The 144,179-nt window shown below is 35.1% G+C and overlaps 4 protein-coding genes, 1 non-coding gene and 1 pseudogene across 10 annotated transcripts; 3 read left to right on the top strand and 3 right to left on the bottom strand.

The window, feature by feature from the left end:
• Window positions 1-22,641: 22,641 nt before the first annotated feature.
• Window positions 22,642-22,748, top strand: LOC131183679 (small nucleolar RNA R71). The gene has a single exon (XR_009151718.1). It is a non-coding gene; the product is annotated as a small nucleolar RNA R71 (small nucleolar RNA).
• A 20,918-nt stretch (window positions 22,749-43,666) lies between these two features.
• On the top strand, window positions 43,667-44,485 carry LOC110654760 (putative RING-H2 finger protein ATL21C). Its single transcript, XM_021810864.1, has one exon. The coding sequence runs from the start codon at window positions 43,667-43,669 to the stop codon at window positions 44,483-44,485; it is 819 nt and encodes a 272-aa protein (XP_021666556.1).
• Window positions 44,486-58,877: 14,392 nt separating this feature from the next.
• On the bottom strand, window positions 58,878-118,546 carry LOC110654785 (uncharacterized). 4 transcript variants are annotated; one of them, XR_009151363.1, is made up of 11 exons: window positions 118,379-118,546; window positions 118,132-118,241; window positions 117,907-118,037; window positions 117,705-117,771; window positions 117,038-117,090; window positions 112,695-112,749; window positions 112,525-112,599; window positions 112,284-112,401; window positions 111,557-111,603; window positions 111,264-111,444; window positions 58,878-58,890 (listed from the first exon to the last, which is right to left on the bottom strand). XR_009151363.1 is itself a non-coding variant. In XM_058153644.1 (11 exons), exons 2-10 carry the CDS (start codon window positions 118,228-118,230, stop codon window positions 111,334-111,336), a joined length of 756 nt encoding a protein of 251 aa, XP_058009627.1. In that variant the 5' UTR covers window positions 118,231-118,241; window positions 118,379-118,546; the 3' UTR covers window positions 111,095-111,198; window positions 111,302-111,333. The 4 variants fall into 4 exon arrangements, 3 of the variants coding, with proteins under 3 accessions (XP_058009627.1, XP_021666576.2, XP_058009628.1); XM_058153644.1 differs by lacking the exon at window positions 58,878-58,890 and adding an exon at window positions 111,095-111,198 and having other exon boundaries at window positions 111,302-111,444; XM_021810884.2 differs by lacking the exon at window positions 58,878-58,890 and having other exon boundaries at window positions 111,095-111,444.
• LOC110654761 (probable (S)-N-methylcoclaurine 3'-hydroxylase isozyme 2) lies at window positions 79,374-81,456 on the bottom strand (annotated as a pseudogene).
• Window positions 99,921-102,281, top strand: LOC110654784 (F-box protein PP2-A12). The gene is made up of 3 exons (XM_021810882.2): window positions 99,921-100,521; window positions 101,026-101,144; window positions 101,499-102,281. Exons 1-3 carry the CDS (start codon window positions 100,174-100,176, stop codon window positions 101,917-101,919), a joined length of 888 nt encoding a protein of 295 aa, XP_021666574.2. The 5' UTR covers window positions 99,921-100,173; the 3' UTR covers window positions 101,920-102,281.
• Window positions 102,970-110,192, bottom strand: LOC110654782 (probable transcriptional regulator SLK2). 3 transcript variants are annotated; one of them, XM_021810881.2, is made up of 11 exons: window positions 109,954-110,192; window positions 107,660-108,603; window positions 107,323-107,454; window positions 106,055-106,103; window positions 105,704-105,918; window positions 105,554-105,622; window positions 105,282-105,382; window positions 104,911-105,004; window positions 104,752-104,821; window positions 103,993-104,079; window positions 102,970-103,878 (listed from the first exon to the last, which is right to left on the bottom strand). In XM_021810881.2, the coding sequence occupies exons 2-11, from the start codon at window positions 108,590-108,592 to the stop codon at window positions 103,454-103,456; spliced, it is 2,175 nt and encodes a 724-aa protein (XP_021666573.2). In that variant the 5' UTR covers window positions 108,593-108,603; window positions 109,954-110,192; the 3' UTR covers window positions 102,970-103,453. The 3 variants fall into 3 exon arrangements, with proteins under 3 accessions (XP_021666573.2, XP_021666572.2, XP_058009626.1); XM_021810880.2 differs by having other exon boundaries at window positions 102,970-104,079; window positions 109,954-110,188; XM_058153643.1 differs by having other exon boundaries at window positions 102,970-104,079; window positions 107,660-108,438; window positions 109,954-110,183.
• Window positions 118,547-144,179: the final 25,633 nt, after the last annotated feature.

Below are 144,179 nucleotides of genomic sequence, written 5' to 3'. Positions count from 1 at the left end.
CCCATATTTTCTCAGCTTCTCTAGTGGGAACTGCTGTGCTAGTTGTGGCTGTGGCTGCGGCTGTGGCTATGGAATAACCTCGGTAAACTGGCAGAGCATCTGGGTCATCTACTCCAAGAATGCCTGTTGTGCTCTACCCACAGCACCATGTGACGACTCCTGTCTCCTGTCTCGCTCCTGACTAGGAGTAGGTATATGACTATCAACCTCCTCCTCCTCTGATCGGTAAGACCCTTGCTCTGAAGGATCAAACTTCATCAATCCTATAAAACAGACAAAGAACAGATCTGCATTAGTGTCACCTCAACTCATAAATAAGGGTTCATATATGTTATGCACACTATATCTTTCGATCTATCTATGCCTAGGAATGCCTAAGCCTTTGCTCTGATACCAATAAATGTAACAGCCCTTACCCGATCTACAATATAGTCAAGTGAGGCATGCTACATTCAGTGTGGGAGCACCCTATTTTATCCTGTCTTATACCGTATTAATTTAATTATATTATTTTAAGTGTAGAAATTTTTTTTATCTCATTTCATTTTTATGGAGACCCAAATAGAGTCTCCTCTATTTTTAATTAGTACATGGCGGGTTTACTGTTACCTGTTAAAACAATTTATATCAATTTCATCTATTCATTCATCACATCATGTCTCATTTGCTCATATAAATTTTTTAAGAAAATATAATAACTGATTTCATTCATATAGAGTTAAGTACAATATTTACAATTTATATACAATCCAAAATTATGTACATCATTTAATTACATACAATAACAAAATGCAAAATCTAACTATACATGAACCCTACCAAAATGACTGACAAGGTGACCATCTACACTGTAGCAGATCTGTTCAAGTCCTGTCTAGGCTCTACTGTTGCTGCTGTGGATCTCCTATACCTACGCAATGGAAAAACCAACACACTAAGCATAACGCTTAGTGGTGCATATATAAAGAAAAATAACTAAACAATTTAAAATAATTATTTTAAGTATAACCTTATAAGGTAACATACAATTATATAATTTACAGTCCTTTTTTTCATGCTTATCAAACTTTGGAAGCAATTTAATTAATCAGGATCTTTTTATTCATGTAATTTATATTCGGTCTTATCTAATTTATATTAATGATTCTCTCATATACTTGTTTGAATTTAAAATTTTATTTCTCATAACTGTGCCTAAGTAACCTATGACAGACTATAAAGACTGGATATACGGGAGTATACTAGTTAGACATCCGTATGTCTACCCAGTATACAACGGTCATGTCAGGCACTAGGCCAGCGGGCAGGCATAAGCCAGTAATAATGAAAATTAGCACTATGGCCATCGGGTAGGCATAAAGCTAGTAGAACAATCATATTAGACATATGTTACCTGTCAATGATTATTCCTGTGGGCAGTACTGCAATCTGTAGTCCCTAATTGGTATACCAATCGATCCAAGCTATATAAAAGAGTATAGGTGTACTCGGAGCAAAATAATGTTATTTAATAATCATAGTTTCATTGATTCATGTCATTTTCATGCTTAGCAAGTTATTGTAATTTATTTCATCTCATATGCCAAATCATATTAGGAACTTTTCGTAAGGTCCAGGTTTAGTATCTTAGATTCACCTAGCAAATTGGCCAAGAGGTGGCCCTTATTTGGCTACACTTCCGTCATAGAAGATGTCCTTCTATGTCTTGTCTTTGTTTTCACTTTTGAATCATGTCATTTGAAGTTTTAGAACTCAAGTTATGGTCAAATAACCATAACTGGTTCATTTCCTAATTCTTGTTCCTCAAACAGGCAGATTTTAGAGTTACACTTTACATAATTAATTAAATATGTTACAGCCAAAATTAGGCCCAGTGTTCTTCATATAAATTGTTACCCTATGTCTTGTGGTTACTTAGAATGTTTCATTGCAATTTTTCAAGGTTTGTAGAATTAATTGTGGCCAAATCACTGGACTGGACTCAGGTACCCTGTGTATTCAGGGTCTAGGTTCAGGTTAGTAACTTTAACCTTCATTTTAGGATTCTTATGCTCATAATTTGAGGATAATGTCTAAAACAAAGTTGGAGCCTTATTCCTTAGGTTTCCAGATCAGTATGGCTCATCCTAAATGGAGTTTCCTAATGGGAGATATGGCTAAATGAGTGTTCTGGGGTCAAATGATCCCTTAGAAAGTTTCCAGAATTCACACACTAAGTTAACCTAGTCAAATGACCTAGTTCCCTAGGTTTTTGGGTTTTGGTAAAAAAACCAATATTGTAGACCTATGTCTTATAAAACATTTTCCATTGGTTTCATTGCATTTGGATTTTTATAGTCCAAGTTATGGCCATTTTGTCAAAACTGGTAGGGTAAGCTTTAGTCCAAAAAATTTTGGGCAGAATGGTGCAAGTCAGTTTGATGTTCTAACTTGAATCAACAATTTCATTTGGTTAGAGGCATTTTGGGCTTGGTGTTCTAATCAAAGTTGTATTCCTATGTCTAAGCTTTCCAATGACATAAAAATCAGGTCATTTGGACCTATCTAGAGGGAGATATGGCCAAATGTTGTTCATTTGGTCATTTTTCTGGGTTCAGTGTTTGGATATCCGGATTGGGACAGTGAATTGTCAACTTATGGATAGAATTTGGGCAGTGTTTCTTCATATAAAAATGGGGTATTTTAAGTCTAGTTTCACCTCGAATTAGCCTCATACCAATTGGAGTCACACAATTTCAGTTATAGCTCAAAAAATACACTGGACTCATAGGTCTGAATTTCCTACAAAGAACATGCTCTCCCTATATTCATTCCTCCTTACTCCCAAACTACAATTTGTCATTCATAGCACTTCTAATGGGCAACAAACAGTCTCAACAAGATCAATCTCAAGCCATAACATAAAAGTACTAAAATTAATTCAAAACCCTAACTCAAAATTTTACAACTCATGAAATTTCTATCTAATTTGATGTCTATCATAAACAACCACCTCAATAACACTAACAAACCAATTTAATTCATCAAAACCATACTCAATTTAGGGCTGCCAAAAATTAGGGTTCTCACTTGTTAATGTTTTTCTTTTATTTTCATGCAATTTCAACTTGACTTAGCATATTTATCATACTTAAAAGAAAGAGGGAAGCATAACAGTGCACTAACCTCTTTGATCTCTTTCTTGGCTTGAATAAACCTTAGAATTTCTTCACTTTATGATAATCAAAAGCTTCCTCTAGGTGTGGGGGTTAATTTTTGTGAAGGGTGTTTAGGGTTTTGGAGTAAGAAACTTAGAGAAATCAAGCTCAAAGCTTGATATAAATGGAGGACTTATGCTCTAATGGTGGCCGACCAAATGAGGGAGAGAAAGTAAAGAAGGTGAGCTAAATTTTTAGTCAAATTTTTGTATTTTATAATCTCTCTTATCCCTTTAATTTGGTTGTCAAATGGTAATTGGGTGAAGCTTTTTAATGGCATCATGCTTACACATGCATGATGTCATAATTAAGTTTTTTTTATTCATTTTCTTTTCTTTCCCTTTTTACTCATTTTTAATTAATTTTTATATTAATATTTATTCATATTTTATGTCATATAATTCACTTACTTAAATGGAGAAGTAGGTTAAAAATCATCTCTGAAGGCGAAATGACCAAAATGCCCTCCATTTAGCTTAACAAGCTAGAATTGTTTGTACCGATTATTTTGATTTTTCTTGTGTTTTCTTAGCAATTTATTGTCATCAAACCCTCAATAACTCTTCACCAGAGTCCCAGGAATTATTTCACAGGATTCTCCACAGGTTTAAGGTTGCTAGCTGTCTTTACAGTAGCTTCTCATTAGGTCACCCATCGCTGTGACTCCGACTCATTTAACTCATTTTCAATTAATTTCTTTTTTTTTTCTTTAATTTTTCTTAGTCTTTATTCAGTCAATTTATGGCTCCTCACTCTAGTTTGAGTGTAGTTCCAGACATCCTAGCTGTCCAAACAGACATTAGTCATCAAAATAGTAGAATGTACGAACTACCTAAAGTGAGGGCCTTACATTATGCGGCAAGCTTTGCAAGTTTCGGCTATCTGGGAATTCCTTCTATGAAGCTACATGAGGACCTGCACAAGTTGTGCAGTCAGTTGTGCAAGTTTCGGCAAGTGCAGAGTCTCTTTTGCGAAGCTGCATAAGGAACCCGCATAAGCTGTGCAGCAAGTTGTGCACTTTTCCACAGATGTTCAATTCCTTCTAATTCCTATGCAAAAACTGCATAGGTTATACAGCAAGTCATGTGGATTTTGGCAACTTCATAATTTTTAATTTCCAAGCTTCATTTTAGCACTTTTGGATCTGAAAGTTACTCTTCACTTACACAATTACTTTTTAGTCCCTCAAAAATACCATTTTATCTACAAAGCAAAAGCAAAATTACATATTAGTCTAGAAATGGACAATTATGCAAAATTAACTAAATAACTAATAAAATTAATTAAAAATGACTAACAAATCAATAAAATGACCATGAAATCTAACTTAATTAACTATGTAAAATGTATGCATCACTCTTTATGATCATGTCATCCACATAAACCTCTACCGTCTTGCCAATTAGCTTTTTGAACATTTTACTTACTAATCTTTGATAAGTTGCACCGGTATTTTTAAGATTAAAAGGCATTACCTTATAACAAAAAATGCCCATATCTATGATGAACATTGTCTTTTCCTTGTCTTTGGGATTCATCTTTATCTTATGGATCCTGAGATGGCATCTGCTAGAGAAAATACAGAATGTCCTACTGTGGAGTCGACTAGCTTATCAATTATTAGTAGTGGGTAATGGTCTTTTGGGCATGCTCTATTGAGATCGATAAAGTCGACGCACATTTTCCATTTGCTATTTAACTTTTTGACTAAGACCACGTTCGCTAACCATGTTAGGTATTTGACCTCCCTTATGAGACCCACTTTTAATAGCTTTTAGACCTCCTCTGTAATAATTTACTGCCTATCCATCATAATTTTCTTTTTCTTTTGTTATATTAGCTTGGTGTTTGGATCAACATTGAGGTTGTGAACCATGATTGTCAAATCTACTCCTAGCACTTCTTTCGAACTCCAAGCAAATGTAGACGATCTCTCAACAAGCATTTTGATGAGGTCATCCTTATTCGGACCTTGTAATGTGGTACCGATCCTGATCTTTTTTCCCATGTGGAGATCAACCTCTTCTATGTAATCTGTCAGTTCTAGAGAGATACTACTTTTTGGTTTTTCCAGGAGATTGATTTATAGTATGACCTCGCTCGCTGCTTTTGTAGATTAATTATAGCATTCTTGTGTTGATTTCTAGCTCCCTCTTACAATGGCTATTCCACCTGATGTTAAAAGCTTCAAACACAAACAATACATGTTAATCAAGATGTTATTGCCGTTTAAAATTGGTCGTCCCAAGATGGCATTGTAGGATAGTGTTATGTCCACTACTACAAACTTCGCATATATTATACACTTATGGACTTTATCGCCTAAGATTACTGTTAAATTTGTAGTTTCAGCTGCTTGTCTCCTAGTCTGACCAAGGGGAACATTACTTTGGTGAGATCTGTTTTCTTCAATCCTAGCTTCTCATAAACTTCCAGCATGATTAGGTTGACCAAATTACCTATGTCGATAAAAACTCTTCATACCATGTACCTGTTCAACAAAATATTAATCACCAGATAGTGAAAATGAGTTCTTTTAATATTTTTGTAGTCTTTTGGCTTAAAAATGATCAAATCCTTGGAAATGGATTATGTGTCAATGAAAAATACATTTTCCAAGTTGAGAGCCTTGACTACCCTTTTACTATTACTTTTATGCCCTCCTGGTCCTGTTGCTATAACATTAATGACTCCAATGGGCTTTCCTTTGTTGTGCTTTTCCTAGCTCTTATCTTTTGATTTATCCTATCTTCCTTCTATTTTAGTAAACCTTTTGAGATTTCCTTGTCGAATGAGTCTTTCGATTTCATCCTTTAGCCATTGACATTCATCTGTGGTATGTCTATGATCATCGTGAAAATGGCAGTACTTCTTTTTGTCTCTTTGATTTTCAATTTTTGGTTCATCTTCTGTGGCTATTTAATTTCTTGGCCATTCTTCTGTATCCACATTAATATCCAAGCTTTAGATTTTATTAGCAACATGTATGAGCTGTACCAATCTCGTCGAGAGGTTTTAGAGTCTGAAACATAAGTTCACCAATCATTGCATCTTTTTTTATCTCTCCTTTTTTAACTTTGGCCTGCATGCCTTTCCTCTTCTAAGGTTGTTCTTTCATCATCTAACGTGATGTACTTCTTTGCTCATTCCATCAATTACTCGTAGTTAAAGCCGAATTTTTTATTAGAGAATCCATAAAACTATAATTTTTTTTATCCCCTTTTTTATCTCCTCACGGGCTATTTTGTGGTAAAGGTTTTCTATCTAGATACATACTCTCTAAGAGATTCTTCTTTTGCTTATTAAATCTTCCTAAGGTCAGATAACAGCTTTCTAGGTGCAATACAGCTTGCAAATTTCTGCTTAAATGAGCTTGCCGGCTACTCAATGTTCTCTATAAAACTGTCTGGGAGACTTTGATACCACTTTTGGACTAGTTCTACCAGCATTGTTAGAAAAACTTGCACAAAATAAAATTATTAACATTTTGTAAAATCATCATTGTACAAAAATTTGCCAAATGACTCCTGGAGTCAGAGGTCCGATCATATTTTTCTAGAGTTAGTAATTTAAATTTTGATGGAAAAACTTCTGATAATATTTCTTCACTCATTGGTGAACCATCTCCCACTCCTTAATCACCATCATGGCAATTCTTCTGGAATTTCTTGATTGCTCATGCAATTTTCTAGCTAAGAGCACTTTATTCAGAGTCTGATTCGTCATCATTGGAATAAACTCTCTTTTCCTTGCCCTTGTTGTTTCTAGATTTTACTTCTCTAACTGGCTTTCCAGATGGTATGGTAGTTACGGAAGGTGGAGGTGGCAGTATTATCATAAGTGTATCAGGGGTACTACCCCTAATATTTTGCTCGTATTCTCTCTTCAATAATTTTAGCATAACTTCCATTTCCTTGATTTTTTTGATTAAAGAATCGGGATCGGAGAGGAATACTGGCTGGGTTCCATGGGCTGCTACATTTGTTTGTGGGTTTATTGCCATTAGCAAAGCATCCATGTCACATTAGATTTCTGAAGGTGTCTTTCCGGAGTTTGAACTTGTGTCAGCCATGAAACTATTATGAATGAAATCAAAAATTTCCTAGAGAAAACCACAAAAAAAAAATTTTAATAAGAAAGTGTAGGAAAAAACAGCCAGTGGTTTTTTCCCATTGACGGCGCCGACTGATGTTGTCGTGAATTTTCTGGATACTAGATTTGACCAGATTGAGGCTCCTAAAAATAAAGAACAAGTGAGAGCCAATGGTAGTTGTTAACCACTTCAACACTCAAGTTAGTAATGGGATTATGAATCGAGCATTTAGTATGATAGAAGTGAGTGTTTTGTTTGCATACCTATTTCTGAAGCTTTACCCTGTTTATATAATGATCGGGATGAAATGTTAACCAGATCTTCACCAATTGCCCATTTAAGTTATTAAGGTAATCATCCTTAGAATATGCTGGGAATTAGGCGTGATCAGTGGCGTGGTCCTTGTTTGGTCCGAACTCAAATAGAGTACTGATCTCTCCGATTTGTCCGATCTTTTAAAATAGGTCAGAACATTATTAGAGATCTCCTCAGGGCTCAGTCCTTTTAGGTGTCGGGTTTTGAGATCGGATAGTCGAGCTCTGCCTGGTTCTAAGCTCGGATGGATGAATTTTGTTCGGTTCTAAACTCGGATGGGCGAGCTTAGCTGGGTCGGTTTATCAGCCTTTTATATCAACATGTGAATCAAAATATATGATATATAATATAAGAACATATGAATCATATAATTTATGTAAGTTCTTCACATTACAAATTTCGTGAAAATGAAAAAGTAAAATATGAGTTCTTTATAAACTTTCATAGAATTGTTTTTTCTTTTCATTTAAAAAAATAAAATAAAATTGTAGAACCATGTATATTTTTTCATTGAGTTTTTATTTTAATTTCTATTCAATTAAAATTTGAACTCATTAATGGGTTTTTCAAAAATTTAGTAAAAACTCAATAAAAAAATTTATATTTAAACCTGATTTATCATGAAAAGTAGAATGCATTAAATAAAATACACATTTTAATTAGAGTAAATTATATATAAAATACACATATAGAATTTGGGGTTAGTTTTATGTTTATTATTCTTTGATTCTTAATGTATCGATGAAATTCTTTGTTGTACTGTCATCACATTGTTCATTATATTTGTTGGAAAAGTTTAGAGTTTATGAACCATATATGACTTGAGAATCGAATCCTCATTTATGGAATGATTTATTTAATTTATGTTTATCAATTATTTTCTCTCACTAATATTTCTTGTGCTGTGTTTGATTTTATATCAGATTAAATCAGTATTGATTTGATCAATTCTTTCCTTTTAAGAACTCATTTTCCTTATATACAGGCCCACTTTCATCCGTCCGATTAGATGATTGCAAGTAATGTTTACCAAAATCTTATGCTCCGTTGTCTAAATAAATAAACAAATCAAGAATCATTAATTACTAAGATACGTGGGAAACTCCAAATCCCAGATGGGTTATGAAACTAACCGTGTATTCTCCACCGACAGGAAAAGAACACTTACTACACCTATGTATAAAATCCAAAACCAAGAAAATTCCTCATACAATACTCAGTGGTTTCAATCCGCTTTCAAGTGAGTGCTAGAAGAATTGAAGTCAACCCAAATTCTACTATAAGCAAGTTCCCCAATCCCACGCAGCCTCACATTTTGTTTCTCGAGCTTCGCTTCCACTTCAATTACCGAAAATTGCTCAGAAACCTTGCGGGAGAACTGATCGAGATGGAAGCCTATCCAACTGCTCCAACCTCCTCTTTTCCCTTCCAGATTCAACCTCTTCGCCTGCTTGATCTGCCGCTCTGCCGACGCCATCTTGATGACCTGTTTTCTTGCTTCGTTTTTTACTACCAATTACGCTAATTCTTGACTTATCGCATTGCAAACTTCCTCATCTTTTTAGCCAATAGGTACCCTTTCTTGGGGTTTCCTGTGGTGGCCGACGTAAATATTATCCATGAAGACTTGCTTGATGCAAATCCCATTGATTTGACGATGATAATGGACGAAGTGAGCCAAGAAGTGATTCCCAGAAGTGCATCGTTTTCCGTGCTGAACAAGTTGAGGAAGTGGAGGTTTTTCGCTGAGGAGGGCGGTGACAGTGCGATTTGTTTAGAGGAATTATCTGGAGCCAGATTCCCACTCACGAAGATGCCGTGCTCTCATATATTTCATGAACGATGCATCTCTCGCTGGTTGAAGGTTCGGAATTCGTGCCCCACTTGTCGACGGGAACTTGAGGATTGAATGCTGATGATTGTACTGTTTCAAGAGGCCGCTTTTTGTTTTCTGCCACAGTTTTTTCAATTCTAGTCTTGAAATTAGATTATATTCATCAAATCAGTTACCTAGCAATGTGCAGTTTGAAGGGGGCTATAGGATTCAATATTCTATTCTGTTAAAAGTCTGCATTTTTTTAACAATGAAGTTGCTTTTCTTTATCCTTAATTGTAATGAATGATGGTGTGAGTGTCTTAGCCAATTGTTTGATCATTTTGACCCAGAATTTATGAGATTGTTTAATGTTTATGCTAATTAATGAAGATTGAGCATGTGTAATATAGAATCAGGATGATTCTCTGACCATCCTCTACAGTCTACATTACAAGAATTTCTACTCTTTTGCCCTTAATCTGAGAAAAGGATCTAACTCGTGATTTTATTTTCAAGCTTACAAGAAATCTAGCCATCTTACAAGAAAAATAATTTTGCAAATGTAATTGTAAATTTTTATTTTTTTTTTAAATGTAATTGCTGCAAATTTAGGGCCCATTTGACATTAAAGTTTAGAGGTTAAAAACTATATTTTTTAAAAATGTAACTTTAAATGTTATTAAAAAATTTTAAAAATTATTTTATTATTTTAATTTTTTAATTAAAATATTAAATTTAAGTAGTTTTTAATAATTTTTAATTAATATATATTTACAAAATATTTCCGATCAATCATTTAAATAAATTTTCTACATATATATAAGCCCACTCTTGTCTATCCAATTAGATTTTAAGTAATATTTACCAAATCAAGAATGATTAATTACGTTGAAAACTCCAAATTCGATATGGATTGTGAAACCAACGATAATCTCCACCGGCAAGAAAGAAAAAGAGATACAATATGAATCCTTTGTGAAATTGAAACCTATACATAACTCAAAACCAAGAAAATTCCTCATTTGTATTCTCAATATACCCAGTGGTTTCAGTCATCTTTCAAGATGAGTGCCAGAAGAATTGATGTCATCTTAAATTCTTCTATAAGCAAGTTCCTCAATCCCATGCAATCACCCTTTTTTTTTTCTCAAGCTTCGCATCCACTTCAATTATAGAAAACTGCTCGGAAATCTTGAAGGAGACCTGATCGAGATGCAAGCCCACCCGTTTGCTCCAACCTCCTCTTTTCCCTCCAACCTCCATCATCCTCTTTACCTACTTGGTCAGCTACTCTACCGATGCTATCTTGATGACTTGTTTTCTTGCTTCAATTTTGACGACTCATTACGCGAATTCTTGTCTTGTCGCATTGCTAGCTTCCTTATTTTTTTGGTCAATAAACACCTTATCTTGGGATTTCATGTGGTGGTGGCCGACGTGCAGATTACCCATGAAGACTTGCTTGATGCAGTTACTATTGATCAGACCATGATAATGGATGAAGTGGGCCAATATGTGATTCCCGAAAGTGCAACGAGCTCTACGCTTAATAAGTTGAATAAGTTGAGGTTTTTCGAGGAGGAGGGCAGTGGCTGCACAATTTGTTTAGAGGGATTATCTGGTGCCTAGTTAACGCTGACGAAGATGTCATGCTCTCATATATTTCACGAACAGTGCATCTCTCATCGATTGAAGGTACAGAATTTGTGCCCCACTTGTCTATGATAACTTGAAGATTAAATGTTGATGATTTTGCTCCAGTTTTCAGTTCTAGTCATGAAATTACATTAAATTCGTCAAATTAGTTTTCTAGTAATGAATAGTTTAAAGTCAATGTTGTAACACCCCTACATTCATAGTCTTGTGCATTTCACTGTTCTGGTGACCGGTGTTGATCCGGACAATTCTGAAAGTAAGGCTTCAGCCTCTGCCCATTGACCTTAAATGCACCTGAAGTTTCGCTCCACACTTCTACTACTTCATGTGGAAAGACTTAGGTGACCTTGAAAGGTCCGGACCATCTTGATTTTAGCTTCCCTAGAAAGAGTTTCAATCTATAGTTGAATAAGAGGACAAGATCTCCTTCTTTTATTTCTTTACTTGCTATGCTCCTGTCATGCCATCTTTTGGTTTTATCCTTGAAAATTTTAGCATTTTCGTATGCAGCCTGTCGGATTTCTTCCAACTCATTCAGTTGTAGAAGTCTTTTCTCACCAGCAGCTTTGAGGTCAAAGTTTAGGATCTGAATTGCCCAGTAAGCTTTATACTCAAGTTCAACAGGGAGATGGCATGATTTTCCATAAATCAGTCAGAAGGGTGTTGTGCCAATTGGGGTTTTATATGCAGTGCGGTATGCCCATATTGCATCATTTAACTTCATGCACCAGTCCTTCTTGGATTTGTTTACAGTTTTCTCCAGAATCTGCTTCAGTTCCCTGTTTGAGATTTCTACTTGACCGCTGGTTTGAGGATGATAAGGTGTGGCCACCTTGTGAGTCACTCCATACTTTTTCAGTAGTGTTTCGAATTGTTGGTTATAGAAGTGACTTCCTCCATCGCTGATTATTGCTCATGGTGTGCCAAATCTTGTGAAGATGCTCTTTTTAAGGAACCTTGTGACCATTCTAGCATTGTTGGTCGGTGTTGCAATTGCTTCTACCCATTTTGACACATAATCAACTCCAACCAGAATATACTAGTTTTCATGGGAAGAGGGAAATGGGCCCATGAAGTCTATTCCCCATACATCAAACAATTCTATCTCAAGTATACCATGCAGTGGCATTTCATTCCTTCTTAAACTATTACATGTTCTTTGGCATTGATCACAAGCTAACACAAAGGATATTACATCCTTAAACAAATGTGGCCAGTAAAACCCTGCTTGCAAAATCTTAGCTGCAGTTTTTGAGGTGCCGAAGTGTCCTCCATATAGTGATGAATGTTACTTTTCATATCTTCCTCTGGTATGCATCTTTTTATCAGCCCATCATTACATCTCTTGTACAGTAGAGGTTCCTCCCATATGTAATATCTCACATCATATAGGAATTTCTTCCTTTGCTAATAAGTCATGCTTGGAGGTAATACCCTACATACAAGAAAATTAACAAAGTCAGCATATTATGGAGCCTTGGAGAATGCAAGTAATTGCTCATCAGGAAATGAATCAGTAATTGGCAATTCTTCGAAATCCCCTGTGTACTCCAATTTTAGTTTGAAAAGATGGTCAACTACTATATTTTCGGATCCTTTTTTATCCTTGATTTCAAGGTCAAATTCTTGCAGAGTAGAATCCATTGAATCAGCCTTGGTTTTGCTTCCTTCTTGTTCAAAAGGTACCGGATTGCAGCATGATCTGTGAATACAATGACTTTTGACCCAATGAGGTAAGATCTAAACTTGTCCATTGCAAACACCACTGCTAGGAATTCCTTCTCTGTGGTGGCATAATTGATTTGCGCATCATCGAGTGTCTTGCTAGCATAATAAATAGCATGGAGCTTTTTATCTTTTCTTTGCCTGAGCACTGCTCCTATAACACCCTCATTGTAGCAATTACGTACATTCTACTGTTCCGGTGACCGGTGTCGGTCCGGACAGCTAAAACATTCGGAAAAATATTTAAACTAAAGTGAGGAACCATAAATAACTCAAATATTAATAAGAAAAATTTAGTAAAAATTTTAGAAATAAAATACAACTAAGTTAAATGAGCCGGTGCCCTAGCGATGGGTAACCCAGTGGGAAGTTACGATTCTCGCAACTAGGAGCCCTAGACCCGGAGGAAAAATTATAAAATAATTTTTGGAACTCCAGAGAAGGGTCATTGAGGTTCCTATGGCATTAGAATGCCAAGAAAATATTTAGAAAAATTTTTCAATCGGTACAGACAATTTTGACCCGTTAAGCCAAACGGAGGGCATTTTGGTCATTTCGCCTTCAGAGGTGATTTTTGGCCAACTTGTCCAGTTAAATAAATAATTATTATGACATAAAATATGAATAAATATTACTAAAAATTAAATTAAAAATGAGTAGAGATGAAAAGAAAAGAAAATCAATAAAATGCCAAATATGACATCATTATGATGTCACTTAAAAGCTTCCACCAATTATAACTAAACAACCAATTAATTAACCAATAAAAGAGATAAATATGACCAAAGAAATAAAAAAAATACAGCAGCCATCTTCCAGCCAAAACCCATCTTCCTCTCCCTCCATTGAAGCTCTTGTTTCAAGCTTGATTCCCTTCACTCCCCACCATAAAATCCCTTCTTCTCTTCATTAAAACTTGTCCACTCATCTTGGGAAAGTGTTTGGCAGCCTAGAAAAGGAAAGAAAGTGAAGTTTGAGCTTGGAAAAATCTGCCCTACAAGAGGTTAGTGCACATATAAACCTTAAACTCTTTATTTCCATGTTAGAGACTTGAAATAGGTAAGAATTTGTGAATTAAATGAACCAAATATATGTGTATGTCCACCATGAATTTCGGCAGCCCTAAGGAAGGAGCAATGATGGAGTGTTTTTGATGGTTTTAATGGACTTAAAATGAATTAGAGATTATGTTTAAGGTGTATATACACATATAGAATGAATGAAAGTGCTTAACTAGGTGTATGGGTGAATTGAAAGGGAAAATTAGGGTTTTGAGAGTGAAAATTTGACTTGGCTTATGAAATGATTAAAGGACATTCTAATGGTCAATTAGTGACCATTTGAGGCAAGTTAATCATAATTTGAAGTGAGCTAATGCATGGCAAAGTGGAATGGTAGGCTGCCTAGGGACAGCAGCAAGGGTGGCTGTGATTCCAGCCCACTTAGACAGCCATAACTTTGGCTGTGTAGGTCCAATTGGTGTTTGGCCAATTGGACATGAAACTAGACTTATAATGGCACAATTTTGCTGGAGAAACCATGCCCAAAAGACGAAAGCAAGTGGACCAAAAGTTGGCCCCAATCCGGATACCCTGCAATTCAATTCTGCAGAATGACCAAATGAACAGTTGGCCATAACTCACTGTAGAAATGGTCAATTGACCTGAAATTTTTACAGCAACAATTTAAGACATAGAAAAACAACTTTCATGAAGAAACCTACCCCAAATTATGACCAGAACCTAACCCAAATGGCAGTGGCAATCACTGTTCATGGTACTATAGATTTGGTAAATTCTGCAGAATTGAAATCCGGCCAGCTGTGGTTTTTGGACCATATCTGAAGCTACAAAACTCCAAATGGAGTAATTCAAAAAAAGAAATTCAACTAGACAAAATAAGGAACAACTTTCATGTTTATCATTTCCTCAAATTCCCACTGCAATAGGACCCAATGGAACAGTAAAGTTGGGTCACAAAAACTGAAAATTCTGCTCTTTTGGTTTTAGGTTTGGAAATGGATTTGGTGGTTAATTCCAACAAGTTTTAAATGTAAAATGTGGTACATTGGGGGTGCTAAAACTAATGTACCTATTTTCTATCCAAAAGTCAACATTTTTGTTGACCAATGAGGTGAATAGTGACACCAAAACTTGAAATTCAAAATTTGAAATTAGAAATGCATCTAGGGGACTTTAAATTGCAATTGGCAATTAATACTAGCAAATGTAAAACTCAAAATGTGGGATCTTGGTGTAATTAGAATTAATATATCCACTAAGTATAAAAAAGTCAACATTTTGGTTGACTAGTAAGGTGAATAGTAATCAAAATGATTAGTAAATTAAGATGAAAACCTAGAACCAATTCTAAGTTTAAATGCTTAGAATTGTATGACAAATGTAGACTATGCATCCTAGTCAAAATTGTTAAAAAGGAATTAAGGCCATAAATTTGAAATCCATGAAATGTTTATGGATTACTTGAAACATGAAAAATAAGTCACCTAATTGATGTGAATAGATAGTTAGGGCTTATATGCCCATCACAAATGGAATTCATAAAATATTAATAATTCAACTTGAAATATAAAATTTGTAATTACATAAGTAGATTCTTGAATGTATAAATGAGAAAAGGGAAAATGTTTTGAATACAATGGTACATGTGAACCATTGTTTAGAATTGTGATTAATATGAATAACATAATGAATGAATAAATGAACCATATTAATGTATGAATGAGACATTAGTTCTCATTATTGTAGAGAGGAGAAGTATTTTAAGTACAATGGTATAAAAGGATAATTGATGTGAATTGTGATCATATAAATGATCAAATGAATGTATGAATTATAATTGAAATTTATCATGAAATAATGAAGTCATAAAACACAATATATTAATATTTAATGATATTATGTGCCCGTGTATTGCCTAGACATGTGTGTCAGATTGGATAGTTTGGCATGCCAATAGGGTATTGTTTTAGCAGTACTGCGAAAGGCTTTATGCCTATATTCATGGCTTTATGCCCGTATTCATGGCTTTATGCCAACATTTATGGCTTTTATGCCCGATTGTGTTATCATGGCCCTTTTAGCCATACTGACTGCATACGTGGTTGACGTTCTGCGTCCCATGGTATGACGGCCCGAGGCACCGCGGTGTCCAGTGCCAACGACCCGTTATCCAGTTTAGTCAGACTGTCATAGGTTACTTGGGCAGTGAAATTCATTGAAATAAGTTAAGAATATTAGCAATTAAAAATATTAGATATGAAATAAAAGAAATGAGTAAGATGACTTAAAATAAATTAGAATAGTTATTTATTAAAAAGAATCGAAATGAACTGGACCGATATCAAAATTTACTTATTATGAAATAATCTGAGACAACCTAGGAAGTATTGAGAAAAAGCTAAAAGATTAGCAAGAAAATTATAACACACATAAGACTTACATGATAATATAAGCATATATTTATTATTTTTAAATCATTTTTCTTTATACATTATTTCTGTACATTGGCGAAATAAACACTTTCAAAGAAGACTAAATTAGGATAAAACATATCAAATTTTAGAAACCGCATGTAAAGTATAAATAAATCTTAATTATTTAAATTATGTTTTATTTCTATCTTTATTTGTATATTATTTCCTTGTTATATTATTGCACCACTAAGCAGCAATGCTTAGCGCGATGGAAATGTTTCCTCGCGCAGGTACTGAAGTTAAAGCCCAGCAAATACTAAACAGAGATTTTGGAGATTCGATCTGCAGAGCGTTCAAGGTTGTCACCTCCTCAGCAATGCATGTAGATAGGGCTCACATTAAGCATATCATGTATTTTGTGTATGTTATTTATTTCTTATATTGTAATGTAAGTTAGCAAATTGTAATTAATTTGTATATCATGTAAATTAATGATCTATTTAATTATTGCATATGATGTAAATTAATGCAAATTTGAGAATTTTGCTGTAAGAATGGAGCATGAATGAATTTATACAAATGAGTATAGATTTGAATTACATAATGATTTTTCAAATGATGATATGAGTGTGGAAATGATTATGAAATTGAAATGTATGGATAAGATTTTATTTTAGAAATATTGTTGAATTTCAAACAGGTGAATATTGAAATACGCCAAACGATAATAAAATAGGGGAAACTCCGCTGGTTTCTCTGTTGAAAAATAATTAATATTAAAATATAACGAGATCAAAATATGAAAGGAATAAAGTAAGATAAGATAGGGTGCTCCGGCACCGAATGTAGCACACTTTGCTCGGCTACACTGTAGCCGGGTGAGGGGTGTTACATTTATTGGTATCAGAGCGCGGTTTAGGCGTTCCTAGGCATAGACAGATAGAATAAGATTGTGTGCATGACATGCATTGCATTCATATGAGTCGAGGTGACACTAATGCAGATCTATTTTCTTGGTTATTTTAGGTTAAGGTATGGACTCAGAATCGCAGAGGGCAGTAGAAGAAGAAGTAGTAAGCCGTATTCCGACTGGGAGTGATATTGAAAATCGGGGAGATCCTACTCCACCAGTGCAAGAGGTGCCTGTACAACCCCAACAGGCCTTGTTTGAGCAGATGACTGAATTCTTTCAACAGATGACTGGGGTTATTCCACCATTGCCTCAGCAGAAATCACCTCTAGGAAAAATTAGGAAGTATGGAGCTGTAGATTTCAATGGCAGAAAGGAAGATGATTCTTCAGCGGCTGAGTATTGGTTAGAAAGGACTGAAAGAGTCCTGCAGCAGCTCCATTGCACACCGAGCGAGTTTGGAGTGTGCAGTTTCATTGTTACAAGAAGCTGCATATCGATGGTGGGATGTTGTAATCAAGGTAGTGCCACCAGCTGACGTAACTTGGGAATTCTTTCTAATAGAGTTCAGAAAGAAATATATTAGCTGTGTTCATGAAGAGGAATAGAAGAGGAGTGGTGATCATCAAAAGAGGAAATTTGGACAATCTAGTAATAAGAGACCGAGAGAACAGTTATGTCAGACATCTGATCAAAGTAGGAGATCTAGACCCAAGCCTATACACAGAAGAGATCAACCAGAAACACTAGTAGTGAGTGCGCCAGGACAAGCAAGAAAATGTGGCCATTGTAACAAGTGGCATAAAGGTGAATGTAGGGGATTGACTGGAGCCTGTTATAGATGTGGAGCCATAGAACATCGTCTGAAAGATTGTCCTAAGAGAAATTTACCACGGACCCAAACAGAGGTCGTGGAAGGACCAAGTACAATAGTAACACCACTTCGAAATGTCACCCAAGCCAGAGAGGAGCAAGAAGCCCCAAATGTGAATTTGAGGTAAAGTATCCTTCCCTTCTGATATGCCTAAGTGTATAATGATAGATTCGGAAAGACTAAACAGTACCATATATATAAAAGAAGTAGACAGAGGGAGCAATAGGAAGGTAAAAGAATTATCCTAGATACCTAAACCCAGTAAATTTTGAGGACGAAATTTAAATTAAAGGGGAAGAATTGTAACACCCTCATTGTAGCAATTACGTACATTCTACTGTTCCGGTGACCGGTGTCGGTCCGGACAGCTAGAACATTCGGAAAAATATTTAAACTAAAGTGAGAAACCATAAATAACTCAAATATTAATAAGAAAAATTTAGTAAAAATTTTAGAAATAAAATACAACTAAGTTAAACGAGCCGGTGCCCTAGCGATGGGTAACCCAGTGGGAAGTTGCGATTCTCGCAACTAGGAGCCCTAGACCCGGAGGAAAAATTATAAAATAATTTTTGAGACTCCAGAGAAGGGTCATTGAGATTCTGAAGAAACGGAAGCGTGAAAAACACAAGATTATACCATTGAATTCAAAAATTTTCACCTAGGGTCACATGCACCATGCAAGATTTATTTTTATCTATTTGATTTCAATGATAAACAACATATTAAAACTCTTTTAATATGTTTTTGGATCTGTATTTGCCATTTAAGATTTTAAAATTAATCAGATTAATTTTAGAACCCTAGATTAAATCAAGAACGATTACACTAACCTCTTGATGCACTGCAGCGTGTCTGCGCCTTTGAGATTCATCTTCAAGACACCAGATGTTGTCCCTCTAGCTTGTCCACACCAAGAACACCTATGGCAGCCCTTGAACAGCCTCTAAAGCTTTTTCTATTAATTAGAAATTCAAGTTCTGCCTTTTAAGAGATTAGAGATGTAAACAGGACACTAGAAACAATTTCTAGTGTTCTTAATTCAAGAGATTGATGGCTAATCTCTTTGAATTGATGAGAGATGAAGAAGAATAGCTGGAGAGGCTCAAAGTGGCGTGACAAATGAGAGGAGAGGCTGCTGGTTATTTTTTCTTTTCATAACCACACTTAAATAGCTAGGTTAACACATTAAACCCTAGCCACATGTCACCTTTTGATTAGCTCTAGGTTTGAATTACATAATGATTTTTCAAATGATGATATGAGTGTGGAAATGATTATGAAATTGAAATGTATGGATAAGATTTTATTTTAGAAATATTGTTGAATTTCAAACAGGTGAATATTGAAATACGCCAAATGATAATAAAATAGGAGAAACTCCGCTGGTTTCTCCGTTGAAAAATAATTAATATTAAAATATAACGAGATCAAAATATGAAAGGAATAAAGTAAGATAAGATAGGGTGCTCCGGCACCGAATGTAGCACACTTTGCTCGGCTACACTGTAGCCGGGTGAGGGGTGTTACAGCTCCAACTGCAAATTCACTTGCATCGCACATCACCTTGAATGGTAGCTCCCAATTTGATGGCTGCATTATTGGTGCTAATATCAGGGCTTCTTTGATCCTGTTAAAGGAGTCAAGGCAATTTTCATCAAAATCAAAGGGAACATCTTGACTTAACAAGTTGATAAGCGGCTTAGCTATTTTGGAAAAGTCCTTGATGAATCTTCTGTAGAATCCTGCATGTCCCAAAAAGCTTCGCACTCCCTTGACTGATGTTGGGGGTGGCATGTTTTCAATGATCTCAATTTTTGCCTTATCAACTTTAATTCCTCTTTCTGATATCAAATGTCCCAGAGCTATGCCTTCCCTTATCATGAAGTGGCATTTTTCCCAATTTAGGACTAGGTTTGATTCTTCACATCTTTGCAACACTTTAGATAAATTAGCTAGGCAATCATCAAAAGTAGTTCCATAGACAGAAAAATCATCCATAAAAACTTCCATGATATCTTCAATATAATCAGAAAAGATAGTCATCATGCATCTTTGAAAGGTAGCAAGGGCATTACAAAGATCAAAAGGCATTCTCCTATATGCAAATGTTCCATAGGGACAAGTGAATGTTGTCCTTTCTTGGTCTTCTGGGTGAATAGGAATTTGAAAGAATCCTAAATACCTATCTAGATAACAGAAATAAGAGTGTTTCACTAACCTTTCTAATATTTGTTCGATGAAGGGGAGAGGAAAATAGTCTTTTCTGGTAACACTGTTCAATTTCCTATAATCTATGCACATTTGCCAACCAGTGACTACTTTAGTAGGGATTAGTTCATTGTTTGCATTTTGGATAACAGTTGTCCCACCTTTCTTAGAAACTACATATACTGGACTAACCCATTTACTATCAAAAATTGGGTATATGATACCTGCATCTAATAGTTTTAAAATTTCTTTCTTAACTACTTCTTTCATGTTTGGGTTAAGTTTTCTTAGTTTTTTGATAGTGGGTTTACTATTTTCTTCCATGGGTATCCTATGCATGCAAATCTAAGGGTTGATTCTTTTCAGGTCTTCTATTTTATATCCTATGGCTTTGTTATGGATCCTAAGTTCTCTTAACAATTTTTCCTCTTCTAACTTAGACAGGCTAGCATTGATTATAACAGGATATTTAGAATTTGAGTCCAAAAATGCATACCTTAGCAAAAAAGGGAGAGGTTTAAGCTCTACTTGTTTGGCATTTTCCTGGAGCTTACCTTTGGTTTGTTCCTCCTTCAACTTCTCCATCTCGGAAGCCTTAGTTAAGGGTAGGGGCGGATGAACTGCTAACTGTTGTGCACAGACTGCTATTTATTTATTTTCATCATACACTATATGGCTGTGCACAATACATGCTTCAAGAGGATCTTTAGGATGTGTCTTATGAAATTCCTTTTCAACTTATTCATCAATTATGTCAACCTTGAAGCATTCATCAGGTTCAAATTTGTGTTTCATTATGTCGAATAAGTTGAACTCCACTTCTTCTTCTCCTACCTTGAGGGTTAGTCGCCCATTTTTTACGTCTATGATGGCTCCGGCAGTTGCCAAGAATGGTCTTCCCAAGATGATAGGAATTTGAACATCTTATTTCATCTCAAGGACAACAAAGTCCACTGGAATGAAGAATTTGCCCACTTTGATAGGAATGTTCTCAAGTATACCAACAGGATATTTAACAGATCGATCAGCCAATTGCAATGAGATTGTCGTGGGCTTCAGTTCTCTGATCTCTAGCTTTTTGCATATTGATAGAGACATTAAACTGACGCTTGCCCCAAGATCGCAGAGGGCCTTATCTATTTTTTTTGTTACCAATGAGGCAGGGTATGAAGAACCTTTTGGATCTTTCAACTTTGGAAGCAGTTTATTTTGCAGTATGGCGCTGCATTCCTCTGTTAGAGCTATTGTTCCATAGTCTTCTAGCTTTCTTTTCTTTGACAGAATTTCCTTAAGAAATTTGGCATAGGATGGCATCTGAGAAAGTGCTTCAGTGAAGGGGATGTTGATGTTAAGTTTCTGTAAAACTTCCAAAAACTTTCCAAAATGCTTGTCCAATTTGGCTTTCTGAAATCTCTAAGGAAAAGGTAGGGGAGGCTGGTATGGCTCTGGTAATTTCTTTGTCTTCCTTGCTTCCTTTTCCTGATCTTTCTTAGCTTCTTCCTCCTTTTTCTCTGCTCGGCCTCTTAGATTTTTCTATGGTTTCCTCTGTCAGTTCTACCTCTGGTTGTACTGGAGTTCTCCCACTCCTCAGTGTAATTGCCTTACAATGCTCCTTTGGGTTCATTTCTGGTTGGCTAGGCAGTTTGCCAGTAGCCTTGCTTGAAGAACTTGCTTGCTGAGCGATTTGATTCTCTAGCATCCTATTATGAGTAGCAAGTTGGTCCACTCTGGAAGTCAGCTATTTAATCAATTCATTTTGTTGTTGTTGAGCTGCTAGGAATCCTTCCATCATGGTGTCCATGGTCATCTTCAGTTTAGGTTGTTGAGGTTGGAGAGGTAGTGATGGCTATGCAAAGTTTTGACCTCTGTTCTGAAATTCAGGGGATGCTAGTGGTTTGTACCCTTGTTGCTTGTTTATTAGCTGGTTCTGTTGATTGGACCATGAGAAATTTGGGTGGTTCCTCTATCCAGGGTTGTAAGTATTTGAATATGGATTGTAGGGCTGCCTCTGATTGAAGTTTCCTCCATTATTCACATAGTTCATCTGTTCTGTGGAGGGTTCATTGAAATTGTTGTATTCTAAACTCATGTATCCTCCTCCATAGTTGTTCTCATGTTGACTATTTGTACCAATTGCGTTGGCTTGCATTCTTTCAAGTCTCTTTGTGAGCTGATCAAATTGAGCATTTATCATGCTTAGGGTGTCTACTTCTAGGACCCCTGCATTTCTCCTTGCATTTTCTCTTTCATTTGACCACTCATAATTATGATATGTAACCCTTTCTAGAAGTTCAAGTGCTTGTGTCACTGTTTTCTTTATTAGATCACATTCTGCAGCTAAATCAACTGTGCTCCTTGTAGAGGGTAGTAATCCATTATAGAAATTTTGCACTAATAGCCAATCCTCTATGCCATGGTGTGGACATTCCCTCTACAGGTCTTTATATCTTTCCCATGCGTCATAAAGTGATTCTCCTTCCTTTTGTCTGAAGGTGTTAAGCTCAAGCCTCTGTTTTGCAGCCTTTGCAAGTGGAAAATATCTTGCTAGAAAAGCTTGAGAGAGGTTTTCCCAAGTGGTGAACATTCCGGCCGGTTGAGAAAGTAACCACTTCCTTGCTCTGTCCCGAAGGGAGAATGGGAATGCTCTGAGTGTTATTGCTTGATCAGACACTCCATTCATCTTGAATGTGTTACATAGGGCAAGAAAGCATTGGAGGTGATAGTGTGGGTCTTCTGTTGGTGAACCTGCAAACTGGGTTTATTGAATCATTTGGAGCCATACTGGTTTTAATTCAAAGTTGTTAGCTTCTACTGTGGGTCTAGTGACATTGGGTTAAAATCCTTGGACAGATGGAGTTCCATAATCTCTCAAGAGTCTTGGTCTGTCATTATTATCGGCCATGGTTGGAATTTTAGGATCTCTTTGACCGTGCTCTTGATGTTTCCTTTCCCTCCTGATGGCTCTCAGAGTCCTTTCTATCTCCGGATCACAGTCTAAAATTTCTTCTTCTGGCCTTGTTCTAGTCATATACCAGATCGGACACCTGAGAGAAAAGAAGAGAAATACAACCAGTAAAATAAAATTAAATAATAAATATAATTGCCTAAATCAGCTAAATTGCCTATCGCTTGATATTACTAAAGCCAAAAATCCCCGGCAATGGTGCCAAAAATTTATTTCGTTAGTTTTACAACCCCGCAAGTGCACAGATCACTAACAAGTAATAAAGTGATGAGTAGAGTATCGTTCCCATGAGAAATTTGATTAGCAAGTACCAATCTATACAGTAATTTTGACTGTCTAGGCTATCGAATACTTAGGGAATGAAGTTTGTTAACCTTAAACACTAGAATTGTAAACTTAAAACAAAATGATTTATTTGAAACAATTCTGGATTTAAGATTTCACACTTGAATCTTACTAGGGATGTTATCTCATTTATTTACTGAATTGAGAATCATTTTCCTTGATGGAAATCAGTCCTAAGTTATCCTAAATCCTCTCTCAAAGCACCTAGGGTGTATTCTAATTAACTCAAACCCAACTTTCGTGGTGATCAAATTAATTAAAATCCTTTAAGATCTTTGACCAATTTTGAAGTTCAACAAAGGTATTAGCCTATGTCTAAGTCAGAATTCCTAGGTTAAAGATCTTGATTTTCTAATATTAATCTTCACCTTTCAGTCCTTCAATTAACATCTACAATCATGGCTAAGTGGGTACCAGCACATAGCATGCATTAAGATCACAAGAAATTAAATCAAGGAACGAATCTCAAATCCAATAAATAAAACTTAGTGTTCATCCATAATAATAATTACAAGCATTACTCTCCCAAATCCAAAATAAGAAAACTACTCACTCATGGTGAGTTCAGCAAACATCATGATAAAAGGTAAAAATAGTAAAAGGAAAATCATGTAGAAGAAATAAAACAATAAAAATTTGTCTAGGGAGATGAAATGAAAGAACCGAAGAGAGTTTGCAGCTTTGATCTTGTGGAGCTTTAACTGGAAAAACTCCTTTTGGTACTGATGTTTCTCTCCTCCTAACGACTAGAGAGAGTGCAAAGTGTGGATTTCTCTCCTTCAAAAACTCCTCAAAAGTGATGTCAAAAGATAAAAAAGAGCCCCCCTTTTCTGATGTTTTCTCTTCTATTTATAATGGTCGCTCTAGGGTTAGGTCATTTTGAGTCCAAAAGGCTTTAGGAGTCTCATTTGAATCAAAAAACAAGAGCGGGAATTTGAGTTATAAAACTGGCTGCCGCATAGTACACGGTCCGTGTGTCACTACAAGGCCCGGGGCCGTGTAACTTGCTGGAGTGGAACTGCGGAGTCTTGTATTGGCACAGAGAGATACATGGGTCTGCGCCAACTACACGGACCTGGTTACACAGGCCGTGTACTATTGTTCCCATAAGGATCTACAGGCTTGTGCCCGGCAGAGACTTACACAGGTACCTACAGATTACACAGGTCTAATTACACGACCTATGTACTTTTGTTTCTCCATTGGCTATCTAGCTTTCTTCTGGCAGAAGGTTACACGGGTCTAGGTCTTGGCTTACACGGCCCATGTACTTTGTATCAGTAGCATTACTCAGTCTCTTGACCTCTCCAAGCTTCCTCTTGAAGGAACGGAAGCGTGAAAAACACAAGTTTATACCATTGAATTCAAAAATTTTCACCTAGGGTCACATGCATCATGCAAGATTTATTTTTAACTATTTGATTTCAAAGATAAACAACATAATAAAACTCTTTTAATATGTTTTTGGATCTGTATTTGCATTTAAGATTTTAAAATTAATCAGATTAATTTTAGAACCCTAGATTAAATCAAGAATAATTACACTAACCTCTTGATGCACTGTAGCATATTTGCGCCTTTGAGATTCATCTTCAGAACACCAAATGTTGTTCCTCTAGCTTGTCCACACCAAGAACACTTATGGCAGCCCTTGAACAGCTTCTAAAGCTTTTTCTATTAATTAGAAATTCAAGTTCTACCTTTTAAGAGATTAGAGATGTAAATAGGACACTAGAAATAATTTCTAGTATTTTTAATTCAAGAGATTGATGGCTAATCTCTTTGAATTGATGAGAGATGAAGAGGAAGAGAGGGAGAGCTTCAAAATGGCATGACAAAGGAGTGTGGCTGCTGGTTGTATTTTATTTTCTCATAACAACACTTATATAGCTAGGTTAACACATTAAACCCTTGTCACATGTCACCCTTTGATTAGCTCTAGGTTTAAGTGACCCAATCACATTGTGCCAAGTGTCAAACCTATATTTAATCTTAATTTTAATCATCTTACATGATTAAAAGACATTTGGCAAGCTTATGTGTAATGCCATATGTCACCATCTCATGGTGCCACGTATCACACTGCGAAATGACCAAAATGCCCCTGTATCTTAATTTTGAGTTCTTAATCCAAAATAATTATTTCTCTTCTTCTAATTAATTTATATCAAATATAAATTAATTAATTAATCTCTATTAATTAATTTTTCATTAATTAAATTCATATTTAAATACTTTAAATATAAATTTAACTTATACTATGCATCCAATAATCTAGATTTAGTTTCAAGTCATGCTAGGGACTTTGCAATCTAATTACAAACCAAACCTATTTAATTAATCAATTAAACTCTTTAATTAATTAATTAAATCATATTTAATTAGGTGACTACTTGTGTATGTGTGTGACTTACTAGGCTCATCACTAATTGGCAATGAGACATGATATCAACTCTTAATATCATCAGAACTCTTTCTTACCATAAATGATTTCTCTAAATCATTTTATGCACCTCATAGATCATGGTTAACACCTAGCATAGCATGCCATGGACACCCAATTAGTAATAAGGTTTACCTTAAATGAACCTATAATCATATGTTACCATGCACTAGAATCTCTCTATTACAAAATCCCAACTCAAGCTGGAGTCATGGTTTATGTCAAACTCCATTTGCTATGAATATTATGTTCTCTTTTAATTCCAGTTCTTAATTAAAAAGATTTTCTCATCAGAAACTCTTTTCTGATTAAATCTATCTGTCTGCCAGAACTTGAAACATCAAGAACAATTAAATGAACATAGGATTTTATCTCTATTTACTTAGAGGAACAGATTCCATCTTAATCAACACCTACCTCCATATATAACTAGTAGGAGCCAACACATGCCCATATACCCATACACAGTACAAGTATGAAAGCAGTATCAAACTCAAACTACCTATATACAAGATAACTGTGCTATCTCAGGTCCAAAGATTATATGCACTGATATGATTTATGACAAAACATTGACAAGAGTAAACTCCATGTGCTTGTCATAAGTGTCACTAGTTCGGCCTACTTATCATTTATAAGTACCTATCATGTTTGTCATATGGCATGAGACTCACCATTCTATCTTATTTATATCTCATATAAATAACTTGGGAACAAACATTAATACAATCTTTCTGGATGAGTCATGTCCTTATTATGAAGTATCCTCGATTGTGAACCTATTTATGATACTTTGTGCTAGAAATAATGACACTCATATTCTTAACAACTTAAGAATAATATTTCTAACAAAATATCAATGGGCCTTTTCTATTACACATAAATATATTATGTAAACGGAAAAGTGGAAAAGCCTTTTATTAATAAAAATATGTACAAGATACATACTAAATGATCTGCTCTAAGGCATACTACTAACAATCTCCCACCAGCACTAGAGCCATTCATTACAATATCTTAGACCTATCTTCTCAAGATGTCGGTCTAGCTAAGTATGTAACATAGGCTTAGTGAATGGATCAGCTGGATTTTTAGCTGATGCTATTTTCTGCATGGCTACAGCGCCTCGCCCAACTATTTCTCTGATAGTGTGGTAGTGCCTTTCTATGTGTTTGGATTTTTTGTGAGACCTTGGTTCCTTAGCCTGTATGACTGCTCCATTGTTGTCACAGTGTAGTGGAACTGCTGACTCAATGGAAGGAACTACTGCAAGTTCTTTCACGAACTTCTTTGTCCAAATAGCTTCCTTTGCAGCATTTGATGCAGCAATATACTCAGCCTCTGTAGTGGAATCTGCAGTCGTGCTCTGTTTAAAACTCTTCCAACTGACTGCACCTCCATTACAAATGAACACATATCCAGATGTAGACTTTCTATCAGCGATATCTGATTGGAAATCAAAATCAGTATAACCATCCAATTGCAAGTCTCCACCTCCATAGATCAAGAATAAATCCTTAGTTCTTCTCAAGTACTTAAGGATATTCTTGACAGCTATCCAGTGTTCCAAACCTGGATTGGATTGATACCTGCTAGTCAAACTAACAGCATATGCGATATCCGGCCTAGTAAACAACATTGCATACATTAAACTTCCAATAGCCAAAGCATATGGAATCCTGGCTATTTTATCTCTTTCTTCAGGTGTCTTTGGAGACATCTCTTTTAGAAAGATGGATACCATGTCTCTCTGGTAACAATCCTCTCTTGGAATCAAGCACGTTAAACCTCTTTAACACCTTTTCAAAGTATAGACTTTGGGATAAACCAATTATTCTTTTCGGTCTATCTCTATAGATGCGAATCCCAAGAATATAGGTTGCCTCCCCTAAGTTTTTCATGGAGAATGTATTTGACAATCATATCTTTACAGTTGTCAACATACCTGTGTCATTACCCATCAACAGTATGTCATCCACATATAAGATAAGGAAAGTGATAGCACTGTCGCTAACCTTCTTATATACACATGGCTCATCTTCATTTTTGATAAAACCAAAGGATTTAATGGCTTCATCAAAATGGATGTTCCAACTCTTCGAAGCTTGTTTCAACCCATAAATGGATCGTTTTAGCTTGCATACCTTAGAACCATCTTGGGATTCAAAACCCCTAGGTTGTTTCATGAAAATGTTTTCTTCAATGTATCCATTGAGAAAAGCTGTTTTGAGATCCATTTGCCAAATCTCATAATCATAGTATGCAGCTATTGCTAATAGGATCCTAATTGATTTAAGCATGGCAACAGGCGAGAAAGTCTCCTCATAGTCGATTCCTTGCCTTTGGCGAAACCCTTTCACTACTAGCCTTGCCTTATAGGTCTCTACCTTTCCATCATAATCAATTTTCTTCTTGAAAACCCATTTGTTCCCTATAGGTACAATACCTTCAGGTGGGTCAACAAGATCCCAAACTTGATTCTTATACATGGAATCAATTTCAGATTTCATAGCATCAATCCATTTTAAAGAGTCTATATCTGATATAGCTTCTTCATTGGTAAGTGGATCATCTCCATGATCTAATTCTTCATGAGTAGACAACTCTTGTTCTTCTTCATGAAGGAAACCATATCTCACTGGTGGGTTAGATACCCTGGTTGTTCTACGAGGAACAGCTGTAGATGTTTCATCAATGGGTGTAGGTTGACTAGATGGATCTATATCCATCTGATCTGTTGGTTGGTCAGAATTTTCCAATTCCAACTCTATTTGTCTTCCTTTGCCACCTTCTTGAACAAACTGTTGTTCAAGAAATGTGGCATCTCTACTTATCACAACCTTTTGTGAAGTAGGCAAATAAAAATAATATCCAAAACTATCTTTTGGATATCCAACAAATCGACCTTTTTCTGATCTGGTTTCCAATTTATCAGTGTTCAGCTTTTTGACATAAGCTGGACAACCCCAAATCTTAACATGCTTAAGACTTACTTTCTTCCATGCCATATCTCATAAGGTGTGGAAGAAACTAATTTTGATGGAATCCTATTCAGAATATAAAAAGCTGTTTCTAATGCAAATCCCCAAAAGGAGATTAGCATATCAGTATAGCTCATCATACTACGTACCATATCCAATAAGGTACGATTTCTCCTTTCAGATACACCATTTAGTTGTGGCGTTCCTAGAGGAGTCAGCTGAGAAACAATGCCGTGCTCTCTCAAGTATTTATCGAATTCAGTACTCAAATATTCACCTCTACGATCTGATCGAAAAGCTTTAATACTCTTTCTTGTTTGATTTTCTACTTCAGATTTAAATTCTTTGAACTTTTCAAAGGATTCATGTTTGTATTTCATCAAATACAAATACCCAAACTTTGATTTATCATCAGTAAAGGTAATAAAATAATGAAAGCCCTCTCTAGCCATTTCTTTAAATGGACCACATACATCACTATGTATTAGCTCCAAAATATTTTCAGCTCTTAGCCCTTGTCCAACAAAGGGTGATCTAGTCATTTTGCCCTGAATGCAAGATTCATAAGTTGGAGTAGGCTCAGAGCCCAATGAGGATAGAATCCCCATTTTCTCCAGTTTTGCAATCCTATCTTCTGCAACATGACATAACCTTAAGTGCCAAATATATTTTGAACTTGAGTTGATTTTCACTATGGCATTGCATTCATTTAGATCACTTGCTTTCATTTTGTGTTTGTCATTATTATCCAAATAATAAAGACCATCATTCATTTAACCCGAACCAACATATTTATTTCCAAAATAAATATTGCAAACATCATTTGTGAACTGAAATTCATAGCCATTTCTAGTCAAACTAGATATAGAAATGATGTTCTTAAAAGCATCAGGTACATATAAAATTTTATCCAAACACAAAACATGTCCAAACATGTAAAAAAATTTAGATCCTATGGCTAAAGCTTCAACAGTTGAGCCATTGCCAATCCGGACTCTAACATCTTGAGAACGCAAGCTACTGCGATTTGCTAGTTCCTGCATATCATTAGAAATGTGAGAACTGGCACCAGTATCTAAAATCCAAGCTGTAGATGAACTATGAGTATCATCAGAATCTAAATAACAAGATATGGATATACCTTCCAAAGGTTTATCCTTCTTGTCCTTCTAGAGAAGCAATATACTCTAGGCAGTTTCTTTTCTAGTGCCCATCCTTCTGGCAGTGGAAACACTTTCCTTTGCCTCCATCAGCTTTAGTCTTCCCTTTCTGTTTAGCTATTTTTTTATAAGGACCAGGAATCTAAGGTTTCTTTTTCTTATTGCCCTTCTTCTTGTTGGACTTTCTAGTAGAAGAAGATGCAATCAAAGCTACCTCTTTTCCTTTATTGCCCGGCATATTCTTTTGGGCAATAACCAGCTTGTTGAGTAAACCAGCTAAGGTGCATTCCTGTTGAGTCATATTGAAATTTGTCACAAAATTCCCAAAAGACTCAGGAAGGGACTGAAGGATCAAATTCGTCTGTAGTTGGAAATCCATGTTTAAGTCAAGATGTTCCAAGTGCTCAATCAGCCAAATCATCTTGTGGACATAATCCCCAACATTCTATCCCTCAGACATCCTCATGCGGAATAGCTGCCTGGATATCTCATACCTAGCATTCCTACTGTGCTCACCATACAACTCTTGTAGGTGAAGGAGGATCTCACTCGCACTCTGCATGTTTTCATGCTGCTTCTGTAACTCATTACTCATGGAAGCAAGCATGTAACACTTAGCTCTCATATCATGCTCCTTCCACTTGTCCAAAGTTTCATGTTCCTCTTGAGTGGCCTCTAGAGGTAAGGGACCAGGAACATTTGAATCTAGAACATATCCTATATGTTCAAGGTTCAGGACAAGTTTCAAATTTTTTAGCCAATCAGAGAGATTAGGTCCTGTCAATCTATTGCGATCAAGTATGCTTGCAAGGATATTGGATGGTGGTGGTTGTTCTATGCTCATTATTATCAGAAAATTAACTGCAAAAAATAACCAGATTAATTAGTAAATGTATCAAGTAATTAACCAAAATGATTATGGTCTTTTAATCAATTGGTCCTCCCACTAACTTAGCGAATCCACACTTCCAAAGTAGAAAATGAAAATCCTAGTTGGATAGATTTCTAGTGGGTGATTGAATTCTTATAATTCTATTGATCATCCTCAGGTACATCCATTATTGGAATTACAATAAACTATAAGTGAGCAACTCCTTGCCCATCACATCTCATGTGAGGTTCAATCCTTTACCTAGCCCCTAATGCTCAAAATCTCAGGTACATCCATTATTGACTTATCTTGCATTAGTTAAGTTAATCCCATTGAGCCAGTAATTATGCAAATAATTTTAATGTCCTCAGGTACATCCAATATTGGCCACCAAACCATTTACATATTTACAACATCTCATGCTTAACAATTATTCTTAAGAAAATCTCTTAAATTAATTGCATCTTATGCAACTATTTAAAATTTCTTAAAATAATTGTCCCAATGGAGGGCCTATGTTATAATTACTTTAATTATAGCATTTCCAACTTAATCATTTGTTTGGAAGATTTTATGGTCATCCTAATTACTATTTAGGTCTCACTTTGCACATTATCCATTTAGCATGCATATATCATATAATTGCATACATTCCCATACATCTCATGCATTCATGGATAAGCAGTAAATATGGTATGATCATGGACTTTCTAAGGAATTCAATTCTGAGCCACCAAGAATTGAATCAGGGCATTCCTATATGCATTTCATTCATTCATTTTACAAGAGTTGCTGAAGGAGTACATAATCAACACTTAATCTTAAATTCCTCCCACTGGTCCCACCAATGCTCTTGACCTCCTTGAACTTCTTGCAATCCAATTACATAGTAATCCTTAGCATACCAAGGCGAATTTACAAGAACTTAAATAAATGAAATTACAACAAAAAAATTATTACAAACTTAATAATACATGCCCAAAATAAATTAAAATAAATAAATAAATTTACAATCCCAAAGAAACATAAAAGAAATAAATCCAATCACATTGGTCTTTTATAGTCCATGATCATCCATCATGCATATCACTATTTAACAATTAAATAAAACATACACACTTAAAATAAATTGAATATCTCATATTCAACTTAAAAAATCCAGATTTGAATATGATTCAAATAAATTTAAAAATTCAGATTTGAATCTCATTCAAACAAATTTAAAAATTCAGATTTGAATCACATTCAAACAACCTTAAAAATTTAGATTTGAATCACATTCAAACAATTTTTAAAAAATCAAATTTGAATCACATTCAAAAAAATTTTAAAAATTCAGATCTGAATATTATTCAAACAACTTTAAAAAATCAGATTTAAATATGATTCAAATAACTTTAAAAATTCAGATTTGAATCACATTCAAAAAACTTTTAAATTTCAAATTTGAATCACATTCAAACAATTTTTAAAATTCTGATTTGAATCATAATTTAACTGTGTAATTAAAATTCTAATTAAAAAATTTAATTAGACATAGGATGAGCTTTTAAATTATACAATAATTGTAAATTAAAAAGCAAACCTTGCGCCACCTTGAAGAACCTTTGTTGCCGCCACCTATGGTGGCTTCACCATGTGTGTCACTACACATCCATTGCAACCAGCAATGGATCAATCATCTCATGGTCAAATCACACAATTAAATCATATAATCAACAATCTAAATGGCAAATATAGTGGCTCTGATACCAATTGAAGGAACGGAAGCGTGAAAAATACAAGTTTATACCACTGAATTCAAAAATTTTCACCTAGGGTCACATGCATCATGCAAGATTTATTTTTAACTATTTGATTTCAATGATAAACAACATATTAAAACTCTATTAATATGTTTTTGAATCTGTATTTACCATTTAAGATTTTAAAATTAATCAAATTAATTTTAGAACCCTAGATTAAATCGAGAATGATTACACTAACCTCTTGATGCACTGCAGCGTATTTGCGCCTTTAAGATTCGTCTTCAGGACACCAAATATTGTCTCTCTAGCTTGTCCACACCAAGAACACCTATGGCAGCCCTTGAACAGCTCCTAAAGCTTTTTCTATTTATTAGAAATTCAAGTTCTGCCTTTTAAGAGATTAGAGATGTAAACAGGACACTAGAAACAATTTCTAGTATTTTTAATTCAAGAGATTGATGGCTAATCTCTTTGAATTGATGAGAGATGAAGAGGAAGAGAGGGAGAGCTTCAAAATGGCGTGACAAAGGAGTGTGGCTGCGGGTTGTATTTTATTTTCTCATAACAACACTTATATAGCTAGGTTAACACATTAAACCCTTGCCACATGTCACCCTTTGATTAGCTCTAGGTTTAAGTGACCCAATCACATTGTGTCAAGTGTCAAACCTATATTTAATCTTAATTTTAATCATCTTACATGATTAAAAGACATTTGGCAAGCTTATGTGTAATGCCATGTGTCACCATCTCATGGTGCCACGTGTCACACTGCGAAATGACCAAAATGCCCCTGTGTCTTAATTTTGATTTCTTGTAACACCCTCCCTGTAGCAACTCCATACATTCTACTGTTTCGGTGACTAGTGTCGGTCCAGAAAGCTAGAATGTCCGGAAAAATATTTAAACTAACGTGAGGAACTATAATTAACTCAAATATTAATAAGAAAAATTTAGAAAAAATTTTAGAAATAAAATACAACCAAGTTAAATGAGCCGGTGCCCTAGCGATGGGTAACCTAGTGGGAAGTTGCAGTTCTAGCAACTAGGAGCCCTAGACCCGGGAAAAAATTTATAAAATAATTTTTGGAACTCCAGAGAAGGGTCATTGAGGTTCCTATGGCATTAGAATGCCAAGAAAATATTTAGAAAAATTTTTCAATCGGTACAGACAATTTTGGCCCGTTAAGCCAAACGGAGGGCATTTTGGTCATTTCGCCTTCAGAGGTGATTTTTGGCCGACTTGTCCAATTAAGTAAATAAATTATATAACATAAAATCTGAATAAATATTGCTAAAAATTAAATTAAAATGGGTAAAAAAGAAAGAAAAAGAAAAATGAAAGTAAATGCTTAAATATGCCATCATGCTTAAGTAAGCATGATCCACCAATTGAAATTTGACAAGCACACATTAAAACAATTAAAAATGGACAAAAATTCAGTTTTCTTCCTCATTTGTTTCAGCTTGCCGAATCCCTCCATTGAAGCACTTTCCCATTTTTCTTCATTTACCTCAATTCTCTCACTCTACTCACCATATTTCCTCTACATTCCAATATTAAAAATTACCCTAGACTCTAGCTAAAGTGTTTGGTAGCCAAGAAAACAAAAGAAAGTGAAGAAGTAACGAGAGAAAATTCTGCCCTACTAAGGTTAGTTCCATCTTTCTCTTTCTTTCTTTGGATATCCATGTTAAGACACTAAGTTAGGCTAGGAATTTGTGGGAATTGAAGAGAATTATGCATGCTAGGGTATATGGTAAATTTCGGCAGCCTATTGGGGGTGGTGATTTTGATTGTTTTGATGGGTTTAGAGTGGATTAGAGATGGTGTTTGAAGTGTATATATTGATAATGAATTAGTATGTTTAATTAATGTATGTTGTGTGAATTGGAATGGGGAACTAGGGTTTTGGAGAGAAATTTGGGCTTTGCTTATGTAATGGTGAATGAACATTCTAATGGTCAATTAGTGACCATTTGAGGTAAATTGACCATAACTTGGAGTGAATTGTAGCATTAAAAACTGATTTGGTATGCTGCCTAGTGAGACCTGCAGGTTTGAATGTGAGTCCAGCCTGTTTGGACAGCCATAACTTGGGCTGTGTAGATTCAATTGGTGTTTGGCCAATTGGACATGAAACTAGACACATAATGGCACAACTTTGGTGAAGAAACCATGCCCATAAGACCAAACCAAGTGGACCAAAAGCTTGCCCCAATCCGGGTGTCCTGCAATCTGTTTCTGCAGAATGACTAAATAAACAGTGATTGTTCATTTGGCCATAACTCAGTGTAGAATTGCCCAATTGACCTGAAATTTTACCAGCAACAAGCTAAGATATAGACCAAAAACTTTCATGAAGAAACCCACCCCAAATTATGACCAGAACCTATCCAACAAGGGAGTTTCATTCATTGTTCACTGCACTGTAGATATGGTCAGTCTAGAAAAATTCCAATCCGGCCAGTTGTGGTTTTTGGACCATAACTTGAGCTACAAAACTCCAAATAGAGTGATTCAAAAAAGGAAATTCAACTAGACAAAATAAGGAACAACTTTCATGTTATCCATTTTGCCAAATTCCCACTGCAAGATTGACCAATGGAATAGTAAAAGTAAGGCATAAAAACTTAAAATTCTGCCCACCTAACTTTAAGCTTAGAAATAGTATTGGCAACCAATACCAATAAATTTTGAATGCAAAATGTGGTATGTTGATGATATGAAAACCAATGTACCTATTTCCTATGCAAAAGTCAACATTTTTGTTGACCAATAAATGGAATAGTAACACTAAAACTTAAATTCCAAAAATTGTGAAACTTAAAAGTGTGAAATGCCCTAGTATGCCTAATAAGATTGGTTTGGATAGCTTGGCATGCCAATAGGGTTCAGTTAGCAGTACTGCACATGGCATTATGCCATTCTATGATTTCATGGCTTTTAGCCATTCTAACATTGTGTTGAGACTTGGCCTTGTGCCTAATGTTATTACAGCTTATTAGCTGCTCTGTTGCACACCGGGAGATACATATGTGACCGATGGTGTGACGGCCCGAGGTACTTGATACCCAGTGCCAGTTTACCCGTTTATCCAGTCCAGTCGTCTAGTATAGGTTATTTGGGCAACCAAAAATGAAAGTGGATAAATTTAATGAAATAATGAATATAATAAATACAAAATAAGTAAATCTACAAATACTCAACGAAAATTTATTTGCAATGAGATATCAATACATTCACTGCATATTTATTTTCTGTTATTTATTTTTATTTTATTATTGGCACCACTAAGCATTATTGCTTAGCGCGTTGCTTTTGCCACGCGTAGGTTCTGGAGATACTGACCGAGAGCCCAGTAGACCACAGACTGGGTGAGACCTCCTGCAGCTCTGCATAGTGTCCGTGTCACCTCAACATCTTCAGTGCATTGGTAGGATACTAGGTTTCATTTTGGTATTTTGTAACTAACTTTTATTTTCTCATGTATAATTGAAATTTGTGGCATGTATTTTGGTATTAATGTAAATAGTGGAACTTGTGTTTATGAATGAAAAAGTGAATATTTATTTATGTCTTTTACATGATTATCATATGAGATGAATGATTGAGGAATGGAAATGTTGTTGAAAAAAAAAATATTGAGATTGTGATGATTATTGGAGTTTGAGAATGATTGGAAATGATTATTGGAAGTGTTTTTCACAGGTTCCGAAGAACTGTTTTCTCCATTTTTAGCCGGTACTCTGCCGGATTTTCTATAAAATCTTCGGAACTTCAAATACATTATAATTTCAATAAATGACTTAAATGAATTATATTTCAAAAATTATATTCAAAACTATGATAAAAATAAATTAAGGAAGAATAAAAATGATTGAGATAAAATAGAGTATTCCGGTACACTGTGTGACATATCTTACTCGGATATACTGTAGACGGGTAAGGGGTGTCACAGTTCATAACCCAAAATAATTATTTCTCTTCTTCTAATTAATTTATATCAAATATAAATTAATTAATTAATCTCTATTAATTAATTTCTCATTAATTAAATTCATATTTAAACACTTTAATTATAAATTTAACTTGTACTATACATCTAATAATTTAGATTTGGTTTCAAGTCATGCTAGGGACTTTGCAATCTAATTGCAAACCAAACCTATTTAATTAATCAATTAAACTCTTTAATTAATTAATTAAATCATATTTAATTAGGTGACTACTTGTGTATGTGTGTAACTTACTAGGCTCATCACTAATTGGCAATGAGACATGATATCAACTCTTAATATCATCAGAACTCTTTCTTACCATAAATGATTTCTCTAAATTATTTTATGTACCTCATAGACCATGGTTAACACCTAGCATAGCATGCCATGGACACCCAGTTAGTAATAAGGTTTACCTTAAATGAACCTATAATCATATGTTACCATGCACTAAAATCTCTCTGTTACAAAATCCCAACTCAAACTGGAGTCATGGTTTATGTCAAACTCCATTTGCTATGAATATTATGTTCTCTTTTAATTCCAGTTCTTGATTAAAAAGATTTTCTCAACAGAAACTCTTTTCTGATTAAATCTATCTGTCCTGGCCAGGAACTTGAAACATCAAGAATAATTAAATGAACATAGGATTTTATCTCTATTTACTTAGAGAAACAGATTCCATCTTGATCAACACCTACCTCCATATATAACTAGTAGAAGCCAATACATGCCCATATACCCATACACAGTACAAGTATGAAAGCAGTATCAAACTCAAACTACTTATATACAAGATAACTGTACTATCTCAGGTCTAAAGATTATATGCACTGATATGATTTATGACAAAACATTGATAAGAGTAAACTCAATGTGCTTGTCATAAGTGTCATTGGTTCGGCCTACTTATCATTTATAAGTACCTATCATGTTTGTCATATGGCATGAGACTCACCATTCCATCTTATTTATATCTCATATAAATAACTTGGGAACAAACATGAATACAATCTTTCTAGATAAGTCATGTCCTTATTATGAAGTATCCTCGATTGTGAACCTATTTATGATACTTTGTGCTAGAAATAATGTCACTCATATTCTTAACAACTTAAGAATAATATTTCTAACAAAATATCAATGGACCTTTTCTATTACACATAAATATATTATGTAAACGGAAAAGTGGAAAAGCCTTTTATTAATAAAAATATGTACAAGATACATACTAAATGATATGCTCTAGGGCGTACTACTAACACCTCTTGCACTCCTATACTGTGGGGCTTCACCCAAACACTTGTAATGGGCTTGACAATAGAAATTACAAAAACTAATGAAATCAACTACTATGCATGAAAATACTTGCTAAAATGCTATGAGATAGTATACAAATATGCTTAAAAACATCTATACAATTCAAGTGTATCAAGCAGCTTTTGGGAATGGTCCGAGTACATCTATCCCCCACTGGTAGAATGGCCAAGGGCTTCCGATTACAGTAAACTTTTCTGCGAGGGTTCGGGGGATGAAACCATGCTCTTGGCATTTTTTGCATTGCTGAACTAGATTCTTAGTATCGTCCACTACTACTAGCCAAAAGTACCCTTGTCAGAATGTTTTTTTAGCAATTGTTCGAGCTTCTTCATGGCTTTCACATAGTCCCTCATGAATATCGAATAGGACTGGTGCTCTTTCTTCAGTTGAGATGCATTTTAGCCATGGTTGTGTGAAAGACTTCCTATAGAGTTGATCGTTGAGAACACTGTAACCTGATGACTTTTGTATTGTCTTCTTCGCCTCCAAAGGTTCATCGAGCAATGTCCCATAGTCGAGATAATTAAAGATTGGGGATATCCATGTTGAACTGATGTCGATTGGGAGGATCTCTTCCTGGTTAATTATTGGTTGACTTATTTGCTCAAGGTGGATTCGTTGAGATAAGTGCTACTCACCTGCTGCTGCCATTTTGGAAAGGGTATCGGCATCACAGTTCTCTCCTTTAGGGATTTGTACAATTGTGACATCTCCAAAGTTAGATCAGATCTGGGCTATTAACTATTGTATTCTAGCTTCGTACTTCCTCAGGTTCGGATTCACACTTAGAAGTTACCCTGACACTGATTCACTACCAACTGAGAGTCATAATATATAATAATATTAGGGGTTCTTACCTCCTTGATTATGCGTAGGGTGATCAACATAGCCTCACACTTGACTACGTTGTTTATAGCCTAAAAGTTTAGCCATGCGATGTATTTTAATTTTATACTTTAAGGGCCTTCGAAAATGATAGCAATTTCAAATCCACTAGTGCCTGCTGCTTCATCAACCCAAATGCTCCATGTTACCTTCTGCTCTATTTTTGCTTCCGATAATGGTGTGAGTTCAATAATGAAATCAGTAAGGACCTACGCCTTTAGGGCTGTTCAAGGAACATACCTGATGTCTTTGGCTCCCAATGTTACTGACCAAGTGGATAAGTGACCTGACATCTTTGGCTTCTGCAAGATCTTTCTTAAGGGGTAGTTTGTGCGTACTTAAATGGTGTGGGACTCAAAGTACAATCTTAACTTTATGGTTGCTGAGAGCACAAAAATGGCTAATTTTTCCAAGGTCAGATAGTTGTGTCCGGCTCCTTTTAGAACTTAGCTCATATAGTAAATTAGTCTTTGTTTTCCATCTTCTTCTTTCACCAAAACTGAGCTCATAGTCTCCTTGGTCACTGCAAGATAAAGATATAGGATCTCATCTTGTCTAAGCGAGTCCAATAGAGGAGGGTTTGCTAAAAAAATTTTGAATTCATCGAATTGAAGCTCTTTCTTACTTTGAGTCCTTTTAAAAAGGGTAGACATTTTGTTAACACACCACCCAGGAAGGGGGCCAGCAAAGCCCCTGGGTGCCCTCTCTTGCGTGCCTGCCTAGAGGCCAGGGCACGCGAGCAAATGATCTCTTGTTCCTTTGTGGAAATAAATCCCCGCCGCTTCGAGCTTAGGATTGAACCCTTATCACTCACGGTTTTGTAGCCTCTCACCAATTGAGCCGCTCAATTGGTGAGGGTGTGACATAAAGTGCCCAAGTGCGATTATTCTCCCTTTTAATCTTTGAATTTCTTTGATGCTTCTCGGTGGCTTCATCTCCATAATGGCCTTGATTTTTTTAGGGTTGGCCTCTATTCCTTTCTTTGAGATTAAAAATCCCAAAAAATTTATCGCTTTGACTCTGAGTGTGCATTTTTTTTAGTTCAGCTTCATTCTAACTTTATCAAATATGTTGAATGTCTCTGCGATATCTTTTGAATGATCTTCCAGATTTTTGCTCTTAATGATCATGTCACCTACTTATACCTCTACCGTCTTGCCAAATAGCTTTTTGAACTTTTTGCTGACCAATCTTTGGCAAATTGCACCTGCATTTTTAAGATTAAAAGACATTTGCTTATAACAAAAGACACCCATGTCCATGATGAATGCTGTCTTTTTCTTGTCTTCAGGATCCATCTTTATCTAATGGATCCTGAGATGGCATCTACTAGAGAGCATATAAAATGTCCTACTGTGGAGTCTACTAGCTTATCAATTATTAGTAAAGGGTAATAGTCTTTTGAACATATTCTGTTGAGATCGGTAAAGTCGACGCACATCCTCCATTTGTTGTTCGGCTTTTTGACTAAAGCCACGCTCACTAGCTATGTTAAGTATTTGACCTCCCTTATGAGACTCGCTTTTAATAGCTTTTGGACATCCTCTGCAATGATTTACTGCCTATCTGCCATAATTTTCTTTTTCTTTTATTGTACTGGTTTGGTGTTTGGATCTACATTAAGGCTGTAAACCATGATTGTTAGATCTACTCCTAGCACTTCTTTTAAACTCCAAGCAAAGGTGGATGATCTCTTGGCAAGCGTTTTAATGAGGTCATCCTTGTTCGGACCTTGTAACGCGGTATCGATCCTAATCTTTTTTCCCATTTGGAGATTGACCTCTTTTATGTAATCTCCTAAATCTAGAGAGATACTACTTTCTGGTTTTTTCAGGAGATCGATTGGTAGTATGACCTTGCTCGCTACTTTTGTAGATCAGTTGTAGCATTCTTAGGCTAATTTCTAGCTCCCTCTTACCATGGCTATTCCACCTGGTGTTGAAAGTTTCAATCACAAACAATCTATGTTAATCAAGATGTTATTACCATTTAAAATTGGTCGTCCAATGATGGCATTATAGAAAAGTGTGATGTCCACTACTACGAACTCCGCATATACTATACACCTGTGGACTTCATCACCCAAGATTACTGTTAAATTTGTGGTTTTAGCTATTGGCACGGTCTTGTCTCCTAGTCTGACCAAAGGGAACATTACTTTGGTGAGATTTGCTTTCCTCAATCCTAGCTTCTCGTAAACTTCCAACGTGATTAGTTTGATTGAATTACCTATGTCAATGAGAACTCTTCATACCATGTACCTGTTCAACAAAATATTAATCACCAAAGAATCAAAATAAAGTCTTTTAACATTTTCTTAGTCTTTTGGCTAAAAAATGATCAAGTCCTTGGAAATGGATTCTGTGTCGATGAAAAATACATTTTCCAAGTTGAGAGTCTCAGCTACCCTTTTACTATTACTTTTATGCCCTCCTGGTCCTCCTACTATGAGATTGATGACTTCAATGGGCTTTTCTATGTCGTGCTTTTCTTGGCGCTTGTCTTTTGATTTATCCTATCTTCCTTCTATTCTAGCAAACCTTTTGAGATTTCCTTATCGAATGAGTCTTTTGATTTCATCCTTTAGCTATCGACATTCATCTGTGGTATGTCTGTGATCATCGTGAAAATGGCAGTACTTCTTTTTGTCTCTTTGATTTGTAATTTTTGGTTTCATCTTCTATGGCCATTTGATTTCCTGGACACTCTTTTGTATCCACATTAATACCTAGGCTCTGGAGTTTGTCAACAGCATGTATAAGATATACCAATCTCATCGAGAGGTTCCAAAGTCTGAAACATAAGCTCGCCGATCACTGCGTCTTTTTTCATCTCTCCTTTCTGAACTTTACCCGCATGCCTTTCCTCTTTTAAGGCTATTCTTTCGTCATCTAACCTGATGTACTTCTTTGCTCATTCCATCAGTTACTCTCTTTGCCTTACCCTTGCTGTTTCTAGATTTTACTTCTCTAACTGGCTTACCAGATGGTATGGTGGTTTCGGAATGTGGAGGTGGTGGTATTATCATAGGTGTATCAGGGGTGTTGCCCTTAATATTTTGCTTGTATTCTCTATTTAATAATTCCAACATAGCTTCCATTTCCTTGATTTTTTTTTACCATAGAATCGGGATCGAAGAGGTCAACTGGCTGGGTTGCATCGGCTGCTACATTTGGTTGTGGGTTTATTACTATTGGCAAAGCATCCATGTCACCTAAGATTTCTAAAGGCGTCTTTCCAGAGTTTGAACTTGTGTCAGCTATGAAACTGTTATGAATGAAATCAAATATTTTCCAGAGAAAACCACAAACAAAGTTTTAATAAGAAAATCATTTATTTCATTCTTCAGAAAAAGGCTATGATATTCAAAGATAGATTTTAACTTATATAAGTTAATAATTTTGATTTGTGATCATTTGTAAAATACATAAGCTTGTGAAGTGGAGGAAAAAACAGCCGGTGGTTTTTTTTCCGATTTGTCCGATATTTTAAAACAGGTCAGGAACGCTCAAATTAGTAATAGGATTATGAATCGAGCATTCAGTATGATAGAAGCGAGTGTTTTGTTTGCATATCTGTTTCTAAAACTTTACCTTGTTTATATGGTAATTGGGATGAAATGTTGGCTAGATCTTCGCTAATTCTCTATTTAAGTTGTAATGATAATCATCCTTAGATTATGCTAGAAATTAAGCATGATTAGTGGCATGGTCTTTGTTTGGTTCAAACTCGAAGAGAGTACTGATCTCTCTGATTTGTCCGATATTTTAAAACAGGTCGGGAACGTTACCAGAGATCTCCTAGCTCGGTCCTTTTAGGTGTTGGGTTTTGAGATCGGAAGGCGAGCTCTGCCCGGTTTTGCACTCGAATGGACGAGATTTATTCGGTTCTAAATTCGGATGGGTGAGCTTAGCTAGGTCGGTTTATTAGCCTTTTATATCATCATGTGAATCAAAATACATGATATATAATTTAAGAACATATAAATTAAATAATTTAAATAAACTCTTCATATTACAAATTCTGTGAAAATAAAAAAGTAAAATACACAAGTTATTCACAAATTTTCATAAAATTGTTTTTTCTTTTATTTTTTTAAAAGAATAAAATTGTAGAACCATGTATATTTTTACATTGAGTTTTTTTTTTTATTTCTCTTCAATTAAAATCTGAACTCATTAATGGGTTTTTCAAAAATTTAGTAAAAACTTAATAAAAAAATTTATATTTAAGCCTGATTTATCATGAAAAGTAAAATGCATTAAATAAAATACACATATTAATTAGAATAAATTATATATAAAATGCACATATAAAATTTGGAGTCAGTTTTATATTTATTATTCTTTAATTCTTTATGTATCAATGAAATTATTTATTGTACTGTCATTACATTGTTCGTTATATTTGTTGGAAAAGTTTTATGAACCATATATGTACTTGAGAATCGAATCCTCATTTATGGAATGATTTATTTGATTTGTGTTTATCAATTATTTTCTCTCACTAATATTTCTTATGCTGTGTTTAATTTTATATCAGATTCAGTTGGTATGGAGTTGATAAATTCTTTCCTTTTAGGAACTCACTTTCCTTATATACAGACCAACTCTTATCCGTCCGATTAGATAATTAGAAATAATGTTTACCCAAATCTTATGTTCCATTGTCTAAATAAATAAACAAATCAAGAATCATTAATTACTAAGATACATGGGAAACTCCAAATCCCACATGGGTTATGAAACTAACGGTGTAATCTCCACCGACAGGGAAAGAACACTAACTACACCTATATATATAATCCAAAACCAAGAAAATTCCTCACACAATACTCAGTGGTTTCAGTCCGCTTTCAAGATGAGTGCTAGAAGAATTGAAGTCAACCTAAATTCTTCTATAAGCAAGTTCCTCAATCCCACGCAGCCTCCCATTTTGTTTCTCGAGCTTCGCTTCCACTTCAATTACCGAAAATTGCTCAGAAACCTTGCAGGAGAACTGATCGAGATGGAGGCCTATCCAACTACTCCAACCTCCTTTTTTCCCTTCCAGATTCAACCTCTTCGCCTACTTGATCTGCCACTCTGCCGAAGCCATCTTGATGACCTGTTTTCTTGCTTCGTTTTTGACTACCAATTACGCGAATTCTTGACTTATCGCATTGCAAACTTCCTCATCTTTTTGGCCAATAGGTACCCTTTCTTGGGGTTTCCTGTGGTGGCCGACGTAAATATTATCCATGAAGACTTGCTTGATGCAAATCCCATTGATTTGACGATGATAATGGACGAAGTGAGCCAAGAAGTGATTCCCAGAAGTGCATCGAGTTCCGTGTTGAACAAGTTGAGGAAGTGGAGGTTTTTCGCTGAGAAGGAGGGCGGTGACTGTGCGATTTGTTTAGAGGAATTATCTAGAGCCAGATTCCCACTCACGAAGATGCCGTGCTCTCATATATTTCATGAACGATGCATCTCTCGCTGGTTGAAGGCTCGGAATTCGTGCCCCACTTGTCGACGGGAACTTGAGGATTGAATGCTGATGATTGTACTGTTTTCGGAGGTCACTTTTTGTTTTCTGCCACAGTTTTCAATTCTAGTCTGGAAATTAGATTATATTCATCAAATCAGTTACCTAGCAATGGCCAGTTTGAAGGGGTTATAGGATTCAATATTCTATTCTGTTAAAAGTCTGCATTTTTTTAATAATGAAGTTGCTTTTCTTTATCCTTAATTGTATTGAATGATGGTGTGAGTGACATAGCCAATCTGTTTGATCATTTTGACCCAGAATTTATGAGATTGTTTAATGTTTATGCTAATTAATGAAGATTGAGCATGTATAATATAGAAACAGGATGATTCTCTGACCATCCTCAACAGTCCACATTACAAGAATTTCTACTTTTTTGCCCTTAATCTGAGAAAAAGATATAACTCGTGATTTTATTTTCAAGCCTACAAGAAATCTAGCCACCTTACAAGAAAAAAAAGTTTTGTAAATGTAATTGCAATTTTTTTTTTAAATGTAATTGCTGCAAATTTAGGGCCCATTTGACATTTTAGAGGTTAAAAACTATATTTTTTAAAAATATCACTTTACATGTTATTAAAAAAAATTTTAAAATATTTTATTATGTTAATATTTTAATTAAAATATTAAATTTAAATTAATTTTTAATATTTTTAATTAATATATATTTACAAAATATTTTCTTATCAATCATTTATTTATATATATATATATATAAGCCCAAACTTGTCTGTCTGATTAGATTACAAGTACTGAGGTCTCTGGGTCAAGCCCTCTCTTAATGTTTTCTCTCAACCTAGCTCTTGGCTATACCATTGATTTCCACTAAACAGTCCATCAACCACTACCCCAAACACGCTACGATCTTCACCCACCATTCCAATTGCCTTTACTATTATGTCTGATTTTGAGCCAGAAGTTGATGCTATAATTACTAAGGCAATTAATTTGAGTTGCCAAGAAAAAATTCTCCAACTAACAGAAACCTCGCAAAATGAATCCACGATGCAGAATCGTATTTTGGTGGGTAAGTTATTTTCACGAAGAATTTTTAACACAGCGGTATTAAGGGCTTCACTAACTAAGTCATGGAGTACAAGAAGAAGCTTCCAAGTAAATTCAAGGAAGGCGAACATTTTTCTGTTCACCTTTGACCATGAGGTTGATGCCTAATTTATTTTTGATAATAGGCCATGGTGTGTCTATAACCAGTTTCTTTCCATCCAATCTTGGCCTCCAGATAAGACATTTGAAGAAATTGATTTTAATTATTCACCATTTTGGATTCAAGCACACAGACTGCCACCTAACAAAATTAATGCTGAGAATGCACGGATGATCAAAAATTTAGTAGGGAAATTCATGGAGGTAGATCTTGCACAAGATGGGTTGGGTTATCCCATATTTTTACAAATTAGAACGGAAGTCCCCATTACTGCAGCATTACTGCCAGGTTTTCAAAACAAAAAGCAAAATGGAGAGACACAATGGGTTAGTCTAAAGTATGAGAAGCTGCCGGATCTTTGCTACACCGGTGGCAGATAGGGACACTTCAGTAGGGAATGCTTTTCTCAGCCTCAAACAGATGAAACTCAGACTACACAAACCAAGAAACTGTATGGCTTCCGGCTTAAAGCTCCAAACTTAACCAGAAAAGAGACCAATTACAATCCATCCAACTAGCTAAACCAAGGGACTATGTTACAATCTGAACCACCAAAACTGCAAACCCAACCACCAGGCTTACAGCACCCAGCCAAGCATCTGGAGGAACCAATCATGCTACCGACGGATAACACTAGTGGTTCTGGGTTCCATAGTGAGACAGACATTAGAGGGAAGCAGAGTTTTCCAGGGATTGCTCAAAAACAGCCATTAAAAACATAGGAAACCGCTATTACTCCTTATAGTATCTCTATAGGGAAAGGGAAGGGGAAGTTTTTACCGGAAGTGGAGATTAACTTATCTAATGCTTGATTCCAGAGCCTATCCTAAGATCTGCATGATAAGACCCAACCTAGCTGTTTCCCTCTCACCAAATCCCCACAATGTTCAAAGAATATCTTTCTACCATGGAAATAGAAGGGGCAGATACAGAGCATTTTTTCTAAACAATTCCCATATTTGGTGCCTTAATTTCAGACAGCTGCAGCACATCTGTTGTTTTCTCTTAGTGAAAGGGTTCTCAAGCCAAGAAGATGAATTGAGCCCTCTTAAGAAAACTGATATGCCCTGCCCCGAGGGAGACACAAAACCAGGCTTTCCTTATTGTTCTGGGCCGAAAGTAGGTCCACAGAGCCCACTCGTGCTATAGGCCAAACCACAAAAAAATCCTAGCCAGCCTGAAACAAACCCTTTAACCCAATAGAAGGAGGCTGATCTACTACCTAAGAAGAAAGGCTAGAATGTGAGGAAAAAAGTTTAGGCTCAATGGTGTGGTTGAGTACCTATTACAAAGACCAGAATTGAGCCCACAAGCTTTGTACTGTTTGATGAGCTAGTCCAAGTAACGAAAGAGCTTCTCTATCCCAATGCAAAGCCTACCAAAAAATTATAACAACCTTTATCAAACAAGGAGGAAGACGAGGATGAGCAATCACAAAGTGAACTAGAAAAGCAACAACCAAAGAAGAAGTGGAAAAGACTAGCAAGGGGTCAAAATAGTGGTGCGACAGGAATAGTCATTCATGAGATAACAAGAGATAGCAATGCTAGTGTGGGTTTGGAGGAGACTGGAAAAAGAGGAAGGGAAAAGAATGGTGATGCCCTAGGTAATAAGAAGACTTGCAACTCTGATCAAACTTCTGAATTGGTGGTGGTAGCCAGCCAAAAATGGTCCAAATAGAAAAATGAGACTCATTAGCCGGAACTGTCAGGGTGTGGGAACCCCTAACTTTCCACTATTTAAAAGGTATGTGTAAATCACATTCCTTAGATATAGTTTTCCTTATGGAGACTAAAAATAAGTCTACAGCTATTAGGGAAAAGATGAATGGGTGTGGGTTTTTTGATATGCAATGTATTGGGCCTAAGGGCCTGGTGGGGGGACTATGTGTACCCTAGAAAGAGCACTGTGATTTGATTGTGCTCTATGAGGAGGAGTTTTTCCTCCATCTTTGTACCATGATCATCGTATTAATGCTAAATGGGATGCACTTTTTGTTTACTTTAGCAGTGTTGATGACATTCGCTTTAGTCAATTTGATGCAATAATAATCTATAAGTGTAATCTGAAGCAGGAAGTGTTGATGATTGGGGACTTCAATTCTTTCCTAGGGGCTCATGAAAAAGAGGAAGGAAGGTGTAACTTTCGATCAAAAATTCATCCATTCCGCCAATTAATAAATGAATTGAACTTGTTGGATTTGGGTTTTAAGGGGCCTCAAATGACATGGTGTAATAGAAGGCATGACCAACAGTATATTAAGGAAAGACTGGACAGAGGTATGGTCTCTCCAAATTGTCTCTTTTTGTATCCAAATGGTGCTATATTCCACTTAGAGGATATGGGCTCAGATCATCGACCCCTTCTCCTAAATGTTGATCTGAATGTTGCAAGAGCTAAAAGAAGGTTTCTTTTTTATGGAAGATGGGTAGGAAATGAAGCGGTCAAAGAGTGATTACAGATGCTTAGCATACACCAGTAAGGGGGCATAAATTATTCTCAGTTTTTAGTAAGCTCAAAAGGTGTCGTCATGCTTTAGTTGAATGGAGTCACAATAATAACGATAATTCACAAGTTAAAATTAGGCAACTGGAGGCTCAATTAGAAAACTGTAAACATGTGGGGAGTTGGAATGGAGAGGAAATTCGAACGATAGAAAAACAGTTGACCTTGGAAGTTGGAAGGGAAGAAAAATTCTAGGAACAGAAGGCTAGATAGTGTTGGCTGAAGTTAGGTGATAGAAACACTGCGTATTTTCACGCTAAATGTGTAAACGATGCAGGAGAAACCAAATTTCAATCATTTAAGATAGTAATGGGAATTGGCACTATTCTTTTGATAACATCTCTAGAGTGGCAGTTGACTATTTTTTGAGAATCTATACATCTATTGGCCCTTGCAATTTTAAATACTTCACAAGGGGCTTTTCACTAAGAGTTACATAATAGATGAATAACTTCCTAACAGGGCCATGCACTGCATAAGAGATCAAGCAAGCAACTTTTTCCATTCATCCATCAAAAGCCCCGGGAGAGGATGGTTTGACAGGGCAATTCTTTTAACAATATTGGTCAATTATAGGGGAAGAGACCTGTGAAGCAGTGCTTGAATTTTTTTGAAATGGCAGGATGCTTAAGGGGATAAACCATACTATCCTCTGTTTAATTCTGAAAGTCAAACAAATAACCACAATGAAGGATCTTAGACCAATTGATCTATGCAATGTTATTTACAAGATAATCTCAAAGATCCTTATTAGAAGATTGCAACCTTTCATGGATAAATTGATAAGCTCATAACAAAATGCATTTATCAAGGGTCGCCTCATTTCAGATAATATTCTGGTTTGTTATGAAGTCATGCATTATCTGAAGAACAAAAAGGAGGGCAGGAATTATGGTATGGCTGTGAAGTTGGACATCAATAAAGCATATGATAGTGCGGAGTGGGGATACCTTAGACACATGATGCAATGTTTTGGCTTTGAGACTTCCTGGATAAATTGGATAATGGAGTGTGTATCGTCTATTACCTATTCAATCCAACTAAACGGTCAGACCATCTAAAGAACTACAACTAAGTGATCCTTTTTCTCCCTACCTTTATCTTTTATGTGCAAGAGGGCTTTCACATAGATTTCGCACATCCGAGAGGGTTATCTATTGCTAAAAGAGGACTAAGCATTACCCACCTTTTATTTGCAGATGATTCAATTGTCTTCACTAGAGCTATTGCTCACAATGCAGAGATGGTAAAGCTAATTCTCCAGGAGTATTCCTATTATAGTGGACAGAATGTTAATTATAGTAAATCTTCGCTGGTGTTCAGTGACAACACACCACGGACAATTCGCTCTTCCATCTCCGTGATGCTACGGATCAATAATACTAGGAGTCAAGACAAAATTCTCGGTTTACCTATGAAGTTCCCTAAATCCAAAAAAGATATCTTCATGCACATTGTTAGAAGAAAGAATACAAGTAATGAAGGAAATGATTGTGTATTTGTCTATGTCTTATTTACAGAGATATTACATCTATTTATACATGAGAATATGAGCTAATTTAGACAAGAACAATAATTGCTGTAATTATGCTACACAAATCTCCTATAATCATGCTAATTGCTATAATCATGCTAATTGCTGTAATTATGCTAACACCCCCCTCAAATTCAAGGTGGTAGCACAGGTGCCAACTTGAGTTTGCTTAAGAGATCCTGAAAGCGAGCGGTAGGATGCGTTTTGGTGAAGATATCAGCGGTTTGGCTGACAGAGGAGACAGGAATCAAACATATGGTGCCATGAGCAACATGATGACGTATAAAATGACAATCAATTTCGATGTGTTTGGTACGCTCATGAAATGCATCATTATGAGAAATCTGTATGGCACTTCTATTATCACAATGAAGCATTGTGGCAGAAGAATGAGTAACACCCAAATCAGTTAATAACCACCATAACCAAAGTAACTCAGATGTAGCATAAACAAGAGCACGATATTCAGATTATGTGCTAGAACGTGCAACAACAGTTTGCTTTTTGCTATGCCAAGAGATAAGAGAATTACCCAAGAAGAAACAATAACCAGTTGTAGAGCGACGATCCGCCGATCACCACCAATCAAAGATCAGAGTAGCCAGATAATACTAGGGAGGAGGTAGCGGAGAAGTGCAAACCATGAAAAAGAGTGCCTTTGATATAATGAAGGATTCGAAGTACTGGAGAGAAATGAGTTGAGCGAGGAACAGACATAAACTGGCTGACCAGATGAACAGCATATGAAATATTAGGTCGAGTAGCTGTGAGATAAACAAGACTCCTGACAAGCTGTCGATATAAAGTAGGATCATCAAGAGGAGTGCCATCAAGAGGCATAAGTTTGCAATTGAGCTCCAATGGGGTTGATATTGTTTTGCTATCAGTGATGCCTGCTCGAGAAAGTAAGTCGGATGCATACTTGGCTTGAGATAGATAATAGCCATTAGAATTTTGAGAAACTTCAAGACCCAAAAAATGGCTGAGAGAACCCAGGTCTTTCATTTTAAAATGTTGATTGAGATAATGTTGTAACTCTGAATACTAGATGAATCATCTCCTGTTATTATCATATCATCAACATAAAGCAACAGAAGAACAATACCACCGCTCGGTTCATGAGTGAATAATGCAGAATCATATGGACTAGAGAGAAAACCAAGTTGAGCAAGAGTGGAACTAAATTTGGCAAACCAAGCCCTGGGAGCTTATTTTAATCCATATAAGGCTCACCAAAGTTTGCAAACCTTATGAGGAGAATGATAACCAAGAGGAGGATGCATATAAACCTCTTTTGTTAAATCACCATGAAGAAAAACATTTTTAACATCCATCTGGAAAAGTTTCCATTTACGAACTGTATCAATAGCTAAGAGACTGCGAATAGATGTTAATCGGGCCACTGGAGCAAAAGTTTCTTCATAGTCGATACCATACTCTTGAGTGTACCCTTTGGCTACTAAGCGAGCGTTGTAGCGTTCAATAGTTCCATCAGAACGGGTCTTGATTTTGTAAATCCATTTGCAACTAATAGGGGTCTTGTTTGGTGGAAGATCAACTAAATCCCAAGTATGAGTTTTCTCTAAAGCCTGAAGTTCGTCAGTCATAGCTTGCTGTCAAAGAGGGTCAGTACTTGCCTCAATATAAGAACGAGGCTTATAAAGGGTTGCAATAGTAGAGTAACAGTGATGATCTGATGATTTTTACTATCCTAATCCTCAAGACGGTCAACAAATTTTGCATCAGTTTCATCGTTCTCTCTTGTCAGCGTAGTGATATCTCCGGTAACAATACACCAAAGCTTGCGACCTATCCAAAAACTTGTCATTCCTTGAACCCAAAGATTATAGTTGGAACTAGTCAGAACTGTTGCACTAGGTTTTGAAATATCAGATTTCTCCATTGATAACAAGATGACAAAAAAAAAATGGTATAATAACAGGAATGAAAGAATGAACCAGAACAGGTTGTAGAGAGAGAAGAGAGACCCCAGAAACTAGATATAAAAGCTTTACGGCTCTGATACCATATTAGAAGAAAGAATACAAGTAATAAAGGAAAAGACTGTGTGTTTGTCTGTGTCTTATTTACAGAGATATTACATCTATTTATACATGAGAATATGACCTAATTTAGACAAGAATAATAATTGTTGTAATTATGCTACACAAATCTCCTATAATCATGCTAATTGCTGTAATTATGCTATACAAATCTCCTATAATCATGCTAATTACTGTAATTATGCTAATTGTTGTAATTATGCTAACACACATAAAGGATAGAATCAGTCATAAGGTTTCTAGGTGGAAAGGGAACCTATTATCAACTGGGGGGGAAGGAAGTATTATTGAAGGCAGTTGCTACTACAATGCCTGTGTTTGCAATGGCATGTTTTCGACTCCCAAAGTCCACTTACCACACTGTTAATAGCATCATGGCCCAATTCTGGTGGGGACAAAAAGCTAATGAGTGTAAACTTCATTGGGTGTCATGGAGGAACCTATGTGAACCAAAAGTAAATGGTGGTTTGGGATTTAGAGATATTAAAGCCTTTAATATGGCCCTTTTAGCCAAACAAGATTGGTGTATTTTGACAAATTTAAATTCTCTATTGGCTCAGATCTTCAAAGGGAGGTATTTTCCTTTTTGCTCTTTCATGGATGCTAACCTTGGAAGCAACCCTTCTTAGGGATGGCATAGTATTAATTGGGGAAGACAAGTGTTAAAACAGGGAAAAAAAAATGGCAGATTAGTGTTATGCAAAGAGGAAGCCTAAATTCCTAAATCTTTTCCTAATAGGCCAAGGGTCAAGGAAAACCATTCTGTGGATGTTAATTGGGTGGCTCAACTATTCTCTCAGAATGGAGATTCATGGGACCTTCAAAAACTTCGTGAAAATTTCCATCATGAGGAAGTGTTGAATATTTATGCAATTCCAATTCCAATTCCTTTCATGTGCAGACCTGATAAAATAATATGGCATTTCATGCATCATAGGGAGTGTACAGTGAAATCAGGCTACTACATTGCTAAAAGGATGATAAGATTCAATGGGAATGATAACACTAATAGTTCAGAGGCCTCATCCACTAAAGGTGTAGCAAGGTTCTGGAAAAAGGTTTGGAAGTTGCAAATTTAGAGCACTATCAATTTTACTATGGAGAGTCCTTCAAGAATGCATTCCCACAAAAGAGAGACTGAATAAAAGAATCCGCTCAATCCCAAAAGAATGTCACTTTTGTGGAAATATTAAGACAACAAGGCACTTATTTTTTGAATGTCCAAAAATCATCAAGATCTAGGTGCATTCGTTTTTCTGAATGTGATCTTCTGAATGGCGGGGAATCAGTATAATGGATATTTGGGAGGAAATATCCTCCTTTCTTGCGTCTCATAGTGCTGATCAGACTCTCTTGAGCATGTTTGTAGTATTGTTATGGTTTGATGGGAAAAGCCAAAACAAGTTAGTTTTTAATAACCAGTACATCCAATTTCAAGAGGTTATTAACATGGCACTAAACTATTATGAAGATTTTATGGTGGTGCAACCTCATCTGAGACTTTTCTCTTCCTATGGAAGTGCAAAAGTCCAAGGTTTTCATCCCTCCCCGCCCCTGCCCTCACCCCCCCCCCCCCCACCCACCAATCAGGATTTATTAAAATCAATTTTGATGTTACAGTTAACAGTAGCAAAAAGTGTGGAGCAATAGCAGTTATTGCTAGAGATCATGAAGGGAACCCATGTGGTTCGACTTGCAAAAGAATTCTGGCAATAATAGACCCGCTGATTCTTGAGAGCCTTGCGTGCAAAGAAGATGTCCTATTAGCTCAGAAAAAAGGCTTCACAAAAGTTTTTATTAAAGGAGACTCCTAGATTCCAATTAATAGTCTATAAGGAAATCCCGCAACTTCCAATATACAATAGGTTACTCAAAACATCCTTTGTTTTGCTACAAATTTTGAAACAGTTTATTTTAATTATGTTCCAAGGTTGTGTAATGTTACAGCTAATAGTTTAGCAGCTTTAGTGTTATGGGATCCTAATTTCTTGTACAATCCTTTACTGAATTCAATTTTATATACTCAGATATGCCCACTTAAGGCTTACTGAAGGTTATCTTTGAAAAAAAAAAAAGAGATTACAAGTAATGTTTACCAAATCAAGAATCATTAATTACCAAGATACATCAGAAACTCCAAATTCGATATGGATTGTGAAACCAATGGTAATATCCACTTGTAATAAAAGAAAAGGAGATACGATTTGAATCCTTTGTGAAATCGAAACCTATATATAACCCAAAACCAAGAAAATGCATCATCTATATTCTCAATGCTCAATGGTTTCAGTCATCTTTCAAGATGAGTACCAGAAGAATTGATGTCAACTTAAATTCTTCCATAAGCAAGTTCCTCAATCCCATGCAGTCACCCATTTTGTTTCTCGAGCTTCACTTCCACTTAAATTACTAATGTGGCCCAATCGCAAATGCACGGGTCGCACAAGTAGTATAGATAAGATATCGTTCTCTTGAAGAGTTGTGTTAATGATTGAATTTTTGATATACAATTAACTAATTTTAGCTAAATTGAAACTAAAAAGTAATTAAAGGAAGAGATTGGGAATTAAGTGGTGTAATAGAAAATTCAACTCAGAAATAATCTAAATAGAAATTTTAACAAAAATTGTTGGAAATTGACTCAATAAATGAAATAAGGCTAGAATTAAAGTATTAATCAACTAAAATTAACTAGTAATCAACAATAATAATAAAGTGACTTCAAAGTTTAGGGGTTCATATTCAAGCTATTTTGGAATTTTAAATTGGTTATCCAAACACATGGAACTTATGAGTTTCAAGGAGATTAATTCTTAATTCCTTAGAATACCCTTTCGAGTGAGATAAAGAGTGTTCTAATTAACTTAATCCTACTTTCGTGAAGTTGAAATTAACTAAAACCCATTAGGTTCCTTAATCAATCTGTTAATCCCCTTAATCCTTAGTTTATTTCTAGATCTAAGTTAATTAAGTCCAATTTCTTGATTATCTATTTCAAGGTTTTCTCCTTTCGGTGCTTCAACCAAGGATTATGAATAATACTTAATGGGATCCTACACTAAGCATGTCATTAATTACACAAGAAATGGATGAAACCTCATAAAAATCCTAAAATGTGGATTACCCAATTAAAATCCACAAAATATCTTAAATATTACCTACCCAAACTCTAGAATCTTAGAAAAACTGCTCACTATCCACATTTAATACAAAGGATTCTAAGCAAAAAGGGAAATAAATTATGAAAATAAACTAAGAACTAAGAAACTCAGTAAAAGAAATGTAGAAAATGGTGAAGAAAAGAAGAAGTTTCCAAATCTGGCCAAGAAATAGAAGAATTTCAGCTGTTGCTTCCTTCTCCTTCCTTTTCTGTGTCTTCCTTCCTCCCTTTCTGCTCCTCCAAGTGAGGTAAAAAATGTCTATTTATATTCTCTAACAAAAGCCCTAAAATGGTGTGTGTCTGAGGTAACAATTCACATGGGAGAATCTCCTTTCCAGCTCATTTATAAAGATGTGCACAAGTTGTGCAAGATCTTGTGCAATTCTGACAGTTTCCAGAGGCTTCTTGTGAGGTTGCACAAGCTGTGCAAGTTGCCTGTGCAAGTTCCTGCATGCTTTGAAGTCTTCCGTGAAAGTGCACAACCAAGCTGCGCAGGTGTCGACACCATATTTTGGCCGATCACTGAAGTCAATGAATTTTGAAAATCGACCCCTAACTGATATTCTTCAGTTATAAGTAACTTGATTAGGAAATAAATCGATTCCGCATCTAGTCAAATGCTTTCCGATCTCTCAACAAAGGAGATCACGCCAATATCAGGTCCCCATGCCATCCAGTCTCATTTCCGATCTCTCCTTTATAAATATTATGGAAAATAGTTTAATAAAGTTAAGGTTTCAGTCTGACTTAATGGTATTTCCGATCTTAAGTGTTCAAATCAAGTTTTCAATTTTAATGATCTAAAGTTTTATCCGGTGTTTGGTCTCGGCTTAGGCTGATCTCATGGTTACAATGTTCTTTCGACCTCTTATACCTAGATTAATAATCGCTGTTAAGTTTGATGTCCTAATACGTTCAAACAATCAAGCACTCATACAATTTGGATACTTTCCGATCTCATCAAGGAATTGAACAAAAGGGATTTCATTTCATATCAAAATAAAGGTTACATGTCATTCGGCTGGACGGTCACCCCCAACCTGTTCTTCAGGTACATTGACATTTCGCTCAGTCTCTCTCTCTCTCTCTCGGTTTCCTCCTCACTCTCCTCTTCGTCTTGAGGAGCCAGATCCACCATCCACGAAAAGTCTTCCCCGGGGTAACGCCTCTTAAGCTCAACCAGAAGATCACTGTGGGCATTCACATAGGCACCAGCTTCCCTCGTCACAGCCTTTTCTTCTTTCGCTCTAATCTCTTCGGTAAGGCGAACAACGTCAGCAGTTCGGAGCGCCCGAGCTTCCCAAGTTCACGAGCCTGATCGGCCAACTTATCCTCATAGGATTTCATCCGACCTTCGATTTCAGCAATTTAGTCATGGGTGGATGAAAGTTGGGCTTGGGCAGAAGCTGCGTCCTGGACCACTTTTAGAATTTCTTGCCTCAGAAGACGAGCCTTTTCCCTGATTATATGCTAGTTCACTAGGCTCTCTACACTCAAACTCATCGTCTGGGCCAGGAGATCGTCAATGCTACTCGGGACCAACCTGTTCCAATCCTCCTGGAGGCAGATGGAAGCTCCCAGAACCTTGGCCAAGCCCGGATTCTCCTGAACTGATTGATTCTTCTCTAAGAAATGAATAAGGACCTGGGCACCTCGAGATAGGGTCCTCACAGTAGGTTGGGAAGGCCCACCTTCCACACTAGAAGGAACAGGTGGAGGTGGTGTCTCTTCTTGTCGAGGAGAATGAGCTACTTCTACTTCTGAGACTAGTTGCCTCGAAGGTCGGAAAGAGTCTCCCGGCACTTCTCCCAAATCCTGCCCTGGCGTCTGTGATGCCACGACGATCTTCATTTCTCGTACCTTCTGGGAGACTTCTCTTTTTCGCTTGCGGCTCTCCTTTGCGCCTTCGCCTCCAGCCATTTCTGCACAGAAAAACAGTTAGTGAGATTACCTAAACTGGGAGACTAAAGATTTAGGTTATACCGATCCCGGGTCCGAGGTCAGAGAGCTACAGTTCATAGTTTTCATTGGCGATCATCCGCATCAGCCACCATCTCAGTTTTGCCATAACAGCATATAGGCACAAATACTTTTGAGTGGCCACCTGATCCTTTAATTCCATTACCATGGCACCCTCGTCCCTACTCAGGGTGATCTTCTTGGGAATTAATGGGCCCAAATGCTGCCAGCTACGTGGAAAACCCTCAAAACCGTTCGAAATCTTGCTCCTCAACATAAAGAAGTGATTCTTCCAATTTTTCAGTGAAGAGGGGAGATCAGTAAAAAGCCCACAGTGCAGTTTGGCTTGGAAGAACCAATACTCGTCGTCCTTTCGACGAGTAAGTCTATGCAGCTCGGCAAAAACCTTTGCTATAGGCTCGAGCTTCTTGGCTTGGCATAAGCCTCTGAAAGCCACCAGAATTCGCCATGAGTTTGGATGTACTTGGGCTATACATACGTGGTGGAACTTCAAAACGTCCTTGAAGAAGTTGTCAAGAGGAAACCGGAGCCCGGCTTTTAATTGCTCTTCATATATCATGATCGCATCATCTTCTTCAAAGAAGTGATCGGCTCGGAGATAGCCATGGCATCTGATAAGCTCGTATGAGTCGGTCCGAAGGTTGTACTCTTGACTGATCGACTGCAGATCGGTTTCTTGGAGGATCGACGGCAACTCATCCACGGGAAAATTTTCTCTCCCAGAGGAATGTGTTCGTCTTGATTGTGCCGCTTGACCACGGGCTGAAACAGAGGTCGTAGGAGGCTCAGGGTGCCCACTCGACCTAATCACCTCGACTTCATCCGATGACCATGAGGTATGGACGAAAGGAGGGCTCGCCGCTCTCTGACCCTCGGTGCTGCTCATTTTCAAAGAAATGAAAGATGTTTGACTAAGGGAAAGATCAAAACCCTTACCGGAATGTGATCGGCGTCAGAAAAACTTGAAGAAACGAGAGAATTTTGGAATCACTCACAAAGTGCTGAAAATGACATAAGGGAGCAACTGACTGACCCTTCCCCTATTTATACCCGTCTGAGCATTCAATGCTCACAGTGTCCCAAGCAACGCATCATTTAGCGGAATCCACCCGCTTCCCTGACACATCGCAGGAAGATTCCAGAAAACACCATAAATAAAATAAAAGGAGATCGGCTGGCTAAGATCGTCGGATTAAGGTGGATGTTCAGAGTTACAGATCGGCTAAGGGTGATTTAGTTAGGAACCAGATCGGATATGCACATCAGAGATCAGAAAATAACCAATGCAACAATTAAATGACAACTGTCAAATAAAATTTCATTTCATTTCCAAAAGGTCATATTACATCATTTGGGCGATCTCAAGAGATCGGATTACATCATTAAGAACCTTTAAAAAATAGATTACATCATTTGGGCGATCTCTAAAGATCGGCATTACATCCTACCTAGTAGGGACCTATGTCAAAGCCTAGTCTTGTGGCTGAATCAAAAGATGTATTTGATCAGAAAGCCAGCCATAGGCATCGGATAGATGTGCAGCTCAAATGGAGTGACTATGACTCTCATGATGATGAGAGGAGTTATCGTCGATGTCATCGACCAGAACCAAGCTGCAGTCAAGGTGCCCGATGTGGTGAGGAGTCAAATGAACTTCAAAAGCCAATCACCGATATTTAGAGGGAAATTAGTCATCCTCTCGCCCAAAATCAGTTCACCGATCATATCGGTAGAACAATTCGAGATCGGCACGATCGACATTTTCGATCTGGATTGGTAAATTAGTCCGATTCTCTCACTGTCATCAGATGTGATTCTCATGATTCTCTGATCATCGGGATCATAAATTTTCAGTCAAGGAACAAAGAGAACAATTGGAAAAAGATCAAAAGTGGTCACCATGGCCAGAATTATTACCAGAGAAACTTGGATAGGAGAAGTGAAAAATGGGAAGAGGAGAAATGGAATGTGGGAGAAATTCCCCGCTGAGGCATATATATAGGGGGTCTGATCATTTATTACTTGCGGAAACCGAAGCGGATGCATCCGTAACTGAAGAATTAAATGCTTTGACTTAGGCAGCTCGGATAGAAAGGAAGGTTCTAGAATGGGAAAGATCAGGAGAAGAGCCTGATATGAGAGATCGAAAAAGGGTCATAAGAGATCGAAAGAAATAAGAGATCGGAATGCACGAAGAGGATAAGATAACATCCAATAACTCTCCACACAATCAGAGCCGAGGTAGTTAAAGCATTGCAGGCGTGATCAAATCTTCACCGCACGCTTCATTTGCAGAATCGCCCACATTGCTGACAGACGCCAAAAATAGTTATGACAGTCCCGTACATCACAATCCCCACCGTTGATTATATTTGCAAGGACGAACTCGGAGCCCTTGGATCAAAAACAGATGACAGGTCCGGTGCCTTTTATTCCCAGCCCTCAGATCCATCTCATAAGGCAGGATCTTGAGCCGTTGGATTGAGAAGAGAAAGGACGGATATTCTGGGTAGGATCCCAGCCGTCCGTTTTGATTCCCTTTAATTTTCAAACCTCAGATTATGTCCCTTTAAATCCAAACCTTCCGTCTCCCCAAAGGGAGATCTTGACCCTTCATTGGCAGCACCCATTCCCTATAAATACCTGCATGCAATACTGTAGAGGGGACGGACAAAAAAAGGTGATGGTGAGTATAATGGAAAGGCTCTGAAATCTAATTCAGCCTTGCTGCTTTGCCATTCTAATCTTGCATGAAAATTGAGAAACTTCAGAAACTAGTTTTCTCGAGTATCTCCATTGATAGAGAGTTTTCGAACCCTGAAATCCTTCATTTTTAGTTTGTTCATCACTCTGCTATACCATTTCTGTTCAGTCTTGTCTTCATTACCCTATCACTTACATATTCTTCTCTTAGCTTGACCCCACTCTGACCAGGTAGCCATAGCTTCGACTTAACTGCATTTCAGCCTGGTTCTCGCAATCTCAAAGTAAGCATTGGTCCCGGAACCATCAGCCTTCAACGCAACAATATTTGTGATCTTCGAAGTCAGTTCGATAACTTCGACCTCACACAAGTAAGTATCTAGACTGTCACCTTTCCGAACGCTCTCGTTTTACGTTATCTGCTTTTATTCTCAAAATTCTCATTAAGTTTAGTTATACTAAAAATCTCCATGCGGATCCTTTAGGCCAATAATTACTCTCTTGAGTTTACTCTTTCTATTCTCCAGTTCACGTTATTTATTTGTTCTTAATTTTTTATTCCCTTCGAATATAGGTGTTCTGGTTACAAGTAGCTTCTAGGTAATTTTGCGAAGTGTTGGTAACAATATCCTAACATGATAGGGTCTTTTGAAATAAGTAAAATAATCAAAGAATGAATAGGGAATCAGGAAAAAAGTCATGAGGTCGGGCTATTAAGCAAGTGTAGGAAATAGCATAATAAAGCGGGAACCGAACCGAAATAAGGTTGGACCTCAGATTAGTAACCGAGAGAGATTGGATGTAGCTAGCCAAAGAGTTCAGACAAGGTAGTCATATACGAGATCGGTGAAAGACTCAGTCTTAAACCAAATATTTTAAGAGGTCGGGGGAGAGTTCTTACCCGATCCTCATTCAAACAAAAACACGGAGATCGGAGGAGAGTTCTTATCCAAGATCCTTCATTAAAAACCTTAAACCAAATATTTTAAGAGGTCGGGGGGAGAGCTCTTACCCGATCCTCATTCAAACAAAAACACAGAGATTGGAGGAGAGTTCTTATCCAAGATCCTTCATTAAAAACCTTAAACCAAATATTTTTAGAGGTCGAGGGAAAGTTCTTACCCGATCCTCATTCAAACAAAACATAGAGATCGGAGAAGAGTTCTTATCCGAGATCCTTCATTAAAAACCTTAAACCAAATATTTTAAGAGGTCGAGGGAGAGTTCTTAACCGATCCTCATTCAAATAAAAATGCGGAGATCGGAGGAGAGTTCTTATCTGAGATTCTTCATCAAATTTTAAACCAAAAGAGATCGGGGGAGAGTTCTTACCTGATTCTCGCTTAAATTAAAACAGGGAGATCGGAGGAGAGTTCTTATCCGAAATGGTTTCTTTTAAATTTATTTTCATGAATGGTTTTCTTTAATTTCCCTCAAAATTAAAGTGGCAACTCCTCACTCTTTCCCACTTCGGTGAAGAGCTTTCGTCCAGCCGACCGCAAAATACCTTGCGTTAGCTTGGCGACTCCACTGGGGACTTTTTTTTTTTTTACCCTGATTTAGAGGTCTAAAAATATATTTAGTTATACGCTCATATAAATTGAATTCGTAATTGGGGGGTGGTTTAATTTGCAAAATTCGAAATCTCGATATGTTATTATTCTAACCATTTTTGCTTGTCTTATTTCCCACAGCAACTTTTGTCAAAAATCCCCCATGAAGGGAAGAGGTAAATATGTCCCTTCACACACTGAGTACTGACACAATGTCCTCACACATACTTCAGCTCTATACCCAGGCTTTCTCACCCTTTAAGAGAGTAAGAGGGAGTCATGTAATGGTACCCGTGGGTTTTACCCCGTTAGTATCCGTGGGTTTTACCCCGTTAGTATCTGTGAAGGCTTCTGCTCAGATTGAAACTCGTTCTATTTACTGTGATACCCGTGAAGCTCTCCCGCTAGCATCATGGTGATGGAATGGGGCTCTACTGTTTACAGTAGGGGCAATTTGGGAACCTGTGGGTTTTAGAAAATTAGACCTTGAGCTAAACTATCAAAATAGCTAGAAGCAGTAGCAATCTACCTCATAAGATAGAACTACTCGATTAGATAGCACTTACCCGGTACTAGAATTTTTCCCTATTTTAGGACAAAAGGGGCATACTTGCTCTCACCCTACTCTGTTTGTGTTTTCTCATATTCTATTTTTAAGGGCAATTTTGAATCATACCGTTAAGAGGATCTGCATATTTTTCGACTTTGATAAATGTGTAGGTATCACCCCACCAACAATATAATTCAAAATTGCCTGAATTTATCCTGCTAACAAGTTTTCTTCACAGGCATCACAGAATCAAGGTCTGTAAAAGAATAATCATCAATTTTGACATGGCATCCTCGAGTTAGTCGATGGAAAAAGTTCCTAGACCAGAACAAAATGCTAAACCATGGTCCGGACCCCCTCATAGTTCAATGCCCCCGCAAAGTGATGTCACCAGGGCAGATACTAGCCTGTTACCTCCATTAGACCTAAATAAAATCGAGGTGAAAATGGCTGGTCTCGAGGGTCTATCTAGTAGTTGGAGGTCGCTTCCCGATCACGTCAAGGCAAAGTTTGAGGAAAAATACGGAAGGATTGCAACCTTGATACGGGTCAAAATCCAAGTTCCGGCACTAAAGGCCATGCCGTCAATTTGGGATCCCAGGTATGGGGTGTTCTCCTTCAACGACATCAATACGACCCCCACTATGGAAGAATATCAGGCGCTGCTAGAAATTCCTTATGTGGCACAGAATCGGATCTACTTACACCTCGAGCGTAGGCAGACCTAGAAACGGTTCACACATATGTTGGGGATTCCCCCGGAAGAAGCAAAGGCAAGAGAAACTATTAAAGGGAACACACACGGGTGGTATTGGACCTACCTCAAGAAGCAGTTGGACCTGTACATCCGAGATGAATAATGGGATCAAGCTTCATTAGCACTAACTTTGGGGATCTATGGCCTGATCTTATTCCTCGAGCCTTTGGGAATTATAACCTACAGTGTCACAGAGATATTCTAGGCAATAGAAAAGTAGAAGGTCAACCCAATATCGGCAATCCTGGCAGAGACTCTGTTGACTCTTACTTACTGTAGACAACAAGGCAAGGGATCCATTAAGTGTTGTTCTCAATTGTTGCACCTCTGGATCATCAGTCACATGTGCCCTATAGAGAGAAAGGGGTTAACTTGGTACCCAGACCAGCCTCTTATTGAGAAAATGACCAAATTAGTAATCCGCCCAAAGGACGAGCTGCAGTGGCAAGAGCGGATTCTAAGCTTCAACAGTCACAACTATTGCTGGAGGAAATTATAGGCTTCAGGTCTACCTATTTCATTGTTCAGTATCTTTAATCGGAGTAACCGAATATACGAGTTATGTCCCAACATTGGTAATGAGGCAGTTCGGCTCAACTCAGTCCACACTCAGTATTGAAGAATACCATCAAGGTCGCTTCTACCATGAGCACAGTAGTGAGGAGGAATTAAAAGTAGGCCGCAAATCCTAGGAGAGCATCACTATGAAGGAGAGATCACCTAAAGGTCCGGGTGCCACGGAAGATTATCTTAAATGGAGGGCCAGCAGGGATCAAGGACACCCAGCTACCGAGCCAACGGAACTCGAAGGTAACATCCCCCATCGGAACTTCCTTTCAGAAGAAGCTAATGCTCGTTTGGTCGACTCTCTATAAAAGGCAGATATCGAGAACCAACAATTATAAGAACGAGTAAGGCAGTTGGAGGACCAATAGCAGGTCCTCAAAAGAGAGGTAAAAAGGCTCAGGACTGAAAAAGTAGGGTTTGAGGAGTAGGAAATGCAATGGGAAAGAGAAAAGATCTCTCTCCAAGACGCAATAAAGGAAGCAGGAGTTCGGAGTAACGAATTGCAAGAAAAAATGAAGTGTCAAGAGATATTTATGGAAGAGTATAAACAAGAGGGTAAAAAGAAGAAGCTCGAACTGAAGGAGCAAGCACAGCTTATCAATGATATTTTGAAAGAATGTGCTAAAGAAAGAAAGGAAAAAGAAAGATAAGCTACTCTCCATCAAGAGCTAAGAGAAAATGTTGACCAGCTGGAGAGAATGATAGCACAGGGGAAACAAGAGCTCTTGCTAGAATCCGAGTATGCCCTGAGGATATTCGACCCTGCCAGATAAGAAGAAAGGCTTTATGAGTATCTCAAAAGATGTCATTACATTATAAAGAGTCTCCTTGAGCCTAGGCTAATGTAAAGAGTGCTATGTATGAACTATTCGATTAATGAAATAACTTTGGCCCATTGTTTAGCAAAATTGTGAATGAATAGTATGACTCCCGTAGGAACTATTCTCATTAGGGTTATGCAAAAAGTTGAATGTGCCATATGGACAAGTATCATAGACACGCATTCAATCCAGTCATTCACCGTCAGACTATCGAACGATGCCATGATAAAATTAATGCAATTATCCTTCTGCAAATCTCATTCCTGGCTTTTAGATGCCACTGTATTCTTTGTCCAAATCAGGACCTTTAGATTTTAACAAAATTCAAAATTCATTAAAAGACCTTTTTTCTCTCACATAGGAAATCAACATTGCTTCAAGCAAAGCAAACCTGACCAAAAAAGCAGTTCAACCAAGATGAGTGTACTTAACAAGATCACGAACGAAGAAGCTAATAGAAGACCAGGAACAAGTCCAGAACCTACAGGGACAAGTTTCTGAATTAAGAGACCAAGTCTCAGAGCTCATGAAACTTATGAGGGAAATATCCCAAAATAAACCTGCATCAGAGCCAAACTTGCCACTACCTCCCCCACCTCCTACAACGGTTGATTCTCACCAAGCTTCAACCTCTTTTACTTTTCAACCACCTATTCCGGATCTGACAATCACTGTCAATCCGACTCCCCTGAATAATGACCTACCCTTCCCCTACTACCCGGCTGTCTCAAATATCGAGCCACACCCTTCAATCCCGATCCCTTCGGTTCACCCTGCCCCTTATTTCCCAACTGAGGGAATAGCTCATGCAGTAGGAGGAGAAAGTAAAATAAGAGAGAATGAGAAGTTATCTGCTCTAGAAGAGAGATTAAGAGCAATAAAGGGACTAAATATGTATGGTTCAGTAGATGTATCGTCGCTGAGACTGGTACCAGATGTGGTAGTACCACCCAAGTTCAAGGTTCCGGACTTCGACAAATACACAGGAAACTCAGACCCTCACATTTACCTAGCTACTTACATTGCTAAGATGTCCGCCCTGACAGAAGATGATAGACTCCTGGTCCACTTCTTCCACGAGAGTCCCTCCAGGGCAGCCCTGAGATGGTGTATTCAGTTAGACAGGAGCAAACTACGCTCCTAGAAAGATTTGGCCGAGGCCTTTCTAAAACAGTACAAATTTAACTGTGACGTTGCCCCCACGAGGAGAGACCTCCAAAATCTAATGCAGAGAGAAAGGGAAGGCTTCAAGGAGTATGCCCAGAGGTGGAGAGAGAAAGCAGCGGAGGTCTATCCTCCGATTATTGACAATGAACTCTACTCTTTATTCATTGAGACATTGAAGGCTCCGTATTTCAACCTCATGATTGGAAACACCTCCAACAGCTTCTCGGACATCATTCAAGCTGGCGAAAGGATTGAAGCTCACCTCAGGTTAGGATGATTGCAGGAGTTGATTGAGAATCCTGCAAAGAAAACTGCTAGTTTTGGAAAAAAGAAAGAAGGTGATGTGCACTCCATCACCCGATAAACCCAACCTTTATTCCCTCAGAATAATTTTCGGCCATGTCCTCCTTCTCATGGCCTGACAATTGTAAACATTTCACCTCCTTTCCCAAGTTATCCTCATCCATGCCCACAATATCCGCCACAAACAGCTTACCAACCCCGACCACCTCCTCAACCTATTCAATCAAGACCTCCCCAAAATAATCCTAGACCACAGAGAAACACATTCCTCAAATTCCTCCGAAATAATATCATCTGCTGACACGGCCTCCCCAGTGAAATCATCACTGACAACGCCAAGAATTTGAACAGTCCGAAGGTCCAAAGTTTATGTGACCAATACAAGATCCGACATCTCAATTCTTCACCATACCGTCCCCAGATGAATGGAGCGGTGGAAGCCGCTAACAAAAATTTCAAGAGGATCATCTGGAAAATGACCATTACCTATAGAGATTGGCATGATATGCTTCCCTACGCCCTTCACGCATACCAGACCTCCGTAAGGACATCAATTGGGGCAACTCCATACTCGCTGATTTATGGAATGGAAGCTTTTTTGCCTATTGAAGTAGAAATTCCTTCCCTGAGGATTCTAAAAGAATCAGGAATTAATGAGTCAGAGTGGATCCAATCAAGGTTTGACCAATTAAATTTGCTGGATGAGAAAAGGCTAGCAACAGCATGTCATGGGCAACTATACCAGAGGAGAATGGCTAGGGCATTTAACAAAGGCATTCACCCGTGTGAATTTCAACCAGGAGATCTGGTCCTGAAAAGGTGCTCCCGAATCAAAACGATGCCCGAGGTAAATGGTTGCCAACTTATGAAGGACCTTACGTGGTTAAAAAGGCATTTTCTAGTGGGGCCCTGATCTTGACCCATATGGACGGAGAAGAATTTCCAAGACCCGTGAATGCCGACACTGTCAAAAGGTATTATAACTAAAAAAAAAAAAGGTACGGGTGAAAACCCGAAGGGCGCTCTTAGCAAAATGTGCGAAAGAAGGCAAAAACCTGGAAGGGTGCTTTCTGTAAAATAAGTGAAGGGTAAAAACCCGAAAAGGCATCCTGAAAAAGCAACAAAAAACTAGGAGTGAAAACCCAAAAGGGCGCCCTTAGAACCAAAATGGAGAAATAGGGAGGGATACTGGACCAGGGAAGGAAATAAACCGACACGGTATGAATGTTCGTCAATAGAGTACTTGAAATAATGGCAGTTAAGGGACTTCAAAGTCAACTACGAGGAATCTGTAAGATCCATTTTTATACCTTTTTTTCTTTGAAAGTGTACCTTTTTCTCTCGAGCTATTATAAAGTCATCCTTTCACTTTAATCTATCTTCTTCACACATTTGCATTTTAATTTATTGTTTTCCTTACACTCAGATTTATCTTTCTCGTATACTCACACTCTAATACTGTCTTTTGCGCGCTATTAATCTGTTAAAATTTTGTCATAAGATTAGGATTTGGATATTAATAACCTCATGTACTTTGCTAAGAGATTTGCAGGGACTGATCGACCAAAAAAAAAAAAAAAAAAAAACTAGGGGTGAAAACCCGCAAGGGCGCTTCTAGTCAAATACGAAGAGGGAAAAGTGAAAACCCGCAGGGGCCGCTTTCTGCAAAATAAGAAGAAAGTCGAGAACAGGAAAGTGATTCAGGGAAGTGAATAAAAAGGGGAAGTCGTAGGTCAAGTCTTGAGACTTGTCCTCCATTAATCGTTTATCTTCGAGATCCTGTTAAGTACACTTCGTAACGGAAGAACTTCTCATGTCAGGTTAGGCTTGCTTTGTAAGCATTTTAATTTTCAGCATTTTAAATTCCTGTCATCAACCTCTGGTTCCTTGATCCAAGTTGATTTTAATTTTCGTATTTTAAATTTCTTTTCATCAACTTCTGGTTCCTTGATCCAAGTTGATTTTAATTTTCGCATTTAAATTTCCTGTCATCAACCTCTGGTTCCTTGATCTAAGTTGATTTTAATTTTCGCAATTAATTTTCTTGTCATCAACCTCTAGTTTTCGCATTTAAATTTCCTGTCATCAACCTCTAGTTTTCGAATTTCAATTTCCTGTCATCAACCTCTAGTTCCTTGATCTAAGTTGATTTTAATTTTCGCATTTAAATTTCCTGTCATCAACCTCTGATTCTTTGATCCAAGTTGATTTTAATTTTTGCATTTTAAATTTTTTGTCATCAACCTCTGGTTCCTTGATCCAAGTTGATTTTAATTTTCGTATTTTAAATTTCTTGTCATTAACCTCTGGTTCCTTGATCCAAGTTGATTTTAATTTTCGCATTTAAATTTCCTGTCATCAACCTCTGGTTCCTTGATCCAAGTTTATTTTAATTTTTGCATTTTAAATTCCTGTTTTCAACCTCTGGTTCTTTGATCCAAGTTGATTTTAATTTTCACATTTTAAATTTCTTGTCATCAACCTCTGGTTCCTTGATCCAAGTTGATTTTAATTTTCACATTTAAATTTCCTGTTATCAACCTCTGGTTCCTTGATCCAAGTTGATTTTAATTTTCGCATTTCAAATACCTGTCATCAACCTCTAGTTCCTTGATCCTAGTTGATTTTAATTTTTGCATTTTAAATTTCTTGTCATCAACCTCTGGTTCCTTGATCCAAGCTGATTTTAATTTTCGCATTTTAAATTTCTGGTCATCAACCTCTGGTTCTTTAATTCAAGTTGATTTTAATTTTCGCATTTTAAATTTCTGTCATCAACCTCTAGTTCCTTGATCCAAGTTGATTTTAATTTTTGCATTCCTATCATCAACCTTTGGTTCCTTGATCCAAGTTGATTTTAATTTTCCCATTTTAAATCTCCGTCATCAACCTCTGGTTCCTTGATCCAAGTTGATTTTAGTTTTCGTGCATTTAAATTTTGAGTTGATTTTAATTTTCGCATTTAAATTCCTGTATCAACCTCTAATTCCTTGATCTAAGTTGATTTTAGTTCCTAACTTCAACTTCCAAGTCAAATTTAGAGTCTCAATGTTTTAATTTTTGATACCCAATCACCCAAAATATAGGTCTGAATCTTTACATAATTCCTATACGGAAAAATTTTATTCCCTTCAATAGAAATTATGTAAAGAGGGGCAGCTGTCAACACCATATTTTGGCCGATCAACAAAGTTAATGAATTTTGAAAATCGACCTCCAACTGACATTCTTCGGTTACAAGTAACTTGATTAGGAAATAAATCAATCTCGCATCTAGTCAAATGCTTTTCGATCTCTCAACAAAGGATATCACACCAATATCAGGTCCCCATGCCATCCAATCTCATTTCCGATCTCTCCTTTATAAATATTATGGAAAATCGTTTAATAAAGTTAAGGTTTCAGTCCGACTTAATGGTGTTTCCGATCTTAAGTGTTCAAATCAAGTTTCCAATTTTAATGATCTAAAGTTCTATCCAGTGTTTGGTCTCGGCATAGGCCGATCTCATGGTTACAATGTTCTTCTAACCTCTTATACCTAAATTAATAATCGCTGTTAAGTTTGATGTCCTAATACGTTCAAACAATCAAGCACTCATACAATTTGGATACTTTCCGATCTCATCAAGGAATTGAACAAAAGGGATTTCATTTCATATCAAAATAAATGTTACAAGTCATTCGGCTGGACGGTCACCCCCAGCCTATTCTCCAGGTACATTGACATTTCGCTCAGTCTCTCTCTCTCTCTCTCGGTTTCCTCCTCGCTCTCCTCTTCGTCTTGAGGAGCCAGATCCACCATCCACAAAAAGTCTTCCCCAGGGTAACGCCTCTTAAGCTCAGCCAGAAGATCGCTGTGGGCATTCACATAGGCACCAGCTTCCCTCGTCATAACCTCTTCTTCTTTAGCTCTGATCTCTTCTGTAAGGCGAGCAACGTCAGTAGTTCGGAGCGCCCGAGCTTCCCCAAGTTCACGAGCCTGATCGGCCAACTTATCCTCATAGGATTTCATTCGACCTTCGATTTCAGCAATATAGTCATGGGCGGATGAAAGTTGGGCTTGGGCAGAAGTTGCGTCCTGGACCGCTTTTAGAATTTCTTGCCTCAGAAGACGAGCCTTTTCCCTGATTATATGCTGGTTCACCAGGCTCTCTACACTCAAACTCATCGTCCGAGCCAGGAGATCGTCAATGCTACTCGAGACCAGCCTGTTCCGATCCTCCTGGAGGCAGATGGAAGCTCCCAGAACCTTGGCCAAGCCCGGATTCTCCCTAACTGATCGGTTCTTCTCTAAGGAATGAACAAGGACCTGGGCACCTCTAGACAGGGTCCTCACAGTAGGTTGGGAAAGCCCACCTTCCGCACTAGAAGGAACAGGTGGAGGTGGTGGCTTTTCTCGTCGAGGAGGAGAAGGAGCTACTTCTACTTCTGAGACCGGTTGCCTCGAAGGTCAGGACGAGTTTCCCGGCACTTCTCCCGAATCCCGCCCTGGCATCTGTGATGCCGCGGCGATCTTCATTTCTCGTACCTTCTGGGAGACTTCTCTTTTCCGCTTGCGGCTCTCCTTTGCACCTTCACCTCCAGCCATTTCTGCACAGAAAAACAATTAGTGAGATTACCTAAACCAGGAGACTAAAGATTTAGGTTATACCAGTCTTGGGTCCGAGGTCAGAGAGCTGCAGTTCATAATTTTCATTGGCGATCATCCGCATCAGCCACCATCTCAGTTCGGCCATAACAGCGTATAGGCACGAATACTTTTGAGTGGCCGCCTGATCCTTTAATTCCATTACCATGGCACCCTCGTCCCTGCTCAGGGCGATCTTCTTGGGAATTGATGGGCCCAAATGCTGCCAGCTACGTGGGAAACCCTCAAAACAGTTCGGAATCTTACTCTTCAATATAAAGAAGCGGTTCTTCTAATTTTTCAGTGAAGAGGGGAGATCGGTAAAAAGCCCACAGTGCGGTTTGGCTTGGAAGAACCAATACTCATTGTCCTTTCGACGAGTAAGTCTATGCAGCTCGACAAAAACCTTTGTTGTAGGCTTGAGCTTCTTGGCTCTACATAAGTCTCTGAAAGCCACCAGAATTCGCCATGAGTTCACCTAAAAAAAAAAAAAAAAAAAAAAAAAATAATAATAATAATAATAATAATAATAATAATAATTTTTTTCAAAACAAAGATCGGGAGGAGGCCCCCCCCTCCCCAATTTCTCTCCTCTCCTCTCCTCCCCTCTCTTCTTCTTCTTTCCTTCTCCGGTGACCGGCCGGCGACCTCGCAAGCGGCTCTCCACCCAGCCGACGACCTCCCAAGCAACGGCAGCAGCCTGGAATTTGGCCAACAGTAGAGAGAGAGAGACAGAGAGAGAAAGGTCCCAAATTTTAAATGCTTGTATCCGGTGATCCCGACGTCCGATTGGAGTGATTCCAACTGCTATGGACTCCTAAGAGCGAGGCCTTTCAGATGAGACCAGCCGCGCCGGTGAGGAGAGAGAAAATCGACTTTTTTTTACTTTTCGATGAGATTTTCGACAATCTGACCGATGGATCCACGATTTAAGACCACCTATGGATTCAGGAGGAGGAGAGGAACATTTTGGTGTAACCATTTCCCGCAAATGTTGCCGGCGACCGACGGCCGGCTACCGTGCGTGGTGGTTTCGGCGGTGGCTCCGGCGAGCTTTGGGGATGATTCAACTTCCAGATGCTTCCTCATAAATTTTTGAAATTTTTGAGACACAGATAAGCTTCGGGTAAGATTATTTTCATTATTTCTCTGTCTGTGGAGTTCCTTAAACAGGAAAATTTTAAGAAAAATTCTAAGAAAAATATATGATGAAAGTAAAATTATTTGGAGATATTCTATGGTGTTTGTTAAATTTTTAAGTGATTGTAGAATATTTTTGAAAAATATAGATGGATTTTAGTTAGATTTTTAGCATATGGGCATATAAGATTATTTGAAATTAAGACATTTAAATTTTATATGATTGGTTGAAGCTTGAGGATGGAGGTTTAAATATGTGAATATTGAATTAGGTCGAATTAAGAATATGTTAGCTGTTGGAAACCTATGAAATTGAGTAATATTCTTGAATAAAATATTCATGGGTGATCAGAAAATTATAATTTCTTTTACAATAGCCTTATAATATTATAAAGGACCGCAGGATAAAATTTTAGAATTTTTAGAGCTCGTTCGGGTAATTTTTGCAAAAGGACTAGTTATGAGAGCTAAATTGTAATTTTTCAAATTGTGGATTGTTGACTGTTTGGGTGGGCCTAGGAGGGGCCTTGTGATGTGATTGAGTTGTGATTGTGTGATTAGCCGATATAGAAGTGTATTTTGAAGCCTTTTTCAGGTTGGGTAGGTCGCAGGTATAGGGAAAACTCTGCCGGATTTTCGACATGAATTAGGCTGTCTGTTGCCTCTTTAGCGTTTTATTTTGACTTAGTACTAATAAATTTATAATTTAATTATTAGGTGATCGATGTCAGCTATTTTCCTCCATCCAGCAGCCACAATAGTCCTCGGTGTACTGTGAGTAAAATATTAATTTTAATTGTAATTTCGATATTATTATATGTTCAAGCATGCCCATGCATCACTTATAAATATGTATATATGTAGTTAAACTCTAGGCACGTTTTATGTTGCATTCACAACTGTTAAAGTGCCATGGATGTTGTTGTGGTAATTTGGAGCAGTGTGTGTAAGTTGGCGTATGTGTGGTATGGTGTTGGCTATGGACAGGACGAATAGACATGGCTTGAGATCTTCGCTGGGATCCAGTCCTTCAGGGTAGACACGGTTTGAGTTCTTCGCTGGGACCCCGATTTGGTTTATTAAGCGAAAGTCTGGCTTGAGCTCTTCACTGGCACAGGTTGGATTAAGAGGGCTGTATAGGGGATCAGCCCCCATATATGTATTGTTTGACCTTATTGGGTGTGTGAGTGCTCCAGATTACCTTTTTGCTGTTATGACGTGAGAATATTAATAATGTTGCATTTCACTCTACAGGGTGCATTAGCTTTAGATAGTTATAGAGATTGTGATTAAAATTGATATTTTACTCTCTGAGTCGAACACTCACTCCTGTTCACCATATTTTTTTAGGCTACTGGAGAATACCTTTTTCAGAATAACATGTTCCTTTCCTCGCAGGTTATGAAAATAAAAATTATTTAACTGTATTATTATTATCTAAACTTATAATTTAGAACCCCGCATGTGCTAGTAGTAGCATTAATCCTGTCAGGAACTGTATACATTTAAGTTTTTGTATTAACAAATGAAAAATTTTTATGAGTTTTAAATAGTTTGTAAATGATGGAACAGAGTTGAGCTGGGCTCCCCTAATTTTAGTTTCTGATAATTACTGGGTTAAGTTGGCCCGAAATAAAATTATAATAGTTTAATTTAAATTATTTTATATGTATATTGGGCCTAAATTATGGGCCTAGTCATAGGTTGAGGAATAGTTAGGCTTACTACGGGCCTCGGGGGCTTTAGGCTGGCCCAGGTCCTAGTGCCGATCCGGCCTATAAGTTGGGTCGTGACAACTTCAGAATGGTTAGTCACTGTTTCCTTTTTATTTAATTTAGGTCTGAAGTGGTTTATGATTTTATTGTGAATGAGAATATGATTAAATTAAACAAAAAATGCAATTCTTTTGGAGGCTTTAGCATGTCATGCGACAGATGCCACGAGGGAATTGAGGGTTCCTGAAATTTTTAATGTGGCATGGCATGTTATTTTTATTTTTTTATTATTATTAGTATTGTCAGCTCTCACATATCTATGCCTTAAATTTGAAGTTGAAATTACTTTTGATTTGTTTTAGAATTATAAGTTTGCTAATCGGAATGCCATGGTTTAGTTGCTTTAATCTGTTCCACAACCGTTGCTTTCAGCTTGCACATATTATAGTAGTTGAAACTTGGCAACGAGTGTTGTCCTTGCACATTTTAGGTAGTAAAATTTCCAAAGCTAATGTTCTCCAATTGTAGGCACCTAAATAACTTCAATTCTAGATTGCAATGACTCTATAAAAAAAAATGATTATGCTCCAATAATTCGATTTTTATTTTCAAACACAAAAAAAAAAGGAAAAGTCGAACAGTAAAATATAACTAATGCCATCAACAGAGTTGCAAAGACTAATGCAACCAATATAGCTTTTTATTTTCTAAGACACCAGCCATAACCACTTGAAGAACTACCCTAGATTAACTACTCGGGGGTCAAAACTAATGAACTACATCCATAAATGCAACACCTAGCCATGAAACCCCTATTCGCATTTTGCCCCCTTATAATAGCCACTTTGAAGTCCAAATAAAACCTAGTTTTTTTGATGCTCCAATATTTATTCCTTTCAAAAAGCTTTTTGAATACCCCATGACCTATTTTACGAATAGCACCCACTTTGACTTTTATCATTTGCTTGAGCTTGTATAACCTATTCACTGTGTCATTGTTGATTAACTGAATTTAAATATGTCATGCAGATCCAATTTCATCAAATCGCTTGGCAATAAAAGCAGAGAATGCAAGGCATGAAAGAAAAATAAACAGTAAGTGAACCACATTTCAAACTCCCCTACATTTTTTTTTAAATCAACTCATAATTTATTTCCCGTTATGACAAACATATGCACAGTAAATATAGCCTTTTTCTTTTTCTTTTTTTTTTTATTAAAAAGCATTTCCTAGCGTATTAGAATGCAAGTTTCATTCCACTGTTAAATAAATGTTCTAAACTCCCAGGAAACCACTGTAAACTTAAAGTAAAAGCCAATTTTTTATTGTTTAAATGTTGGTCTTCCCTCCCAAGAAAGATTGAACTCAAAATTCTTAATGTTTTATTTTGGAGTATTGAGTGTTAGCAATTTTGATCTTGCCTCTATTTTTGATAAAGGCACTTCATAAGCACGTCTTCATATCTCAAATTCAATATTTTAATTCTTTAGGTTCAAGGGTTTGTTTAACCATAGGATGTTGATTTTTTTTTTGGTTTCTCTGTCACCTTAATTTAGTACTAGAGGTTTCTTTTTCAACATTTGAATATTTGATATCTTCTGCGCTATATTTAGCTAAAAGTTAAAATTCAAGGAACTTCATCAAATTATGCTAATAATATATAGCTTTCTCGGGTTTTAGTATAAAATTATACCTACCTTCTTCCAAAACAACATGGAAATCTTAATTACTAACTGGGGTTTAGTGCATTGAGTTAAACAGTTCTGTGCAATCACACAAGGGCATGTTTAGGGAATGGGGTGAAATGAAACAAGGGAATCATGGAGAGAGATCTAAGCTAAGTGAAATAAAACAAGATCATGGAGAGAGATCTAGGCTAAATGAAATAAAACAAGACCTTTTTTATTTGCATTTTTTAATACTATATCAGTAATGACGACGCTTCAAACTTCTGATATTTTCCATAGCGGAAGAGAAAATTTAATTCATTTATTTATTTTTTAAATGTAGCAATTTTTATTTTCCCAGATAATTTTAAGTATTCCTTGGTGCATGATGTTTGCGGATGATATTGTTCTGATAGATGAGACACAAGAAGGAGTTAATAGGAAGCTAGAACTTTGGAGAAGTACTCTAGAGTCAAATGGTTTTAAGTTAAGTAGAACGAAGACAGAATACATGTAGTACAAGTTCAGTGAAGGCCAAACTGGTGATAGGGAAGGAGTTAGTTTGAATGGAGTGGTACTGTTTCAAAGTAATCACTTTAAATATCTAGGCTCAGTCCTTCAAGTAGATGGGAGATGTGAGGAGGATGTTAGTCATAGGATTAAAGCCGGATGGTTGAAGTGGAGACGTGCCACGGGAGTTTTATGTGATCGTAAGATTCTCAATAAATTAAAAGGAAAATTTTACCGTACAGCCATACGACCGGCTATGTTATATGGTAGTGAGTGTTGGGCACTGAAGGAGCCGTATGCATCTAAGTTAAGAGTTGCAGATATAAGAATGTTAAGGTGGATGAGTGGCCATACTAGACTAGATAAAGTCCGTAATGAAAGTATTAGAGAAAAGGTAGGAGTGGTGTCAATTGAAGATAAGTTGAGAGAAGGAAGATTAAGGTGGTTTGGTCATGTAAAGCGTAGACATACGGAGGCTCCAGTTAGACAAGTAGAGCACATTAGGTTAGAGGATAGAAAGAAAAAAAGAGGTAGACCTAAATTGACTTGGAGGAGAGTAGTACAACATGACTTAGAAGTATTATACATTTCTGAGGATTTAACCCAAAATCGTTCAGAGTGGAAAAAGCGAATCCATATAGCCGACCCCAAATTTTTGGGATAAAGGCTTAGTTGAGTTGAGTTGAGTTAAGTAACTTCCCATAATTGTTATGGCAATGAGAAATGCTAGAGAATTGTATTTTGAGAGCACTTAGCATTTTATAGTATGATAACATTTCAAAATAAGACACTATTTAGATATATGATTTAGCAAATAGCTAGTGATTGCCTTTAGTTTTCTTCAAATTGTTTGCTCATACTTTTTTTAACTTGGATTGTCGCACCTTAATGTTACTTGCTTTGCATGGTCGATTTTCCTTTACTACTTCTAAATTTGTAATTTGTGTATTCTCTTTTGATTCCCTTTTTTTTTTTTTTTTTTGTTTACAAGCTTCACTTGATTTTTTAAGCATAAATGCTGGAGAAGTTTATATATGGGTTGGAAAGAGCTTTTCTTAAAGGTATTTGGAGATCCATTACTAGTAGCAGAACTTGAAAATATCTGGGAATTGTTTATTGAAAATTATTGATGTATGCCAGATTAATTAATTTCAATTAGATGTTGTCATGATTTTTAGGAGAAGATTGAAGCCTGCCATACTTTGTCATATTATGTTTTATATCTATTTATTGTATTTTTTTTATTTTTAATTGTTCATTAATATAAAAGTGTATTTATTTAAAGAACCACAGGTTTTTAACTAGCATCAATATGTTGGTACTACGTAGTAAAAGCTAACAGATTTGTGTTTATAGTTCGCAACACACTCTCGTCTTTAAATTTTTATTAATAATAATAATAATAATACTTTAATCTCTAATTGATTACTTTTTAATCTTTTGATTAAGCGTTAAATTGACAAAGGGACAAAGGTATTTAACGAAACTAAAGTTAAGAGATGTATTTATTTATTTTTTAAAATATAAAAATTTAAATGCATCAGATGCTCATGTTGGGTTGGCTTCCAGTATGGGTATAGGAGAAGTTCAGAATTTGGGCTAAAACCCAATAAGTTGGGCAATGTGAAAGAACTTGGCTGAATTTAGTTTTTGAGCATTAGAAAAGCTGTTTATATCAGGCCTCAAGGCAATGGTCTTCAATCCTCAATTATTGAGTTTAATGTTTTGACTTAAGTAAAAAAAATAAATAAATTATCTATTATTTATATTGTTTGATAGTATAATATTTATATTAATATTTAAAAATTAATAGAGTAATTTATAAAAAATTATTTCTCTTAACTTCTGTTAACTTTCAGAAATTGAAGGAGTATTTTCACTAAATTAATAACATGATATAAATATTTTTATATTTAACAACTATTCTAATATTTATTTTTATCCAACACTTATACTTTAAATCACTATATAAAATATTAATTACTAACAGTTAATATCTAATCATTGATAAATATTAAAATAATTCATAATTACTAGAACAATTAATATTATTAAAAAGTGTCCAATTATAAACGAGCCATTCCAACTCAATTAGTAAAAGACTCAAATTTAATTATTTTTTATTAAAATTTTCAAGTAATTAATTGAATTTAGATATTATAATATTCAACTCCGATAACTCAAAAATCTAATCAAACATTTAATATTTTTATATAATTTTAAATATATATTATATTGCCTATTATATTTATATAATAAATTATAACATTTATTATTCTATTTTAAATATATATACGAATTTAATTGAGATTATTTAAGTTTTAATTAATTTGAAATTAATAAAATTTTTATTTAAATATATATCAATAGTTAAATTGAATTAAACTTAAATATTTTGAATATTTAATTAAATTGAATTTAAATTAAAAAAATTACAAAATTGAGTAAAATTCAATCAAATCAAACTAAAGTTTGAGTGTTTGATAGTGTATTGTTAAGTCGAACCATTAATAGTGTTGAAGCTAATGGTCGTCTCTTTATTTTAATTAGCTGGTCTGCAGTATGCTTGGTATGGAATAAATTGAAATAAATATAACGTACGGCTATTTAATTTTATAAGTATTTTTATAAAAATTATTAAATTTTATTTTTTTATAAAATTTTTTAAATTTTAATTTAATTTTATAAAAATCACTATAGAGATTTCATAGTTAATATACTGATTTGTTAACTAATTTATAAATAAAAATTATCTTATTTTATTACTTTATTAAAAAAAAAGAAAATATAATGTATAAAATATATCTAATTATTCTCTTTACCGTCAAACCCTTTTTATTTCTCTATTTTTTCTTTATTAGCAATTATTAATTTGGTAATTTTATTTAAAAAATAGTTAATAGGTCAATAGATTAACATAAAAAATTTTAATTTATAAAATCAAATTAAAATTTAATAAGTTTTATTAAAGAAATTAAATTTTAATGACTTGTATGAAAACATTACTAGAGTCTAGATGCCTGTGGTAATTACCCGATAAATTGCTGGTCGTTATAGATGGCCTACCTACTCCATTTTTGCCCGTAAAGTCTGCATCAAGATTGATGTTATTGTTGTGCATTATTAGCTTCCCCACAATGGTCGTCATTCTTAAAGTTTTGGAAGGTGCTTGCTTTATTAAGCAAAAAGATTTATGCGAAGTGCTCGCTCCATTAAGCTTAATGATGTTGGAGTCGTTCTCAAAATTTGAACTTTTCAAATTTGAAGAAAAATGAAGGGAAAGGGAAAGGGGAAGTCTACCTACACCTTTCATTTTACTTCAAAACACCAAAGATTATGATGGACTAAGACGAAAGCGTTTAAGGTAATGCACGCATTTTGTGATATGTTTCCATTCAAAATGGGTAAAGTTATCTGGAGCCCGGTTTGCGTTCAGGAAGATGCCGTGCTCTCACATATTTCATGAACGGTGGTTGAAGGTTCGGAATTCGTGCCCCACTGGTCGACGGGAACTTGAAGATTGAAAGCCTTGATTCTACAGGACGCCACTTTTTGTTTTCTGCCGCATTTTTCAGTTCTAGTCTTGAAATTACATAAAATTTGTCAAATCAGCTTCCTAGTAATGAACAGTTTGAAGGGGTTACAGGATTCAGTATTCTGTTTTGTGGAAGTCTGCATTTTTTATTATGAAGTTGCTTTTCCTTATCCTTAACGAAGAACAGATATTTTATTATCATAAAATAGTTCTTCCATTAAACAAAACGATATCAATATATCGGTAAACCGTAGTAAAAGCCTATAGATTATTGTTTATAGGCATTTAAGCCACAATTTAAATAATACAAAGACACAAATCGGATAAATTTTAATAACTGTCCTTGAACTTATATAGTTATAACACTACAGTCCTTTAACTTTAAAATGTAATATAAAACCGCATAAATTTTCAAATTTTGCATAGTAAAATCCTTCTAACTTTCAATTACTGATTTTTCAGTTAGAAACTGACATGAATAGTTTTTGCATGACACTTAGTTAACATTTCTCTCTCCTCTTATGCAAAGTGTAAAATTATTTTCTTTGCACATGAAAAATTATTCTGTCTATAGAGAGAAAAATGATTCAATTTACATATGGCTTGAGAGAGAAAAGAGAAATACTGACTAAACTCCATGATGAAATTGTCTAAGTCAATGTCTAACTGAAAAACTAGTAATTGGATGTTAGAGGGATTTTACTGTGTAAAATTTGAAAAGTGATGGGGTTTTATGTTACATTTTTAAGTTAAGGGACTATAATATTACAACTAAATAAGTTCAGAAATAGTTGTCAAAATTTATCCAACACAAACCACCAACAATAAGGCATACATGGGAGTCATAGAACCATTTCATATGTATGGCTCACTTTTTAGCTTTAGGAATGAGAAATAGAGGCTTTTCCTTAATTAAAGTTAGACCATATTTCTCATTCATGTCAATTTTGGTTGGATCCTCACCATTTGGTAGAGACGAGTCAAAGAAATGAACCAAGGAAGCAGCAACCAGCGGAACATGCTTTGCAGCCATTGGTAAGCCAGGGCATAATCTCCTTCCAGAACTGAAAGGTATATATTCAAAATCATTTCCTTTGAAATCCAAGCTCGAGTTCAGGAACCTCTCTGGCTTGAAGACCAAAGGATCCTCCCATAGTTTGGGGTCTCTTCCAATTGCCCAAAAATTTATCAAGACTTGTGCATTCTTTGGAATCGTGTAGTTCATTACTTTGCATTTTCAACCGCACGATGAGGAATAAGTAATGGTCCAGGAGGATGCATTCTTAGAGTTTCCTTGAAACAGGCTTGGAGAAATGTTAAGTGAAGCAGGTGAGATTCATTTATAATGTTCTGATTTGTTTCTCTTTCGATTTCCTCTTGATGTATTTTGGGTTCTTTATCAGCTTCGTCATCATCCACTCAATCGTTGAATTGTTCGAATATCTTCCCGCAGCGAAGATCTCCTGCTCATAATAATAATAATAATAATAATAACTCCAATACTTAAATGAAAAGGTTAATATATAATTAGCAATTTAAGTAAATTCGATAATTCTTGAACTTTACAAGATTGAGAAACAGATAAATATGAATGATTCTAAGTAATGTCTATCTTTTTACTAAAATTATGATAACTTTATCAATGAGATTAGTATGAGTGGTAAAAGATTTCGAAGAATCACATAATGGAAGTGCTTTACCCCATAATGGGCTTCCCTTTCCAATGTTGCTGGAGATTTATTGATAAAACAGGCATCAATAAATCACTTAATATTAAAACTCAAATTAATTTAAACTCACATAATTTGAGATGGCTCAAGAAAATTATGTATAAGGAGGGAGATACACTGCATATTAATTTCATCATTGCTTGAACCATTGTTGATCAAAGCATCAAGGAAATCTCTTTGGGTTGAAGAATTGTCTATGCTCATCTCTCTCCTTTCATTGATGATAACTTCCCAAATCTTGCAAATCTTCTTATCCCACTCGCTGCTCTTTTTTTGTAGACCCTGTAGGTCAAGTCTAGCCAATATTGGGAAGAGATCCTATACGTTGGGGGTTGTACACACCTCCACCATTTCCCTTAAAGGCCCACCAATTTCCCCTTCCACGCTCTCATGCTCGAAGCTTGCAACATCTCTTGATACCAAACATTACCCAGCATATTAAAAATAGCTGCAAAAGCTATCTGTCTAATTTGCACCACCTTCCCCTCCATTTTATTGATAAGCCTCACCACGTCCTTGACCATTTTCTCTTGAGCAACTGCCTGAGACTCCAATGCTCTGCCTGAGAAAAGCTCCGTTTTGTATGTTGTACGTAAATATTCCATTGGTCATTGCACTCGACTGTCCGTCCAACTTGTAAATCGCTAAGTTCCATGCTCTTGGCTAGCGCAGCATGAGGAATGGATCTACCTGATAAGACACGATCATGGGTTTTGAGAATCTCAATGGCTGCTTCCTTTGATGATCCTACCACCACTAGTTGGGTTCCAAGTCTTATTTTGAAGAGACGACCATAGGTTTTAGCAAACTGGGTTAGAGTGACATGAGGTTTTGTTTCCCAGTTGTAGAAGATTGCCCAAGATTGGCCATGGAAATGGACCTGGAGGAAGTAGTGGAGATGAAGTTCTCAAGTGTTTGAAGATAAGAAGTAAAAGAGGCAGGAGGAGAATTACGGGAAAGGAAGGATTGTTTCCTTCAGCTGACACGGTTAGAGCCATGATTCTGAAAACTAGAGATGATTTTTAATTTGCATGTAGAATTAGTTTGATTAATTAGCAATTTATAGGTGATATGGGAATGCATTTTTTAAATTACAGAAAGTAGAATTTGTCAATTATGTATAAAAAATCCAACCAAAACCTCTTTGATGGAACTAGTTGTTCGCTTTGAATCATTACTTTGAATCAGATATTGTCTCTTTGATGCAATTATTTGTATCTCTAAACCATTACTTTACTCAGAGGCGGACCGAGGTGTAGGTTGAGGGAGGCCAAGGCCCCCAAATTTTTCCTAAAATAAAAATTAGATATATATTACTGTTAGTAGTATGCCCTAGAGCATATCATTTAGTATGTATCTTGTACATATTTTTATTAATAAAAGGCATTTCCACTTTTCCGTTTACATAATATATTTATGTGTAATAGAAAAGGTCCATTGATATTTTGTTATAAATATTATTCTTAAGTTGTTAAGAATATGAGTGACAATATTTCTAGCACGAAGTATCATAAATAGGTTCACAATCGAGGATACTTCATAATAAGGACATGACTTATCCAGAAAGATTGTATTCATGTTTGTTCCCAAGTTATTTATATGAGATATAAATAAGATGGAATGCTGAGTCTCATGCCATATAATAAACATGATAGGTACTTATAAATGATAAGTAGGCCGAACCAGTGACACTTATGACAAGCACATGGAGTTTACTCTTGTCAATGTTTTGTCATAAATCATATCAGTACATATAATCTTTAGACCTGAGATAGCACAGTTATCTTGTATATAGGTAGTTTGAGTTTGATACCGCTTTCATACTTGTACTGTGTATGGGTATATGGGCATGTGTTGGTTCCTACTAGTTATATATGGAGGTAGGTGTTGATCAAGATGGAATCTGTTCCTCTAAGTGAATAGAGATAAAATCCTATGTTCATTTAATTGTTCTTGATGTTTCAAGTTCCTGGCCAGGACAGATAGATTTATTCAGAAAAGAGTTTCTGATGAGAAAATCTTTTTAATCAAGAACTGGAATTAAAAGAGAACATAATATTCATAGCAAATGGAGTTTGACATAAACCATGACTCCAGCTTGAGTTGGGATTTTATAACAGAGAGATTCTAGTGCATGGTAACATATGATTATAGGTTCATTTAAGGTAAACCTTATTACTAATTGGGTGGCCATGGCATGCTATGCTAAGTGTTAACCATGGTCTATGAGGTTCATAAAATGATTTAGAGAGATTATTTATGGTAAGAAAGAGTTCTGATGATATTAAGAGTTGATATCATGTCTCATTGCCAATTAGTGATGAGCCTAGTAAGTCACACACATACACAAGTTATCACCTAATTAAATATGATTTAATTAATTAATTAAAGAGTTTAATTGATTAATTAAATAGGTTTGGTTTGCAATTAGTTTGCAAAGTCCCTAGCATGACTTGAAACCAAATCTAGATTATTGGATGTATAATATAAGTTAAATTTATATTTAAAGTGTTTAAATATGAATTTAATTAATGAGAAATTAATTAATAGAGATTAATTAATTAATTTATATTTGATATAAATTAATTAGAGGAAGAAAAATAATTATTTTGGGTTGAGAACTCAAAATTAAGACACAGGGGCATTTTGGTCATTTTGCTGTGTGACACGTGGCACCATGAGATGGTGACACATGGCATAACATATAAGCTTGCCAAATATTTTTTAATCATGTAAGATGATTAAAATCAAGATTACATATAGGTTTGACACTTGGCACAATGTGATTGGGTCACTTAAACCTAGAGCTAATCAAAAGGTGACATGTGGCAAGGGTTTAATGTGTTAACCTAGCTATTTAAGTGTTGTTATGAGAAAATAAAATACAACCAGCAGCCACACTCCTTGGTCACGCCATTTTGCAGCCCTCCCTCTATTCTTCTTCATCTCTCATCAATTCAAAGAGATTAGCCATCAATCTCTTGAATTAAGAACACTAGAAATTGTTTCTAGTGTCCTGTTTACATCTCTAATCTCTTAAAAGGCAGAACTTGAATTTCTAATTAATAGAAAAGGCTTTAGAAGCTGTTTAAGGGCTGCCATAGGTGTTCTTGGTGTGGACAAGCTAGAGGGACAACATCTGGTGTCCTGAAGACGAATCTCAAAGGCGCAGACACGCTGCAGTGCATCAAGAGGTTAGTATAATCGTTCTTGATTTAATCTAGGGTTCTAAAATTAATCTGATTAATTTTAAAATCTTAAATGGCAAATACAGATCAAAAAACATATTAAAAAGGTTTTAATATGTTATTTATCATTGAAATCAAATAGATAAAAATAAATCTTGCATGATGCATGTGACCCTAGGTGAAAATTTTTGAATTCAATAGTATAAACTTTTGTTTTTCACGCTTCCGTTCCTTCAATTACCTCTTCCTTGCTGCCCATGCATGATGAGGTGAGGTTTGCCACATTGTTGGAGCAGCGCGTATCAATTGAAAAATACAGCCACCCGAATTTTTTTTATTTACTTTTTAGCTTTTGCATATTCAATTTTCTAAAAATAAAAATAGTCAATTAAATAATATCTTTAAAAAATAAAATATATAATTAAACTCAACTTTTAAATCAAAGGTTTCATTTTATTTTTCTTCTATCATTATTTTGATTTTTTTTTTTACTTTCGTTTTTAATTTTTAATGAATGAATATTATTTACTTTGTTAAAATTACTATATTTTTAATTTGAAAGTGCAAAAAATTAAAATATAAATTGTTATTTTTTTAATGTAAGATTATTTTTTTTTTAGTATTAAGAATCGAAAATTTTTAATATTGAGATTTTTTTAGAATAATTTTAAATATTAAACAATGTATTGCAGTTAATCCTATAAATATTTATAGAGGAGCTTTTTTATTAAATTTTTTGTAATTATTTAAAATTAATAAAATATATAATTTATTAAAAAATAATGAATATTGTTTAATAAAAGTGCAATTTAGAATAATACGAACTTTAATTTAGTGATATTGGAGTTATTTCCATAATTATGAGGTCTCATATTTAAATTTCTCGAACTAATTATACTAAAATTATTTTTATAAGATAAGATATGCTTAATTTTATGAATCACGATTATTCGTTTGCACAAAAAAGAAGCAATTAAGAACTTTAAAATATGCAAACAACTTGATTCAGAGAAATAGGCAAATAAGTTATCTATTTCCTTCTCTAAAGTCTTAATTAGAAATGCAATTTTTTTTAATACTTACGTTCAAAGTATTTTTCGATCTTGAGAGATTGAGTTGAATACAGAGTTAAATCAAAATCAAATGCTCATCAGGCGAGAATGATTTAAGAAGGGAAAATTAAAAAAAAAAAAAAAAAAAAAAATCCCAACTCAATTAGTAATCTTGAGGAGTATAGTTGAGTTAATTCCATGGTTTTTTCAGTTGGTCGAACTGTGAAAATTGTCATTAAATAGTTCAATTTATCCTTAAAACCCATATATTATCAAAACAAGGAAAAATCAGATGGACCAATCAAGTACCCATCAATCTATTTGACTTGTTACAAGTTTAACGGGCCGGACGGATCTTTATTATTATTTTTTCACTAAGTAAATTTAATTAAAATTGTGTCATTTTATTGAACCCTTTGCTTCCAAAAAAAAAAAAAAATTAAAAACACAATTCAAGTGCTCATTCGATTAATAAAACTCATTATCTTATTATAAATTATCAATTAAAACCCTCAAAGTAATGCATTTACCAAAAGATAATGAAGTATAAAATATGTAACCATAAATAAATTAACAGATAGATGAAGATTGAACATAGTTTGATGGACAATTATATTGTATATATATCAATAATATTTAAATTAATAAATTTAAATATTTTGAATATTTAATTAAATTGAATTTAAATTAAAAAAATATTTGCAAAACTGAGTAAAATTTTAATCAAATCAAACTCATCAAGTTTGAATGTTTGATAATGTACTATTCACTCAAACCATTAGTGGTGTCGAAGCTAATGGTCCACTTCTCTTTATTCTAATCAGCTGGTCTGCAACATGCTTAGCATGGAAAGGACAAATTGCTAGTCGTTATCGATGGCCTACTTACTCCATTTTTGCCGCTAATGTCTGCATCAAGATTGATGCCGTGCATTATCATCTTCCCCAGCATGCTTGTCATTCTCAAAGTTTTGGAAGGTTCTCGCTTCATTAAGCAACAGGATTTATGCAGAAGTGCTTGCTCCTAAGCTTGATGATATTAGAGTCATTTTTAAGATCATAAATTCTTGGAATTTTATATCAATCAAAATTACATAAAAAAAAATATTATTAATTAAAAAAAATGAAGGAAAGGAGAAAGAAAATGCTACCTACGTCTTTCATTTTACTTGAAAACACCAAAGATTATGATGATCTAAGGTAATGCATGCATTTTGTGATATATTTCCAATCAAAGTGATATATTTCCATTCAAAATGGGCAAAGTTTAAGTGAAATGGTCATCTTTTTCTTTAATGAATTCTCAATTTTTCTTGACAATGACTCCCTCGATTTGCTAGTTATCAAATGTTGTTCGTAGGTCTCTATCTCATGGGTCCTATATATGAAACCCGAACCATCATTCACTTTGTGTTGTTAACAGTGTAAGATATTTTATATTTAGGTATTACATACACATAATTTTAATGGTATCTCATTGGTCGAGTGTGGAGAGTTCTTTTCATAAGAGGACAATAAAAGCAAAAATTTCTTCATTTATTAAACTCATGAACACTTTTTTAATTTTTTTCTAAATTAAAAAAATTCAAACTAAATGAGAAAAATTTTAAGCCTCTTAATAAAAAAGGGCAAACCTTATCACGTTTTGATAATTTAATTAAATTCTTTCAATATTCAGTCAACATCGAAAGGATTGAATAAAATTTTAAAAATTTTTAAAAATTTAGCAAATTTTGCCAACAATGAGAAAGGATTGGAAAAATTGTCAAAATACGATGAGATTTAGCTTTTTTTGGTAAATGGATAAAAAAAAATTATATTTTTTAGAAAAATGATATGGTCATCATGTAAAATAAGTGAGATGTTAACATTAATTTGAGTTTTTGAAGTAAGAATGTTATCCACACTCCACATAAAATAGATTCCCCCTGTTATCTTCTTAATTAGGCATTTTAAATATTCTAATATTCTAATTAATCAGATACAAAATTAGACGGCTAAGATATCTACACAATTCTACTTGATTCAGATTTATGTGATTATCTAAGGATTGAATAATTCAAACCAAAGAAAGGCCATGAATAATAGAAAGAAAGAGAGTGATTAAATGTGCAATTATTTTTCTGGTTTTTAATTATATGCAGTGCTAAGCAATGGTAACACATAAATATTCAAAATAAGGATTAGGCTTTTGAAAATATGCTAATATTTTAAGTAAAAATTTCTACTTAGATACGATTTAATGTGAATTCAAGATACAATATGTACACTAAAAAAAATCAGAGATAAATTTAGCAATGCATTAAAATTTTATTGTAAAAATATTGATCAGCGATGGATATATTACTGTTATTTTATTAATCCGTTATTGACATTTTAGTAACGCACTAAAATCTGTCGCTAAAAGTTATGGTTTAATTAATTATGAATTAGCAACGAATTATGATTATGAGTTTAGACTTGATTCATCATAAATTTATAACACAACATATATAATGAAATAAGAGAAATTTAAATATTTATTTTTTAAATTCATAATAAATTAAATTTAAATAAAAAAAATTTTTCCCTTACTATATGTAAATAACCATAATTTTAGATGGCAAGCAAGAATTCATCAATTTCTTGGGCAACTGATAATTACTAGTTAATCAAGCATAAATTGCATGGCCAAGAAAAGTTGAGTAATAAATTTATTCTGATCCTTGATTTCTATGATAAGTCTAAATATCCATGGTGACGTCCATTGTCACTATACCCAAATGGACTTTGTGTCTCATTCTTTGCCACCTCGATGGCCTTCAGTAATGAATTGATGTCTTAAAAAAAAACAAAAAGAAAAATCCCCATAAACTGAAGTTTTATTAGATATAATTAATTAACCAAAGTCATACGCCGACAGTCCAGTAACGTGATGCCTTACCAACAATATGTCAATATCTTCCCACACAAACGACCACTCTTGCCACATTTTTTTTCTTTTTTTTTTTGGCCGAAAGCAATTAACTCATGATTTTCTTCTGCTGTTTTCCAAAAAAAAAATAATAATAAAATAAATAAAAAATAAAATAAAAGGAAGGGAAAGGAGAAGGAGAAGGCTACCTGCGTCTTTCATTTTACTTGAAAACACCAAGGATTATGATGATCTAAGACGAAAGCGTTTAAGGTAATGCATGCATTTTGTGATATATTTCCATTCAAAATGGGCAAAGTTTGAGTGAAATGGAAATTTTTTTTCTTTGATTAATTCTAAATTTTGCTTGACAATGACTTCCTCGATTTGCTAGTTATCAAATGTTGTTCGTATGTCTCTATCTCATGGGTCCTATATATGAAACCTAAACCGCCATTCACTTTGTGTTCTTAACAGTTTAAGATATTTTCTCATTGGTCGAGTGTTGTTTTTATAAGAGAATAATAAGAGCAAATATTTTTTTATTTATTATATTCATAAACATTTTTTCATATTTTTTTTCTAAATTAGAAAAATTCAAACTAAATGAGCAAAAAAAATTCAGGCCCGATAATAATAATAATAATAATAATAATAATAATAATAATAATAATAATAATAATAAACTTTATCACATTTTGATAATTTTATTTAATCTTTTTAATATTAATAGAATCAGTTAAAATTTTAAAACGCACAAAAATTTTATCTAAAATTTTAAAAGCTTATTGCATTTTTTTTATTATTATTTTTTTTTTTTACATGTTCTTACACTTAATTTTTTGGTTAATTCAATCTTATCAATACTATCAACTATTTTTCAATTTCATTCTAATACCCTTGGTGCATCTAAATTCTTAGTCATTTGATCAAATTAGATTATCTTATCACACTTTCTATCTTTACTATCACCAAATCTCATCACTATATTCAATGGTTATCAAAATGAAATTACAGAATTATTGATGGATATTGTAATGTTAAATTTCAATGGTAATTATAAACAAGTTAAATAATGGAGTTTAAAATTCGATCAATATAAATTGGATAAAATTTTAAAAACTTTTAGAAATTTAGCTGATTCTGTCACGATCCAACCTATGGGCCGGACCGGCACTATGACCTGGGTCGACATAAAGCCCCTGAGACCGGTAGTAAGTCTTATTGTTCTTAAACCCATTACCAGGCCCACAATTTAGGCCTAATATACATATAAAATAATTTAAATTAAACTGTTATAATTTTATTTCGAGCTAATTTAACCCAGTAATTATCAGAAACTAAAATTTAGGGAGCACAACTCAAACCTGTTACATTATTTACAAACTATTTAAAACTCATAAAAAATTTTCATTTGTTAATACAAAAGCTTAAATTCATGCAGTCCTTGACAGGATTAATGCTACTACTAGTACATGCGGAGTTCTAAATTATAAATTTAGATAATAATAATAATAATACAGTTAAGTAATTTTTTCATAACCTGCGAGAAAATGAACAGGTTATTCTGAAAAGGTATTCTCCTGTAGCCTGAAAAAATAAGGTGAACAGGAGTGAGCGTTCGACTCAGAGAGTAAAATACCAATTTCAATCATAATCTCTATAGCTATCTAAAGCTAATGCACCCTGTAGAGTGATATACAACATCCTCATAAATTTTTCATACAATTCATATCACAATCAGCAAAAAGGTAATTTAGAGAACTCACACACCCAACACTGTTAAACAATACATATATGGGAGTTGATCTCCTATACAGCCCTGTTAATCCAACCTCTGCTAGCGAGTGTCTCTCAAGCCGGACTTTTGCTTAATAAACCAAATGGAGGGTCCCAGCGAGTGTCTCTCAAGCTGTGTCTATCCTGAAGGACCAGGTCCCAGCAATTGTCTTTCAAGCCGTGTCTACCCATCCTGTCCATATCCAATAACATACCACACACACGCCACACACACACACTGCTCCAAATTACCATAAACAACATCCATGGCACTTCAACAACTATGAAAGCAATATAAAACTTATCTAGTGTTTAACTACATAGATACATATTTATAAGTGATGCATGGGCATGCTTAAACATATAATAATATCGAAATTACAATTAAAATTAATATTTTACTCACAGTACACTGAGGACTATTGTGGCTGCTGGATGGAGAAAAATAGCTGACCTCAATCATTTAATAATTATATTATAAATTTATTACTACTAAGTCAACATAAAACTCTAAAAAGACAACAGACAACCTAATTTATGCCGAAAATCCGACAGAGTTTCCCTTATATTTAGAACCTACCCAACCTGCAAAAGGCTTTAAAATACACTTCTATATATCTGCCAATCACACAATCATAACTCAATCACATCACAAGGCCCCTCCTGGGCCCATCCAACAATCAACAATCATAATGTGAAAAATTACAGTTTAGTCCTTATAATTAATCCCATTTGCAAAAACTACCCATATGAGCTCTAAAAATTCTAAAACTTTGCCCCGCGGTTCTTAGCAATATTACTAAGCTAATGCAAAAGGAATTATAATTTTTTGATCACCCATGAATATTTTATTCAAGAATATTACTCAATTCCATAAGTTTCCAACAACTAACATATTTTTAATTCAACCCAATTCAATATTCACATATTTAAACCTCCATCCTCAAGCTTCAACTAATCATATAAAATTTAAATATCATAATTTCAAATAATCTTATATGCCCATATGCTAAAAATCTAACTAAAATCCATCTATATTTTTCAAAAATATTCTATAATCACTCAAAAATTCAACAAATACCATAGAATATCTCCAAATAATTTTACTTTCATCATATATTTTTATTAGAATTTTTTTCTATTTTTCCTGTTTAAGAAACACTGCATTTATGCTCCGCAGACAGAGAAATAATGAAAATAATCTAACCCAAAGCTTATCTGTGTCTAAAAAATTCCAAAAATTTATAAGGAAGCCTCTAGAAGTTGAATCATTTTCAAAACTCGTCGGAGCCACCGCCGAAAACACTGCATACGGTGGCCCATCGCCGGTCGCCGGTGACATTTGCCGGATCTGATCATACCATTATGTTCCTCTCCTCTCCCTCAGTCCATAGGTGATCTCGGATCGTCAATCCAACGGTCGAATCGTCCTAGATCTGACCCAAAAAATTAAAAAACCCGAAACTTCTCTCCTCCATATCTCACTCATCCGACCTCCATTTGCTGCAAAATTGATATCAAAAGAAAGCTCTCGGAACAAGCTTTCCAACGCCACCTAAATCGCCTTAATCTGACGTCGGATGAAGCCGGAATCGCATAGGAAAGTTGCCACCCACTGTGCGAGCGTTGATGAGGAAAACTCCTCCATTTGCGCTGCTGCCGGCGCTGCTCCGGCCAGCTGGCAGCTTGCCGGCGTAGCCCAGGGTGGGGGAACGCCTCGCCGGCCGACCATGGTGGCTGGAGGCTTGTCGGCCGGAAGAAAAGGGGAGAAGGAGGGAGAGTGATGGGAGAGAGTTTTTAAGGGGGGTACTTTTTTTTTTTTTTAATTTTTGAGAATGAACCTAGATAAAAATGTTGTCCAGATTCATTCTTGAAAAAATTTTTAAATTTTAAATGTTTAATTTATTTTTTAATTAATTTATCTATTTTTTTTATTTTTATTTTTTTGGTTGTTACATTCTACCAAAATTAAAAATATTAGATAAAATTGTCAAAATACGATATGGTCTGAATTTTTCGTTAATATAGTAAAAAATTTATATTTATTTGAAATTTTGTATAATAGAATTCACATGTAAAATAAGTGAGATATTAAAAAAATTTCAACAGATTTTGAGGATAAAAAATCACACTCTAAATAAACTTTTATTAATTTTAACAAGGTAACAACAAAATATGACCATTTCTAATGCACAAAATGCATCAAAATAGCAAGTACAAATTAAGCATTCTTTGAATCATTCTAATGCTTTAAGTACAACATTTTCTATTCTAACTATTTAGCTAGAACTCTTCTCTACCTCACTTATGGGATGCCTTTTCTCTCATCTCCACACTTTAACTCACATACCCAAAAACTTGAAAAATCATGGCTATTTATAGCTATGATAAGGTCCCACAACATTTAATAAGAATCAAAGCAAATCTAAGAAAAAATCCAATTCAAAGATTTTCGAAGACTTTAACCATTTAGCTGAATTGGTGTTGAATTCAACATGAAATTCATACATTTGTGTTTTTAGTACAGAATAGATCAAATTTGAATAAACTTTTCTTGTTTTCCTTCCTCCCTTTGTTATTTTGCTTTCTCCTTCCAAACTTGAAAAAATGACTTTCTCCTTATACTTTCTCTCGGTTCTATTTTCCATGTCTCCAAACAAAAAGTAAAACCTCTAATTTTGATGAGATGCATGATCAGTGACATTAATTGGAGTTTTTGAAATAAGAATGTCATTATCTAAGGATTGAATAATTAAAAGCAAAGAAAGGTCATGAATAATAGAAAGAAAGAGAGTGATTACATGTGCAATTATTTTTCTGGTTTTTAATTATATGCAGTGCTAAGCAATGGTAACACAAAAATATTCAAAACAAGGATTAGGCTCTTGAAAATATAGTATTTTTTAGTAAAAAATTCTTACTTAAACATGATTCATTGTAAATTAAAAACACAATATATACTAAAAAAAAGTATGAGAGATGGATTTAGCGACAGATTAAAATTTCGTCACAAAAATATGAATCAGTGACGGATCTATCACTGATACTTCAATAATATTTCGCTGATACTTTAGAGATAAGATTTTGTTGTAGAAAGTTAATTTTTTTAATTAACTATGGATTAGTAATAGATTATGATTATCACTGAAAATTTTATTGCTAATGGGTTTCAACAACGGATCCATCGCTAACGCGATAGATTCGTCAATCTGTCACAGATATCATATTTTTTTGTTAGTGATAAATAGTGAGTTTAGATCTGATTCGTCTTGAATCTATAACACAATAGATGAAATTTAAATATTTATTTTTTAAATTCATGATAAATTAAATTTAAATAAGGAAAATGTTCCTTAACTATACATAAATAACCATAATTTTAGATGGCAGGCAAGAATTCATCAGTTTCTTGGGCAACTGATAATTACTAATTAATCAAGCATAAATTGTATGGCCAAGAAAAGTTGAGTAATGAATGTATTCTAATCCTTCTTTTCTATGATAAGTCTATATATCCATGGTGATGTCCATCGTCACTATACCCAAACGGACTTTGTGTATCATTCTTTGCCACCTCGATGGCCTTCAGCAATGAATTGATGTCATTGAAAAAAAAAATCCCCATAAACTGAAGTTTTACTTGATGCAATTAATGAACCAAAGTCATACGCCGACAGTGCAGTAATGTGATGGCATACCAACAATATGTCAATATCTTCCCACACAAGCGACCCCTCTTTGTGACATTTTTTTCTATTTTTTTTGGCCGAAAGCAATTAACCCATGGTTTTCTTCGGCTGTTTTCCAAGATTATGCTGTGCGTGTTCCTAATTAACCACATGAATCTGCTGAAGAAAATTAATAGCCAGGCAAACGCTTGCATTGACTTGGCTCTTTCAAGTATTCAACCTTTAATTATATGGGCGGCCATGCAAATTCTTCGTGCTTGAAAAATCCTACAAAATTTTGTCTTGTATATAAATGTTTTTTGATTTCCAAGGATTTTGTCACGTAATCAGCTATAAAGCTACCTACCCTTTCAATCAGTAATTTTTTTTTTATTTAAATCAGATTTAATATAAAATCAAAATATAAGATATATATTGAAATTATCTATTAAATATATAAATTTTATAAATTTATATTTACTTGAGTTGTAACTGATATTAGGAAGTGGGTCAGTAAAGCTATCAGAATTCATAATCAACTTAAAATTATAGAGTTTAACCTTTCAACCTCCTTTACTGATTTGAAACTTTTCTTTAAGTCTAAAGGATATTCCTTCCTAAGATTCAAACTCAATAGAAAGAGTTTAAAATTTTAAGTGTATTATGCTGATTTTTTTTTTCTTCGTTAGCCGTTGTACTCTGCTTCGTTTGTGCAAATTTTTGTATCATTTGTAAAATTACTATAAGTCACATAATTTTTTTTTGTGTTTTTTAGAATTATTTCTCTAAAAAGAGTATGCTTGTACTTTTTTACTATTTTTTTTTATAGTTGTTTAACATATTTTTATAATGAATGAATTATTTCTCTAAAAAGAGCATGCTTGTATTTTTTTTACTATCTTTTTTTTATAGTTGTTTAACATATTTTTATAATGAATTAGATTTAGATGATAATTAATCTTAATTAGCACAGATAAGGAAAAGAATGATAGTTTATTGGTTTATTGTAAATAAAACTATTATTTTTTTGAATATTATTTGTTCCATAATATTTATTTGTCAGGATTTGAACAATATTAAAGTGCTAAGATCTGAGCCTTAATTTGTGTTGTTTATTTAAAATTGTCAAATCCTGAGGATATTTAAATATTGAGTGCTTTGCTGAAGAATCGAAGCAAGTTGATCATATTGCAAGAACAAAGTTAAAACCCTTTCAAGAAACAAGGACGACCTTGGTCTCAATCTTTGGGATCAGCCACCAAACCATGTGGCCCCTCTGACGGCTGTTTTCTGTTTCCCTTTAATTTCAGCCGCTCACTTCAAAAATCCCATTATTTATATATTATGTTTGCATATTATGATTTCAATTTTTTTTTATTTTTAATTTGACAAATCCTGTTAGAATTAACAAGATATTAAAGAAATAATAGACATTTAAATTTAAATTTATTAAGTGAGAAATATGTCTTTAATTATAGAATTAAATTTAGATAATTATGTGATAGTTAATTATTAATATATATATATATATATAAAAGATTTTGCACTTCCAAATTTAGCGTGATAAATAGATAAATTGTCAATTTGTTATCAGATTTTAAATGTAATGTAATTTCTTCTCTCACACTATAGTAATTGAAAGAAAATAAATGAAAGAGAAGACACTGAAAAGGAAAGCGCAACACGAGAATGGGGAAGCAGCGAAATAAAGACACTGGCAAAAATAGGGATTGACAGAAACGTAGCTCTCAACGCGATAGAGATAAGAAAGGCATCCAAAATTATTGCCTTTTTCATATTATTATAATATCAATTTGCCAAAGAAAAATAAAAACTAGTTATATAATGATTTTTGTGAGATTACAAATTTTAAAAGTTATGCAGTTAATACATTAAAGACTGTTTGATTTAGGGGTCAATGTTTAGTTTATTCAATTCTAAATCAAATTTAATTGGCAAAATTGAAAAATTAATTACCTATTATACCAATTAAATCAAATCATTCTCATTATTGTCACTTATATAATAAAAATAATTATTTCATTTCCATTCATCATTAGGGTAACGAAAATTATTATCGATATGAGAAGACAAACTTTTTTATTTATTCGACATATATTTTATGTTTCTGAATTTTGGATTATATACTAAACATAAATGTTTATGAATATTTTGCAAGAAATGCAATTTGACATCAATAAAGTAATATTAATAATGCAATAATATCTATGAACAATTATGGATAAATAAATAATGTATAAGTGCTTTTAACATTTATGCAAATTCATTGACTTAACATGTATATTGAAAATGTTTTTTTCAATAATTCTTGTTAATGGATATGCTAACATTTTATGTGTAGAAATATATTAATTATTTGTATTCAATAATGTCTAATAAATATGTATATAGTTTTTGTTTTTGGATTCTCTATGGCATTGCTATTTGACTATCATAACTAATTGCTATTAGGTCAATAGTATTGTCAGACACTAAGGGTCTGTTTGGCATTACTGTTAAAATTACTGTTGAGAAAATCACTTTTTAAATATACTAGTTAGAGAGTGTTAAAAAATAATAAAAATTAAATTTGATCAATTTTAGTCATAAGAACACTAAAATAATAAAATAATTTTTTTTAAACTGTTTTTCTCAACAACATCTAAAATAGTGTTTTTATTCAGAAAAGCAGTTTCATACTCTGAAACTCAATGCCAAACAGGGCTTAAGTGAACTATGAGTCATTTCAAATAAACTCCCTTTTGCATAACAACTAGAGTGTGTAATCGATTAGTTCGGTTTAATTCAAACGGAATAAAAAAATTGATTTATATTTTCTGATGAATCGAATTAAAATCGAATATAAGAACTTAACCGAAATAAATCAGTTTGATTTATCAATTTTGATTCTAGCTAATACACATAGAACAATCTTCCATTTCATCACAACAGAACAGGAAAATAAAATCGAGATAAAGACAACACAAATCAAAAGATAAAGATCGAAAATCAACAATAACCACTTTTTTTTTATATCAATTTTAAGGATCAGCAATCAATCAAAATAGGACCTTGAACTTAACAATTTCAAAATAGAACAAAACCCAGAACAAAATAAAATAAAACTTAGAACAAGATGGAGTCTCGAGGGCGGAGAACTGTGGCATAGTGAGCAACGTGGTGAGGCAAACATTGTAGCAACAGTACGTTCATGCTATTCATATCGTGTGGCGACGAGGGATGGTGAGGGACAATAGAAGACGGTTGTCAAATAAGTATGACGAGAATAGAAGTAGAATGATGAGAAGAAAAAATTGGTCAAATCAGCTGGAAAATTTTAAGGGAGAGTTTGATTTGGTTATTAATTTTTAATTTTGATTTAAAATATATTTTTTAATTTATAAAATAAATTAAAAATAAATAATTAATTATTTTAAAAAAATTTAAATAATTTAAATATTTAGCTAAAATATATTTAAAAGTAATTTAATTAGTTAAAATTATATAAAAGGATAAGTAATTAAATATTATAGTTATTAAAATGAAGATAATATTGATAATTTTAAAAATTATTAGGATAATATAATTTTTTTAATTAAATAATAATTTTAAAATAAATAAATAAGTTATAAATAAAATGTTCCATTTAATTTATAAACGAAATTGTAAAATTTTATGAATTGGTTGCATGAAACCATTTAATTTTATTTGCAAAAATTAACCGAAAATGATAAAATGTGGAATTTTTGGATGTATAATGATTGAGCTCAATTTAATTTAATTATCCCAGTGGATTACAAAGAAACTAATATATTGAATAATCTAATGATGATGATTAAGATATGATCAAGTCGAAAGACCCTTTGGATTAATCTATTTTGTGGTCATCTCATCCCAAAATAAACTAATATTACTTTTAATTTACAACTTGCCAAACCATAATCAAACAATTAATCATTAAACTCATATGTTTGGCTTCAACCCTTCAACCCTCATCCATTCCCTGTTTACTGCCTTGGACACGTGTGTCACAGTAGGCATAGCCACGGTACGTGGTTGACAGGTCAAGGCTGAGTCAGAGACATGTAAGCGTAGCTGGAGCTGTTTTGATTGGCGCACTTTTTTTTAGTATTTTTAATTCAATTGGGAAGATCCCAGCCACCCGTTTCATTTAAATTAGCATATTTCAAATTTTATATGTTATATTTTACAATATGAACGGGTGAAATTTTTTCTCATTAAATTATCCTAACGGTGTTTTGGTAGTGATTTTACACTTTTATATTTAAATGGGGTATTTAATTTTCATAAATAAAAAAATATTTATTAAAAGTATTTTATCCTTTAATGGGTCAACTTAACGAATAAGATTAATTTTGATCTATTGACTCTAGAATATTTGTAAAATATATAAAAAAAAATTATTCTCATCCTCACGTGTAAATTGATTATATATTATTAAAAATTTGATATTATTACCAAACTTTAGTTTAATTATAATTATTTTTTAAAAATTATAAAATATTAAATTTCAATTATTATTTTTATTTAAATTTAAATTTAAATTTCAATAAGAGCTAATTATATATATATATATATATATATATATATATATATATATATATATATATATATATTTGATATCTCATATTTTGAGGTTAGTTAAATGAAAAAAAAATAATTAAATATGTTTTTATTTGATAATAAATATAAAAAGATTTGTGAAAATGAAATAATTTTATGATCTCACCTAACAATTAAAATCCTAGTTTATAAGCTAGAGGATTTCATCCACTTGCTCACAAAGCTTTCCTTTTAGTATTTTCATGTGATTTTTAAATTGTTAAAAGTAGATGATTTCAGGAAAAACTTTGAAAAGGGAAAAAAGAGAGAAGATAACAAGAGAGTGAAGGGAAAAGTGAGAGGAGGAATGGATAGAAGCGCGGGAAAATTATGGGTTCCCATGATTACCAAATTTAATAAGATTTGTTTTTAAACCAAATTTAATGAGATAAGAATGTGAATTAATATATATTGCTCTATGCTATTTTTGTATGAGTACTCAGTTAATCGAATCGAATTAAATTTTTAATTAATTTTAAAAATTATTAATGGAATCGAAAATCTAAATTAACCAAAACTATTAGTTGTTAGTTATAATCGAATTAATCGAAAAAATAAAATATATATTTTATATTATTAATAAAATATATTTATAATTTTTTTATCAAAATATAATTATGATTTAACATTAATAAAAGAATAATTATAAGTTAAATATTATTATAAATTATAAAAATAATAATTACAAATAATATATTATCAATAAAATTATAATAATATAATAATTAATAGAACTTTAGTTATTTCAATTAATTTGATTATCAAATAAAAAAATTCGAATCGATAATCGAAAATTAAAAATTTTTATTATTATTAATAAAAAAAAATCAAACTGAAAGTGAATTTATTATTATCGAAATAATTGAATTTCATTGATACGGTTCAATTCTTTAATAATAACTGAATAATGCATCCTCCTATTTGTATTACAAAATTTTTTTACCTAAATCTAATTTATTATTGATCTAAAATATAAATATATAAGATATATATATATATATATTTAATAAATGGACTTCATAATACATTTTATGTATTGGGACCATCAACTCTATTTATTCAATAGAATATTCTATGTAAGACTATGAAATAATTTATATATATATTTAATTTAATGTATAAAAAACAATTTTATTTTTTATAATACATATAAATATATGGTTTCAATATTTATTTTTCAATATATATATATATATAAATAATTTTCAACATCAATTAGTTTCAACAAATTAGTTGAAAATATGAAGAAATGAATTATAAATAGTACTTCTATTTTCAAAGACAAAATCTTTCCATATTTTAAAAAATAATTAAAAATAATTCTTCATAAAACAAGTAAAGATTTCAAACATCTTCAATGGAATGTTACCTTCAACTCTTGAAGATGATGAAAGCATAGACAGAATAAAGAAATTTTTTTCCCAAAATGACAGCCATATATATATTACCCAGATCAATGAATAGATTAGAGTTTTCAACTTAATGAATTTTAATTTAATAATATTAAAATTATAATTTTCATTGATTTTGAAATCTAATTAACCTAATTTTTAAAAAATAAAATTTAGAAGGAATGAGTAACCTGTGCGTGCTGCCAAGTGGCAGCGAATGTGGATGTTGACTCCAGGGAACTGAGTCCACAATTGGAACATGTAAATCCAAATCATATAATTTAGGAAAATTTATTATTTTATTTTTTTAATAAAATTAATTATTAATCTATTTATTTTTAAAAATAATTTAATTAATTTTTAAATTTTTATTTTTAAAAAAATTAACTTATTAAAATAAAAAAACTAAACAATAATTTTCCATAGAATTTAACAAGAATTTAACTGTTGATAATTATCTAGATAATTTAATAATTTATCTAGATATTTCTAGCATGAGTCCTTTCAAAGCACTTCCTCTTTCGCTAACTTGTATTATTCTTTCCCCTCTTTTATTTGTCATTTTCTAAATTAATTTATAATTAATAAAAATAAATAAATACCCATTGCAGTAAATTATTGCACAATTTTAACGTATTTTTTTCTTTATTATTTTTTTATGGCTACATTATTATTAAAATAATATATATATATATATATATATATTTTATAGATATTTTTAATTTAATAAATTAAAATTAATCTTATCCATATCGAGTTGGTAGCGCTCTCAATGAATATATTTTAATCAAATACTTCACCTTATTTAATAGATAAAAAAAAGTATCAAATTACTTATAATAAATACCTATTAATATAAAAAAAATTATTTAGTTAATTATGTGAAATTTTAATAACAAGCAAAGAAGTTAGTTTATAAGCAAAGCTAAAGTTGACTATTTTTATCATAATAATTTATAATTTTCTTAAATAAAATTTCTTAATTAATTGAAAAGTCAGTTTTAACCCCAACTCAGCAAGCAATCCACACAGTCCACAGTTTGAAACAACTGTTGTTTGTTAACAATAAATAAATTATTTCTTTGCTAATCACCCTTGATTATGTTCTGCTTCAAAACCAAACAACTCTGTCTCTCTCTCTCTCTCTCTCTATCTCTCTCTCTCTCTCATTGAAAAAGAGAAAGAACATTACCAAAACCAAAATCAAAGCAGACAAACAATCTTCAAATGGTATACGCGTCTCTCTACAAATACCCTTTGCCTTCCTCTTTGCCACCTCTCTCTCCTTTCTCCATTAAAGCTGAGAGAAGAACTGTCTAGTCCCTCTCTGTTTCTTCTTCTCTTCATGGGTGCTAATCTTTCTTCTGTGTTCGTAGACCCGAATGTTTTGTCTCTTTATGGTTATTTATCGTCTCAATCATCGACGTCAAACCCAACTCTTGGAGACTTACCAGAAAGCTGTGTTGCTTCGATTATTGCTTATTTAGACCCGCCAGAGATATGCAAATTAGCAAGATTGAACAGAGCATTTCGTGGAGCTTCTTGGGCTGATTTTGTATGGGAATCTAAATTGCCTACGAATTATGTTCGTCTTATTCAAAGAGTTCTTGGTGATGATTTGCCAAGAAATATTAGTAGGAGAGAAATCTATACCAGGCTGTGTAGAGCTAACACTTTTGATGGTGGTACCAAGGCATGTGTTACCTTTAATTTTTTGGATGATTTAATTATGGTTCTTGGCTTCAAAAATGAAAAAAACTTCCACTAAATTGGACTGGGCCTTAATGTTTTGGTTCAGTTAAGATTGTTTTTCGATGATTTGAATTGCCCAAATTTTCTTTTCTTTTCTTTTCTTTTCTTCATTGTTTGCCAGAAATAATCATGAAATTATATATGTTTGATAAGAACGAAGAGAGATGCTGAAATTTTTTAACTGCTATTATTTTTTATTTCTCTGGGTCATTGGACCAAGTTTCTGATGACACATCTCAAGCTTTCTGTTTGTTTACTGAGAAAATTCTCAGAGAGAAAAAAATTTTAATTTTAAAATTTATCTGTCGGTCAAAGAGTTGAAAGTTGTTTCCTTTTGTCTTAAGTTTGAATTTCTCTGTAACTTTGAAATTAAGGCCTAATAGAGAAAGAAGAGTCAAATTTTGGTCACTAAAGATTGTGATTATTCAAATCTGGTATCGTGCAGAAAGTATGGCTAGATAAGATTACTGGTGGTGTCTGCTTATCCATTTCTTCGAAGGGATTAGCGATTACTGGAATCGATGACAGAAGGTATTGGAATCATATTCCAACCGAAGAATCTAGGTAAGTGTCACAAAAACAATCCCTAGTATATGTTTTTGCAAAATGAATTTGAAAGGTTGCTAGACTTTCATTATTTATTTGTTAGATTGGCTGTTCAAGTTCAAGTTGACAGGGGCATTTTCTTGTGGAGATCCTTCGAAGTAGGTCCTTTTTTTTCTAATGTTCATATGGATTCTATGAATCTTTATTTCAGTGAATGGTATTTGAAAGAATTCAGATTCTGTGAACTGTGTTTTATTCGGTTCTTGATTTTGCAAACTCGTTTCTCCATAAGCATAGAAATGGATTGATTTATTGAGAAATATAAATTAGTATTGGAATTGATCTTGAGTCCCTTTTTTTTTCTGTATGCAGATTCGACTCTGTTGCATATCTTCAGCAAATCTGGTGGTTTGAGGTTGATGGGCAGTTTGAATTCCCATTTCCAGCAGGAACCTACAGCATATTCGTCAGGTTGCAATTGGGGAGAGCTGCCAAGAGGTACGGTCGCCGAACCTGCAACACAGAGCACGTCCATGGTTGGGATATAAAACCTGTGAGGTTTCAGCTATGGACTTCTGATGGTCAGTATGCCTCTTCTCAGTGTTTTTTAAGTGATCCTGGGAAATGGAATCTCTACCATGTTGGGGACTTTGTTGTTGACACTTCCAATCCATCTATGAACCTTAAATTCTCTATGACCCAGATCGATTGCACACACACCAAAGGTGGTCTTTGTTTGGACTCTGTAGTAGTATACCCATGTAAACTTATAGAAGGGTTAAAGCATTTTTGATCTGCATGTAACCTTGTATACAGGATATTCTACATTAGGGGATCTCCAGGAGAGAGCAGAGTCTGAGGAGTAGTTTCATTTATAGGCCTTGTATCAGTTGTATTTAGGCAGTGTGAATATTGCCATTTTTGCTTGTTGATAAGTGTTTCTTCTTCTCTCTTTCTTGTATATAAGAATGAAGTCAGTGCTGCATTAAGTCATTTGGTCTTGTTAAAATTCATATAACTGTTATGTTTTGGACCAGTTTTCAAAAGCTAGCAGGAGATTTTATTAGAATCTTCTGAATTTGGTGGAACGAACAGAGTTCTGATGTATGATAAAAGTGGGAAAAGAAAAAATCAATAAATGGGTATTCTGTTTTACTTTGGCTGTTTCTAGCTTTCTACCTGTCTGTCTTTGGTCCACCAATTTGTGGCGAGAAAGCCTCCCAGCTGTTGTGTTCAACCAGCAATACTGCATGCACGGTTCTTATTGACAGCCAGCTGGTGGGATGGTGTACTAATTTGTAGTTTCCTATGACAATTTGACATACAGCCATCCCCACCGAGAACCAATTATTATTTTAAAAATTTTCCTGGCATTCTTTCATGAGAGATACCATTGTACTATTTTTTTGAATAGTGCCTAACATGAGTCAATAGTCACAAGCTAGAGACTTAACAGCACTGCTGGTTTCAAGGCAATAGTCTGTTACTGTTAATGCTATAGCCAACTAAAAACAACAGTGTAGTGTTTAGTCACTGGAAGCTACTATAATTTTTGACCTCTAACTAGCTTCTCTATCTCCATCATCCTTTGATACTGTTAGTTGTTACAGTATTATAAAACTGAACTATTAATTCTAAAAACTCCAAAATAAAGTAAAATTCAAATTCATTAATTCTTTTTTGTTTTTAAAATAGCTATACACATTGCCACTCTAACAACCTGTTATGTAAAGATTTATACTTCTAGGAATTTCATGCCCTTCCCCATAAATTCAGCAGGTAATCAATAATGCATACAGTATGTCAGCTTGATTAATAACAGAAACACCCTGCTATCAATACAAGAATCCAAAATCAACCTGTGGAGAACTGGAAATGATATTCCTAGCTGTTGAATTGTACATTTAATAAACAACAATAGTCATACTATGGCTGCAGGTGTATTGCTTTACACTAGTTTTGGACTACACAACCTTCCCTAAGTGAGAGCAACATGTTACAGCTATGAAATCTTTCAGATCGTAACAATATTACTAAAATCATTGATATCTTGGCCGAAATGGCTCATTGATATCTTCTGTACAGCCATTTTTCCCAAATGCTAGGCTACCATCCAAAAATACTCAACCAAGTTAATACTCAAAAGCTAATGCCCAAAAATCTAATCAAAATATCATGACAAGTCATGCCTTCCGATCATGGCATGCGCTTCGGCCATGAATTCCGCTGGAAACCTCGCATTCATATTCTGGATCTCATGCAAACTATATCATTTTTGCAAAGTTGGATGTCTCTTGACGAAACTAGGATCCTTGAAAGAGGCAGGCTTAAAGCCACTGTTCTTTGTTATATTTTTCTGAAATTGATTCAACTGATGTGTTGTTCTCAAAAGTCCCCACATTACCTAACGAACCTGTGTCCTTGGCATTTGTTGGCAAGCCAGCAAGTATATCATTGATGATATGATTTACTGATTCCTTCTCTGCCCAATTCGCTGCTCTGCTGTTATTAACCATCTGCTGGAGCAATTTTTGAATCATACAGTCTTGTATGTTCTGGTTGCTTTCAGAGAACTGGGAAATCGACAAGGGTAAGTTCTGGGTAAATTCTGGATTCAAGATCTTGGGACCTTGAAATGGTCGACTGTCGTTAGCCCTCTTGTATAAACTAGAAGGTTCCCCCAATTTGCTAACATTTGAGTTGATGGATGTCTGTCTCAGCAATTTGCAGTAATCACCAGGATGTGCCAATGCTGCCATTTCAGAGGTAGTCAAAAGTCCATCCTTGCTCATGTTTGAGTTGACATTTTCATTGTTGCTTTGACCACCGGAAGAAGATAACAGCTTAGTAGTGTCAGCTGCCATACCTTGTGAAACAAGCTTCTCCTTTTCTTGAAATTCATTTTTCTGGAATTTGGTTGCAGAAAGTTTTTGGGAGTAATTCTTCAAGCTCTCTACAAGCAAGCATTGATATCAGAAATAACTTTCTGTAGTGAATTGGCGGCTGCTTTAGCAATTGAAAGGCTCAATGGGCAACTCAACAGGTACAGAGAATTACGAAAGTTAAAGCAGCTATCTCAAAGGTTTTTTACCTTTTTAAGATGAAAATTACATTGTTGTACAAATCCAAGCTTATGCATTATAGAGATCAAGTAGGATTATCAACAGATAGTCAGGCATGTTCGCCTTCCCCTAGATGAAAGCTCTTCCTCATTTTATATCTTTTCCTTTTTCCTTTCTCTGTTTTTACCTTTTTGGATTCATCAGTAGGTTTATTAGGCCCTAGGTTACACAACAGAGGATGTCTCTCCCTCTTCCTACAAACCCCCTTCCCACCCCCAATCCCATGACTTCTGAGCTGAGTAATGAAGTTCAAGCTATTAAGATAAGATTCCCCCCTGGGTATTTTTCACTGCATTACATCAAGGCTTCAACAGTCATACCTATCATGATCTATTTTAAGGATGTTAGAGTTGAAGTGAGCGTGTAATAAAGCAGTAGCAATATGTCAATTTTGAACCTGCCAACAATGCCCAGTAACCATGCAAGAATAATATGCATGCATATCCATGCTTGTGCATACACAATTAAAACTAATCAACTGTATCATGTAAAGTATCACTTACCAATTGGTCCAATTTTAGTCTCCCAGCTGAAAGTCATTAGGTCTTTCATGCTATTGAAAACATCGGCTATCTGTTAAATCATAACGATTAACATATAAGATATATCGGGAATTCAGATAATAATTCACAGTTCAAAACAAACCAGATGTTTCCATGCACCTGCAAGCACCGGATGTATCTCTTCGAGAACCCCAACTCACCAACCAGCTGGAAATCCAAAATTTTTTCAAGCTTGCATCCAGCTGATAATAACCTATTAAATAGATCATCAAGAACCAGCTTCATTTATGAGATGTTAAATACATGCCAAAAACTAGTCTCAGTTTTAACTAAAACATCAAATAAAATTGAGGGCTAAAGCAGGTGATCCAAATCACCAATTCTATACATTACTGCTTATGATAAACGAACATGTGTGGAACACAAACTAGTGCTGGTAAATTATCCACCACTTTGCAATTGCATATATGAACACATGATGGACCAACTCATACAATTACTGCAAGCAAATAGAACCCATTAACTCTTACATATTGCAATTTTCTTCTAGGACATGTGGTGATATCTTATCTGATCCACTGCCTTCAAGGATTGTTTGATATTTTTGTGCAGCATGAACAAACTCATTAACCTGCAAACAAGACAACATAAAACATGAATTTTGTCACAAGAGACACATCAGTAGGATAGTTTAATTCAGAGCTATAATAATAAAATATGTAGAATAATGAATCAGTAAACTATCCGTAAGGACCAGAATGGGTCCATATACTGTTTCAGATAGTGCAGATCACCTAAGTACCTGTGACGCAATTAAACTTCGAGGCAACAGTTCTTCGTGGTCACTCGAGCAAAATTCCCAAGATAGTATCTGAAATACATGCCAGGTGTATGAAATTTTGAATGCCAGCATATTATATATTGTATGCCATATGCGCAAGCTATTACTCACCTTCAAATCAAGAGTGAAGACAATACGAAGTTTGCCCTTACGAACAACACGAAATTGGTGAAAAACAGTTTCATGAACTGCCTTACCATATTCCAACATCATTAACCCAGAAGGGAGTCTGCACTCACATGGCAGTTCAAGAAATAAAAGTTCATCGATAACACCACTTTCAAACTGTACTTTTTTAAGCCTAGGAAGCACTTCGAAAGTTGCCTCTGCCATGAAGAGAAAGACAGAAAGAAGTTCAATGCCACAAGGGGAGAAAAGAAGGTTAAATATAACAATGAGTTTAAAAATACTAGCCACAATTCAGCTGACTAAGAAAGGCACATGGACAGTTAATTTGCTTACCAAACCCTCTTCCAGATTTAGAGCTGCATAACTCACACTGCCATGTGCCCTGAAAGACAAGAAAGCAACAACTTCAAGCTATGCAAATTGAATGGAGAACCAATGAAATAAGAAGCAAAAGATGCATATAATACAGAATCAACTCAAATAGGCAACGTGTGAAAAAGAGAAGATATTTATCAGCATTTTAAGGTCATGATTAACAATACAATTGAATAGAGTAAAACTGGATTCCAAATCACTGTTCCTTGGGCCATTTTTTTTCTGCATTTATTCTTTTTTTTCCTACAAATTTTATTTTTTTAATTTGTTCTTTTAACAAGAGTGTCAGTGGACCCATCAACAGACTCAATTTGAGATATTAAATCATAATAAAATTTATTAACCGAAAAGTGATTTCCTGGCTTTCTTTTTCTAACTAGTCAAAAGCACATAGACACTTTGTATATAGTTCAAACTCTAAACTCTTCAATTTTAGGATCGGCAGTATTCCCTTTTTTTTTTTACTTAAAAAAAAAATTTGTTTACTCCTTTTGCACAATAGTATTAACCCATCCATCGGTTGATCCAATTTAAAATATTAAACCATAATAAGATTTATCAATTGATAAGTGATATTTTGTATATTTTCTTTATTGAGTCAAAAGCACTTAGACACTTTGTATAGAATAAACACTTATATACTAAAATTCAATCCCATTTCACTGTTCCTATCAACAGTGTTTTTTATTTTTCCTCATTTTTTTATTTTTTACTTTTTAAAATTACTTTTTTAGATTTTTTTTTTCACAATATACTAAAATGATACCCACATTTACTGTTCACAAGATCAATGCTTTTTTATTTTTTACTTTTTTTTAAATTGTTTTCTTTGAGATCTTTTACCCTTTTGGCACAAAAATGCTAAACCATCCAGTGCTCCATCCCCTCCATAACTCCACCACACACTGTACTTTTTCAAAGATCTTTTTAATTTCAATTTATTTTATTTTTCAACCACTTAAATATGACTTATATAATCATTTTTTTATTTTACTTTCCTTTTATATTTATTTTATTTATTTAACTATTTAATTATTAGATTTGTATTAATTATTATTTTTATTAAACAACTTTAAATGATTTTATTTATATTGTATTATTATATACACACACTCTACAACCATATCCAAAATCACTGTTCCCAGTAATAGTGATTTTGAAAATAATTGTGTTTTTGCTTGTCTATTTCAGTGGTGGGAGAAATAAATTGGCAGCATAAAACTGACCATAGATGCCTGAGGAAAGACACTGTTGGCTTGAAGTGTAACATGATCACACAGAGACAAACACCACCTTTTCTTGGCACAAGGAGCATAATACTCTGCCACAAATTTCCTCCAGTAGGCAATACTATTGTCCTACAAGATCAAACAGAAGGGAGAAAAAATGAGTTAGATCATCTTCAAGATGTATCACTTCACTGAAGAATTTGCCGTTAAAATAAAAAGAATAAATACATCAAGAGACCTGATGCATAATACTTCGACATCTAAAAGTACTAATCATAGCTGAATGGGATATAACATTGAGAATACATACATTTTCAATCAAATAGAGACTTACAGGTGGGCGATGCTGCAGATGATACATGTACTGTGTCAGCCGGCGTGAACATACATTACCACTGCAAGGGTGCATACGATATACTTGTTGATCTGCCAGCTGTTGGAGGTACTCCCTCATTTGTTGCTGCCTCTGGTTCTTCATGTCAACTCCTCGTAACTCTGGAACTGACTGCAAAATCTTTTGCTGCCGCTGATTTTCTAGCTCATGCTGCTGATCTAATGCGTCTAGCATTGGAGAATGACTTTGCAATTGCATTTTGTCTCGACTCTGCCGTTGTCGCTGAATGGCCTGCTGGTGTAAAGCAGCATCTTGTTTAATGTCTAATCTGGGTCTTTTATGCGTCTTATTTGAGGTAGAAAGCTCCTGTTCTTCAGCATTTAGGAGTGCCCTCTGACTCTTTTGCAATCCAGACTGAGATTTGGTAGTGAAGCATCTTTGCTGGCATTTCTTCTTCCTCGCTTGTGAGCGGTTTCTGCCTAAATGGGAATCTAGTTGTGCTACAGATAAATCACTATTAGTGGAGGATCCTGAAATGCTTGAATTATGTGAGGAAAACAGTGGTAATGCCTGTAAATTATGGTGATCTATGTCAGCATTGGAACTTCTATACATATCAGGAAATTTCAGACCAGCTGAGTTGACCCCAGCAAGTGAAGAACTATCCCCAATTCTCAATCCCACGTTGGTCAAACAATTTAACGCAGTCGGATTTGTGCTGGCAGAGACAACACCCACATTTGAGTGTGGAATGTTTGCTGAAATACCAAGAAAATTTCCTGAGGATGCACCAAAGAGAGAAGTTACCACAGCCTGAAACTGCTCATCTTTATGTTGTACATTATCAGAATTTGAAGGTTGTGTCACTGGGGTTGATGTCATGGAACAGAATGCAAATGGATATTTGGAATCAATGAAAGCCTCTAAAGCCATCTCCCTTGAAGCTTCAAAAATGAAAATTAAAGTCTCAAAGGAATTTACTGATGACCACTCTATTACTTAAAAAAAAAAAAAAAAAAAAAAAAAAAAAGAAAAGAAAGGAAAAGAAAAAAAAAAAAGAAAAACCCACAGACAAGATCCAAGAAGCACACAGAAGTTTCTCATCTTGCAAAGTTGCTCACACAATGCAAATGTGCATGCATAAAGCACTCAAAAAGATAGAGAGAGAACTAAGAAGCTCAAACCTAAATGAATTCTATGCAAGAGGAATTGACATTTTAATTAGAATTCCAACTTTTAAGCATTTATTAAGTTCACAAAATATATATATCGGCTCCATTTATCCATAAAAGATAATGCCTATTACTACTTTCATTCCAGGGAAGAAAAATGATCAAATGAATAAACATTGCAAGTTGCAACCCTGTACCCTCTGTGATCAAGTTAACAGAAACAAGAATGATAATAGACAAATCACAATGGAGTGCAAGAAACATGCATATAATAATATCAAAATATTATAATGAATAATCCAAAGACAACATTTGAAATAAATGGGACAAATACAGTTTTCAAACAAACCGAATATTCATATTTACCATTCCAAGATTGAACACAGCACTATATTACACGTTTATAGCACGACTACGAATATGAGGGAAAAGGGCAAAGGGAAAGGGGGAGGGGGGGTTGGTAGGAAGCAAAAATCAGAAGCACAAAGCAGTAATATGCATAGTCAAGCACAAAAATTCATGAACACTCCAATAATGAAACTCGACAAAGAACTTAACCTTGGATTCTCCCCTGGGTTTAGACTAGTTAAAAGCGGAAGAAAAGAAATTTGCTCACAAATGCTAAAGAAACAAACCCATTTCTAAGGAAACTGCTTTTCCCTTTTTTTTTTTTTTTTTTCCATTTCTCCTTAGTCCTTCCCTTTTGAGCTTCCAAAAACTCGACACAATTTTACAATTTTTTTTTTTTAATTTTTCAAAACTGCTACACACAAAGAATTCTAAAAATAAACAAGTAAAATAGCCATGTATGCTACTCTCAACAGTTGCTTAGAACACCAGTTTTACTAGATGAAATATTACAAATTTCAAAGCTTTAGTTTTTTTTTCCGCCCTCTCCTTTCCCCACATTTTCTAAGGAACCAAACGGTCATTTTCCCAAAAAACCAACAAAACCAAAAACGAAGCAAAGAAATGTTGGTGGGTCTTTCGTTTTGATGTCCAGAAAAAAAAAATTAAAAGAAAAAAAAGAAAAGAAAAGCAGCAAAAAGAGGGGGGAGGATATGAAAAAGAAAAAGTATAAAACTTTAAAAGCATATACAGATAAGAGATTATAATATAAACCTTAATTTTGATTTTGAAGGCGTTTTTGGAGTTGGGTCTCTGCTACTGATGGTTGTTCACGACCGCCATGGCAAGGAGAAGAAGTTTCTTTTTTATTTTTTCGCATTTTCAGGGTGGAATTATATAGAGAGCGGGAAGAACCAGTGCAGCACCTACCGAGCGAGGGACAGCGGTGACCGGCTGGTGCCGGTTGATGAAACCAGGTGACTGGGGCACCTGTGACCTTGATGACACGTGGTCAATACGTACACGCCAAATACACCTGTTTAAAACAAAAAAAACTACTGTTTTAAAATAAAAATCATATATTTTTATTACATAAATTTTGAAAAATTAAAATATTTTATAATTTTAAGATAAAAAATAATTTTTTATTAAATAAATCAAGAAAATTTTAATAAAATTTTTATTTTTATATAATTTATATACATATCCTACAATATAAGATCTCAAAGGACATCATAACAATAAAAAGTATCATAAATATAAGCTTTACTCTGTTTATTTTTTCAATTAATCAACTTCATAATATATTAATACATATTTAGTATTAAAATAAAAAAATAATTATTTTTTAAAAAAATTAATTTTAAATGATATTAGAAAAGAAATTTAAAAGAATAATTTATTATTTTAATATTTTTATAATAAAAATTTATCAAATTTAATTTAAAATTATAATAATTTTAAAAAGTAACTTTTTTAACGACAACTCTAATTTAATTATAATACTAAACATAACTTTAGTCACCTCATAAAAAATTTAGATTTAATTAAAAGGTTTAAACTTCGACCTATTTTATATTAAATTCTATAATTTTGATTTTTTTAAGATATTGCGTAGAACATAAAGCAAGAATAAAAACGAGGAATACACTTAAAATACCAAAATAAATAGAGTGACAGGATGCAAAGCAAGCAACCAGGCATCAAGTAATTAACAACTCAATTAAGATGGAATAAATCCATCATGTTCAGATTTTCAAGTGTAATATAAGTACAAAAATATAGTTTCTTTTTCATTGTTCAATAATAAATTCTTCCCTGTGGATTTTATCAAGTAATTAACAATTTAAATAGATTTGTTAAAATAGATTGGAATCAATTCCTGTCATATCAAATTGAAGCCTAACAGAAACCATTCCTACAAAATATTGTTTCCCTTTTTTATTTTTTTCTGTTGATCAGCAACTCTCAAAAGAAAATTCATTGGTTGAAATGGAATGTATTAGCTACTCCAGAACTCTGAAAAGAAAAGCACCATCAAACCCAGATGCATCATGCACTCAATCATCATAAATTTACTCTCATATGACAAAGATTTAACTTTGACGAACAAAAATTGTACATCTTTCCAACAACCAAATATTTGCAAATTCTTTAGCCTTGTTGCTCGGTATTGCTGGGCCTGCGGTATGGCATGTATCTGTGGTCCTTTGAAGCATTCTTCCTCCTCCGTTTCTCGATGAAAGATTCAAGCTTGCCAGATTCCTAAGTCATTTTATAAGATGCAATTGTTAGCAAAACTGTGTAGTTAATTAAATAAGTTTTCACATTTAACATTTTCAAATTGCTGTATTTTCCTTTGACATGTAACACGTACCTTAAGTTTGGTGAATTCCTTAATTAGCCTTTGCTTCCGTATTTCAGCTGCAAAAAACAAAGCTAGTCAGCATTCATGCACTATATACCTGAATGGCAGGTCTGTTTGCTCATTTAAGCAAATAACCGGGACGGAATATAAAAAAAAATAATAATAATAAAAAAAAATAAAATAAAATAAAATTAAGACAAGGATACAAACTGACAGTTTAACCTGATTGAATATCGCCATAACTACCATCAAGAACTACGGCTGATAATAATTTAAATTTCCCCACTGAGTCATCTCCAAGGCTCCAACTACTTGTAGGGTTTATATTTATTCTTATATCTACAAACATTTCAATTGAAATCTCAATTTCTATTCTTGCTGTAACTATTGTTCCCACAACAAAAACCATGGCTGCCCATTAACACAAGCAATGGTATCAAGTATCAGCGTATGCTCAGATACAATTTTATCCAAAATATGCAAAACACTGTTCACTTGTCAACTTATGGCAAAAGTATCCATTTCTGGTAGTCTCAGCTACTTGATTCATGATGACAAACCACCATTATCAATGCAATCTCAGGCAGTGTGCATACTCAAGTTTCCATGTGCTTTTTAAAGTTAAAATGAGTCTAGGAGATCAACAACTTCAAGAGAAGTCATATGGAAGGTGCATTCCAATAGCACAAACTACAAAGTGAGATGATACCAAAAACACAGAGACAGAGAACTTTACATTTCTTCATATAGAAGGGCTTTTTCCCTTGCTTTGCTGCTTCTCTCTCTTTCTTCTTGTGCTCAGCCAGTATCGCTGCATCAATATGTTTTGTCGACTCAAACTTTAATTGTTTATCCTGTTAAGACATGGTTGGAAGAGATAAAAGAAGGTTTAGACAATATAAGTAATCACATCAGGCATATGATCAGAATTGGATTAATATTTCATTCAAATTTAACCAAACATAGCAGGTACTTACAATCCAAGATATACGGTTCTTCAATTGATCAATAACTTTTGGATCATTGGATTTCTTCAATTGCTTCTTCAATTCCTTCATATCCAATAAGCAAATTTGAATATGAGGACAAATGCATGAATACAAGAAATTGAGAACTTATTTGCCATCAATGAGTTCATGAAAGTTACCTCTCTTTCAGCAGGAAGGTTGTTCTCAAATAGAAAATTGTACCTTTTCCTAAACCTACAAAATCCACAAATGACTATTATTGACACATCTCTGTGTGAGTGTGTGTGCGCGCGCACGCGCGTGAGAGAGAGACTTGAAAAAAGAATATAATTTTGTGTGTGTGTGCAGTAGGTGACAACCAAAGTAAAAATTTCGTCACATCTTATGATATAGATTCAAATGATATAAACATTGGGGCGTCCTTTACTTACGATGCGCTACATCGAAACCCAGGTGTAGTGAGAAATATGCAAGGGTGTAGGGACTTCACCGAAAGCGACGCGCCATGCCATGCCATGCCGGCGCCCGGGTGTGGTGTTAAATGAGCAAGGGTTCCCACATCATGGACAAGTGTGAGTAAAGAAGTTAGTCTATAGGACAGGTAGTAGAACAAATAGTAGAATAGAACACCAGATAGGCATAGAGAACAATAGAAGATATCATAGAAGGAGATCAATTAGGAAGAAACATGATAGGAGGAAAATCAGGGTTGATTCTTGAAATATTGGATCACTTACAGGAAAATTAATAAAACTTGTGGATACCTTGGAAAGGAGAAGGGTGAATATTGCTTGCATTCAGGAGACTAAATGGGTAGGAGAGAAAAGTAAAGAAGTGAGTAATTCAGGGTACAAACTGTGATTTACAGGAAAGGAGATAAATAAGAACGGTGTGGGCATAATTATAGACAGGACGTTTGTGAAAACATTAGGAGATAGAGTTATACTAGTAAAGCTAGTACTAGAAGAAGAAACAATAAATGTAGTTAGTGCTTATACCCTACAAATAGGACTACATAGTGAGAGTAAAAAAAGGTTTTGGGAAGATATGAATGATCTAATGCAAAGCATACCGAATGAAGAGAATGTTTTTATCTGTGGAGATTTGAATGGATATGCAGGAAGTGATAGGTAAGGCTATAAGAATGTTCATGGAGGTTTTGAATTTAGCAACCGAAATGAGAAAGAAAAAAACATTCTGGATTTTGCTATGGCATACGACCTAATACTAGCAAATACCTACTTCATAAAAAGACATTCACATTTAGTGACTTTCAAAAGTGGGCAACATAAAAGCCAAATTGGCTTCCTCTTAACAAGAAGACAAATAGAGCTCTATGCAAGGATTGTAAAGTCATTCCGGGAGAGGCTTTAACAAGCCAACATCGGTTAGTGGTCTTGAATGTCAAGTTTAGGAACAATTTAAGTAAGGTTAGAAGAAATAGTGTAGCTCGAACAAAGTGGTGGGAGTTCAAAGGAGTAAAGCAAGTGAAGTTCAAAAATGAGCTTCTCGAGTCCGAAGCATGAAAGCTAAATGTGGAGGCCAATGATATGTGGATACAAATGGCATCAAAGATTAGAGAAGTAGCTAGAAAAGTACTTGGAGAGTCTAGAGGACATGGACCACCCTCAAAAGAGAGATGGTGGTGGAATGAGGAAGTACAAAAGGCAGTGAAGAGAAAGAATGGTATAAGAAATTACCTAAGTGTGATAATAATGAGACATATGAACAGTATAAAATAGCAAAGAAAAAAGCAAAAAAGGCAGTCAGTCAAGCAAGACCGTAAACCTTTGAAAAGTTATATGAGAAACTTAGAACTAAAGAAGGGGAAAAATATATTTATAGATTAGCAAGGAGGAGAGAAAAGAAATATCAAGATCTCAATCAAATTAGGTGCATTAAGGATAAAGAAGGAAAAATGTTAGTGAAAGATGAGAATATTAAAGAAAGATGATGAAATTATTTTGATGATCTCTTTTAATAATAGTCAAAATGGTAATAGCGTGAATATAGACTACAGAGCAATAGAAAATAATGTGAATTATACTAGAAGGATTAGATCTTTAAAAGTAAAGGAAACACTTAAGAGAATGAAAGTGAATAAAGCCTGTGGACCCGATGGAATACCAACTGAAGTGTGGAAGTGTTTGGGAGATATGGGAGTGGCATGGTTAACTAAATTGTTTAATAAGATTCTAAATTCAAAGAAAATGCCTGATGAATGGAGGAGTATTTTAGTACCTATTTTTAAAAATAAGGGAGACATACAGAGTTGCTCAAACTATAGGTGAATTAAACTCATGAGCCATACTATGAAATTGTGGGAGAGAGTTGTGGAACATCGACTACGTCATGATACTTCTATCTCTCCCAATCAATTTGGCTTCATGCCTGGTCGTTCAACTATGGAAGCGATCTTTCTCATCAGAAGCTTAATGGAGAAATATAGAGATGCAAGGAAAGATTTACACATGATTTTTATCGATTTGGAGAAGGCTTATAATAGTGTTCCAAGAGATGTCTTATAGAGAGTGTTAGAATAAAATGGGGTATCTATTAGGTACATACAAGTGTTAAAAGATATGTATGAAAAAGCAACTACTATTGTGTGCATAGTGGGAGAGGACACAAGAGATTTTCCTATCTCAGTTGGATTACACCAAAATTCAGCTGTAAACCCTTACCTTTTTACATTAGTTTTAGATTAATTAACGAAACATATATGATGTTTGCAGATGATATAGTTCTGATAGATGAGACGCAAGAAGGAGTTAATAGAAAGCTAGAGCTTTGGAGAAGTACTCTAGAGTTAAAAGGCTTTAAGTTAAGTAGAACGAAGATAGAATACATGCATTGCAAGTTCAGTAAAGGCCGAACTGGTGATAGGGAAGGAGTTAGTTTGGATAGAGTGCTACTGTCCCAAAGTAATCACTTTAAATATCTCGGCTCAGTCCTTCAAGTAGATGGGGGATGTGAGAAGGATGTTAGTCATAGGATTAAAGCCAGATGGTTGAAGCAGAGACGTACCATAGGAGTTTTATGTGATCGCAAGATTCTCAATAAGTTGAAAGAAAAATTTTACCGTACAGCCATACGACCGGCCATGTTATGTGATAGTGAGTGTTGGGCACAGAAGGAATCATATGTGTCTAAGAAAAGAGTTGCGGAGATGAGAATATTAAGGTGGATGAGTAGCCATACTAGACTAGATAAAGTCCGTAATGAGAGCATTAGAGAAAAGGTAGAAGTTGTACCAATTGAGAATAAGTTGAGAGAAGGAAGATTGAGGTGGTTTGGTCATATGAAGCGTAGACATACGGAGACTCCAGTTAGACAAATAGAGCACATTAGGGTAGAGGATAGAAAGAAAAGAAGGAGTAGACCTAAACTGAATTGGAAGAGAGTAGTACAACATGACCTAGAAGCATTACACATTTCCGAGTATTTAACCCAAAATCGTTTAGAATAGAGAAAGAGAATCCATATAGCCGATCCCAAATTTTTTGGATAAAGGCTTAGTTGAGTTGAGAAGTAGCAAATGTATCAGTTAGCAATAAATTGAAGAGCTCTCTGCTTTAATGACAAGCAACTATGATATACAAATAATAATAATAACAAAGAAGAACAATGATCAACTAATCCATTTAATGTATCATTGAATCCAAGACAAACAGAACTAACATCCTTTGGTCAATATACTCCAAAGCTAAGGCTTGAGAGGACATGAACTACTTACATAATTCAATAAAGTAGGCTAAATAGTGTAGAGTGATAGGGTGTTAAGGAAAATAGTCCATGAATTCCAAAAAAAAAAAATTAAGAACATCAATAAAAGCAAAAGAAATAGAGAGTAAATATCCATGCTTTCCACTAAATCAAGCCAAAGGGATGGTGATGGGGGACAAGTGTATTAAAAAAAAAAAGAGCTAGCAACTATAGATCTCATTTGCAATCATGAAACAACTCAACTCCATTAACTTGTTCATGCCCTTATTCTTGAACGTATGAATTGGAAAGGGTAGACAAAGGTATTAGCGAATTAATGGAAGCAAACAGCCCCAAATCACTTCATTTTCATTATCAATCTGTAAGAAGACAAAACACACAAGCCAATGACAACATAAAACAATGATCAATTAATGTGTTGTTACAAGAGAAGCATCAACTTAATTGTAGATCAACACAAACAACAAAACACAAATCAATTACAGAAACACCTTTCTAAACTTTAAGTAGTTTGTGCTTAGCCGGTCCCAAGCCCAGATAAAGGAGGAGGGTTGCGACAACCAACGTAAAAATTTCGTCACACCTCATGATATGGATTCAAATTTTGAATGAAAAAAGAGAATCCATATAGCCGACCCCAAATTCTTGGGATAAAAGCTTAGTTGAGTTGAGTTAAGTTGAGTTTCTCATTTAATACAGATGAAACAGCAATTGAAACTTCTTCAAAACTGATCAGCACACCATAAAACATGCTAAATTGTGATTTTTGAATAACACACAGACAAAAATGGCTTACCCCTCAACATCAAGATTACCACACAAAGACTCAAAGCGGGGATCACGTACCACCTGTCAATACCAATACCAATTTATGCACATTAAATGTCCATCATAAGCGGCTAAACAGCAAAAGACAAGCTGCTACTAAATCTATTCCATCATCATATTTTTGCAGCAAATTTGAAACTTCACATTTTCCCCGGGGAAAAAAAACCCCAAACATCAATCATGCAGAGTTTTGTAAATAAGACAAAATGACAATAATGAAAGCAACTATAATCATAAGAGGGAGAAGAATAACCCAAAACACAGAGTTCAATAATAAAGTATGTATATATCAGTAAGCACCAAGAGTGCAATTACATTGCTATGCCCACCTACTCCTATATACACAACTCAAAGAAGCTTTAATCCCAATATGGTTAGGATCCATCCATTAAATCATACCAAATCATCCTAATCTATCGTCTTCTTCCATATTCCCTCTTACAAGTTTAAATGCTATTTTTCCGAAAATTAAATTTACTGCTTTAGGGTAGACATGCCCAAACCATCTATTTTGAACCTCTCTCAGTTTATCTTGGACAACAGGTCCACCTCCTTTGTAATTCCATCAATTCGTTCTGTTCAGATATCCTTATAGCCTCTCTGTAACAGTATTGGAAAGAAAAGAACAAGAATACCTTTTTAGGAGCTTGAACAACCTCTCGAAACCGACTCACGGGCTTCTTGCAACTAGCCTCCATTGGCCTACACAAACATAAACATGGACACCAAAATCACCAATTACAACATAAATAATGACAAGCCAACAAAACCAATATCTAAATTAAAATTAGAAGTCAAACAAACAGAGGGACTTTCACCATGAACTCATAATAGTACCTATTTTTGTTAGCTCTCCCAGACTTTTTATCTTGCTTGGGCTTTCGATAAACTGAACAAGACCCATCAGACCTTACCTTTTGCAGCTCCTCAAACGTAGCATCTGCGATTTCTCTCTCTATATCGCTCTCCTACTCACCAAAAGAATACATAAATAAATAAATAAATAAATAAATAATAAATTGAAAAAAGGATCGATATTTATGATGATTGTAAACTACCCACATCTTCCTCTGAAGAAGAAGACGATGATTCAATATCTTCTTCGCTTTCCACAAACTGGGTATTGCTTGAAACGGCAATTTCTTTATCGGATTTTTTCATTTCGACCTTCACTGAAAGCAAAAGACAATACTCATTATCTGGTAGTCACTGTATCATTTTCTGTTCTCATACATTACATGGAATCGAGTCTTACACCGTGGAGAAAAAATAAATGAAAAGCTATAAGACTTAAGGCTCAAGCACAAACCTGTAAATCGAAGCTTTGTGATATAAGGATGAATCCAAGACTGCGAAACAGAGAGGGTTTTAGGTTAAAGTATCCAATTCCCAAATTGGTCGACCCTGAGCGTTTGTTTAGATGGGGTGGACGGAGGTTTAGCAGGTAAGAGAAAGGAAGATATTGAATGGTAAAGTAAAATAATAATTTTATTTATATTTTATAATTTATTCTGTTTAATTTATATTAAAGTTAAATATAAAAATTATAAAATAATTTATTTTATAAAATTTATTATTTTATAATAAAAAATGATATTTAAATTTTTTTAAATTAATATAAGTAATATAAAAAATTAAAAAATTAAAAAATTTTCAATTATTCTCGATTTACTAAATTTATAGATTAAAAATAACCTTTCAAAATTTTTTCTATTTCTTAATTTTTTATTTTAAATAAATAAAAAATTTCTTAAAGTCATCTCACACTTTCTCTTACCACCATAAATTTTTAATCCAAATAAAGGATAAAATGCAGTCAGATTGATTAAAAAAAAAAGTAAAATTTTTTTTTTATAATTTATAATTTTATCCCTAAAATATAACAAAAATACAGTTTAATGTTCCTATTTTTTTTATGAGAATCAAATTATTTCTCGATGTATATTTCTGTTAATAAAATATTATTTTATTAAAAAATACTGTTAATGAATTAAAAATTATAATAATTTAATCTATTATATTTTATTTTTATATCAATTTAACCATTACAATTTTAATATTTATAATAATTTTTATCTGATATTTGAATTAATTGCTCTGATTATGGTTAATTAATAATAAATTTTAATAGAAATATTATTTTGTTAATAAAAATATACATCAAATACTAACTTGCTTTTCTTAAAAAAATAGGAGAATTAAACTATAATTTTATAAAATATTTTTATTTTAGTCAAAGGGTAAACCATTGGTTTTCACAGTCCAATAATTAAGTTCAGACCAATTAAGAAGTAAGATGATTGGTTTTTTAACACCTTCAAGGTATAAAAAATGAAATTTGAATCTCTTCATTTTTTTTTTTTAAGATTATTAAGGCCACTTGTCATTGGAGCCCATCAATTGTAACAAGCTTGTGCTTCCATTGAATAAAATAGATCCAAGTTCGGCCTAAACTCCATTTGTAACACCTTGTTTACATTAAGAGTCAATTAAGAGGTTAATTTCATTTGTATTTACTATTGAAATATTAAGTAGATTATATTATATTAAAAAAATTCAGTGCATAAAAATAATTAAAATGTTACAAAATCTCAATTAAAACACTGTTATAAACAATAATCCGTTACTCAATTGCTTGTGTGGACTTAATGGTGAAATATTTATTAATGGAGATATTATATAAAAAAAATTATACTTTTTTTAATATTGTTTCTTTTTCGAAAGCAATTTGATTGTTTCACAATTTACCGTAAGAGTGTGCAATTTCAGTTTAGTTTGGAGTTTGCCTAAGAACTGGAACCAAACTAAAATTTCAATATGCTTTTAGTTTGGTTCTTTATTGTTTTGATTCTAGTTCAGTACGATTCTCGGTTTTTTAGTTTCAATTTGATTTGGTACGATTCTGGTTCGATTCTCAATTTTTAAAATAATTTTATATAATTATTTCTTTTAAAAGTCATACTTAAATTAACATTTAAGTTTTGAATTAAGTTATTAATACATATTATATAATACATCTGTTAGCTATTTTTAAATTATATAATTTTTAATTATAAGGTGCATATATAATTTATGATTAAATATATAATATAATATAATAGTATAATTATATCATATAATATATCTTTTAGCCATTTCTAAATTATATAATTTTTAACTATAAGGTGCATATATAATTTATGAATAAATATATGATATAATATAATAATATAATTATATCATATAATATACATTTTAACTATTTATTAATTATATAATATTTAGATATAAGACATAAATATAATTAAGAATTAACATATATATAATAAAATAGTATATTTATAATTAAGATTTATTAGGTAATTTAATGTATTTATAACTTAAATTATTAAGAAAATATAGAGAAATAAAATATAATATTAGGCTGTATTTAATTCATAATTATATATACATATATAAATATATATAATTATATTGAAAGTATATAATTCATCTAGAAAAAAAACATATGTATAAATTTGGTCCTCGATTTGGTTCCAATTCGATTCTCGGTTCAGTTCCAGTTCGGCTCTTAGTGAAGAATCAGAACTGAACTAAAGTGTCAAAAAAATTTATATTTAGTACGGTTTCTATCGGTTCGATACGGTTCAGTTCCCTAAGAATCATGCACAGTCCTAACTTATGGTTGCACGAGCATACCAGATACTGAGTATATCATTTGGGATTGCGCTTTGACTTCTCAGATCAAACGATTGTCATGAATTGATTCCACCGGCCGAACCGACACTAAGACCTAAACTAGCATAAGGCCCTTGAACTCGTAGTAAGCCTCGTTATTTCCAAACTCATAACCAGGACTAAAATCAAGATTCAGCATGCAAACAAAATAAAATAAACTATTATAAATTTATTTAGGCCAACCCAATTTGATAACTATAAAAAAAAAAAAAAAAAACCAAAATTAGAGGAGCTCAACTTAACCTTGATACCCATCATGCACAAACCACTTAATCTCTATTAATTAATATAATATATAAATACATTGGTGTCATAGAGGAGTTCTAATAGTTAAATAAATAGATAAATTAATAAAAATTATAAAACGACTAACTAAGAAGTATCACAACCTATGGAAAAAAAATACAAATTAGACTCAAAAATAAACTTACTTCTCTTACAACCTGAAAAAAATATTTAAACAGGAATAAGCATTCAACTTAAAGAGTTTAGATATTGATTATATATGCAATTTCTATAACTACTTACAACTAGTGCAATCCTAACATGAAATGCATATCCAACACATATAAAAAAATCATTCACCCAATAATCATTCACCCAATAATCACATGAGAAGAAAATTTAGAGCTACTCACGTACCCAGTGTGTCACATTAATACATAAATATGGGAGTTAATCCCCTATACAACTAAATCCTGCCAGCGAGCTCAACTCAAGTATAACTTTCGTTTAAATCCAAGTGCAAGGGCCAATGAGATCAACTCAAAGCCATGCCTCACCCTGACTTTCCATATCAATAAGGACTAATTTTCAGCAAGACTAGCTTAAGTTGTGACTACCCGTCCAATCCATATCCATATATACCATATATAAATAGCACGCAAACACACATACATAGAGCTTCAAATTATCCCCAGGGTGGCAAATATAAGTAATTATCAACAAATTAATATGCAACAATAAAAATACTCATAATTTATTTAACTAAGTGCGAAAATATATTTATAAAATGCATGAGCATACTAAAAATATATAAATAATATTGAAATTTTAAAATATAATCAATATCTAACTCACAGACTGGTCGATCTAATTGCAGCTAGTCCAAGTGAAAAGAAGATAGGCTAGCTGACCCAGATCCCCTATACAGATACATCGATCTCTATAAATTTACTGATAAAATTAACTAATTAATTTAATTAAAGAAGCAAGAATAATTTCTAAAGTCTTGTCAAAATTTCGGTAGAGTCTCCCCTACGACTGGACCTTATCCCTATGATTAGACCTAACCCCTCTGAAAGAAAAATGCAATAACAGGATTACACAGGGCCTCAAGCCTACAATAATAATTATAATACCCATTTGGTGTGACGCCTCTTACTCGTTTATAATATAGCAGAGCAAGGAGTGCACATTCAGTGCTAAAGCACCCTATCTTATCGCGTCTTGTCCATTGTTAATTTTAAACTTCATATAAAAAATATAGTAAATTTTTTTTTTATGGAGACCGGGACAGAGCCTCCTCTGTTTTATTAGCATCTGGCGGATTCCATTATTTACCTATTAACAAAATCATATTCCATTCATTTTCATTCACTCCTTATATATCATGTTATTCACAATTATTCATATAATTGTCGACACCATATTTTGGCCGATCACCGAGGTCAAGGGACTTTAAGATCGACTCCCAGCCGACGTCTTTCGATCACAACTGGCTTTTCCAAACACATCGATTGCTCGATCATGAAATAAACCGATCCCACACTTAGTTGATTGTTTTTTGATCTCTTATCAGAGGGGTTCGAACCAATTTCAAGTCTCCGTACCATCTAGTCTTGCCTCCCAATCTCTCTTTACAAATATTATGAAAAGTCATTTAGCTAATGCTAGAATCGGGTTTCTCACTTGTATGTCCTAGATATTCCTTAAAATAAAGTTAAAGTGTCTGTCCGATTTAATGATGATTCCGATCTTAAGAATTCGAATCAAGTCTTTCCAATTCTAATGTTCTAAAGTTCTACCCGGTGTTTGGTCATGACTTAGTTCGATCTCATGCTTACAATGTTTTTTCGACCTCTTATACTTAGGTTAATAGTTGCTTTTAAGTTTGATGTTCTAATACGTTCAAACAATTGAGTACTCATACAATTGGGATGTTTTCCGATCTCATCAAGAAATGGAATAAAAGAGAGAACTTCACTTCATTTCAAAATAAAAATTTATAAGTCATTCGGCTGGAGGGTCTCCCCCAACCTGTTCTCTAAGTACATCATCATTTCTCTCATTCCCTCTCTCTCTCTCTCTCTCGGGCTCCTCCTCGCTACCCTCTTCATCTCTAGGAACAAGATAAACCATCCAGGAGAAGTTTTCCCTAGGATAACGCCTTTTAAGCTCAGCCAGAAGATCGCCATGTGCAATCACATAAGCGCTAGCTTCCCTTGTCACGGTCTCCTCTTCTTTCACTTTGAGCTCCTCAGTAAGGCGAGCGACATCGGCAGTTCGGCAGGCCCGACCTTCTTTTAGTTCATGCTCCAGTTCTACTATCTTGTCCTTATAAGATTTTATCTGACCCTCAATCTCGGTGATATAGTATTGAGTGGACGAAAGTTGGGCTCGAGCGGAAGAGGCGTCCTGGACCGCCTTTAGAATTTTCTGCCTCAGGAGGTGAGCCTTTTCCCTAATTATGTGTTGGTTCACCAGGCTCTCCACGCTCAAGCTTATTGTCTGAGCCAAGAGATTATCAAGGCTATCCGGGGTCAGCCTTTTTCGATCATCTTGAAGGTATACGGTGGCACCCAGAACTTTGGTCAAGCTCGGGTTCCCCCAAACTGAGCAGTTCTTCTTGAGAGAGGGAATGAGGACTTGAGAGCCACGAGAAAGGGGCCTTACAGCAGGTTGAGAAGATCCTCCCTCGGCGCTTGAGGAAACAGGCGGAGGTGGCGGTTCTTCTTGTCGAGGAGGGGAAGGAGTATCTCCACCTCTGGGATTAATTGTTCTGAAGGTCGGGACGAAGAGCCTGGCACTTCTTCTGAATCTCGCCTTGGCGTCTGGGATGCCGCAGCGATCTTCATTTCTCGCACCTTCCGGGAGACCTCTCTTTTCTGCTTGCGGCTCTCCTTTGCGCTTTCGCCTCTAGCCATTCCTGCACGGAAAAATAAGTTAGTGAGATCACCTGAGTTAGGAGGCTAAAGGTTTAGGTTATACCAATCCCGGGTCTGAGGTCAGAGAGCTGCAGTTCATAATCTTCGTTGGCAATTACCCTCGTAAGCCACCACCTCAGTTCGGCCATTACGGCATATGGGCAAGAATACTTTTGGGTGACTGTCTGCTCCTTCAATTCCTTTACCATGGTGTCCTCGTCTCTATTCAAAATGACCTCTTTTGGAGTCGAGGGGACCAGGTATTGCCAGTTACATGAGAAACCTTCGAACTTATTCGGGTTCTTGTCCCTCAATATAAGGAACCGGTTCTTCCAGTTCTTCAGCGAAGATGGGAGGTCGGTAAAAAGCCCACAGTGTGGCTTGGCTTGGAATAACCAGTACTCGTCATCCTTCTGGTGAGAAAGTTTATGCAACTCAGCAAAAACCTTCGCTGTAGGCTCTAGCTTCTTGGCCCAGCATAAGCCTCTAAAAGCCACCAGAATCCGCCATGAGTTCGGATGCACTTGGGCTACACATACATGATGGAACTTCAGGACAGTCTTAAAGAAGTCGTCAAGCGGGAATCGAAGCTCAGCTTTTAATTGCTCTTCATACACCATGATTGCGTCATTTTCTTCAAAGAAGTGATCAGCTCGGAGATCGCCATGGCATCTGATAAGCTTGTAAGAGTCAGGCCGAAAGTTGTACTCTTGACTAATGGACTACAGATCGGTTTCCTGGAGAACCGACGATAACTCATCCACGGAAAGGTTTTCTTTCCCCGAAGTAGAGGCTCGTCTAGATTGAGCCACCCGACCACGAGCTGGGGCGGAGGTTGCAAAAGGTTCAGGTTGCCCACTTGGCCTAATCACCTCGACTTCGCCCAATGACCATGAGATGTGAACAGAAGGTGGACTAGTAGCTCTCTGACCCTCGAACAGAAGATGGACTAGTAGCTCTCTGACCCTCAGCGCCACTCATTTTCACAGAAAACAAAAGAGTTTAACTAAGAAAAGAATCAAAGTCCTTACCGGAAAGTGATCGGTGCCAGAAATACTTGAAAAAACGAGAGGATGTTGAAATTGCTAGCAAAGTGCTGAAAGTGACACAAGGGAGCAACTGATTGACTCTCCCCCTATTTATACCCGTCTAAGCATTTAATGCTCATAAAGTCCCAAGCAGCGCATCGGTTAGCGGAATTGGCCCGCTTTCCTGACACGTCGCGAGAAGGTTCCAGAAACACAATAATAAAATCGAATAAAATGAGATCGGTTAGCTAGGGTTATCAAATTGGGCAAATTTTCAGAGCCACAGATCGACTAATGACGATTTAATTAGAGATCAGATCGGATATGCACATCAAAGATCGAAAAAATAACTGATGCAATAATTAAATAATAACCTTCGGATAAAATTTTATTTTATTTCCAGAAGGTCAGATTACATCATTTGGGCGATCTCAAGAGATCGGATTACATCATTAAGAGAACCTTTAAAGATCAGATTACATCATTTAGGCGATCTCTAAATATCAGCACTACATCTTACCTAGTGAGGACCTATGTCAAAGCCTAGTCTTGTGGCTGAATCAAAAGATGTGTTTGATCAGAAAGCCAGCCATAGGTATTGGATAGATGTGTAGCTCAGATAGGGTGACTATGACTCTCATGATGGTGAGTGCAGTCATCATCGATGTCATCGACCAGAACTGAGCTGCAGTCGGGACGCTCGATTTGGTGAGGAGCCAAATGAACTTTAAGAGGCGGTCACTGACATTAAGATTGAAATTAGCAGTACTCTTGCTTGAGATCGGCCCACCAATTATACTGGTGGACCGATTCGAGATTGGCACGATCGTCATCTTTGATTTTGATCGGTAAATTAGTCCGGTTCCCTCACTGTCATTGGATATTGTTCTCATGATTCTTTGATCACCGGGATCGTAAATTTTCAGGCGAGGGGCAAAGAAAACAGTCGAAAAAAGATCAAAAGCAATCACCATAGAAGCTAGAATCAGAGAAATAGAGAGACTAAAGGAGAAGTGAAGTGTGAAGGGGCTTTTCTTGCGAGTGCATATATATAGGGCTAGAGCATTTATTGCATATAGAAATCGAAGAGAATGTATCGGTAACCGAAGAATTAATTGTGTTGACCAAGGCAGGTCAGATGAAGAGGAATTCTAGAATGGGAGAGATCGGGAAGCAATGAGAGACCCGATATGAGAAAGATCGAAAAAGGGTCATAATAGAGAGATCGAAAGGAATAGAGATCGGAAAGCACGAAGAGGATAGAATGACTTCCAATAACTCTCTTCATAATCAGAGCCGAGTTAGTTAAAGCATTGTAGGCGTGATCAAATCTTCACCGCACACCTCATTTGCAGAATCGCCCACATTGCTGACAGACACCAAAACAGTTATGGCAGTTCTGTACATCTCAATCTCCACCGTTGATCATACTTGTAAGGACTAATCCGGAGCCCTTGGATCAAAAGCAGACAACAGGTTTGACGCTTTTCATTCCCAGCCCTCAGATCCATCTTGTAAGGCAAGATCCTGAGCCGTTGGATTAAGAAGAGAAAGGACGGATATTCTGAATAGGATCCCAGCCATCCATTTTGATTCTCTTTAATTCTTGGACATCGGATTGTGTCCTTTAAATCCAAATCTTCCATCTCCCCAAGAGAGATCCTGACCCTTCACTAGAAGAACTCGTTCCCTATAAATACCTACTGCATGCAATACTATGGAGGGGACGGACAAAAAAGGTGGTGGTGATTATAGTGGAAAGGCTCTGAAATTTAATTCAGTCTTGCTACTTTGCCATTCTAAGCTTGCATAAAATCGAGAAACTTCAGAAACTAGTTTTCTTAAGTATCTCCATTGAAAGAGTTTTGAACCCTGAAATTCTTTATTTTCAGTCTGTTCATTACTCTGTGATACCATTTTTTGTTTAGTTTCGTCTTCATCACCCTAACACCAGCATATTATTCTCCAAGCTTGATCTTATTTCGACCCAGTTACCATCGCTTCAGCTCAATTGCATTCTGACCTGATTCTCGTTATTTTGAAGCAAGCATTAGTCCCTGGACCATTAGCTTTCAACTCTACAATATTTGTGGTCCCAGAGTTAGTTCAATAGCCTCAACCTCCCACAGGTAAGTGTCTTGACTGTCACTTTACCGAATGCACATGTTTTATTTTCTCTGCTTTTATTCTCGAAATTTCCATTAAGTTCAGTTGCACTAAAAATCCCAACGTAGATTATTCAGGCCGATAGATATTCCTTGAGCTTACTTCTTCTATTCATTCGTAAACTTTATTCATTTCTTCTTAGTTTTCATTTCCTTCAAAAATAAGTGTTCTGGTTGTGGGCAAATTGTAGGTAACTAAAAAATATTGGTAGAAGTATCTTAACGTGAAAGTTTTCGAACAAACAAAAATAACAAAAGGTTAAATAGTAGATTAGAGGAAAAAGTTAAGAGGTTGGGCTACTAAACGAGCCCAGGAGATAGCATAATAGAGCGGGAATTAAGATAAGATCGGATCCCAGACTAGTAACCAAAAGAGATCGGATATCGCCAGCCAAAGAGTTCTGACAAGGCGATCGCATAGAAGATCGGAGGAGAGTTCTTATCCAAGATCCTCTATTTAAAACTTTAAACTGAATACTTTAAGAGATCGGGAGAGAGTTTTTACCTGATTCTCATTTAAATAAAACATGGAGATCGGAGGAGAGTTTTTATCTGAGATCCTTTATTTACAACTTTAAACAGAATACTTTAAGAGATCGGGGGAGAGTCCTTACTTGATTCTCATTTAAATAAAACATGGAGATCGGAGGAGAGTTCTTATCCGAGATCCTTTATTTAAAACTTTAAACCGAATATTTTAAGAGATCAGGGGAGAGTTCTTACCTGATTTTCCTCCAAAATTTAAATAAAACATGGCGGTCGGAGGAGAGTTCTTATCCGAGATCCTTTGTTTAAAACTTTAAACCGAATACTTTAAGAGATCGGGGGAGAGTTCTTACCCAATTTTCGCCGCCAAAATTTTAATAATGTACGCGGAGTTCGGAGGAGAGTTCTTATCCGAAATCTCTTGCTTAAAACTCTAAAAAACATATCTAGAGATCGGTAGAAACTTCTTGTCCGAGCTCTCTTAACAAAATCCAAATTAAAATAACACAACTCCAATACACAAGATAACTTTACTCGATGCCTATTCACTAAAGGGCCATCTCTTGAACTCTTGTTCTTGGGCAATCCAAAATAAGTGAAATATCAAACACTCCTTTATTACGCACAAAGGATTAACATCATCATTATTCCAATCCTCTAATTATCTTTCTAATTTATGAAGAGCATAACATTAAATCTGTTTACCCTCGTTGAGGGACGAGGCGGGGTGCCTAACACCTTCCCCACCCGTATACGGACCCCGAACCTAGAATCTCTGTTCTCTTTTGAAGTGATTTCCTTTTAATTTATTTTCACAAAATGGTTTTCTTTAATTTTCCTCAAAATTAGAGTAGCGACTCCTCACTTTTCCCACTTCGGTGAAGAGCTTCGTCCAGGCGACCGCAAAATAGCTTACGACAATAATATCAAGAAAAATATATATATATATATATATATTTTTCATTCATAATAAAAATCCATATACACAATAATTACAATTTATTTACAGCTCAAAATAAATTACATCATTTACATATGTACAATAAACAAAATACAAAACTCTAGTACATGGGCCCTACCAAAATAAATACTACTGAGGTGACTAATAGTCTCTGGGAGATCTAATCAGCCTTTGTATGAGCACTAAGGCTGTGGTTGCTGCTACTGGGTCTGGTCTCTAGTACCTACATGATGGAAAACTAACGCGCTACAAAACTCTAGTGCATGGGCCCTACCAAAATAAATATTACTGAGGTGACTGATAGTCTCTGGGAGATCTGATCAGCCTCTGTATAAGCACTAAGGCTGCGGTTACTGCTGCTGGGTCTGGTCTCCAGTACCTACATGATAGAAAACTAACGCGCTAAGCGATTTGCTTAGTGGTGCATACTTTAAAATAAAAGTAACAAAATATTCTAAAATAATTAGTCTATATATGATTTCATAAAATTTGAGTCTTTTACATATTTATTTATCTTTGGAAATGATCACACTTATCAGGATCTCTTATATGTATTCCTCTGAATTTCCATCTAATTAAATTCATATCAGTGCCCAAGTAACCTATAACAGATTATAAAGGCTGAATACCTGGGAGTATACTAGTTAGACAGCCATATGTCTATCCAGTATACGTCAGTCATGTCAGGCACAAGGCCAGCAGGTAAGCATAAAGCCAGAAATGATAATGGGCACTATGGCCAACGGGTAGGCATAAAGCCAGTAGAATAATCATCTCAGATATATATTATCTGTCAATGATCATTCATGTGAGCAGTACTGCAATCGGTAGTCCCTAAGTGGTATCCAAACTATATATATAAGTCTAGGTATACTTTGGGCAATTTAAAACATTATTACTTAATTTTTGAATTTATTATTTCATGTCATGTATCATTATGTAGTGGGAAAGTAGGTTCCAATTGCACTTTCATATAGTTTATACATTAGACAATTTATGAAGGTTAAGTCCCTACCATAAAATAAATTGTTTCATGAACCTTTCATTAGGTTCAGTTTCAGTGTCTTAATTTTAATTATTAATTTGATCAATTTGTGGCCACTGTTTGGCACACTCCCTTTATGGAACTTGTTCCTCTATATCTTGTCTTTGTTTTCCCTTTTAAATTATGTCATTTGGTTTTTTAGAACTCAAGTTATGATTAAACAACCACAACTAGTTCATTTCCTAATTCTAGTTTTTTAATTAGGCAGCTTTTGGACTTAGATTTTACCTAATTAATTGAATATATTGCAGCCACTTTTAGGCCTAGTGTTCTTCATAGAAATTGTTGTCCAATGTCTTGTGGTCACTCAAAATTTTGAATCACAATTTTTTAAGCCTTGTGGAATTATTTATGGCCAATCAACTGACCTAGACTCCTGTACCCTGAGCCAATAGGATTCCAGTTCAGGTCAATGGCTTTGAGTTAACTTTTAAGGTTCTTACATTTATAATTTGAGGACAATGTCTGAAACAAAGTTGGAGCCCTATTTCTTAGATTTCTGGAAAGGTATGGCTCATCCCAATTGGAGTTTCCTAGTGGGAGATATGACTAAAAGACTATTCTGGGGTCAAGTGGTCACTTAGGCAAATTTCAGAATTTATATGCTAATTTTACCTAGCTAATTGACCTAGTTCCCTTGATTTTTGGGTTTTGATCAAAATACCAATATTGTAGATCTATGTCTTATGGAAAGTTTTCCACTAGTTTCATTGCATTTGGATTTTTTTAGATCAAGTTATGGCTTTTTTGCCAAAACTGGTTGGGTAAGCCTATGTCCATTAATTTCTGGACAATATGGTTCTAGACAGTTTTGTGTCCCAACTTAGGCTAGTAATTTAGTTTAGTTAGAAGCATTTATGGGCTCTATGTTCTTATGAAAGTTTTAGTCCTATGTCTAATCTTTCCAATGGTATAAAATTCAGGTCATTTGGACCTGTCTAGGGGGAGTTATGGCCAAATGAATGTGTATTGTTCATTTGGTCATTTTTCTGGGTTCATTGTATGGTCAGCTGGATTGGAACGGTAATTTGGTCAAGTTTTGGATAGAATTTGAGCATGGTTTCTTCATGAAAAATGGAGTTTTTTAAGTCTGATTTCACCTCCAATTGGCCTCATACCAATTGGAGCCACACAATTTCAGTTATAAGTCAAAAACCAAATTGGACTCATTAAGTCCCACAACCTGCACAAAAAAGCACTCCCAATTTTCAATTTCCTCGAACTCCCAAACTACACATGGCATTCATGGCATTTCTATAAGCAATAATTCATCTCAATTAGGTCAATTTCAAGCATAAGGCAAAATCCTCAATTCATGAATACAAACCCTAATTTCAAAGTTTCAATCTCATGCATTCATCCATGCAAATCAATTTCTACTACTTTAAACTTCATTAATCAACTTCACTAACAAAATCAAACTATCAAGACCATAAATTCCATTCACTTCCTAGGGCTGCCGAAATTCAAGTTTCCATATACTCAAGGTTTTCTTCTGATTTCATGAAATTTACACTTAGTTTTGCATGCTTATACTAGTTAAAGAAGAAAAGAAACTTGTTTAGTGCACTAACCTCTTTGATCACTTTCTTGGGCTTATTAAAACTTGGAAATTTCTACTCCTTGTGGCTGCCTAGAGCTTCCTTGTGATATGGAGATGAATTTTAGTGAAGGTAAACTAGGATTTTGATGTAGGAAAGCTTAGGAAAATTGAGCCTTAAAAAAGAAAATGGAGAGAGAGAACTATGGAGAAATGGATTCGGCCATGAAAGGAAAAAAAAAAAGAAGAAGATGATTTTTTTTAATTAATTTTGACTCATTTTTATGTCTTCTTTATCTCTTAATGAGCATTTGTTAATTCCCCATTGGTCTTCACTTTTTATGATGTCATCATGACATCATGTTCACCTCATAATTCCCTTATATTTTAAATTATTTTCTTTTCCCTTTTTTCACTACATAGTTCAGGATTTAATTTATTTTGTTTTAATCTCTCTTATTTTAATTGACATTTAGGTCAAAATTTAACTCTGGGGTTGACATGACCAAAATGCCCTTCGTTATGCTCATCGGGTTATTTTTAATCTGTACCGATAAATAAATTCTCCTAAATTTTCTTTGACATTTCTAATGTCATTTATAACTTAATAAGCCTTTAATTAAGTTCCAAAAATTATTTCTTGGGGTTTCTCGTGGGTCTAGGGTCAGCAACTCTCTTCGTCGTTACTTTCCGGTACGGTCACCCATCGCCGTGGCTCTGGCTCCTTTAACCCAGTTGCATTTCATTACTCTTGTTTTCTTTTAATTTTTCTTATATTTTCTTAATATTTATTCCATCAATTTATATCTCCTCACTATAGTTTAAGTATAGTTCCAGATATTCTAGCTGTCCGAAGAGACATTAGTCATCGGAACAGTAGAATGTAAGGACTACCTACGGTGAGGGCATTACAATTCTTCCCCTCTAAATAAAAATTTCATCCTCGAAATTTACCTGATATGAAGAGCTGAGAGAACTACTGCCTCATTGTCTCCTCGCTCTCCCATGTCACCTCTTCTGTTTTGTGGTGTCTCCATAGGACTTTCACTAGTGGAATTCTCTTATTTCTAAGCTCTTTTACCTCTCGTGCTAAGATTTTAATCGGCTCTTCCTCATATGTCAAGTCAGGCTGCATAGTGATCTCTTCTGCTGAAATGACATGTGAAGGATCTGATCGATATCTCCTGATCATCGACACATGGAACATATTGTGGATCTTGTCCAGCTTAGGTGGTAAAGCTAGCCTATAGGCTACTAGACCCACATGTTTAATGACATCGTATGGACCAATAAACCTAGGACTTAACTTACCTTTCTTGCCAAATCTTAGCACTTTCTTCCAAGGTGATACCTTTAGAAACATCTTATCTCTAACCTCATATTCTATGTCCTTTCTCTTCAGATCAGCATAGGACTTCTGTCGATCTGAGGTGACTTTTATGTTGTCTCTTATGAGCTTCACTTTTTCCTCTATCTATCTCACTAGGTCTGGGCTCACTACTTTCTCCTCATCCATCTCTGTCCAGGATAAGGGAGTTCTACACCTCCTCTCATATAATGTTTCATATGGAGCCATTTTTATGCTGGCTTGGTAGCTGTTATTGTATGCAAACTCTACCAAGGGAAGGTATTTCTCCCAACTACCTTCAAAATCAATTATGCAGCTCTGAAGCATATCTTCCAGCACCTATAATGTAATTCAGGTCATGTCATTACTATCATGTCTTTAACATCTATAACAAATTTACTAAGTTCTAAGGGTTATCTGTATCACCCTTTTGGACTGTCCATCCGTCTAGGGATGAAAAGCCATACTGAAGTGCAGTTGAGTACCCAATAACTCCTGTAGCTTCTTCCAAAATCTCGAAGTAAACCTCGGGTCTCGGTCAGATATAATGGATGTTAGCACTCCATGTAATCGTACTATCTCAGCTATGTAGATCTCTGCTAATCTCTCAAGTGAGTAGTCAGTTCTGATAGGTAAGAAATGAGCTGATTTGGTTAATCTGTCAACAATTACCCAGATGGTATCATGCTTCTTCTGTGTCAATGGTAGCCCAGTTACAAAATCCATGGTAATGCATTCCCATTTCCACTCTGGTATGGATATAGGTTGCAACAACCTTGATGGAACCTAATGCTCAGCCTTAACCTGCTGGCATGTCAGACATCTGGTCACAAAATCACTAATCTCTTTCTTTATTCCAGGCCACCAATACTGTGCCTTCAGGTTATGATACATCTTAGTACTTCCTGGGTGCAAAGCATGGAAGCTACTGTGTGCCTCTTTCAGGATATTCTTCTTTAGTTCCTCATCTCCTGGTACACATATTTTGCCTTTATAATATAAGCACCCATCTCCTTTCAAGTTATAATCAGTCTCCTTCCCCTCTTGAATTCTGCCCATAACAGTTAGCAACTTTTCATCCCTTAGCTGTGCTTTTTGTATTTGCTGTAAAAAAATTGGCTTTACATGCAACTTAGCCAAAAGTACCCCATCCTGTGCTAAAGACAACCGAGCATTCAATACTCTTAAAGCCATCATGGACTTCCTACTCAATGCATCAACCACTAAATTTGCCTTCCCAGGGTGATAGTCAATTACACAGTCATAATCTTTAAGGAATTTAATCCATCTCCTCTGTCTCAGATTGAGTTCCTTCTGGGTTGGCAAGCATTTCAAACTCTTGTGATCAGTGCAGATATAGCACTTCTCACCATACAGATAGTGCCTCCATATCTTTAGTGTAAATATTATTACAGCCAATTCCAGATCATGTGTTGAGTAGTTCTTTTCATGTGGCCTTAGCTGTCTGGAAGCATAGCCAACTACTTTTCCTTTTTGCATCAGAACACACCCAAACCCGTAATGACAGGCATAACTGTAGATCACATAGTCCTTCCCTGACTCTAGTTGTGTTAGCACTGGAGCCTTTGTAAGCATAGCCTTTAGCTTTTCAAAGCTAGCTTGCCATTTGTCATTCCAGTTAAACTTGACATTCTTATACAGCAGTTTAATCAATGGAGTAGCTATGAGGGAAAATCCCTTCACAAATCTTCTAAAGTAACCAGCTAACCCCAAGAAGCTTCTGACTTCTATTGCATTTCTAGGAGGCTTCCATTCAACTATTGCTTCAATTTTCTTTGGATCTACTCGGATCCCATCTGTCAATACCACATGTCCAAGAAAAGATATCTCATTTAACCAGAAGTCACACTTGGACAGCTTAGCATATAACTGCTTTTCCCGCATTGTCTGTAGTACTGCTCTCAAGTATTCATCATGCTCCTCCCGGTTCTTAGAATACATCAGAATATCATCTATAAAGACCATAACAAACTGATCCAAGTAAGGATGAAAGATACAGTACATTAGGTCCATAAAAGCCACTGGTATTTGTTAGCCCAAATGGCATCACTAGGAACTCATAGTGTCCATACCGTGTACTGAAAGCAGTTTTAGGCACATCTGCCTCCTTTACCTTTAGCTGGTGATAGCTTGATCTGAGATCTATTTTGGAAAATACATTGGCTCCCTTCAGCTGATCAAACAGATCATCTATTCGTGGTAAAGAATATTTGTTTTTCACAGTTACCTTATTTAATTGCCGGTAATTTATATAAAGCCGTAGGGTACCATCTTTCTTCCTTACAAATAACACCGGTGCTCCCCACGGTGACACACTTGGGCATATAAAGTTCTTATTTAGTAGCTCTTGTAACTGAACTTTCAACTCTCTCAGTTTAGTAGGTGCCATCCTATATGGAGCAATGAAGATCAGTGCAGTACACGGCATAACCTCTATAGCGAACTCCACCTCTCTATCAGGTGGCAAACCTGACAACTCTTTCAGAAACACATCCGAGAATTCACATACTATGGGGATCTCCTGCAAGCTCGGGCTAGTCTTCCTAATGTCAACCACTTGTGCTAAGAAAGCTTCACAGCCCTTCCTTATCATTCTTCTGGCTGTTGTGGCTGATATGATAGTAGAAAGACAACCCGTTCCTTTTCCCACAACTGTAATCTCATCCCCATCTGCTGTCTATAATGAAATTCTCTTCAACTGACAATCTACCATCGCCTGATGATGTGATAACCAATCCATTCCCAGTATCACATCGAACTCATGGAATGGTAGTTCAATTAGGTCAGCTGGAAACTCATACCCTTGTATTTTCAGAGGACAACCCTTGTAGACCTTTTTCACCATGACACTATGGCCTAAAGGGTTAGTAACTTGTATGTCCTCCTCTAACTCCTCTATCTGTACTCCTCTATCAACTGGCAGTGTAATACACACGTAGGAATGTGTGGAACTAGGGTCGATTAGTGCACATACTAACAGGTCATAAAGGGAAAATGTACCTCTAATGACATCTGCTGGATCTGGTGTCACACCCCGGCTTAGGGGGTCCCAGCTCAAGCCCCTCTATGGGTGGCCTTCTTGCCAGCGTACCCTTCTAGAGGCCGGACTTGCGACTCACAAGGTACTGTCCGCTTTGTGGAAATTAAATCCCTTCGCCGCAGAGCTAGGATTCAACCCTTATCACTCACGGATTTGCTTCGCCTCACCAATTGAGTCTGCAGCGAAGGGATTTAATTCGACAAAGCGACAGCACTTGTGAGTCGCAAGTCCGGCCTCTAGAAGGCAAGAAGGCCACCATAGAGGCTTGAGCCGGGACCCTGCCAGGTGTGACAATAAAAGGCGCTTTATTGTCACACCCTTAGGGGCCCCACTCAAGCCCTCTAGTGAGCCTTCTTGCCGTGCCCTTTCTAGAGGCCGGCACGCAACTCACAAGGCACTGTCCGCTTTGTGGAATTTAATCCTTCGCCTGCAGCTAGGATTCGAACCCATATCACCTCACGGTTTTACTCGCCTCTTACCAATTGAGCTGCAGCTCAATTGGTAAGAGGCGAGTAAAACCGTAGCTCAATTGGTAAGAGGCGAGTAAAACCGTGAGGTGATATGGGTTCGAATCCTAGCTCTGCAGAAGCGAAGGGATTAAATTCCACAAAGCGGACAGTACCTTGTGAGTTGCAGGCCCGGCCTCTAGAAGGGTACGCTGGCAAGAAGGCTCACTAGAGGGGCTTGAGCTGGGGCCCCCTAAGCCGGGGTGTGACAATTGTAACAGCCCGATCCTTCTCCAGTTAGTATTGTCCGCTTTGGCCCATAGGCCTCACGGATTTGTCCCTTGGGAGGTTTCATTCCCAAAAGCGCGCTTACCAGGTGAGGAAGGCTCCCACATATATGGCCCAAATCTTTTCTTCCCGTTTTCGATGTGGGACACGAAGTTTCCACCCCAGTGCGTAGCTGGTTGAACAAGCACGTCCCAACCCCATCCCTGGGTCGTGACAAGCCCACCAGCTTCCGCCTGGTGCGTCCTCGCACCACACACCGTACTAGAGGGAGTCCGGCTCTGATACCAAATTGTAACAGCCCGATCCTTCTCCAGTTAGTATTGTCCGCTTTGGCCCATAGGCCTCACGGATTTGTCCCTTGGGAGGTTTCATTCCCAAAAGCGCGCTGACCAGGTGAGGAAGGCTCCCACATATATGGCCCAAATCTTTTCTTCCCGTTTTCGATGTGGGACACGAAGTTTCCACCCCAGTGCGTAGCTGGTTGAACAAGCACGTCCCAACCCCATCCCTGGGTCGTGACATCTGGCACATCCCGAGCTCTAATGACATAAGCGCGAGGTGCTACTCTAGGCTCCTACCTCTCTGCTGTCTTTGAAGCAGGTCTGTGTGATGGTCTAGCTATCTCAGGCCTCACAGGTTTTCTACCCCTCTGTGCTGCTGGGGCAGACCTCTGAGTTTGTGGTGGAGCAGTGAAAACACTCCTCTGTGGGCAGTCTCTTAAGAAGTGCTCTGTGGACCCATATCTGAAACAACCCCCAATCAAAAGTCTACACTCTCCTTGGTAGCTCCTCCCACAGTGTGTACAAACTGGCACCGGGGTTGGTCATTGTGCTGCAATGCCTGGTGAGCTACCAACTAATATCCCAGACTGGCCTCCTCTCCTCGAGGCAAACCGTGATCTCTATTTCTTACCTCGACCCTGAGTCTGACCCTGAAACTCCTTGGGCCTCTTACTACCAGTGGTTGTTGAACCGGACTGGCCCAATCCAGAACCTCTCTTACACTGCCTGTCCCTCCTGGACTGCTCTTCATATTTGACTCTCTCCACATCTAGAGCTGATGCTACTTGTAGGGAGAAGTCTGTGAAGTGATGAGATGTCACTATCAGCCGAATGATGTCATTCAGCTCATCCTTAAATCTACAGCACCTATCAGCCTCTGTAGGCATCAACTCCCAGGCATATCAGCTCAATCTCAGGAATTCCCTCTCATACTCAGAAACTGTCAGTTGTCTCTGTCTCAAAGCTAGGAATTCCCTTCTTCTGGCCTCCAGGTATATATAGTTGATGTACTTCTTTCTGAATTCAGCCAGAAAGAAGTCCCAAGAGATATGGGTAGGCTGTACTGCTCTGGACACTGTCACCCACCACTGGTATGCATCCTCTTGCAGCAATTATAGGGCACACTCCAATTGCTACTCTGGGGTGCAGTGGAACTGCTGCATTACCCTCTCAGTCTGCTCTAGCCAATGCTCAGTAGCGGCTGGGTCATCCTTCTTCTTACCCATGAAGTTAACGGCCCCGAACTTCTACAGTTTCTCTAATGGGGACCTCTGTATCAGTTGATGAGGTGGTGGTGGTGGCTGTAGCTGTAGAGGTGGTAGTGGCTGTGGCTATGGCATAGCTCCGGTGACCTGATGGAGCAGCTGAGCCATCTGTTCCAGGAAGGCCTGCTGTGTCCTTCAGAAGGCACCCAAAGATGGCTCTGCTCTACTATTGCATTGCCCCCGACTAGGAGCAGGTGCGGGTGCATGACTCTCTACCTCCTCCTCTACTGGTCTAGGAGACCCGTGCTCAGAAGGATCACATGCCATCGATCTTATAAAATAGACAAAGAACATATTTGCATTAGTGTCACCTCGACTCTAATTAAAGGCCCATGCATGTTATGCAAACTATTTCGTTCTATTTATCTAGGTCTAGGACCGCCTAAACCATTGCTCTGATACCACTAAATGTGATGCCCCTTACCTGTCTACAATGTAGCTGAGCAAGGAGTGCACATTCAGTGCTGAAGCATTCGGTGCTGAAGCACCCTATCTTATCATGTCCTGTCCATTATTAATTTTAAACTTCATATAAAACATATGGTAATTTTTTTTTATGGAGACCCGGACAGAACCTCCTCTATTTTATTAGCATCTGGCGGGTTCTACTATTTATCTATTAATAAAATCATATTCCATTCATTTTCATTCACTCCTTATGTATCATGCTATTCACAATTATTCATATGATATCAAGAAAAAGATATATATATTTTTCATTCATATTAAAAATCCATATACACAATAATTACAATTTATTTACAACTCAAAATGAATTACATCATTTACATATGTACAATAAACAAAATACAAAACCCTAGTATATGGGCCCTACCAAAATAAATACTGCTGAGGTGACTAATAGACTCTGGCAGATCCGATCAGCCTCTGTATGAGTATTAAGGCTGCGGTTGTTGCTGCTGCTGCGGCTGCTGGGTCTAGTCTCTAGTACTTATGCGATAGAAAACCAACGCACTAAGTGATTTTCTTAGTGGTGCATACTTTAAAATAAAAGTAGCAAAATATTCTAAAATAACTAGTCTATGTATGATTTCATAAAATTTGAGTCTTTTACATATTTATTTATCTTTGGAAATGATTACACTTATCGGGATCTCTTATATTTATTCCTCTGAATTTCCATCTAATTAAATTCATATCAGTACCCAAGTAAACTATAACAGATTATAAAGGTTGGATACTAGGGAGTATGCTAGTTAGACAGTCATATGTCTATTCAGTATACATCGGTCTGGTCAGGCATAAGGCTAGCGGGCAGGCATAAAGCCAGAAATGATAATGGGCACTATGGCCAACGGGCAAGCATAAAGCCAGTAGAATAATCATTTCAGACATATATTATTTGTCAATGATCATTCATGTGAGCAGTACTGCAATCGGTAGTCCCTAAGTGGTATCCAAACAATATATATAAGTCTAGGTATACTTTGGGCAATTTAAAACATTATTACTTAATTTTTGAATTTATTATTTCATGTCATGTATCATTATGTAGTGGGAAAGTAGGTCCCATTTGCACTTTCATGTAGTTTATACATTAGGCAATTTATGAAGGTTAAGTCCCTATCATAAAATAAATTGTTTCATGAACCTTTCATTAGGTTCAGTTTCAGTGTCTTAACTTTAATTATTAATTTGATCAATTTGTGGCCACTATTTGGCCACACTCCTTTCATAGAAGTTGTTCCTCTATGTCTTGTCTTTGTTTTTCCTTTTGAATTATATCATTTGGGTTTTTAGAACTCAAGTTATGACAACCACAACTGGTTCATTTCCTAATTCTAGTTCTTTAACAAGACAGCTTTTGGATTTAGATTTTATCTAATTAATTAAATATGTTGCAGCCACTTTTAGGCCTAGTGTTCTTCATAGAAATTGTTGCCTAATGTTTTGTGGTTACTCAAAATTTTGAATCATAATTTTTCAAGTTTTTTGGAATTGTTTGTGGCCAATTAACTTATCTGGACTCCTGTACCCTGAGCCAACAGGATTCCAGTTCAGGTCAGTGGCTTTGAATTAACTTTTAAGGTTCTTACATTTATAATTTGAGGACAGTGTCTAAAACAAAGTTGGAGCCCTATTTCTTAGGTTTCTAAAAAGGTATGGCTCATCCCAATTAGAGTTTCCTAGTGGAAGATATGACTAAAAGACTTTTCTGAGGTTAAGTGATAACTTAGGCAATTTCCAGAATTTGTATGCTAACTTTATCTGGCCAATTGACCTAGTTTCCTTGATTTTTGGGTTTTGTAATACATGCATTTTGCATAGTCATTTAGGTTAGATTTCATGGCCATTTCATTTACTTATTAGTCACTTTTAGCTAATTTTATTAGTTATTTAGATAATTTTTCATAATTGTCAATTTTTGGATTAATTTATAATTTTGCTTTGTTTTGTAGGTAAAATGGTGTTTTTGAGAGACTAAAAAGAAATTATGCCAATAAGGAGTGATTCTTATATCCAAAGATATAAAAAAACAATACTTGAAAGTTGAAGAATGCAAAATGGCTGAAATGTGCATAATCTGCTGCACAAGTTGTGCAGTTTTGCATAGGAAGAAGAAGCAAATTCTTAAACCTGCCGAAATCTGCATGACTTACCTGCATGACTTATGCAGGTTCACACCTTGCTTATGCAGCTTCATGAAATCTTGCATGACTTGCTACATAATTTATGCAGTTCCACTCCCCACTTATGCAGCTTCATGGAAAGAGCTCCCAAACCTGCCAAAAACTGCATAATGGCCTGCATAACTTATGCAGTCCACTTATGCAGTTTCATATAAGACTCCAAAGCTTGAAAAACCTGCACGACCAACCTGCATAGCTTATGCAATATCACAGGAAGCACCTAGAACCACCAATTTTGCATGGAATATGCATAAGAAACTTGCACAACTTGTGCAACTCTTCATAATGAGCTGGCAAAAAGATTCTCTCATGTGAATTTCACCTCAAACACACCATTTTACGGTTACTTGTCAGAAGAATATAAAAAAGGATCCTTATCTCATTTTAACGAGGGGAGGGGGGGGGGATAAAAAAAGAGGAGAGAAAGGAAGAAAAAGCAGCAGCAGAGGAACAGTAAAAAAAACAGAGCAGTGGAAATGTCACTTCTCATTTTCTGAACCAGATTTGAAGCTTTCTTCTTTTCTTAATCATTTTCTACCTTTCTTGTATTAGGTTTCTTAGTTCTTAATATTGTTTCAAGTTTTATTTCCTTATTTACTCAGATTTTCTTATAATTATTATGGATAGTGAGTAGTTTTTCATAGATTCTGGAGTTGGGATGTAATATTTGAGATATTTTGTAGATTTTAATTGGGTAATCCATATTTTGTAGTTTTAATAAGGTTTTATCCATTTCTTGTGTGCTTAATGATATGCTTAGCGTAGGATCCCATTAAGTATTGTTCTTAATCCATGGTTAAAGCACCGAAAGGAGAAAACCTTGTGATCGATAATCAAGAAATTGTACTTAATTAACTTAGATTTATAAATAGACTAAGGATTAAGAGGATTTATAGATTAATTAAGGAACCTAATGGGTTTTGATTAATTTTAACTTCACGAAAGTTGGATTATGTTAATTAAAGCACTATTTCTCTCACTCGAAAAAGTATTCAAAGGATTTAAGAATTAATCTCCTTAAAACCCATAATTTTTATAAGATTGGATAACCAATTTAAAAATCCCAAAATAGATTGAATATGAATTCTCAAACTCCGGGATCGCCTTTTTTTCATTGTTAATTTCTAATCGAATTTAATTGCTTGTCATTTTAATTCTTGCCATATTTCAATTTGCTTATTTTAATTTACCGCGAATTTAGTTGAATCTTCATATTGGTAATTAGATTATTAATTTTGCATATATAGATTTTACACCTCAATTTCTATCAATTTATTACTTGAATTTCAAAATTAGTTCAAATTAGTCAATTTTTATATAAAAAATTCAATCATTAATACAACTCTTCGTGGGAATGATATCTTTTCTATATTACTTGTAACACCCGTGCACTTGTGGTTGGGCTACATCATTTTGATCAAAATACCAATATTATAGATATATGTCTTGTAAAAATTTTACCACTGGTTTCATTGCATTTGAATTTTTGTAGACCAAGTTATGGCCTTTTTGCCAAAACTGGTTGGGTAAGCCTATGTCCAATAATTTCTGGACAATATGGTTTTGGACAGTTTTGAGTCGCAACTTGGACCAGCAATTTGGTTTAGTTAGAGGCATTTCTGGGCTCTATGTTCTTCATGAAAGTTGTAGTCCTATGTCTAACATTTCCAATGGTATAAAACTCAGGTCATTTGGACTTGTCTAGAGGGATTTATGGCCAAATGAATATTTGGTCATTTTTCTAATTTCATTGTATGGTCAACTGAATTGGAACAGTAATTTGGTCAAGTTTTGGATAGAATCTGGGCATAGTTTCTCCATGAAAAATGGAGTGTTTTGAGTTTGGTTTCACTTCTAATTGGCCTCATACCAATTGGAGCCACACAATTTCAGTTATAAGTCTAAAACCAAACTGGACTCATTGAGTCCCACAACTTGCACAAGAAAGCACTCTCAATTTTCAATTTCCTCTAACTCCCAAACTACACATGGCATTCATGGCACTTCTATAAGCAACAATTCATCTCAATTAGGTCAATTTCAAGCATAAGACAAAATACCCAATTCATGATCACAAACCCTAATTTCAAAGTTTCAATCTCATGCATTCATCCATGCAAATCAATTTCTACTACTTTAAACTTCATTAATCAACTTCACTAACAAAATCAAACTATCAAGACCATGAATTCCATTCACTTCCTAGGGCTGCTGAAATTCAAGTTTCCATATACTCAAGGTTTTCTTTTGATTTCATGAAATTTACACTTAGTTTTGCATGCTTATACTAGTTAAAGAAGAAAAGAAACTTGTTTAGTGCACTAACCTCTTTGATCACTTTCTTGGGCTTATTAAAACTTTGAAATTTCTACTCCTTGTGGCTGCCTAGAGCTTTCTTGTGATGTGGGGATGAATTTTAGTGAAGGTAAACTAGGGTTTTGAGGTGAGAAAGCTTAGGAAAATTGAGCTTGAAAGAAGAAAATGGAGAGAGAGCTATGGAGAAATGGATTCGACCATGAAAGGAAAAAAGAAGAAGAAGATGGTTGTTTTTAATTAATTTTGACTCATTTTTATGTCTTCTTTATCTCTTAATGAGCATTTGTTAATTCCCCATTGGTCTTCACTTTTTATGATGTCATCATGACATCATGTTCACCTCATAATTTCCTTATATTTTAAATTCTTTTCTTTTTCCTTTTTCCACTACATAGTTCAGGATTTAATTTATTTTATGTGTTTTAATCTCTCTTATTTTAATTGACATTTAGGTTAAAATTCAACTCTGGAGTTGAAATGACCAAAATGTCCTTCGTTATGCTCATCGGGTTATTTTTTATTTGTACCGATAAATAGATTCTCCTAAATTTTCTTTGACATTTCTAATGTCATTTATACCTCAATAAACCTTTAATTAAGTCTCAAAAATTATTTCTCGGGGTTCCTCGCGGGTCTGGATTCGGCAACTATCTTCGCAGTTACTTCTCAGTACTATCACCCATCGTCGTGGCTCCAACTCCTTTAACCCAATTGCATTTCATTACTCTTGTTTTCTTTTAATTTTTCTTATATTTTCTTAACATTTATTCCATCAATTTATATCTCCTCACTGTAGTTTAAGTGTAGTTTCAGACATTCTAGCTGTCCAAACAGACATTAGTTATTAAAACAGTAAAATGTGTGGACTACCTACGGTGAGGGCATTACATTTGGGGCCTACAGGAAACCAAATCTAGATCCAATCTTCCAAACTTCAACTTGAGTCCCTAACTCTTTTACACTCCAAATAATTATTTTCAGCACTTTAAAAATTATAAAAATATTCCTCGAGGTCCTCTACATCATTATTGTATTAATTAAAGTTATTTTACTTAATTTTACTAAGTCAGGAATATTTTACAGATTAATTAGTTAGCTTAATCCTAGGTAAAAATCACATAACTTGAGTTCGGAATGACCTTTGTGAATTTTGTTGCCTAAAACACATCCAGAACATTTGAAAATACTAGGGCCGACTATAAATACGACCACCTTCTAAGACAACTTGTCAAGCCCCTAAACCAGCGCGAAAACTCGATCTCGAGTACCAGTGAGGTATCACTAATCTGATCGCACCTAATCGAAGCTCATAAATTATTAATAATTATCATATAATTATATTTAATTTATGAGTATAAAAAAAACT

The sequence above is a fragment of the Hevea brasiliensis genome, chromosome 9 (assembly GCF_030052815.1).
Source record: "Hevea brasiliensis isolate MT/VB/25A 57/8 chromosome 9, ASM3005281v1, whole genome shotgun sequence".
In the NCBI taxonomy this organism is placed as follows: domain Eukaryota; kingdom Viridiplantae; phylum Streptophyta; class Magnoliopsida; order Malpighiales; family Euphorbiaceae; genus Hevea; species Hevea brasiliensis.
This window is presented reverse-complemented; position numbering and strand designations above follow the sequence as displayed.

Bases quoted from the DNA above. Each gene is read 5' to 3' on its own strand.
- LOC110654760 (XM_021810864.1), top strand. From the start codon at position 43,667: ATGGGAAACTCCAAATCCCACATGGGTTATGAAACTAACGGTGTAATC.
- LOC110654784 (XM_021810882.2), top strand. From the start codon at position 100,174: ATGGGTGCTAATCTTTCTTCTGTGTTCGTAGACCCGAATGTTTTGTCT. The intron at 100,522-101,025 runs GCATGTGTTACC...GGTATCGTGCAG, and splicing joins CTTTTGATGGTGGTACCAAG to AAAGTATGGCTAGATAAGAT. The intron at 101,145-101,498 runs GTAAGTGTCACA...TTCTGTATGCAG, and splicing joins ATTCCAACCGAAGAATCTAG to ATTCGACTCTGTTGCATATC.
- LOC110654782 (XM_021810880.2), bottom strand. From the start codon at position 108,592: ATGGCTTTAGAGGCTTTCATTGATTCCAAATATCCATTTGCATTCTGT. The intron at 107,455-107,659 runs GTAAGTCTCTAT...TTGATCTTGTAG, and splicing joins ATCTGCAGCATCGCCCACCT to GACAATAGTATTGCCTACTG. The intron at 106,104-107,322 runs GTCAGTTTTATG...CTTGTCTTTCAG, and splicing joins TCTTTCCTCAGGCATCTATG to GGCACATGGCAGTGTGAGTT.
- LOC110654785 (XM_021810884.2), bottom strand. From the start codon at position 118,230: ATGAAAAAATCCGATAAAGAAATTGCCGTTTCAAGCAATACCCAGTTT. The intron at 112,750-117,037 runs GTAAGCCATTTT...TGGATTTTGTAG, and splicing joins GGTAATCTTGATGTTGAGGG to GTTTAGGAAAAGGTACAATT. The intron at 111,604-112,283 runs GTAAAGTTCTCT...TGTTTTTTGCAG, and splicing joins GCCCTTCTATATGAAGAAAT to CTGAAATACGGAAGCAAAGG.